The 136999-nt window shown below is 40.2% G+C and overlaps 4 protein-coding genes and 1 long non-coding RNA gene across 5 annotated transcripts; 3 read left to right on the plus strand and 2 right to left on the minus strand.

Moving 5' to 3' along the window:
• Positions 1-6800: 6800 nt before the first annotated feature.
• On the minus strand, positions 6801-17529 carry st8sia2 (ST8 alpha-N-acetyl-neuraminide alpha-2,8-sialyltransferase 2). The gene is made up of 6 exons (XM_029433872.1): positions 17110-17529; positions 15387-15443; positions 14647-14787; positions 14296-14553; positions 12348-12641; positions 6801-9201 (listed from the first exon to the last, which is right to left on the minus strand). The coding sequence occupies exons 1-6, from the start codon at positions 17205-17207 to the stop codon at positions 8889-8891; spliced, it is 1161 nt and encodes a 386-aa protein (XP_029289732.1). The 5' UTR covers positions 17208-17529; the 3' UTR covers positions 6801-8888.
• Positions 17530-22272: 4743 nt separating this feature from the next.
• slco3a1a (solute carrier organic anion transporter family member 3A1a) lies at positions 22273-58722 on the minus strand. Its single transcript, XM_029434217.1, has 10 exons — positions 58104-58722; positions 52153-52609; positions 30143-30241; positions 29780-30052; positions 29047-29211; positions 28761-28959; positions 25586-25754; positions 24963-25135; positions 24803-24867; positions 22273-24096 (listed from the first exon to the last, which is right to left on the minus strand). The coding sequence occupies exons 1-10, from the start codon at positions 58260-58262 to the stop codon at positions 23744-23746; spliced, it is 2112 nt and encodes a 703-aa protein (XP_029290077.1). The 5' UTR covers positions 58263-58722; the 3' UTR covers positions 22273-23743.
• LOC115009910 (uncharacterized) lies at positions 32479-41498 on the plus strand. The gene is made up of 3 exons (XR_003832399.1): positions 32479-32590; positions 40419-40547; positions 40629-41498. It is a non-coding gene; the product is annotated as an uncharacterized LOC115009910 (long non-coding RNA).
• Positions 58723-80882: 22160 nt separating the features above from the next.
• On the plus strand, positions 80883-82873 carry LOC115009908 (ras-related and estrogen-regulated growth inhibitor-like protein). Its single transcript, XM_029434216.1, has 4 exons — positions 80883-80944; positions 81027-81080; positions 81166-81242; positions 81816-82873. Exons 1-4 carry the CDS (start codon positions 80896-80898, stop codon positions 82242-82244), a joined length of 609 nt encoding a protein of 202 aa, XP_029290076.1. The 5' UTR covers positions 80883-80895; the 3' UTR covers positions 82245-82873.
• Positions 82874-111852: 28979 nt separating this feature from the next.
• On the plus strand, positions 111853-122689 carry gnrhr4 (gonadotropin releasing hormone receptor 4). Its single transcript, XM_029433874.1, has 3 exons — positions 111853-112368; positions 121916-122120; positions 122226-122689. Exons 1-3 carry the CDS (start codon positions 111853-111855, stop codon positions 122687-122689), a joined length of 1185 nt encoding a protein of 394 aa, XP_029289734.1.
• The last annotated feature ends 14310 nt before the right edge of the window (positions 122690-136999 follow it).

Here is a 136999-nt window from a genome sequence, read left to right on the forward strand (position 1 = left end):
AGGCAACGTTCTTATGTTTGCTTTTCATTTATTAAGACAAATAATACTGGTGTGGTCATGTTGTTGAACAAACAGCGGAGAATTATGGTAAAGAACGTCAAGGGAGTTTGGATGGATAAGAATAGCAAGTTTCAAAATCCACTTGACTAAAATTCATGACTGTATTTTTTACTTATCTTTTTCTAAATGTGTTTAATAGCAGCTGAACTGAAAGTGACGTGTGAAACGGTGGTGTAATCCAGTTTAAAGCAATGTAACCTGATCACTGTGTTTACATTCAGAGCTGTAGTTCAGGCCGTCCTCTCAGAATGAGACAACCCCTTTAGTTTAAGATGTATCTTCCCTCATGGGGAAGAGGGGACACATCCTCAATAAGCAATATATATCCATGCAAAATCACGATATAGCTAATGCAGATGCAAGTTGTGTTTTTTTGTGCATGTTTGTGAAAAGTATGTTTCTCACTTCCTCTCCTGCTCCAGATCCTGAATGCCAACTCTAAACCAGCCAGTGGTGAATTTAGGCCTGCACGTTGAAGTAAAATGCAGGCTCCCGATGTTATTTTGTGCTGCCATCTGGTGGGCTTTGATCAAATCAAATAGCTCTCACATAGAGGAGCACAGTGGAGTCAGTGCCAGCACTCTCAGTAGGTGTACAGAAATAAGACCAGACATCGATCAAAACGAACAAAACTAAACAGGCTGTCTTTTGTCTTTGTTTTCAGATAAAAGGAACACCTACCGGTTTGCACACTGTAAAAACAATGCTGTCTTTCTGAAGTAATATTAACTGCTGCAAGTCCCCTACCCACTAGCAATCAGATGGATTATTATAATAAATTGTGTGGGCCTACCTTTTTAATAGGTCTATGCAGATTGTAAACCCAAAGTGTACTGAAAAAATAAATGGAGATAAATCATGAATGGTGTCTCTGTGTGTGTCTGAGTGAGTGGGAAAAAGACAAAGATTGATTTTGTGTTTGTGTTATGCCTGTATGTATGCTGAATGATTATCACCGTCACTGATCAGCTGACTGCTTATCGCTCTGTCTTGTCTAGTCAAAGTTTTCCTTGGAATCTGTGGTGGTGACCCTGGAGTCTGCTGCCCTTGGAAAATTGTGTTTGCCGTGGCCTATGAGGAATGCTCCCTTCAGATGCTGTCGGAAATGTTGGTTACTTGCCATTCAACACCCAATGTGCAGCGAAGTGGTAAGAGATGTTAGACTGATCTGTAATACCCGAGTCTTTAGGATGGGATGTTCCAGGCCTCACTGTGTCCAAAAAGTAAAGATCATGTAGTATTTAGAATGTATGTAGATTTAGCACTATTTTCAATGTTTTGTCAGTAGACATCAAATAATCTATTGCAAAACTATTGGCTGGTGTCTCTGCAAGGCAGCAAAAGGAACCATGGTGTGATATGCAAGAGATCTAAATATATGAATCACTCCTGGCAGTATGAGGACCTTGCATTTAGACATTTAGACTATGCAGGGACGTTTTTCTTTAAAAATAATGACATGATTCAATAAAAAGAAAAGATTAAAAGATCATTTAAAATAATTTTAATATTTACAGACTTATTTTTATGGTTAGTCCAAACATTATGAGGGAAATTGACTATGGTTTTTTATATTTCTTAGTTGAAGGTTGCTTTAATTGTCTCTCATGACACTTTAAGTATGAAGTTTGATGCTCCTACTTTTGTACCTTTACCTAAGATTTTAAATGCGACTTTTACTTGAAGTATAGTATTTCTACAATGTGGTATTGATTCTTTTACTCAGTAAAGTAAGTAAAATATCTGAGATATCAAGTAGCCTATGCCCTACATGATACCTAAATGTATTCATATTAGTATTGTTGTTGTTATTATTATTATTATTATTATTATTATTATTATTATTATTATTATTATTATTATTATTATTATTATTATTATAATACATAGGCCACAAAAACAAATAGTCGACTGAAGCTGCCAAACTAGTCTTGTTGACAGCAGGTCTGTGGGAATTAGAAAGTCCGAGGTTTACTTGAATGCAGCACAAGCTCACATATTACTCCTCTTCAGCACCGGGAACAGTGGGCCAGCCTGCAGATCTCTTCCGCAGGCGGATAATCCTCATCTACTCGCAGTGCTAATGCAATCAGGAAGGAATTGCTATAACTCACCTCTAAGGAATCACGTTTTGGAAGCTAATGCAAGTTACGAACTAGAAGTCCACCATTAGGAACAGCTTGGACGAGGAGGGAGATGGATATTTGCGTTTCGCATTATTGTGTAAATAGCAACATCTAATAAGCCGATCCTCTATAATGTGACAGCTGCTGTCGCATTTCATCTAGTTGGGAGAAACTACAAGAAAAGAACATCCTGCTTGCATTTTTTTTGTTTCAGCACCATGGTGACATACAATCTGTTTTTTACTTTAATTATCGCGGCTGTTTGGCGGGTCAGTGGCGAACCACAAACTCATTCTTTACCCGCGACACTGTTAAATTCAACATCATCATCCATCATCAGCGAAAATGAAATGACATATAATGTCACAGATGTCGCCGTGGGATCCCGGATTTCATCTCTAATGACGCATCTTCCAACTCTGAAAAATATTGTTATTTTCATCTGCGTGTTAACAGCTGCTCTCATCACATGCCTTGTCATCAAAATTGTCAGGTACGCAGGTTGATGCAAATGTTTCTCTTCACGGTTGTATAAGGTCTATAATAAGCAGCCATACAATGATGCAGTCTCAGTCATTTTCGGTATAAATGTCGCTCTTTGTAGTGTTCAGGGTAAATTAATCGATTGGGAGCATGTGGTTGTGTCTAGGCCTATTTATAATGTTCCTACAGGGGAGTCTAATGTGCAGGAGGAAGCAACCTGGTGGTGCTTTATGTAGGCTGTTTTGTGTGTATCTGTGACCTATGTGAAGTATATATGTTTTACAGTTCTATCATCAGCACCATCTTTGCATTCATCACGTACAATTCTTTTTTTTAGGTTTACTGTAATTTCATATTATGGCTGCAAATAATGCTAGTTTTCATTACTGATTAATCTGTTTTTCAAATAATCTATAAAATATCAGAAAATAGGGAAACTGGTCCTCACAAGTTACCAGTGTCCAATGTGGGGTCTTGAAATTGCTTTACAAAGATATAAAACAGGAAAATCAGATACAATCTTCATATTTAGAGAAACTTTGGCATTTCGATTGAAAAATCAATTATCACAATTGGTAGTAATTCATGTCAATTGAATAATTGTTTCAGCACTATTTCATCTGAGGAAAGCATACGTTTGAGCATTATTATTGTCGTCAGAACTCAACATATTACCACTATAAAACCTCACCATCTGGAAAAAGACTAAAATAGATTTATAGCTGATGTGGTTTAGTCAGTCAGCCTAAATTGTGACATTTTATTACTTGTTACTTGCTCGTCTCATGTTTGGCAACGTTTTCTTCCCCACAGATCTGGAAGACGTATCAGAAAAACACGAAAATATGACATTATAACGACACCTGCTGAGCGTGTGGAGATGGCCCCTCTTAATGAGGAGAATGATGACGAGGATGACTCAACCCTCTTTGATGTCAAATACAGGTTTGTTCTTTTTAAAATGAAAATACTTCTTCCAACCTTTCTTTTTCTTCTGCTCTTCCTTCCCAAAGAAGATTGATAGCAGGCCTCATCCCACTGAGAGCGTTCTAAAACAGAAGTTAGGTCCCTATGGATACAGTGGACATATTTACCTCTGTAATGTGTGATACGGGTTTAATAAACTAGTCTGTCATTCACACTCTGGCCCTTTATTGCTACATAAATGTATCTAGAACACGTCTCTAAAGAAATAGTGTTTATTTGTAAGGGTTTGACTGTATCAAAAATAGTAAACCAACAAGATTAGTGTAAAAACTGAACCCTTTATAGTATTTTTGTACTTTTAAATCGCCTGCTTTTGCTCGTCTTACTTTTCCAATGCCTCTACTTATCTCACTTGTACCATTGTAGTCGTAAAATGTTATAACCTTGATTTCCCTATATAAAGCACCTCGTAACTCTGTTTTGACTATTAAACGTTGCTGGGTGTCACCACTGTTTTTAAGTAAGCTTGCGTTACTAAAGCAGATGTAGAAGTGTCTCACTGCTTTTAGTGTTACACATAATATTAAGCACACAAACAATTTGAAGTAATGGATTGCATTTCAAACGTGTACTTGCTGCTTTCTTCTATTGAACAAAGACACTATTTTAAAGAAACTTGGTGTTGACGTTGGGTTTCACCCTTCTGTTCGTTCCATTGTTCTTTAACACAGAACTTCCTCATAGAAAGATATGACATCCTGTTTACCTGACATTCTTGACTTCCAAGTCAGACAGGACACTGCAGGCAAACGTATTTCCTCCTAATCATATGGACAGTAACACCAGATACAATTCTTTCAAGTAATTGTGAGTTTTCATGTTTTTTCGCAGGTGAATGCCAGCGTGGACGTCCATATTTGATAACTCCTGTTTTGCCTGGGACAACTCAAGTGATTTCCTGTATTTTAGTGATGTTTAAGTCAGATCAGCAACTTCATATGCTGCTTGTGCATGGCTTTTATCTGTTTATTAAAGACTGGAGCCGCCTGGATATCATTGTTTGCTGCTTTACTGATGCTTTTATCATGTGGCACAAATAACCCGCACAATTCTTCCTGATATTAAAGATCAGGATCCTTCATGTTGTCACTTCTCCTCAAAAATCATTCAGTAATCCGGGTGTTAGTGACTTGGAGATCAATCGTCTTTATAACAACTCATTACATGGAACAAAAACATTTATTACATTTTCTGACAGTAATTGTCATTTATGTTTTACACTTGAGCTGCAGGGTGTTGTGCTGAGGAGTTTAGGATCCAATGACTGCGTTGAAGCTATAATCTACCAATATTACAACTAAAAACCATCAGTTAATGCATTAAATATAAACATGCAACAAATATTGTGCAGAAAATACTTTATTCAAATGTAAAAATGTGCACACTCTGAATATTCTATTGAGATACTGTAATTGATATTTTTAACTACACTTTCATACCAAATATATTTCTATCTACTAACTACTTTATTGTGCATATATACTGTAAAAGGCGGTCTGTCCTTATGTATGAAGTAAGCGTATATTTTTTTACCGTGTGATGTTGTCCTGTTTTGCTGCTATCTCAGCTGAAGTTTTACTTTTTTTAAAGGTTCAAATTTGATTAAAAGCTTAAATAATATAGTCAGGGTATATTTCTAAGGTGTTTATGGTGGATCCATTTGCTATGAATGTGAATGCTGTAATCTGTTGTGATTGGGAATGTTCATCATTTATCAAGTAACCACTGAACGACTACAACAGGTTAAAAAGAGATGTAGTTACAGTATTTACATGCACCCGTTGTCTTATTTTCTAAATCAAAAACAATGTTATGTCACCACATATTGTCTAGTTACTCAATTTAAAAGTATCCCCAAAATCTGGTAACTCTTGTTTTGGAAATAGTAGATGAGAAGCTAGTAAAGTATTATGGAAAGTCTCAACTATTAATGGCTCACTGACTGTAATGTCTAACTTGAAAAGTACCGTTTCTTTCCCACCTGAAGAGTTTGCTTCCTTGTGCCGTACAGATCCTGGTAGAAAGAAAGTGTCCCCATCTTCTCAACTGGCTTTGACTGTTGACGGAAATGTTATATCATCATACAGTCTTAAAACAGGGTTCTTAAAGTCTTCTAACAAGTTGGCCCATTTGTAAACATTTAAAAACAATGAAAACAAATGCTGGTTTGTTGAATTAGTTTTATCGTTAATTAAAATACCAAAGAAAGAAGAGAAATAGCAGACGAGTTCACAAACTTGTCTGTGTTTGCACCCTAAATGTAATTACAGTAAACCAACAACATTGCAGAGTGCACCTAGAATAGGTTTCTGCTGCAAATGCGAGTGTGGGTGTTGTAGGTGACCTTATGTTTTTAATCTGAACTGTTATTTGATAGTGCACCATGGCAGCTGCAGCTGCTTCTGAATGACCTCCATTCTTAGTTTATACAGAAAATATTTTTATTTTATTTTCTTTCCAGGAGAGAGAACATTGTGTATTTTTCCTTTCTTAATATTCACGGAAGACTGCAAACATTTATTGTCACCGTTCGATACACAAGCGATATGTGTGTGAACTTTCAACCCATATGTTTTATATAATGTCCTTTAGCAGACTGCTGGCTGTTTCCTGTGGTTTCAAACAGACTATATGACCACAGTTAATGTCAATATGGTGTGATGTTTCCTTTGTTTTTAACCGTTTGTGCAGAAAACAGCAGATCCATGTTTGTGTCTCTGCTAAATTTGTTTCAAGTATCACCCTTGTACAATTTTCCTCTTGGCGTCTTGGCACCATCTTTATTTGATCTTTAGTTGTGTGTGTAATTGTGGAAAAACCCTGCTAATTCTGGACTTTTACTATCTGCTACAGACTGTTCCTGTTGTAAAATGAATCAAAGTCTGTTTGGTAGCTATTTGAAGACTGTAGCTAATTTCCCTAATCCCACAATTAAACCAACAAAAGTTAAATGTTCAAACTGTTTTGGAAGTTTATTGAAACAAGTCCCCGTTTGGTTTTTGACACAGATGTTATGCGTACCCACAACTGATTCCTCAGTTTCCATTTCTTTGAAACACAACTGAAATAAAACTTTAAATCTTTTAAGGGATAGGCTTGAAGTGTTATTTTTTCCATTCTGATCTTTTGTGTGTTTTCTGCCCCAGAAAAGTACATTCACTTTGTCATACCTACACATTTCAAGTGTCCTCAAGTCATACTGAATATTTCCAAAAAAAAAAGAAAAATACTTAAATTGTATGTAACAAGACAAAACATGCAAAAGCTAACATTTGTTTGCTGGAATGAATGTGTATATTAAACAGATGCTAACATTTGGTATAATAACAAAACTATACAGAACAATCCTCTCAGTTTTTCAGTAGAAACTGCATGTCAGTAGAAAGCTTTCCAAAATGGGGCAAATTCCAGATTCTGGGTTATTTAACCTAACTGTGTTAGTCACAGAATGTTTCTATTCTTACCATCACAGATAAACCTTTCATTGCTTCAGACTGCTCACGTCACTAGTACAACCTTCATGTATATTCTTAACTTCACTCGGGGCATAGGCCAACATGCAAGTCAACAAGTGCATCCTGTAAAAACAACACTATTATGGACACATCACATGGCTGGAAGCGCATGACGGCCTACTTGTTTAGCACTAGAGCTCTTGGAATAGTTCAAATTCTTCGGTTCATTTTTTATTAAAAGAGGCATTTTGTTGCAGAACATTTCCCAAAGTGTTTGGCAAAAAGCCCAGTATCAAGACTAAATCCTAAAAAAAAACCTAAAAACTCAACTGAACTTTACTAACACTTTTACTGAGGTGGAGCGTACAAAAATGTAAGAAGTCTACAATAAAATGTACTTTAAAAAAAACAAGTTTATTTTATAGTGTTTATTCATATCTGGGTTTCTGTAGTGGGTGATTAAGATTCATGTATATCCGTTTTTCAATCAGTCCCGTTCTGTCAACTTGGATAAACCCTGATCATTTTTATTACTGCGCATGCAAATGGTCCAATTTATTGATTATAGGCACAAAATACTCGCAACTTCAATGAAAATCCACAAATATCTGTATCAACCTATACTGGTTAAAATACTATCCCCAACACACTATACAAGTATAATTCATACATCAATACAAATTAATGAAGGCATAGAAGCCATCGGCTCATCCTCCTCTCAGTGTTATTGCACTGAAACGGTAACTACAAATGTATTTAAAGCACATTATGGGACTCAATACTTACAGCATTTGTAAGAATATCACTAATACATTCATAAGAAAAGAAAATATAAAGGTAAGGTCTTCTTAGTAGCACTACACAACTACAATCCAGACCCCACTACTAACATTTCCAGTGCAGAAAGAGAGCTAATATTCTTTGAGAAAAGTTTACTAAGTGGGTTTACTTACGGCTGAGTCTGTGTAAACATTCTTATGTGAACAGCCGGCACTCCCTCTTTATCCTCACAGAAGCTGGATATATTTGAACGTGCTTTCATTCCTTCATTTGGCTCTCAAGGTATCACATGGCAGCTCTGGTTGAATGGACTTTTGGAATTTTTTGCTTATGAATCACCTGTTTTACTGTGAACACCAATGTAGGTACTTTATAGGAAGCTACAAAAGCATAAAAGGTTCTCTATCAGTGGAAAATTTGTTATCACAAGTATGTACAAAAAAACAAATGTTTGAACAGTTGACCAACATTTTTCTTTCATCATCATTCTCCCTGATAATTAAGTGCTTCCATCTTGTGGCCCAAAAAGTGTCTCACAAGAGCCATTCATTCAGCAGCTCTCCATTATGTTGACATGCTGGGTACATTACAACACACCCTTAATGGACACCTGTCGTATCATAAACTGGGAATATTAATTGACCAAATTTGAAAACACAAAAAATATGTTCACAATACTCAATTTATAACAATACTAAAAACCTGGATGGACTTTTAAAATAGTCTGTTTAAGAAAAATAAGGGGTCAACAGATGGACATGACATGTCCATGAACAGTTGTGTTGCACCAGCAGAAAAGGGGTCTCATTATTTTAAAGGTTGCCATAGAAATCTCATTAAAATGTAAAACACCAGTAAAACAAGTCACTAAAAGAGCTTGAAATAGAAAAAGTTCATTCCAATTACTGAAAATAAGTTAATTCAAGTTTCATAAAAGTACCGTAACAAGAAAACCTTTTGTGCAGGGTCTGCGCAAAGTGGAGATCGTCCTAACTAGCTATTTGCTCTGTAGCTCCTTCTGTGGTCTCCTCTCGGCATCACAGGTCCCAGTGTGGAGCCGGAGTGCCCCCTGTCTGTGCAACGCGCTCAGGGTCCTGAACTCCAAAGGCATGGTGTGAGGACTGGAGCTGGACGTGTACTCGTACTTTAGAGTATCGTAGTAGTGGTATTTCACTGGTTTGCCATGCGGGTCGAGTGGGAAGGGCCAAAAGCCGTAAAGATGGATCTCTTCACAGAAGCGAGTGGCCATCGTGTACATGAGGAGCCCAGTAGTCGGACGCTTGATGTGGACATTGTTGGTTAGCCAGTACCTGTTGACAAAGACATATAGTGTGTGATTAGCTGCATGCAAATCAGTCAATAGCCGTCTCCTAGAAATACAGCAAAAGGAAGAATATGTTTAAGGGCTCCAGAGCTCTTTTCTAGGGAGCATACTAAATTCAGGATTCACTAGGAAGCAACACTTATCTCCTTCAGTAACACCCTCTTCCTTCTGGGTTTTGATATTAATCCAGATATAAAGTCTGCCAGAGCACACACAGAGTGGAGCTGAATCATAAGAAGTAGCAAGTGGAAATGTTGAGCTTGCGGATATGTTTCTCTGCTGTAGAGAACAAAGTAGCCCCTTCAAGGACTGACTGCTGACAGACGATCAACAAGTGACCTTTTCCTCTCTTCTTTTATTTGCTCAGTGCAAAAGCAATTTAGTATAGAACAAAATCTTAGTTTTTAAACTAATGCTCCTTTTCTCTATTTTAAATCTTAAGTTAAGTTTTAGTTATTTACGATACTAGTCACATCTGTGGAAACATTGGTGTAACTGTCTTTCATAAAAAGTGCCAATGTTTTTATTTTAATGTATGTATTGCCGTTTGTCTTGTATGTATTTCTAACGGACGATGAGTCTGACAATAAAGAACTGAACTGAATATCTTCGGGTTTTGCAGTTAATTGAACAAAATAAGCAATCTGAAGATGCCATTTTAGGCTTTAGGAAATGGCATTTTTTTCAGATTGACAATAAAAATAACATTTTCTTGCAGCACTACTCTTCCTTACACAGTAAAACAAAATTACTCCACACATTTCCTGGCTCACAAATCTTGAATCAAGTGCAGCCACCTGCACGGGAAACCAATCATTTCCAGACACAGATATGTTTTGCAGCATGTCAAACAACACTGCACGCACTGGTTCTGTTCTGCACAGTTGCATTGTTCTACTTTAGGTGATCTAGGAGCTTCGTTTGACAGTGAGATACCACATGCTGCCTTCAGGAGCAGCTTCAGGGCAGGTGGTCCGACGTTCACTTGCACCAACTTCATTTCCTTTCCAGTCACTCGCCCATTCTTCCCGCCTCGAGGCTATTACTGTCTCCTCCGGCTCTGTGGTTCGTGTGGAAGGTCGTGTTGAGATGCAGAGGTTGAACTATTTAAAGCCGTCCGTGTGCCATGAAGGGCAAACTCCACGGGGCAGGTCTACAGTCCAACCAAACACTACAGCAGGTGATCAGCATTTTAACAAGCAGAGGAGACGGTCTAATTATCTGTGTAATGGTCTGATGTAGCATTTGGTTGGAGTGTATATGAACATATCCTTTGTCCTCTACTGGACATGATGAGGATCTACAGTGCAGTCTTATTGAGCAGAGGACAAGGTCAGTGGGAGCATTTATCAGACACCCCTATAAAAAAGGACAAAGGCATGGCTTTCATCTCCGAGAAGATTTGAAGATAATTATTTTCTCTTGTAAAACACTGATCCAACAGACTATTAACTGCAAAAATAATGGCCGAGTTCTACCCCTTCGCAATACAGAGGGTTAGTGGAGGCATACAAAAGGGCATCATTTGGTCAGTGACCAGCAGTGGTTGTTAGGCTTTTAACAACGCAGGAAAGATCCTAAACAGAGTCTGGTTGTGATACGAGAGAGGGATTTTATAACCGCCTGAAGGCAGTGGAGGCTGTATTTGACAGATATGCAAAAACAGTCCCCAAAAAAGATCCAATTCTAAAATAAATCAACACAAATAATAAGGATTAACTAAATATACAAGGCCTGTTCTACCACAGTTTAACAGCATTACTTATTATCTGTGCTATTCTCGGGCCACTGCACCGGCCTGTCAGCAACATTATCTAAATAACACAATTAGAAAGCAATATTTTTGCAAATAATTTAAGCATACAGCAAATTGATTTCTTCATAAAGCATTTTCATGAATGTAGGCTGTATACAGTGTCAAAATCAATGCACAAAAAGCTGAGCATGAACACCTGGTCACAGTGTTCAGACTCTGAGGAGCTAAGCTTTGCATTTTGGGAAATGTGCTTGTATGCTTTCTTGCAAAGAGTTAAATGAGAGGATCGATACCGTGATGAACAACAGTTTGTCCAGCTGCTCGGAACCTCTATTTAGCATCTCTGCCGGTTGCTTGGTAACCTCACCGTGACGACAAGACTGTGGGAGGTCACTGCACCCGGCTGTTAATCACCAAGAAATAGTCAAAGCATGTAACTCCACGTAAAAGCACAAAGTGTTTGTTCTAGGGAAAGTAATATCAGTCTGTTAGTCAGCCACTTTAGTCCAGACTGAAGTATCTCAACAACTGTTGGATGAATTGCAAGAAAACTTTGTGGGTTTGAGTCAAATGTCTTAGTAACCATCGGATTGTCGTGATGTTTGATTCAGACAGTCATATGCATGGCATCACTGCCAATCAGAGAGCATTCAGAGGCAAACATTTTTTAAAAGGCTGACAACTCGACAAAATACATTACACTAGCTATCCGCAGGTAGCCGACGGTTGGAACAACCAGAGTAACCCGTTGACGAGGGGGGAAAGAAGGTAAAGAGGGTGATAAAAAATCATTCTTTCTACTACATCACAAAACCTGCCAACTTATTAACACTACCGGGTGATTTAATTTATCTTTATTGTTTCTTGCTTTGGACAGTAACATTAGCCAGGCTGCTAGCTGTAGCCATGTTGCTAACTGTAGCCATGTTGCTAACTGTAGCCATGTTGCTAACTGTAGCCATGTTGCTAACGATATGAACAAGTAGATCGATCTATAAGAAAGTGCATTTCCCAAAACGTTGAACCATTTGTTTAAGAGAGACATAGACCTGAACAATTGATCCTATAACACAAATAAATCATAAGATAGATTTGACATGTCTACTTGAACTATGTCATTCATTTCAGAATCAAACTCACAATCGAGACACATTTCACACTTGATCAAGACAAAGGTTTGGTGGAACGACTCCAGGTGCACAGAGTGAAGACACACCGACTATCATCCCGCCCCTGGAGATCAGCTTTAATGCGGTTTAAAAATAGCCATCTGGGTTTTAGATTAGAGTTTGCCAACCCCGTCATTATGCTGCTCACAGGTGTTCTTAAAAGAAGCAGCACACCAGCAGCAGCTGGCAGCCGGAGCTGCATCTTACCCTCTGACAGCGTGGAGAAGTCGCAGCGAGGGAAAGGCGGTGCGTACGTCCACAGTGTGCAACAGGATGAGACGAAGGGCCCACTCCACACGCTCCTCTCCCCCCTTGGCCATGAAGGCCGGGATCCACAGCACACTGCCGCTGAGGCTTTGAAGCCGCTGTAGGAAGCGATCCCTCCACTCTTCGCTGACCAGGTCCTGGAAGGCCCGCTGCACCACTGAAGGGTTCATAGTCACCAAGTTGGTCCGCCATCCCACGTCCCGAGAATACTCCTCCACTGGTGCCAGGTTACACCTAAGAACAAGCAAAGCACAACGTCAATCAATTTCAGTGTCAGCAAATGTGAAATCATTTCCTTTATTATCTGGATTCGCTGTCTTTTGATCTGAACCTCTCTACCAAACACATCTGCAGCAATAAATGGCACTTTGTTTGTTGACGTTAACCTCGGCCTCCAAGTAAATACCAGAAAACATAAAAAGCAGATAATTACTTATCTGCACAGTAAAGCATCTCTAGTCTCTGCAGCGTGACAGAAAAACAAACCAGGAGAGCTTGTTTTTAATAACTAAAAATATTCTAATTGAAACACTTGTGGATGCTGTCCTTTAAAAAGCATTCATCTCTACAACATCAACATTTCAGCTTTTGCCACTTTTAATCTGATAATCTGTGTTTTTCTTTGTGTACAAAGAAGTAAAAGAACACTCAATTCTTCTTCAGTTAAAACAAAAAAAAACATGGTTTTCACTGGACAGGGACTTTTTAATGATGTCTGTCAATATTCTATAGCAGCCGATGTACCTGCTTTAAGAAACAGCTGCTTCAAACAATACATGCAAACCAAAAAACATGACAAACATGCACCATCAGCTGACCGGTGAAAGGTCCAATAAATTGCTCCAGTAAATTGCTACAATCCAAAATACTGTCAACCTACTTTGTGGAAACCCTGCATAGGGCAGAGATCTATATTTAGCCGAGACATTATCTCTCTATTGGTTACGTTACTGCCAGAGCAAATTCCTCAGCTTCTCAAAATGTCATATTCACTGTTGTCTGCCTTCATCCAACCATTACTGCAATGCATCTGGGTTATTGTCATGCTGCTGTGGTCTAGAAATCACGACCTCTCCTCATCAGCATAACATTGCAGCACTTAGAAAAGATGAGATGTGCTGACAACAGAACCAATTTCAGAATAAAGAAAAGGGAAGGGTTTTTGAGGCCTTTTAAGCTATCGATTAAATCAGCTATATATGAGGTGCTACGTCTACTTCCTGCTCCATTTATACAAACTTTAAAGTAATTGATTTATTAGAGGAAGATCTCACAGTATGGGAACAATCTAACAAAACATGCACTATGTGTACACTGAATCCCAACCAAAATACTTTTTGCATTTTCCATTAAAGAGATTTATTTTCCTCGAATGACAAATGAATAGTGATAAATAACCCACTCAGCTTAAAACACAAGTCAGAACTGGCTGATGGCTTCACAAACACGACTACCTAGTAAATGAGAGCAGGACCCCTGAGAGCGCCGGTGTTTCTGTGAACAGTGTGTTTCTGCTGTATGCTGTAAAAGCTTTTCAAAATGTCAGTTTAATGTATGATCATGCATTTAATTGCTCTCAATCCGGCAGCACGTTTCCCAACTTTAAATCATTAAAAAGCTTTGACAGCGTTTTCAAAAGTGCAATTAATATATTTCCAGCTGTGTGAGCACAAACTCTGAACCTGAATTAAACCGAGAACTGGAGACAGCGATTATCATTCCAATGTGAATTATACTCTCAGTAAAGTGAGATAAACCTAAAACAGAAACTAATGTGCAAATCCATTTCAATTACAGCCCGCTTTGACTCGCATGTTTTATGATTAATTTCAAGTGGAAGACGACGGCCCTGAAATCACTTTTGCCATTTCTGTGAAATAAAAAATACCTGATAACAAAGTCGTGAGAGTCGATGTCGGGCCCACAGCTGCTGTTCAGCAGGATCCCAGAGTTTCCCACAATGGCGCAGCGCCTGTGATGTTGGTTCTTCATCGGGGATACAGTTGGCAAAAGACGGTAGAGATTTTCTGAGATGTTTGTGGTGCTGTGGCGATCAAACACATAGTGGATGATATCTCCTGGTTTCAGCGTGCCCTTCAGGATAGAGATGTCTCTCTCCGGATCCAGAAATCTCAGAATATTCTTTCTGTGAAAAGAGAAAAGACGCACTTGTTATGAAAGACTCTTCTAAGTGAGTGTGAACATATGCTGAGATAATTGTGGAAAGAGATGAGCCTGCCTGATGAGGTTGGAGAGGGTCTTGTTGAAGGTCCAGTTGTTTGACGAAAGCTTGCCGGTGTTATTGCAGCTCCGGCCGAGACGATTTACATCTTTGCTCGATCTCGTCAAAGCAGTCGGATCCACGTGTGCTGCAGCCTTTCTAAATAAGAACGGAAAGTCATGTTATTGACACACGATTGTTGATCTGTAGATTGATAATAAGATAAGAAAAGAAAAGTCTTGTTATTTGGTCCATGTATTGTGTGAATTTCTCCCTCTTCTCCCCCCAATTTAAAAGTTATTTTTAAATTCATAATCGAGGGTCTAAGAACAGAGGACGTCATATGTTGTAGAGATTTTAAAGCCCCCCCGAGACAAATTTGTGATTTTGGGTTATATAAACAGAGCTGAAATTAAACTAAATAGATTTTCTTATGAGGCTTAGAATAATTGATATGCAATAAAGTTGATGTTATTTGAAATAAAGCATTTTTAATTCAGCTTTATTTGAATGGCAGATGTTTTTGTTATCACATGGATACCACCACGTTGACGGGTATTTATAGCAGCTGCTTTCTCGATGTAAAAAGTAATGAGACGCTCGCTGTGAATGACTCATCGTCAAGGCTGCAGAGGCATCAAATGACCAATGCATATGTATATGCATATATATCTATATCTATGTGTATATATACTGTATATTGATAAATATAAACATATGTGTGTGTGTGTGCGTGCGTAGATAATTGGATTTCAGACCTGTGCGGTTTAGGGATGAGCCGATGCAAGTTCATCTTCTTTGAATGTCCAAGACTTCTAGAAATAAAAATAAAAAAATACCAATTTAGATTGAATTTGAATTATGAATCACATGCAGCCTGAAGCGTGGGTTGATAATGGACGGTAGCTTAACATCCTTCCTGTAACCGTATCTTGTAACAATAATGCACTCACTATTCAATACCAGGCGTACAGTATTTCTGCCTTTTAGGAGAGAATAAAGTTAGAAAGCATGCATCAAGATATTTTTAAAGCAACCACAGTCGCCCCATTTGCTGATGTAATGAGGAGAAATGTGACCCTAATGGAGCCCTTGTACTGAAAGGAGATGTTATTTTCTCAGTGAAGTGAGCAATTTATTTACCGCGGTGTAGAATATACCAGCTAATATACATTTACAGTAAACATACAGTATGTGCATTCAGATCGGCCTATTTTCCAATCATGACCTTGGTCACGGGGGATAAATTCGCGACAAGCTGCCAGCTTGTCTTGAAGGAGTGAGAAGCTGAAACAGAGGAGTGCTGCTCTGACAGACGGTTGGCCCGTTCATTTCACAATCCTGGTGGCTTTAAATATATTGTTATAATTGAGTGAAGCTGCATTTATGCAGAAGATGAATTGGTTCTGGTTCTTCTCCCACAGCGAATCACAAACCAATATGACCTCATTACAACGTAAGCCACAGCCGGGTAATTGCATTCAAAACAAAATGCTTTTGCTACAAGGGAAATGTGAGAATCCAAAAGCTTCACAGAGACATGAAAAGAAGTCGATGTTGCCATTCAGGTAGCACAGCATCTTTAGAGCGGCGGTGATAATGATGAGAGGAGGAGGAGGATGTTGCACTGTTGAGGTCTGGTAGGTTTTACATGTGACAGAAGTATTTTGGAGCTAAATTAGGAATGCATTTTCTTGAGGGTCAAATGCAAGTGGGGCATGTGCATGACTTGGGAGGTTTCTGCTGCACTGCTCAACATTTCAAAGTCTGAAAATAAAAAGAGGAAAGCCTCTTTTGTTTCTGTTGCCCCCTTCTCTCTCTCTCTCTCTCTCTCTCTCTCTCTCTCTCTCTCTCTCTCTCTCTCTCTCTATCTCTGTCTGTCTGTCTTTCTCTCTCTCTCTCTCTGTCTGTCTTTCTCTCTCTCTCCCTTTCTCTCTCTCCCTTTCTCTCCCTTCTCTCTCTCTCTCTCTCTCTCTCTCTCTCTCTCTCTCTCTCTCTCTCTCTCTCTCTCTTTCTCTCTCACTGTCTCTCTGTCTTTCCCTTTCTCTCTCTCTCCCTCTCTCTCTCTCTCTCTCTCTCTCTCTCTCTCTCTCTCTCTCTCTCTCTCTCTCTCTCTCTCTCACACACACACACACACACACACTCTCTATTCTCTTGTGTAAATGTATCCTATCCCGCATGCAGGCTGCTGCAAGACAAATAGCCTAATCCTTGGAGACCCTAGGCAGGCTGCTGTCGCTGGGAACAGCTGCTCCTGCTGCACCCAAGTGTTATAAATGTAGAAACCACATAGTCCACATTCAACTCCAAACTTCAATTCAATTTAGATAAACTCATTTATTGCACTCATCTATTCTTCAGATATTCTCCTCTATCACTTCACAGATTTAATCCTGTGAGGAAATAACCTGATGGACAAAACAATACACACACACACACACAAACATACAATGCATGGATATATTATGGTGGGCTACTTACGCAGTTTCTTCCTCCACTTCTGCAATATCATCAATTATCAAAACCACAACGAGCAGCGTTACAAAGCCGAACAGCAGCGTGCGGAATACAAGCGGCATGGCTGAGGGGGGCAGGCTGCAGCCGGGAGTCCCTCCTTCCAGCGAAAACTGTGTTACATTAACCTTCTTGTGTTTCTCATTTATAAATCGCAAATCCGCTCAGCCATCTCTCCCATTGTTCTTATCGCCGGAGTCGGACACTCCCAGGCGAGCTGCAGTCTTTTGCTCCTCTCTTCAGATGATGTTTTCCTTGAGTCTGTTTCCCTACGGGGCGATGCTGCTGCCGCCTCCACTGCTGCCCGGCTATTCCCTAGTCAAACTTTGAAAGCGTGCACCTCCAGAGCCTGCCATGGGAGCAGCGAGATGTAGACCACATGCAGTCTTAAAGGCGCAGCGGCCAAACATCTCCATCTTTTACCACAGCAGGTTTCCTTTCACTCTCCAGGTGTTGTTGGCTTACAAAGAGGAGGTGTAAAGACCGCAGTATTAAGAGAGGGATACAGGTGCACGAGGCAGGTTTGCACCACTCATATCCAAACACAAGAGGAGGAGTTTTTTTATGAGATGTGAGGTTTGATAGCATACATTTCAAAATAGAGGTCACCGCTCCGATGGCCACAATGAGAGAGCCCCAGTACGGAATTTAATTGGGACATATTTTGTATAGCTCTGGTCATCAGTGGTTAACGATGATGCACATTTAGTACAGTTTTAAACTACTTTTTATTTTTTTATATTTACATTTTTGGGACATTTTTTTTACAATACATATTGTACTACATGTATCTGACAGCTATTTATAGTTACTTTTCATATGAAGAGTTTACACAAAAACATATACGTTTAGGCATTGTTGCAAGATTAAACAAATAGTTTTTTTTGCTGGTAAAACGCCGCCCCTTTGTCCCTTCAAAGACTCATTTCCCCTCTAAACTTCTCAGATGGTTTCATTTAAAGAGCTGTCCAAGACCCAAACATGTAGAATTATCCAATATTTTTACAAAGAGCAACAGTTAGAGGAAAATTAGTATTGCAGAACTTTTTGCCGACCCCATAAACCATCTCACGACCCCTCCCATTTATATTGTGACCCTTTTGAGGGGGTCTGACCCCTAGATTGGGAACCACTGGACCAAAAGTAATGCAGTTAAAACTAGCTCCACCTCGACCAGCTACAACAATAGGTTCATTTTCCTGATGATACTTTTGTAGTAGGTTGGATTTAGGGTGCAGGACTTTTACTTGTAATAGAGTTAAATGTTGTTATTAGTATTTGTACTTAAATTGGGATCTAAATCTTCCTTCCACTGCTGATGCAGGTTTTTGCAGCAGCAGTAATATTACTTTTCATTTTGGGTTGAGATATTCTCAACAAGTAATAAATGTTGGACAGCGCTATCATTTAAAAAAATAAAAAATGTTTTTGAAGCTCACATTCCTCAGTTCTTCTGCATCGCTCAGGGTATTTCAATTTCTTTTCTGGCAGGACTGCTGATGAAAAGGAAATGCATCAGACCATCTTTGTATTACTACCACCGGCTCTGCTGTGTCTACACTTTTCTTTGATTATATATTCTGTAAAGCTTATGTTTAGCCTGAACAAGCAAGCTTGGTATGTTTGCTTTTTCTTGCAGTTTCCTGCTAAAATGTTTGCTACACCTCTGGCACATGAATGTTAATGCTGGAGTTACAGCAAAGACACATTTCACTTAAAGCTACAATGTACATTAGAGTTAACTAATTGCTGCTTAATTAACTAGTGCTTAAGCATTAAGTAAACATTTTAATTATCTATAAGTTACATATGTTTGTGGCCGTTTGAATTATAACAGCTACATAAACTACTCTGGAAGATATTAGTGTAATTAACTACAGTGTTTTAGAACATTGTGGCCACATTTTAGTGATTATTGTGTCAGTAGCCTATTTAATACAGTTCTTAGAGTATGTCATAATTGAGGCGACTAGATTACATTTGTTCATCATCATCATCCTTCAGGACTTTCCCTTAGTCCTGCTCATCATCAGTGGATGATGATCCACAAAGATATCCAGTCTTGCTCGTCAAAATAAACTCACACGTTCAGCTGCACTGTATCATAGTTTATTATTATCTAATTGCTGACTACTTCTGAAACATTCTCGCCGACCACACGGTCTGCACATGGTCAGTTTGGTTTATATGGATGTTAAGCATTAATTAATTAAAGCGAAAGTAAAGTGTTATCTCTTTTCTGCTTTCAGAACCCATGCATATATTATCTACGCAGTTGCATTTCATACACATGTATCCGATGCCTATGATTTACATAAAGTGAAAAGCGCAGCTGGAGCCTTGAGAGTGAGCGTAATAACGAGACTCATAATCATATTCACCCCTGGTGTTAATATCTAAAGCTTAATTTTTATATTCTGCATTCATATAAACTTAAACGATGTGACACTTAACGTATATATTGTACAATCTCACATGCATGCCACATTTGTATTCATTCTTCTGAAATTAGCGTCTCTGCATAAAAATCTATAATGTCAGCAGGCTGAACTCACTCACTCTCACTCACTCTCACTCACTCACTCTCTCACTCACTCACTCACTCACTCACTCTCTCTCTCTCTCTCTCTCTCTCTCTCTCTCTCTCTCACTCACTCACTCACTCACTCTCTCTCTCTCTCTCTCTCTCTCACTCTCTCACTCACTCACTCACTCTCTCTCTCTCTCACTCACTCACTCACTCACTCACTCACTCACTCACTCTCTCTCTCTCTCTCTCTCTCTCTCTCTCTCTCTCTCTCTCTCTCTCTCTCTCTCTCTCACTCACTCACTCCACTAGATTAATATTCACTGAATCATATACAGTGTATCCCTCAACAGTATGAGAAAGGCATAAGTCAAAGTTCTCCCCGGAGGATTTATTGCTTTATTTTTTTCTGCGTGAGTTGTGCAACAGTTTGTCTTACCAGAGCACCCATTAGGCTAATTGGCGCCCCTTGACTAAAAGAGAAATTTCATGCCTGCAGCAGTTTCTATTTAGAGTTTGGTTGCTTTTTTATTTTTGTGTGTTTTGATTTTCAACAAGGATTCATTCCCCAGAACCACGCAGTTGCATTTTGCGTGTCTTTGATGCGACGAGCGTCAGGAGCGAGGTGTGTATCAGAGAGTGTTGTTAACTGAGGCAGATGCTGCTGATACTGTAGCTGTTGTCATACACCAGCTTTGTGTCTTGTTGAAGAGTGCCATTGTGCTATTATACTTTACAACCATCTGACAACCACACACACACAGAAACACACTATGGTCCACACTCTCATTTTTTAAAACATGTCATATTTGCATTCACAAGAGCATAGAAATGATAATAACTCTGACATGTTTTCATCAGAGGCTGCTTCTTTGACTGTTTCAGTACACAAGCCAAACATTACCATTTTGAATAAAGTTGCAATTAATTATTTCTTGTTTACACGGTATCAATTATTTATTTGATCCCAGTAAGATCTTTGATTTAATTAAACTAAGTGATTCATTCCAGTCCAGCAGACTATGTTTTGTTGTCTTTGATAATGTTTGAATCTGACAAAGCAAAGGTGCCTTGATGAATGTTTGGCACACAAAGAAAAAGCTTAGTTTTGGCTCAGGTGTTTAGAGCTGCAGAGGGACTTCAGCTTTGGATATTTTTGATTGATTTAAACATTTCAAGTGCAAGCTTCTCTGATCAGTCTTCAAATTCACAGCACATACAATGTGTACCGTGCAAAAGCAACACAACTACACACAGTAAACTGAACCCCCCCTGACCCGATGCAGCTGTGACAGGCTGAGGTCAGCCTCTAATTGGCTGTGTGGTGCAGGTGTGACAGGTTCTTTGTTGAAACGTGGAGCGTGACCTTTTGATATATTTTAGAAATGTGGTTGTTGGTTTCAAAGAAATGTCATCTTTTATTTCATGCTGTTCACTCATGGCCAAAATTACAGTCAACACTTTCAGTATATGTCAGTTTAGGAGTTGGTAAGGTAGTTTATTTATATCCCAACATCAGCAACACAAAATATAGATGCTCCCACAATGATTATACAATAAGTACAATCACACGTTTCATCCGGTAATCTAGAGGCTGACATTTTTTTTTTTTTGGTCGTCAATCCACTGATTATGACTTTTATTTTTGCACCTTTGCTCCTCTACTATAACGCGGTCTTTACAGGTCTCTCTGAAAAGTTGATCAGACAGCTGGGATCTTGGATCTATGTGTTAATCCAAACACTAATGTTGGTTTATAAAGCACTGAATGGTTAATAATCAAGTGTATTTGTATATTACCTTTTGTTTCTTTTACATCTTGTTGTAATGCGAATGAACTTTGTTTGGCTGCCTTCTCTTTTGTCCTTCTTCTCTCAGGAGTGTTTGCTGCTAGAGAATCTGAGCTGTAGCAATAAATATCAACTACCATCCTAATCTACTTTGGAAGCTGATGACGGCTCTGCATTTCTTCTAAAGACAATAAAACATCGAGTAGCAGTCTTGGTGATTGGTGGATGACAGGGATATTTGTTTACTTGAGAATATGCACAGTAAGATATTTAAAATCTAACATCATATTTTACCGACTCTCAAATTCTCAATGGCTCCCTTATGAATAGTGACTGAATGATAAAAGATAAAAGCGAAACTAGATGCTGCAAATCTGCATCAGAAGTCTTTGTGCTTGTGCAGTCCATTAATTTTTCAGGTCAATACTTCACATCTTACCGAGTGAGCACTTAGTACAATATCGAGGAAATATGATGAGCACCGAGTGAAAGTCATGCTCTTCCCTTTATGGTGCTTCAACATTTGTTCTAAGGTTAAAGGAACAGGATAGGAAACAATGTAATTCTATAAAATATGTATCGTAGATCAGAGATGAGTATTCATCTTTGTTTGTGTCTTATGTTATGTATAATTGAATTATAAACTATAATATAATTATAAAATATCTTATATATTTCTAATAATTATTTATATTTTTTTGTTTCCTCCATGTACATGGCCCTTATTGGATTACATTTCTTTTTTTAATGCGTCTTGTTTTGTTAACATTTGTTGTGTGTAGGTTGTTCATGACAAAATGATTAAAAAGAATGCAAGATCACTCAAATTTAAATTTATTTTCTGAAAAATAATTTATTTCCAGAGTAAAATAAACGATATGTTGCCATACAAAAAGTGTAAGAAAAGGGACAATGTCAAAACTGTAAATATAGAGAGATCAGTAGAGTAACAGTACAGTATGTGCTGAGGTCTTCAAATAAATGTCCAAGAATAAATTCAGTGTGTTCTTTGTGTTACCTTTCAAACACAAACTCCTGTAGCATTTCTGTAACTCTTATCCCAGATAACAATGGCCTAACTATTTTTTATAACCACAGTATAGCAACATACTCCTTTCATGGCTATGAATTGTCCCAAATCTTCTGTGTCATCAGACACACATCTCAGACAATTAGATTATATATAATTTATACTGTCCTTTCAAACACAACCTAATAAAACATTCTGGGCCTAATGACACCTATATATTACTCCTCATCTCTTTTACTTGAATGTCCAAACACAGAAACATTACTCTTGATTTTCTTAATTGCTCTTCCACTTGGTGCAAAAGTCAAAAGAATATATAATTAACATTCTTATATGAATAATCCCTTATTAAGACGTGTTAGGCTGAATAAACTCTGCGGATGTAAAAGCAAACATGGATATGAAACAAACTGCTATAATGAAAAACAAACCTGCAGTCTGACACAAAACTAGTAATAAACATGGATGTATCAGATATGAATTGCACCTATGAGACAAGACTTCACAGTCTAGTCTAAACAGTATCAAAAACAGTGCCTGTGATCCAGCAAGATAACAAATAACTGAACAGTGCATGATAACATGGACACACTACCTTTAAGTTATTAGACTTAATCTTCTGACAGTTAAAACATCTAATAGGCCACTATAATAACCCTGTCAGGGGGTTTCTGTTCTCTTTTCATAACAAACTTTTCTGCATTGAATTAAAATGCATTAACTGGTGAACTATTAGTTTGTAAACACTTGGCAACTTTTAAATAAGAATAACTGAAGAACCACCCAAACTTTTTTTGTTAATCATATAAATCTCAATTTTTGAGAGAGTGACAGACAGAACACACAGTGCACTGACTGAAAGGAAACTGTCATGTTTCACAAAGATCACTGGAATCATGACAGACCTAAAACGATATGGCAACTAGTTGTAATAGCATCAGGTCCACTCACTAATGATCAACTAGGACTGAGCCAGACAGCACTGCAGTCGTCTGCTACCACCGAGTCAACACAGGAATTCACCGGCAACACTGGACAACACCTCGCCGAAACGTAAACGACTAAAATGGACCCTTGAAAGCTTATCGAGGACATGGAGCGCAGTGGAGAGCAACGTCTCCTGTGACCTGAACCGGCCGGTTAAATAGATTGCCTTTATCAAAAACTTTTTTCCTATCCTTTCAAGAAAAGAAGAATAAAATATTCCTTTGACAGAATATGAATGTCCACATTGTCCTTTTCTTGGATAACAAACTATAAAACAGACTCCATATTTTCACACAACTCATGGTCCTCTAGGTTATATATAAACTTTGTCCTGTCGACTGGTTTGGGGCCCTCTGTGAGAGAGGGGTAAAACTCAGTCGGCGTCATGTAGCCCTCGTGACTTTTGATGTACTTCTTGTAGTTCCTGCGCAAGCAATACCACGTGGTGGTGTAGAGGAGGAAGGCGACGCCCTTGAGGATGATGGCGAGGCTCACGTACAGATGCCTGTAAGCCACGTTGTCGTACAGCAGGCAAGCCCCCCTATCGCCGCAGTCTGTGCTCCAGAAAAGGCAAGTAGAGTCGATCCCAGCACCAAAGATCAGAGGAGGTGGGATGAATCCTGCAAAACAGAAACCCAGACTGAGCCCACAAACTTTCTGTTTCCACTAAAATAACTTCAAAAGATAAGAAAATAACTCCTTTATGTTATGTGAATGGCCTTTTTCTTTTCTTGTTTAAATCATTCTTTCATCCAAGAAATATTTTGACATTTTGGGAAATGATTCGCTTCATTTTGCAGAGAGTTAGATGATAAGATCGGTAGCACTCATGCATGTGCGGTAAACATGAAGCTACAGGCAGCAGACGGTTAACTTTTTGTCTGAAACTAAATCTTCACACAAATATTAAATAAAACATCCTTTTATCAACCATTTCAGAAAATGTGTTCCTTCCCTCGACACTTCCCAAACAGATATTTCAAAAATAACATATGGTTTTATGACCTGTAACAGTAGACCTGCGTGCTTCTCGATAACTCGATTTAGACATTCATAATGCCATTACTCCTCCCACATGTGCATCTGATTTTACGGTGTCATCAACTGTAATGCTGTAAGGGTGGATCCGATTTGTCGCTATGAGAAATACATAAAACTGTCAAAGCATCTCAGGTTAATTGAGGCCTGTGTTGGCGCGAGTGACGAGATTATGTAAGCGTGTTCCAGTGAGCTCTGGTAAACCTCCACACTCTGGCAAATGCTGAGAGTGTGAGTATTGAGACAGACCTTTAGTATCTGAAATCAATTATCTGATAAAGTTCTTACCGAGGAGTCGTAGCAAAAGAAACAACACTCCGAGTGCGTACGACTTCAGCTCAGGGCTCACGGTCCTTCAAGAGAAGAAAATACAATAAATGATAGTGTTTTTGTCCTTATAGAACATACCTACTCACAAACACTACTCGCACGTTTATATCACACATACCTGATTAGGATGATAACAGAGGGCGTCTGGGCCATGGCGCCGACCAGGCTGCAGGCACAGATCACACACAGGAAGGTGAGGAACGCCTCCTGGCAGCCAGGCGTCGGACATTTCCCCGGAGTCGCTGTGGCGAATTCACTCTCAGAGGATACACAAGCACATCCCGTCAGGTTCTGTGAAGGCAAGAAGACGAGACACTTGGAAAACGTGTTCCAACCGGTGCACACGATTTTCACAGGACAGCCGGGTTTCAACACAGAACTAAGTGATTTGTACTTGATATATTTGCACTGCTACAGCAGCTGTAGTGAGATTTAGTGCCTCTGAGCTGAGAGACGCTCTCTGCATGTGATTTGAATATAAAAGTCACTAATCTGCAGTCGGTATCTGATCTGGTAACAACCACAGCACCGCTTGGTGGACAAGCATGTGACGGCTGACGACAGGGGTATGAAATATTGTTCTTTTTTAAAATTTTAATTTAAACTTGAATGTCAAATTATGTAGCACATTTTAAGAAGTTCAGAGAAAAGTTTGCATCATCTGTATGTATTTATTTGGTGGGTTATTTGTGGTACAATCACAAGATTACTAATCTCTACCACAAGATTTAGGGTAAAGACCTGAGAGATGTTGGAGCCGGTCCGAGCGCTGCCTGTCCGGGTGCAGCCGGCAAAGCAGGAGGACAGGTAGGTGACACCGTTGGAGCCGCACACAGGGCTGATGGAGGAGGTGAAGCAGTTGCATTGACTGATGCACTGAGCTTCTGGTTTCTCGCCCATCCGCAGAGTCCTGAACAGAGAGACAGAGAAAACTGAGCAGCCTTTCCGACCTAAAGAACCAACTATATCTATATGAGGCACAAACTAAAATCGAAGAAGCACTCTCCATCAGTTAACATCTCCATGGAAACTGCACTGCACAGATAACCTGCTCTGGAGCAGGCTGGGTTCAGGCTTTCAAATGTAAAAGTAGTAAAGCCCTAAAGTCTTTCTACATGACCACCACACGGACAGAAATACGGCTTTCACATTGAAAATAAAAAGGCAACTATATGACCGTGTATTATTTCTTCATGCTGTTTTCGTAACAGACCAAAATGTTTCTGTAGAACAAAAAGTATCAAAACCAGTCAAGTATGTTTTTATTGGGGCAGCCAGTGGACTCATGTAGATCAAACCTTCTGGACAAATGTCTTCCTAAAATGGCTCAGTGCTAAAATAAAAAGGATCTTCAACAGCCTCTGATTAATCACATGCCCAGTGATCTAATCCAAAGGGGAGGGGACACACAGGCCTGGAGGGTCCCTGACATTTCCATGTACCACATAACACGAGTGGATGTTCTTGTACTCAATAGTTATGGAGTGGAATGCATCCTTTTTAAGATACGTTTTTACATTACATGTCTTGCACAACGACTTACAGCGAACTAACTACAGGGACGGTCTCCCTGGAGCAACTCAGGGTTAAGTACCTTAAATATTTACTGCGCAAAAAGGATAAATTATTCCCCTTCCACTTTCTTTTCTTCCTCCCTGCTGCAGCTCAGGTCTACAATGGTTGATATGATGATATTGTCATGTTGAGCATTGTTGTGATTAGGGCTGCTACTAATAATGATGTTTGTTATCGATTAATATGGCCATTATTCTAATTTTCTAATTGCTATTTGATCAAAATCCCTTTCAAGTCAAAAACCCAATAATATCCAATTTACTAGAAGAGTGAGAAAACCATGACGTGACCTTTGAGAAACTGGAACCCATCATTTTTAGCTATTTTCTCTTGAAATGCACGAGTGTTTTTGGTATCGGTATTAGGTATTGTATTGCCACTAATCTCGGAAACATTTAAAACAACTCAGCTCGAGACGATTTTGATCTGTGAGCTGACTGGTTGCTGTATGCTTTGTGTCTATGTATTTTGGACTTGTGTATCTTTCTCTTGTATTTGCTCTGCGCTTGGCATTTGTGTTTCCTTAAAAGAACTTTGTAACCTGTATTAAAAAAAGTGTTATATAAATTAACTTTTACTTAACTTTACTTAAACAGATTATAACAGAAGTGTAATTCATTCCTCCCTTCAGGCACCCATTTATTTGGTTTAGTAAGTTGCTTTCAGTTTATTGTTATGCTTTGTTTTGCACCTTACACAGCACCAATCCATCAGTCATCCACCCTACACCCTGATTATACTGACATCCACACCCCACCTCATTATAATCCTTATGCGTCACTTGAACTTTACTTAATTTGGTTCAATAAAATACGTTTTTGTTAAAACTTTATCACGTTGTGACTCCTGTTTGTTTTGCCCTAAGAGCCGGGTCATAACACTCATGAATATAAAAATGGATGAAATGTCCTGTTGCATAATGATTTAGCTCTCAAACTCTTTCATGGGGCCGGTGAAGTCTGTTGCATTTGTATTCAGTCTGTGCAGACGCTGGGAACACAAGGCCACTTTCTGAATAGAAACTCTTTTTATAGACTCGATGAGATGACACAAAGTTGTTAATAATAAAAAGTATTCCCACAGCGCCCCAATGACCGGCAGTGATAATAATTTTTATTTGCACTTTTAGACCCTCTGCAGTTCACCTCCAATAAAGTCCTGTAACCTTGGCAGCAGTGTTCCCTTTCACTGCTGTAATGTTTACAGCTCATGTTTATTTAGTACAACAACCTTATAGGACAGAAATGCACTATCTATGGTATAAAAACTCACCGAAACTATCGAGAGTATACAATAATATAATTAGACATTATCTATAGTTTATGGTTTATAATCTGTAGTATAGCTTTCTCTTTGATACTGAACTTAACTTACTTCCTCCTAGGGATAAACTGTTTGACCTCGTTTCACAAACAATACTTTTTTTGATCTGCTGAAGTTGCATGTGATTGGTTAGTTGTTACAAAACCTGCTTTGTCATACTTTGTACTGAACATCTTGGGTGAAACGGAGCCCGTAGTCAGACCAGTTATTCAGGAAATGTAACTTTTTGAAACCTGTGTTACGGTCCAAGGCGTCATAAAGTCACTATTAAAACAATAATACTGCTCTAACCAGTTGGTCCCAACTTTATGTTGGCTTGTGAATCCCTTAAACCGAAGAAATGTCTACTTGTACTCGTAGATGTCACCAGTTTAATGACGCCCCCCCCCCCCTATTTTTTATTTGAATATTATTTTAGATTACTGAATTAGTAAAATAATTCAGTAAATTACTAGGAAATAAACCTGTGGTATGAGTTGAATGAGATTGGTTAGTTGCTACAAAATCTGCTTTGTCATACTGTCCTGAAAATCTTGGGTGTAACGGAGCCCGTAGTCAGACCAGTTATTCAGGAAGTTAAACTTTTGGAAACCAGATCAAATTAAGACAGCGTGACTGTTACAGCCCAAGATGTCATACAGTCACTATTTACAGAACACTAATACTGCTCTAACCCGGTTGTTCCCAACTTTATATTGGCTGGTAAATCCCTTCATATGAAGAAATGTCAACTTGTTTAAGTTGACATTCAGTTTAATTCATTTGAATAATTTCTCCTGAATAAGTAAGATAATACAGTAAGTTACAAGGAAAAAATATAGTGGGGAGAATGTGAAATCTAGACCAATAGTAGAAGTAGTTTAGTATAAGTAAATATCAACTTTTAGAATAATAATAATATGTTTTTACTACTTTCCTGATCTCACAACCCCTCACCTTTCTCTTGGTTCTGCCTTAATCTGTATACAAATGGCTAATCAAAAACAAACGGCTGCTGTATTTCCAGCTTCTCTCTTACTCGTTGCCGTATGGGACAGTCACTCCTGCGACGGGACCGGTGTCGCAGCCCAGGAACAGGAAGGAGACGTAGCAGGCGGTGGAGATCAGGTTGACCAGCATGGCCATGCGGATGGCTCCCAATGCAGACAAGTTCAGCTTCTTCACCAGCAGACCGCCCATGAAGATCCCCAGACAGGCACATGGAATGGCTGTCATACCTTAAACATAAAAGTTGACCTGTTTATCATACTGGTAAACGGTATATAGTACGTGTGTGCTTGTGCGCGTTTGCTCTGAACACAAACCTAGCAGCTGGTTCGCTGAGGTGGTGGTGAGATTGAACTGCTGCTCGAGGTATTTCCCCAGAAAGGCTGCAAAGCCAGCGACGACCGCGATCTCCATACAGGCTGCCAGGACGATGCAGGTGAACACTGGGTTCGACAGGAGGTGCTTGGTCACCTTGGGGATCACTAGTCGGAAAGAAATGAGGAAGGATGATCATTAACATCTGAGCAGGTTGGTTAGCAGGACAGACAGGTCTGCTATAATCTCATTTAGTTTTGTTGAGCAAACAAGAAACATAATAATATTATGTAATAAATATAATACAATATTTATTACTAATTACTTGGTGGATACTCTATCGATAAGATGCAGGTTTCAAGGTTTTACAGGCTTTCTTTCTATTTTTGGACAATCTGCATAATGAGTTCTTTTACTTTTAATACTTTAAGTAGATTTTGCTGATAGTAATTTTACTTAAGTAATGTTTCCAGCACAGCACTTCACTTCACTTGTGACAAAGTATTCTTTTTATTGTGGTATTACTACTTTTACTTAATCATAAGAGCTGAATACTAATACTGAATACTCAGTTAGACCAAACTGTTTCACATTTCAGTGTTATTCACCTTTGACAAATATAGAAAATCAATTCATCAATATAGGTCATTTATAAAAATAAAATAAAAAATAAAAGAGTGTGCATTAATCTTGCATGACAATACCGCAGTGCTACACTGGATGTTGCACACTCACCCCTGAGTTGCTGACAGCAGGTGGGGCTGTTGGCAGGCTCGTGGTTGCGTACAACCCCATTGCTCGGCTTTGGAGTCTCATAGTCTGCACTCAGAGAGGGAGGAAGCATGACCTGCTCACTGTCTCCCCCGTCCTCTCTCTCCTTGGTCGGCAGAGACTGAGGGAAACCAAACATGAAGAGAGCTGAGCTAAAGAGTAAGGCACCACACAGGAGGAAGCCTGCCCACCAGGCCCCGATCCACCGTGGGTCTTCTGGAGTGATGCCCAGCTCATCTGTGGAGAGGCACAGCAGCGGTCAATACATCACGTACACAGAGAGCGAGACGGTAAAATAATGCAACACTGGAGAAATATTAAACTCACCGGTGTCGATGAAGATAGCATCCACGTAGAACTTGGTGCAGAGGGAGCCAAGGATGAAGCCACAGGCGGGCCCGAACACGAGAGTAGAAAAGAGGATTCCTGCACAGAAACCAATATCAACTTAGCCGGTTTGTTTGGTCTCATTTTATTCACCTGATGCTTTCAGAAATACATTTATGGGGGGGAGAAAACAAGGAGGCTTGTTTTATTAGAACAGCTGTGAATATTATAGTGTGGGTCAGCAGCCAAAATCGCAAGATGCTGTGTAATAATGTTAATGCTTTCTGAGTGACGCTATAAAACACCTCTAGTAAACATATAAGGGATCCTTTGTACAAAGTGCAATAAATGTCCTCATGTCGGGGTCAATACGTTTTGCACATATATTGCTGATGAACTGCTCATGCCTATTATTTATGTATATTGGTGAGACAAAGAGACACATCTCCTGCTCTGATGGGACATTAATATTTCATTTAAAAAAAACATAAAAAAAAAAAAAAAAGCCCAGTGTGGCAAGCGACAATGTCAGTGAATTCATAAAAGTTAAAAATCAACATTTTATTGTGAATGCTGAGCAATGAGGAAGGCCCATCATTCTTTAGTCCATAAAATGTTAAAAAGTCTCCAAATGTTTTCCTTTGATCAACAAACAATCCAAAACCCAATAAGAAATTGAATTTAAAATGATATAAAAACACAGAAAACTCCATATTTGAGAAGCCGGAAGCAGAGAATAGTTGCCATTTTAGCTTAACTTCAGCCAAACCTTAGGTTAAGTGTGAAGCGAGACAACAGGGAAACATTTGGACTGGTCATGAAAGATCAAATCAGCCAGTTTAAACTACAAAGCAAGTGCAGCGGTGGCGACTGTAGTCGATCACATGCTTCAGCTTTCTCACCCTCGCAGGTTAACGCAGTGAACAAACAGATGCAGACACACTGTGATGACGACACCTGGCAACATAAACCAGTATTGTCCCAATCTGCTCTGGCGGGCAGCTGGAAATAAAACGTGGAGCTATATCCATAATCGGCATTAGAGCGGAGTGAAAGTCTGGCGCTGCGACTCAGACTGCAGGCAGATAATGAAGACTCTAAGCTCAATTTGGGAGACAAATTTCTCCATGACTGTATGTCGTGTAATCTATGGTATTATTAGCACTGTTGGACTTGTATCTGGCACACAGCGACAAACCAGATCTTGCTCCAAGTTTGCAGCTCACAAAAACAGCAATGCTTACTACAAATTACCATCAAAATAAAAACGATATCATCTCTGCTACTCCACTTCCTCCTCCTGCCCTGCAGCATTAGAAAACATCTCCTTTTACTGGCTGCAGGTTGGCCTGAACATTGCTGCTATCCGCAAGGAGCCTCAAGTAAGATGCTGTTTGAATGCCAGGAGCAGCCACTTAATGAACAAGCGTGGAAACTGTGAATAAGCTCTGTGCGTCTGTGTTAGTGCCGAGAGTGAATGCTTGGTCTGCTTGACCACCCACATACAGTAGGAAGGAAGTCGACACATTCACATAATTGTAGTCTCATTCACACCATAGTTTATTCTTCACATAAAGGAAACGGCTCACAGATTTGTTAGGTGTGGCTCGCTACCTACAACGTTGTAAAAACAGACTTATTTCCACACGGCGGGCAGTGAAACAAAAGAAAAAGGGGCTTTCATGTCGGGATGGGAACATACGGCTTTCTTTTTCATAAGCGTAACTGAAACATCTTTGTGGTTGACAGTCAGATCAGCACGGAAATGAATGAAGATACAGACGTGTGTCCATGAGGCGCCAAAACATGACCGGTTTTTCCCTCTTCCTTCAGCCAGCTTCAATACGAAAAGAAGTCTAATATCCTCCGATTTCAGTTTTGCATTCAGACCGAGCACAATTGTTATAAACTTTATTGACAAACAACAGCGTTGAACCATCTCTATATACAGACAGAGCGAGGGGTTCACACCAACAAACACATAGGAAAGAGCTGTTGTGTTGTGTTTATTTTTTTACTATATACCAACAAAACTGTGTAGTTTAACAGCACTTTCACAAAGGAGGGCTGCAGTCGCTATGTGACTAGCACATTTGCCTGTGGTGCTGCAAATTAGGCCTGTACCCTCGCTGTTTTCGAGTGTTGTTTTCCCATAGCAACATCACCACAATTGCTTTCACCACAGGAAACCTCAAAAAGGAAATTCAGTTAGTGAAATCACCTTGCAGGAAATGACAGCTCAGCTGGCCCACGAGTCCTCCACCACCACCACGAGAGGATAAATGTTTCCACTGAGATTTGTTCCTACCCCTGGTTTCTTTAAGAAAAGCTGTCTCCTTGATGATAACATTGTGCCACAGCACAAGCCTCGCATGTGGAAGAGATCACTAATCTACGAGGGACCATGCCTGCTTATCATCAATCTGCAGATTCTGCACGAGAAACAAGGTAAAAGCAATTTTGAAGTTGTTGATAATCTTCACATGAAAGATGAAGATATTTTTGATATTTCTTTCAAATAAATGTTTTGAGGTCAAAGCCAGCTGAAAGAAAAAGCATGCAGCAAGTTGAGTCCCCCACAATAGGATTAAGCTGGCATGAACATGAACAGGAACTTATAGTCATAACATAAGCAAAGTATCAAAGTCCAACATTGCTTCAGCTTTTTTCCTTCTACCAACCAGAGCCTAATCTACTTATTGTGAGGTGCTCCAGATAAAACAACAACTTTCTTGTTACCTCTTTGGGAGCTGCTATACGTGTTACATTCTCCAGTGTGGCTTGAAGGAATAGTTCAACATTTTGGGAAATAAAATGATTTGCTTTCTTGCTGAAGAGTGGTATCTTCTCATCTAACGCTCAGCAAGAAAGTGAATAGGTAAGAATATTTCCCAAAATGTCAGATTGCTCCTTTAAGGTATTATTTTGCGCACAGAAAAGAGCAGCGCAGAGATTATTAACAGCGTGTGACCATAAATAAGAGCCGATTTTACCTGGGCACACACTGACATACGTGATTATGTTATTACAAACATCTGATGTCCATCCACCTCAGTGCAGCAGTTATTCTTTCTCCTTATCTTATTTCAAAGAATTGACCTTTGCTCTCAGGTCATAGACAAAAACACTGCCTGTACAAGCTGTGAAGAGACGCATTTCGTGTTTGTCACAACAGGATAAAGCTAAAGAGAAACGGAAAAAACAAAACCCAAGTCAACCACATTCAATTTCCATGAAGGGCAATACACTACCACAGCCACGGGGTAATCTTTATAACACACTACTTTTCTAAACGTCCTCAAAAACCCTTTTCCCTTCCAGCGGTCCTGTTATGAGATAAGTACAAAACAAACTAATTTGTTCACGTTGTAGTTTGGCTGAGCCTTTTAGTATCCTGTGAATTATACTCTCAGGGGAACATGTCAGATGTAATTCAATAACAAAGCTTGGCTCTATTGTTTTTGCTTCCCTCTAATTTCTTTAGAGACCAGTAGAAAAGGCTGGGAAAGCTACTGTCCATGACGCTGGTCCTTTTCCAGATATTAATTAACCCACAGATGCATCCCGTATCCTACGAGCTACACATAAAAAATTGACCTAAAATAAATGTTGAATATACAAATGCCCACGTATTCTTTTCAAAGAACAGAAAGAGATATTTTTGGATCTTGTGCAAACTGTGGATCAGAGTATTTCACATGTATTATTTGTGGTTTAGCAAGAATGGAAGGTCCTTGATGTCACACTATTTATCGTCACAGAGCGTTTCCACATACATGTGATCACATACACGTGCCTCCATTTTTGGGATTTTCGTAATGGCTCAGCCAAAACACCATAGTAAGATTAAGCTATATTGGGGGGAGATGATAACTGTAACAGGCTAATGTGGAGCCAGGTGAAGCCCAGTGAAACCCAGTGAGAGGCCGATTTAATGCCATTCAGAACAGGGTCCTCCTCAAAGATAATGGGCATTCAAAAAGCAACGTTTAGTTTCCTTAGACCAGGGGTCTTCAACGTTTTTCAGGCTAGGGACCCCCAAACTGATGGAGAGATGGAGCAGGGATTTATATTAAACTGGGCCTAGTGCCAAGTATAAACATAGATACCATGTTATTGTGCATTCAATACTAAGCTATTCAATTAATACTGAATGTGTGCATTGCTGACTGAAAGATAACGTCTTTTGCCTCCATTTACATTTACAATATGTTGGATTCATGTTAATATATATATATTTTTTTATATAACAATTGTCTAAATCAACCAAAACCTTTGCGACACCCCTGCAGTATCTCTGCAGACCCCCTAGGGGTCACAGACCCCCTGTTGAAGACCTCTGCCTTAGACCATCCAGGCCAATGGGTTGCGATTGTAAGCCAACACAGCGTGAGGTTAAACACAAAAGCTAATGGTAATCAAAATGTCAGATTCATTACGCCTGCACGGTCCTCAGTTTATTTCCTGCTCTCACTGTACAAGAGGAATTCCAAGTTGGCTCGGTAATCCCCTGAGCTAAATAAGAGCAGAGGGACAGTGCGATGTTGGAGGCCAAACAACAGATTGTGCCATCTCCATAATGGGCCAGAATGAAGCAGAAAGTGAGCTAAATGAAAATAAAGCCAAGAGACAAAGTTTCAGCTCTCCATCTCTGGGGCCTTAACATGAGTTATGTGTCGGAAGGTCAATTGAGAGCAGGAACAAAAAGAGTCTCGGGACCGAAGAAGTGCATAAAGCAGACACAAGATTTCAAGGTTATTTTAAAGTGACTATAAACTTTGAAGACTACATGATTTAAAGAGCTTTCAAACAAACGCCCTGTCTTCCTCCTCTGCCGTACATCAGGCTATAACATCCTCATGTAAAAAAGCGTAAAGACATTTTTAAGACTGAAGAGACTCGGGAGAAACACTCAAACAGGCCAGAGATGTCAGACTGAGCACAGGCCATTTCCTGTATGTCCATTGAAGTAAAGTGGCTTCACTCACACTGACAGTTGCACAAAATATTCAAACACACCTAAACTCACACATACCACACCTCACAACCACATGTCTGCTTACTGGCAACACGCTTCCTCTCTTCTCATTAACTACACAGAAACAGCATGAAGCTGTTCCCAGGTATGCAGGAGAACGGCTAAATGTTTTCTGAACTGGGTTTGATAAGTTAAAGGCATTTTTTTGTGAGGAAAAGCACAAACTTCACAGCTTCTTATCTGTGGTGTTTAAAGCTATTTGGTCTGTGAATAATTAATATTGAAAATGAGGGTTTATGAAATTTTAAATGAAGGTTTTCATGAAGAGATGTTAAATAAGCTCCTTTCCCACTGGACAAAAAAAACAACCAACACCAACTACTATGTGGCTTTTTTCTATAGTGGGAAAGGTTACAATGGGCATTCATTTCCAGACAAATGACCAATTTTCAAGTCTTTTCAGCGCCGATCGCCAGTGATGTGACACGCCAACTTTCCCTAATGCCCCTTTTTTGTCGCAATGCTTTGACGCATTGAAATATATAATGAATAAAATCAACAAGGATTTGGACAACTATTTTAAATTATTGACGTGCAAAACATACAATTAATATGCTCTACTCAAAGCCACCAGACTCCATTTACAGAAACAGTCATTTTACCTTTGTTAGTATTCGTTTCAAAAATCACAAACTGGTTTAAGAGTTTGAAAGACAGACTGAATAAGTAACAGCTATAAGTAACCGATGTAACATTTTCACTGGCCTCCATGCTGCTTTTTACGGTTTACCTTGCTATCTGGTAAATCCTTGCTGTCGAACGTGGCACACCAGAAAAATAACCAGAAAGGGATACTCATGTACTTGGAAGGGAGTCTATCGCCTATTTTGTGCGGGTTTTCTTGCATTAAAGAAACCTGCATATACGCGGCAATTTTGGTGGAAAAAGGGTAATAGTATCTAGTTCTTAGAAAACATTATTGGTTGTTAACTGTATGTTGTTAGCTAGCATGTTATTAGCTGGGGATGTTATGTTATGTCTTTGTTGCTTGCTGAGGAGAGGTGGCTGAGAGAGACTGCTTGATTGGTGGGCTAGGCTTCATGCTGCCGGTGATAGCAACACTAGCTTAACATGTCGTCACCTGGTGATGTGAGAAACAGAAGTAAATATTGCTTAATATTGAGGGCTGTGCCGAGCGAGTCATCCAACTTTTGGCACAGTTTACCACCTGATTTTGATAACTGGTTGCACTTATGTCACACTTTTCATCGTTCCTCAAAAATGCATCAAGCAGTTCTGACCCTGCCACTGTAGCCAGACTACTGACGACAAGCTAGGTAGTTAATAAGCATGGAGTTCTACACTCCGACAAAGTCGTCCATGATTTACAATTTCCACATGCAATCAGAGTTATTGGTGGACAACTTGTCAATCAATGCTCTGTTGTTAAGGGGGAGGACACAGCTGAGTTATCAGCATTGATGTTACATGTAGATGCTGCATAAATTGTCTTTTTCCTGACTTTTGATACACACAAGATGTTGTATGTGCTCTGACTTTACATTTCACAACCTGCTACAGTTTTTCACAAGAAATGAAAGTGATAAGTAAGAAGCTATTCAACCATGTCATTACATAACCTGTAGTTCTCAGTTTACTGCCCACTTTATCTGCTAATAACACAGTGAGTGAGTGAGGCTAAACATCAACATGTTATTAGCGATGATCATAGTGATCTATATTATTATCTATATCAATTCTGTAAAGGTTAATCAAATACATTTCAGGAAAAAAACAATACTAAAAAGCAGGTTGTGCAGTCTCTGTAAAGTTTTGTCTTTTCCCATTTCATTGACTTTTTCTGCTGTCACATCTGACCTCAATCTCAAGTCATTTGTCTTCAGGTTGTCTCAGGGGACATTCTTATCTTACATTTCTCAAACAATATTCAACTGAAGCAGCACTTCCTCTTTCTCAATCTTTTGACGATACTACTAACACCGTAATCCTGCAGACCCTTGCACACTGACTCTCTGATGCTGTGAACCTGTAAAAAGCAGCAAATACAAACTTGCTAGGAGGAAATGTAGCTAATCTAAATGAATAAATCCCCTTACTGAGATTAATTACAATTTACTTTAAATGTAGTACACATTCAGTGTGACAAAATCCAAACGTCAGACTTAATCTGAGGATGACAATAGTTTCTGCAGACAGCGGTTATGTGAACTCAGTCCGCTTCATGCTTGCAGGATTAATAACAAACAGGTAAAAGTCATGCAAAAGTCGCTTCTTAGGTGTATTCTGATAAGGTACAGGGGATATTAACAGCTACCAAATCTTCGGTGATCCATAAGTAAGTACTAACAGCATTACACAGCAGCTTTCACCCAGGGAAGTGAAGCCTCGGCCCACCTGAGTGGCTTTTAGTATCAACGTCAACATTATTCACAGAGCAGGAGGTTTTACTGGGTGTTTTTTTAATTTCTCTGTTGATCGTCTATTTCATTGTGTTTATTGTTACAGAGTGAAAAAACACTTGAGATGGTTTGATAGTCAGCTGTACCCTTTAGTAACCCGGTTGGCTCTACACAGCCATGACCTAAATAACAAGCCAAAGCTTAAAGTAGGCTCTCAACTCACATTGAAATGCCATTACATCAGGATCATCCTGCTTCAACTTCCGCTTACGTCAAATCATCTCAACTTTGAAACCAGCCCTCTGCACACGTCCGGCTGCGATCTGATGTCAAAACAGCTTCTTCTCATCTACTCAACTTCTTACTTGCACCAAAGCAGACAAGCGTTTCACCGATTCCAAATGGATGCTTCATAATAAAAAAAAAGTGCAGCCTAAGGACACATTTAAAACTATTAACATTTTGACCCCGAGGATGAAGCAGTCAGGTTTACTGCATCAACTGGGCCGACATAGCGGCTTCTCAGCGGCTCCCTTCCCCTCAACACCCTGTCACGTTAAGCTGATCTCTGGCTCAATCTAAGCCTCCGAGAGGTCGTGCCTGAAATTGGAGGGCAACGTCAGGGCTCACCGAAGGTTTCACTACTCCTGATATTTATCCTAGACGACGGATAACCAAATTATTTATAGGAAGCGGGACAATCAAGTGACTTTCACTTCTCCACTCTTTCTCTTCCTAATGTCAGAAGCACAAGGCTTGTTATGACTATAAATAGTTTGGAAAATGCCCCTTGAAATAACATTGAATGCAGAGTTAGAACATAAATATCAGTAAATAAATAAATCAGTTTTGTAGAAGCCAATTTTATTTTAATTGGTGAGAATGTTATATTCTTAAATTTACTATATATCTACATTTTCATGGATTAAAACACCCATTAAAAACCTAATATACAAAAAGGAGAAAAACAGATAAAAAAATACTATCTATATACTTAATTACTGTTTAACTTTTGTCATTTTCCGTTTCCAGCTTCTCAAATGTGAGGATTTGCTGCTTCTCTCATTTCATTGTAAATTGAATAACTTTGTGTTTAGACTGTTTGTCGGAACAAAACAAGACATTTAAAGACGTTACATTGGATGTATATTTCATAGACTCATTGATTAATCCATCATTCAAATAATTGTTTGTATTTTGCATTGTTTTTATTATATTTCATACTAGCAGTTTCATATCAGAAGTAAAATAAAATAAAAAAGGCAAACAGTAACTGAACATATACGGACTGAATATCTGCTGTGCCCGACAGATCTCTATCCTCTTTTATAATTCAGGGGCTGCTGCCACATCCCATGACTCTTTGGATGACAATACAGAGAAAAATCACTTAAGTAAAACACACCTGCAGTGGGATGGGAAAGGAACAAAAAAGTTTTTATCGAGTGAGATACACGGCAGAGCTGGAACATTCAAGCCCCGTCATGGAAATAAATGCTTTTTTTTGTTTCATCTAAAAAATTAAAAAAACCAAACATCCGGCCCTCTTACATAATATAAAACAGTGAAGTGAAGCCATCATATTAAACTTTGGGAAAAGAACAAACTCTGCATGTGTGCATGTCTCCTTATGGATAAATATTGGAGGGTGACACTTTAGAGCGTGATAATAAAAGCAGAGAAAAGCAAACAGATGTGAGGGAAATAAAAAAAAACGGGAATGTTTGTTTCAAAAGCATCTATTGCATTTAGTCTAAATCAACACTTGTAAATGGATAGAAGACAGGTTCATAACAATATAGGAGGTGGCCCTGTCAATTCAAACTTCATCATCTCTTATATTTCATGAAGAGTTCAACTCTTCTGATGTTACCGGACTCCATGTACTAATAAGGATGAAAGATGTGTAATCTGTAACCTGGAGCGTTACAGAGATGCTAATAAAGCACAGTCTGTGTGATAATGAAAATAATAATAATAATAATAATAATAATAATAGAACAGAGCCATCGTTAATGTTATTAGTAACACTTGTGTTTTTCAAAAATCTAAAGGTCAGTGGTGAAAAAGGCCAAAATAATGCAAATCCCCTGTGTGTGTTGCACAGGTTTACATTGGGCCTTTATTAGACACATGATCATTTCTTCAGCCATGTATTGAAGCTTACAGCTTCTATTTTGTTAGAGTTCAAATGTTATTTTTGTTGAATACACCCCCGGGGTCTCCTCCCAGCTGGACGCTCCCTATGGAGGTGTTCCAGGTGGCATCCTTACTAGATGCCCGAACCACTTCAACTGGCTTCTTTCAACGCAAAGGAGCAGCGGCTCTACTCCGAGTCTCTCACGGATGGCTGAGCTTCTCACCCGATCTCTAAGGGAGACGCCACCCATCTGAGAAAACCCATTTTGGCCGCTTGTACCCGTGATCTCGTTCTTTGCATTGTTGCTTGCCTTACTTTTCTAGTCAAATAAATGTGACTACTCTAAACATGTCAGTAGCATAAGGCTACTTTAACCTGACATGCAGTAACTTAATCTTTGAGTCCAATTAACCTTGTGTCATCACACTACGACTATTCCAGGAAGCAGTAAAAGCCCTCATTAACCTAAATGGCATCAGTATTAGTTTGCTCCAACTGAAAGTCCATTTGATTTTGTTTTATGTCCAACAGATTTAAATCCACACTCCTAATTAATGAAATGATCTGTATTGTTAGTAACCAGACAGTAAATTGCATATGTCATTTAAATTATCAGCTTTTAATTTGAATCAATGCTGCCAGGTCTTTTTCTGTGCAAGGCTAGCGATTTTCAAATATTACAGTGATGCAAGCTTCGACTGCTGTTACAAAAATAATGATGGTCTTTCTGTGCCATAGGATTCCATAAACAGACCGGGCATGTTTTCAAACAGGGCCGTGATGCTGGAAGCAGTCTGCCAGCTCTGTGAACACCGGGTCAGCAGAGGAGCGAGTCGGAGACAGAGGGGAGAGAAAAACGGATAGATGGTGGGAGTTAATGTAACAGAGCAAAGCCTTGTCGTTGTCGCAAAGCCCTGCTACAGTGATCTGTTTGTAATCCTGCCTCAGATGTTTGCTTGGAGCCGCGAGGGAGCTACCCACAGTCTCCATTGTTGGGAAGTTGGGTGGTAGGATGAAGACATGGAGGATAAAGGGCAAAAGACCAGAGAGTATACGTCTCTCTGATGGAGAGTTGCAGCTGCTCTATTGAAGACAAGGAGCACAGAGAGGTTTGGGACTCTTTGACAGCAGCTGGTAACAGCTTCTTCAGCAGGTGGCTTGACCTAATTATCAGGATAGAGATGCCAACAGCCTGTTTCCCCCCCTTATCCAGGAACATGCGAGAAGCAGGCGCGTAATATACGGACGACTGTACAACACTATTTCTGCCGCCAATTATAATGGGGCACTAATTGTGCTACATCCTGAGGAAGAGGAGAAACGAAGGGGAAGAATACATGAGGGAGGTGTTATGAGGCATTAAAGAAGTTGACTGAGAATTAACAAGCCATAGGACTGGAAGATAAAAATAAATCTGATTTGTATCACATTATGTCAAGTAGGCAAAATCATAATCAAACTGATGCAAGCTCTAATGTTAGGGATGGGGCTCAATAGCAATGTATTTAATCTGAATCCAGTATCAAATGTACTCATCATATCTGCATCCTTTAAAAAGTGAGTCTAATTAGGTTGAGCTTCACATGTGTAAGTAACTAAAAAACTAGGCCTCAGATATTTAACACTAGTTTTTAATGATGATGATTTTAGTGAATTAATGTTCACAACATGTAGCTACAACCTGTAAGTGAGACCAGCAACGTAACAGACAGTCTAACAAGGTGTTGATGGAAATGACACTCTGAACCAACAGATGGAGCGTACTTACAATTAAGATCATAAACTTTAATTATTTTCATGATATGCATAAACTGGGATTTTCTGACGACTGAAACTGAAATGACACTATTAGCTACAGTGTTGGTGGTTATTTATGGTATTATCGTTAAATTAGCTACAGCTGATGGGTCATTTCAATAAGTGAAAACGACAAAAGGCCTGCTACATGAATGTTTTGTCCATTTATCTTGTGTGACGGCCCCTGTTTAACCTGTCTTGTGTCAGTCACTGTGTTGTATCTGTTTAAGGTGTCAGTGGAGCTGATGGCAGTACTCCGTCAGATCTGGAGCACCTGGGCGCAGCGCTCCTCAGGACATAAAAGGCCCAGCATCCGCGATGCTGCTCTCTCTCCCTGCCTGAGCAGGAAACCCCGTTGTTTTGGCTTTGTCTTTTGCTTTTCATAACTTGCTTCGCAATCCAAGTCCTATTTGTGAATAAATAACTTGTATATTTTGCCATTTCGTGTCCTTACCGTTTGTTTGTCCTGCCCTAGAGCCTGGGTTGTGACAAATTGGGGGCTCGTTCCGTGTTGTTCCCGTTTGCGCCAAGCGATCTGGTTAAAAACGTTGATAGAATGGTTCAAATGTACGGGGTAGCTCTCTGGCATATAATAATTAGTTGCGTGCTTTGGTTACGAATCGTGAACAGTTCAGTGGCGCATTGAAGCTCGATTTAATGTTAAATGCGAGTATGTGATCCGGCTGATTCTTTTGTTTTGCTGTTGCCGGTTGAGATGAACATTTGTTTGTTCGATGAGTGTTTAGGAAAAGGACACTGTGCTTTTGTCTGGCTGAACAGGATAAATTGGATGATCTGTTGGGATTTTTGGTATGATTATGTTTGATGTATAAGTGCTGTAGGTTATTCTCATTTGGACTGTGGAGAGTTGTGGTTTTAGTGCCAGCTATTGTTCATGCTGGTAGCAGGTGGGCTAGGTTACAGGTGTATGTTTCCCAGTGCGTAGTGTTGGTTAGTGCGTAAATACCCACCGCAAGTAGCTGCATGAAGACTAGGAGGGAGTTTACTTAGTGGGGCTAATGTAAGATAGTGGGAACTATCCAAACCGGCTGAGGGTAAACCCTCTTGTTATACACAGGGAAACTTCACTATATGGCTGGTCCTGTTTTGCCGTAGAAGTTGTGTTGTGTTTTTCTGGTTGAGTGTAAAGATTTGGAAAATAAACATGTTGGATCTTGAGGCCTTTATTGCTAGTCCATCGGAGGAGGTGTTACAAAAATTTACAAAGGAGCAGTTGCTTAAACTGTCTGAGCATTATTCAGTGGTTGTGGGGGACAAACGTCTTAAAGAAGATATTAAAGTGGCTTTGAAATTAACACTAATTGAGATGGGAGTTTTGACGGGACGGGGACGGGGGGGGGGATCAGGAAGAGCCTGTTCCGGTTTCCACAACTATGTCTGCCCAGACACAGGGGTTGACTTTTGAACAACAGAAAGAGCTTATTGCATTGCAAAGGGACCATGAAACATATATGCAAGAGTTGGAGATTAAAAAGCAAATTGAGGTAGCGAGGATTCACCAGCAAACGGAACAAGCAAAGTTAGATCTGGAGAGTCGTCGGTTGTCTGATGTAAAAGGTGGCAAGTGGTCCACTGAGGATCAGAGCGAGTAAAGTTGGTGTGCGTCCTTTTGATCAATAATTTGCGTTTGTTGCCACACTTTAATGAGGAGGCACCCAGATGTGTTTTTTACATTGTTTGAGCGAGCTGCTAAGGCTAGGGACTGGCCTGATGCGGACTGTGCTCTAATGTTCCAGTGTGTCCTTACAGGAAAAGCACAAGAACCATATTTGTCGTTGAGTTTAGAGTTTAGCTCTAGCTATGTCAAAATAAAAACTGCCGTGCTTAAGGCATATGAGCTTGTGCCAGAGGCTTAATCGCCAGCGTTTCAGGTCTTGGGAGAGGAGAAGTGGTCAGACGTATGTGGAATTTGCGAGAGGTCTGACAACTCACTTTAAACGTTGGTTAACAGCCCTTGAAATCGTTCATTTTAATGATTTATGTGAGTTGGTGATTTGGAGCGGTTTAAAAATTTGCTTCCTGGCCGAGTGGCCCCCCTACATTACTGAGAAGAAGGATGCCACTGCTGCTGATGCTGATGAATATGTGCTGCTCCATAAGGGTTCTTTTCGAGAGCGCACGGTGCGTGATGACGTTGGCTGGAGAGGGAGTAAGTCTGACGCTGCATCATTTGATCCCACACGGTCTTGGAAGTCTGGTTCATTTAAGTCTGATAAGTCTAAGTCTAATAAAAAATGAAGCTCAGTGAATCAGATCCTCAATAGAAACCAGCATGTGAAACCCAAGAACCCAAAAAAAATCTGCCTGACAAAGAGTTTGATTTACAATTTGACGTTTTGATGTCAGTGTAACTCACGCTGCATTTTGTGAGGAAAAACTTTGACTCAGCTGTTTTCAAATTGGAGCACAACACGGTTGCATCATAGCAAAACAAAGAAATAGACTCACTCCTGAGTCTGATTAAATAAAAGTTGACTAAATCAAACGGTTAATTATAATTACTGCCCACCTATTGATCAGAGTCCATTTAATTAGGCACTGTTATCCCTCACTCTCCGCCATCAGTGATATGGGGATTAAGTGCTGAACATGCTTCTGAGTAATCCTAGGAGCCCAGAGAGCAACCACTTACACACCACTCAATCAATGAGGCTTGGGATTTTTGGTAAAACCACGAGTGCAGCGTGAATTTGTATTTCCTGAGCAAAGTCCTTGTCCAAGGTCAGGTCTTGCCGTACACTTAAACTGCTAATTTTTCAGAGCAGTTACGTGTATGGCAAGTCCAAGACAGGTCCTGACCAGCAGCCAGTCGTGTGTTTTCTTTACTCTCTGTGGTTTGAAGATCAGGCAGAGCAGAGTAACGGCTGCAACCTCCACAGCAGGACTGAGCATTTCAATCCAATAGTAAAAAAAACAAACAAACGGCCTAACAACCAGCCGCTTATGTGGCAACGGCTTGCTGATGCTGCTGTGTTAAGGATCCGTCTCCTCCCACCTCTTATCCCCACGCTCCTCCCCCAATGGATGACAAAAAAAATCCTCTTTTTAATCAGCAGTGACAGAGGCTGACCCAAATTTGCCTCGAGACGGCTGCATGGTGGCATGTCGAGGTTTACTGAGGCCACGGGGATTCATGATGGAGAGGAAAAGGTGCCACAAGTATGTTTAGGCCAAAATGTAGCAGGTTGCCACATGGGGCACCATTCAGGCTACTGAGCCACATCTACACTGCAGCAGACGGTGATCTGGTAGGGGAAAAAAAAAGACACACATACATGGTAATAGCAAGAAGCTTCAACATACAGCTATGCAGGCTCTGGTGAGATGGCCTGGGGGTTTCATATCTGTTATCCAATACTGATCCATTTCCTGCAGAGGTCTGACCCATTTACTGGCTTCCAAACTGACACTTTCTCAGTTCCCTCATGTTACAGCTGAGGGATGAAAGGTTCATCATCAGGCCTGAAAAGTTGGCCCATCATCAGTGGAACTAAATAAAATGATCTTTAAAGGGTCTCCAGATGTGCCATGCTGAGGCCAGTTTCATGAAGATATTTTAGACTAGTCTGTTGTGTTAGACCAGTCCAGATTTCTGCTCTGAGATTAGATCTAATGCAAGTTAGACAGTTTCGCAAAAATAAATATTTTAAGCCTAAAAGGATATCCTGCCTACCCCAAGGCTAACTCTTCTTAGTTCTAGTGTTGTATCTTTGATTCATGGGACCAAATTGGTTCACATATGTTCAGCCGTTTCCCTCTATTTTGGGTTTAAGCTGTCAAAAACAAAACAGGGGATTTCATGAAACGATTTAGATGTTTATCTGATCTGACCAGCCAGACGTCCAACAGACAAACTGTACAGACTGTAGCAAACCATAGACTAGTATAATTACAGTGTCACTGCAATACTATCCCACAACAACAGCAGATTGACTGGGGGAGGTAATTTGCTTCAGACAAGCAGCCAGATGACAAGTCCTTATGAGGCTACTACATGGCCTGACGCACTACAGAAATGTGGAAATGTAATAATCAACCAAGTCCACACCCTTCTGAGGTTAATTTAACACTATCAGATAGCTTTGCACATCCGCCCAATCCGTCTCATATCAGAACGACATATAAACAAACAACTCTTCAATCTGCTCTTGTCATCTGCAAACAGCGGCTGCTGAAAAATCTAAAAATGATTAAACAGCGAATACATTTGCTCTCTATGTTTTGCCTCATTACCAGGCAAGACTCAGAGATAACCTCATTCAATTGAAGGAAGGACAACAAATTCAACTCAAATAACTTTCTCTGGTCAGATTTAGTGAAACTTGGGTCATCACAATGACTTTCCATTTACCAAAACGGGAGTACTGAAGTGTTGCAGTCCCCCTCTGCTCAGCATTATGTTGACTGCGTTCCTTTTTGAATCCATTATATGATACTTTTGGGATAATTACCGATTAGCTTCGAGACAGCAGCAGCGTGTTGTTGACCAGGTGGATACAAGATAATCTCCTGTTCAGTGCCCTCTCTACAAACTAGGAACAGCCCGAGGTAACAGAGCAGGGGGCGGCCGCTGCGTCCGGGCCTGCAGCAGAATGTACATTAAACGTCTCTGGGATATTCAGCTCGTAGCACAGCAGACTGCCGAGCGTCCTGTCGCACATGGCAGAAAGACAAGCCCACACAGTTCATTATAGTGATGCAGAGGAGCAGCGGCTGGCTGATGAACGTTTACTGCAACACCGTTTATCATCTTGAGATAAAACAAACTGGTGTTGCTAGGCAAACTCAGCATGCAGCTTATGGCAGGGACGGAAAAACCCATTTAGAATCTAATCCTTCAAGATGACATTAACATGCGCCGAGTTTAAGTAGCTTATATAAATGCCCTACTGCAGCAACGGTTTGGAGTCAGAGCATTTTAGCAGGAGTGTTGACTCTCGAGGACCCCTGTAAGACCTTTGTCACTGCGTCGTCTGCAATCGTTTTTTGCCTACAAAACTGAAGATAAATTTATCAGTAGTGACGTGAACACAACATGATGAAACATACCATTAGAAAATTGTTGGAATATGTAAAAAATAAAATAAAAAAAACACGGTAGTTGTGGTGAAAGACAGAGCTAAGGCCTGAAAATAAAATACAAACCAGTTGTTCAAATACTGAGATATGAAAGGCATTTTCTTTATGCTTTTCACTCTCCAGGTAGAGGCAGTTATCTTGTCTCAGGCCAAAATAAAAAGGACCTTTGTGTTTCCCAACAGCTAGTCTGTCATTTCTAGTTAGGTAGTATGGCTGAGAGAGATTGAGAAGAAAGAAAGAGGGCGATGGAAAGGGAGAGAGAGCTAGAGAGAGAGAGACAGACACAGAGAGACAGAGAGTGTCTACCAGAGTCACTGCAGCCTGCTGGTGCATGAAGTCAACTGAAATCACAATTAGTCATCCAATCTTTGCTAATTATGCGTGTTTCTCACGCCCGTCCCACCCTGCCCATAGACTTTAAATTGCGATGACGTCACCAATTTTTTGAAATCGCTTTTACCGACTTGAGGAAAGTTTAATAAATACCAAAATCTTCATGGATCAAAAATTCCTGTTTGCAGTCCACGGTGTACGGTTAACAGTTTTACAGACGTGTCTTTTATAAAGTGGTCTATGGGGAAAATGCTTTTTGGGCCACGGGTGGATTTTTCACCGCAATACCACGAGTGTCCACTGGGCAAAATTGGAGTCGAGGCCGAGCAACAGTGTCTTGTTAAACATCCATGACGTAAATAAACTGTTACAATTCCAAGACAGCTTTTGTTAGCAGCGGTATTAAACAATAAGCAGGGGTACAAACTCATCAGGGGTAAACACAGTAGCCTTACTGCTTTTTCCAAATATAGTTTAAAATAAGCTAAATCGACTGGGTATAAGCAAAGACGTTGTCTGACTATGTAGACTGGAGACATGGAGACCCAACGACATTGTTTAGTGCTAATTAGCAAATGCTAGCATGTTAACATGTTAAGATGGTAAAAATGACTTGCTAAAAATCAGCATGTTAGAGTTCTCATTATGAACTTGTTAGCATGCTTACAATAGCATTTAGCTTACAACACCAGTGGCTATGTACAGTCTTATAGAGCACAGGACTTGAGATGCAACTTACATAGCAAATACTGTATGAATGCTTTAGAAGAGTAATCCTGCTTCTTTAACAACTTCAGGACTCTCTCACTTTTGGCAGTAAAAGAAGCTGCATTAGAAAATTAAACTTTAAGCCTCTTCTCCATCAGCACTTTTAAATCTGTTCACAAAATGTCTTATATTTATTATGCAACAAGCAACGTTCACATGTCCAAATCTGTGACATTTTGCATAAAAAGGGTTAGACATCGATGAATTAATTAATGTCATCCTTTCAGTCCCCCCCATATAAGTACAGTACCACAGGCACTACATACTGTACATTATAGTTGCATGAAGAAATCCCAGGCAGTTTAAAAGCTTCTGAAACCTGAAGAGGCAGCAGGGTGGAGTCTGACGCCAGCTCTAAACCCTTCTGTGTGTCCTGTACAGCAGTGGTCCCAAACCACCGATCCGTGGGTCATTTGGTACCGGGCCGCACAGAAAGATCGAATAAAAAAATATGTTATTTTGAAAGAGGTTTTATTTTGAAAAATCACCGGATACATCCGTCTGTCCGTCTGTGTCTCTTGACACATGTCAAGACCAGAGGTCAAGACACTCGTCTCAGTCACGTGATGACTTTACTTCAAAAATTAAGCCCACAAGCAACAATGAGTGGAAAACAAACGTCTTTAAAGAGCTTTTTTGGAAAAGGGAAAAGAGTCAATGAGGAGACATTTAAAAGACAACATCAGGAGTCCTACTTAAAATATGTGTTATCTACAGGTGATTCTCATGCGGCGCTCTGCATAATACACAAGCTTGCAAATGAGGCAGCGAAGCCTTCATAACGGCTTCGCAGGCACCCGCCGTTAAAAGACAAGCCCTTGGAGTTTTTTGAAAGAAAAAAACATGACCAAGAAGGACATAAACAATTACTGATGGCCACCACATCAACACATGCGAGTGCACTGAGAGCGTCATACTTAGTGACTAACTGTATCGCTAAGAGAAGAAACCTTTTACTATTGGTGAAGAATTGATACCCCTATATTGGACCGGCTCGTTGCAGAGACACAAGCTCAGGGCTCTCACTAATTCAGCGTAATGGTGAGTTTTTTTATGCACTTTATATTTGTTTTTATGCCCCCCCTCCCACACACACTTTGAAGGGTGGTCCGTGAAGATATTGTCTTACATGAAACCGGTCCGTGACGCTAAAAAGGTTGGGGACCGCTGCTGTACAGTACATTTACGCAGTTAGGGGTCCTATGGGAAGAGCCAGAATTAGCAGTGGATAGTGAAAGGTCATAGAGCAGTGGGAATAAAGATCCTGTTGACGCAATCTGCCCGATCATATTATTTCCTTTGGCCGGAGACGAGTGCCTCCATCTAGACTCTGGAAACAAACCAAAACAACGCGATGACAGAAAACACATGTGTTTACGTTAGACTCTTCTTGATAATGCCGTTCAAACCAGTTTCTTGAGAACACTGAAGTATTTCCTTTTAAGAAGAACACGTAGCAGTATGAGGTCCTAAAAATCTTACTGACAGTGAACATATCTTAACCAGACAGAGAGAATGGCTTTCTAAAGAGTCACAGCCGACTTTCCTCGAGTGTTTTACAGCTGTTTAAACAGCAGTAAGCCTTGCCTGCTGCAGTATACACAGTCAAAGCAGGCAGTCAGAGCCTCTGGAGGAGTTGTTTTTCACAGGCCTGTGTGGTATGCATGTGCGTCCCGGCCCACTCAGACCCACCTCATGGCTGGCTGGTTGGCATTCCTGCCTTACTCTGTAATTATGGCTCTTCTCCAGGTCTCTCGGCTCTGCTCTCCCTGCACCGCCATACTCTTAAAAGGGCGGTGCTTGCCTCACACTTTCCACCTGGCCAGTTGGCTCAGGCTCTAATTTTAACAATGACACATCACCAGGCTGAAAATGAGCACCGACAACAGCAGCAGGAAAAGGTTGCGGTGTGCTGTGAGAAAAATAGCAGTTTCAATTACACTTCTGTATCTTGAATCAGGGTTAATCATGATGTTCTTCACCTTGCACTGAACTTAAAATGATGTGATATCAGATAATTAAAGAATTAAAGTGACTTGAAGTATTTGCTTTCAACACCGTCTCCCATGGAGTGTGTGAAAAAGTTTCAACACTTAAAGCTGTGAAATAGTCTACATGCCAAACAGCAAGCACAGTTGATACACACTTGTAATCTGGCAGAGTGAAAAGGACAGCCTAGGGGAAATGCACATTCTCATACAGCACATCTGTTTGCAGCAGTTATGAATGTCAGGTTAAAGTTTCTGGTCTCAGATTCACAAGGTGTTTTCCTCTCTAGTTTCTCTCTAACGGCTTCTTCAAACCACTCAAATTTCCCCTTAAACCTTCTGCGGAGACAAAATAACACCAGTAAGAGGATGGATGATTCACTCTCATCCATCCATGGTCCATTCACTCTCATGTTTTGAAAAATCTAATTTCATCTATTAATCTAAAGGTGTGTTTATAGTGAATAAAAAATGAAACAAGACTGAAGCCAAAGCCTACAGAACTTGTGCAACACTTACAGGAAATAAGCAAATATTTGGCCACGACAAAATGTTTTGAAAAAAACGTTCCATCGCTGCTGTAACAACGTGAACTTGTTGACGTAAACGGTTGAATAATCCAAATACATTATCAGTATGTGAAAGGAAATCTCACAGAATTTCAGACAATCTACTCCATTCATGCAGCTGGGGGCACATGACATGCCTGCAGCAGAAGGATTAGGACGATCAGCTGAGCACGACTCAATACCACATTGTTCCTCGCTGCTCACCGCTCATTTTTTTCCCTCCAACTCTCCTTGCAGCTTATCAGAGGAGGACAGAACAAAATCTCACCTCCCTTATGCATGCCAAAGTCAAATCACTCGCAGTCCACTTCCCACCATGAATTGCTTACAAGCAACTACTGTGGTGCCAAAAATGTCAAAGCCTTTTGTCGCACTTTTTCATGCTCTTTATTGTTTCAAACAAAGCTGGAGGTGCTTTTTGTAAAAACATCCCATGTTCGGGACAAATAAACACAATGAACGGCAATTAAGAAAAATCGGCTTTGGACTTGAGATTACAGAGCACACTGCTGCCTTTGTTTGCAGGTCACATCTGTATTTGAGTGACAAAAGGCAGCCACACAGCATGCTGCTGTGTGAATGTATCAGAAAAGGGGCGAGTGCCAGCCTGAACTCATCCTCTATTGAGGCTCTCATTGTCTCTGCTCCACACTGATAACAAACAGCAAACACTATGCAGACACATCTCATCTACTCCATCAAAGGCTGACGTGGCAGTCTGGACAACAAACAGACAGGTCCCCGTCAAAGCAATGCAACATACTATTAAATGGATTTGTGGCTGTGCTTTCGCAGGTCTTATGACCAACAAAATTAAAGAAGATAGGTTTACGTTAGTCTGTGACAGTTACTGTTTTAACTTTAAAACATTACTTTACTTGCCAAAAGGCTAGCTGAGAAAATAAGCTTAAAGACTGCTACCGTCTTAGAAATAGTCCAGTACATAACCTCAGTAAAACGGTAAATTGCAGTTTTCACGCTTTGTTTTTTGTACAGATTGTATGGATTTGTGTAGCTTTGGACAGAACCAGGCTAGTGGTTTCCTTTTACTTCCATTGCGCAAAGTGTACGCTTAGTTTGTGCTAAACCAAGCTAACAGACAAGCTACATATTTACCACACAGACATGAGTGTCCTTTATCATATGTTGCTCTTCTATATGCAGAATATAGATTTATTACTATATATATTTATATATTTATTGTAACATCTGTCATGGGTGGTTGTTTCTGTAAAATATCTGACATCCACAGAAAAAGCTACAGATGTGAAAATCCTCCATGGCTTAATGAGGCACGCATTAAAGCTACCTTCTGCATACTGAAATAGCAAAATATACACATCACAGCAAATACATATCCCTAAACAGCCATTGTGTTTTCAGAACTTTGCACAGAAAGCACTTTGAATGCACCTTTAAACCTCAAAGAAGCCACATCAGCAGCATCTTGCCTTTGAGAGAGGATTGCGCGAAGCAGAGACATTTAACCCGCATCTGGCCTCTTCGCCACTGAAACGGATGTAATGGAGATTACAAAGCTCCAAGATCTGCTCACCTGGCACACACATGAACAGGCCCTGTGCTTGGAAAAAAAGGGATGTGGTGCGCAGCAGAAGAGCACACGTACATACTGTGTGTTGACTCAAAATGTGCAAACATCGCACCTGATGAACAAACACGTAGATGGCTGTCTTTCCGCTGTACTAGTTTTAGTTGCCTTGGGAAATCAGTGTGCTGCGGCAAATAGATTTTTAATTTCCAGTGTGATAATCATCCGTTTCCTTGAACAGCAATTTAATTCAGCCAAAGATTCTCAAACTTTCCTCCAGCAATCTGATTTTTTTCATTTTTCCATCAGATTACGTATAATCTGTATTTTTAACATTTTGTTCACACAATTTCATAAATGTAGCTCACCTATATAGAGCGATGAGTCTTTCTTCTTCACGTGATCATCAATGTAGGACACCCCCAGGGGCTGCACCGGTGTGGCTCCGATCCCCAGCAGGACCTGGGCTCCAATCAGCAGCAGGTACATCATGTTGGTGTTGGCCCTGTTGCCGCATATTTTGTCCTCAGCCTTCTGAACTTCCGTGCTGCTGGTGTTGGAGCAAACATCCCGACCCACGTCAGTCCTCCACGTTTCCCCTATCTCATACTGATTAGTTAGAAACTCAGGCAGAGCTGAGAGAAGGGCGCCAAGAGCCATGACGATGCCCCCGCAGCCGATCAGACGGGGCCGATGCGCCTTTGCCCCAAAGTAGCTGACAAACAGGATCAGAGCCAGGTTGCCTATCTCGAAGCTGCTGGCTATCACTCCTACGTCGGCACTTTGCAGGTTGAACCGCCGCTCCAGGGTGGTCAGCACACTCACCTGAAAGACAACAGAACACAAAATCAAAGGTATGAAGGTAAAATTAAGGTAAAATTACTTACACCTGGCATTAACATGCAATCTGTATCTGTATTTAGAGAAATGCATGTTAATGTAAGATGTATATGCAAGCAGAACGCATTGTGAGCTGAAGACGATCAGATCAGCCAATTCTGACTGATCACATATTAATGCCAGGTGTATGTCGGTCATGTATTCTTGGAGAAATAGTCTGTTTTTTCATCATCCATTTTAAACTGTGCCTTTCCATTGGAATATTCTGAATAACAAGCTGTTCAGATGTTCCACACAGTGGCTCCTCCCTGGAAACAGGCCTCTGGTTTTGATTAGCCAGGCACAGCAACATTTAACTTTAGTGAGAATAACTCATCACAAGCTTCTCTCTCTTTCACCAGCTGTCGTCCACTAGAGCTAGAGCGTACCAGTAACTTCCAGCTGAAGCAAACACAGCAAAATGGTTGTTTAAGCTAGTTTTGTTTGTTAACTGTAGTTGTCAGAGTCTAAATAATGTAAGCAAATATTTATTTTCAGAGAATGACTGAGAACTTTAACTTTGTTAGACAAAGTTCATCATGATATATCAAAGTCAAATACTTTATTATAGGGGATCTGCAGAGCAGAGCCAGGGAGTGCTTTCTTGCGATATGTGGGAACAGTCTCTGCGAGCCATGTGAACCACAGCGTCACATTTAAACGGTTATGAAGCTATTTTCAGATCTGTCCCGAACTGTCCTTGAAAGGGCATCACAGTTTTCCATTTCCCAAACGGGCTCAGGAGTTTTGACTAAGCTCCACACACACACCCACACACACAAAAAAAAGGTCCCACCAACACAAACATCCCTTTCTGAGAAAAAGTGACTTCACTGAATCTTGTGGTTTAAAAAGTTGTGGTTTTGCTGTTAGAATTATTTTCCATCAAATGCTTGATTATGCTCATTTAATGTACACATTTAATTTAATGTTCATACAAGGAAATGACCTTTGAGGCCACTGGTGGTGGTGACTGGTTAAAGTACTCCTTTTCTGCATGAGACTACACTTACATTTTACTTTCACATTAAGCATCAAGCTTTGCTACATATTAAATCTTATCAGAAACAGAGTTTCTTCTGTTGGGAAAGTCTGCATTACAAAATATTATTATTAGAATAATAATATTTTGGTGTGTTTTCCCCCTCACTTTTAGTTTCATTTAGCGTGTATAATCCACTTCTGATGTCAGAGACCGTCGTCTTTACCAACCGCACAACATTGTAATCTACGCACCAAATCTGGTGCTGAAATCAGTAATGAACAGGAAAGTGACGTTTTAGTATTTTAAGTTTTTGCTAACTGGCTTAAATCTCTGATAGTATCTCTTCATGTACTCTTCTGTCCTCACTGATACCTAAAATATGACGCATGTCTATGTTCTCTATGCTCTGTTCCCTTTGAGACAATATTTACAGGAGAGTAAATGAGATGTCATTGTCAACTGAAACAAACATTGGACAGCCTGTTTGCTTTGTCATTACAGTTGAGAAAAAAAAAAAGGTGTCCTCTGTGACTTTTCTGAATCAGAAGTGACAGCAGGTCGTTCTCGCAGCTGCTCTAAACACAGCTGCAGTGACCTTCACTACACATCAAAGCATTGGGAGGATGATTGTTGGGAGCGGTTCGTGCCGGAGTCCTTTTGGTGATGTTGAGTGGATAGAAAACTTTAGAATGAGTCACAGCCTCTCCTCGGGTAGCTCTTTCTCACTAAATGCGCACAAACTGGACGTGCTGTATTTACCCCAGGCTGGCTCCGCCCGACTGGGACGTGATCGCAACATTGTCTCATCCAGCTCTTAGAAACAATGCCAGGCCCCGACAACCTGTTGACACGGTAGCTTTAGCTCTTCACAGATATTGACATTGCAACAAAATATAGCAGAGCGAGCAAAGCCGTCGTCAATTCAATCACATCCCATCCCGTTACAGGAGGCCTGAGCAAGTGGAGTGACCGAGAGCTTCTGCTCTCCGCAGTGGAAACACTGATGAGTTGAGCCCTCGTCTCCAGGTTAAACATGTTTATGCACTTCCACTCCGACTTAAACAGGCAGCCTTCCAGGAGGATTACACCCAGAATAAATTACATAGGAAAAATTGAGTGGATTGCATACTGGTCGGTGGTTAAGACCACATTTTCTTCAAAAAACTTAAACTGTGTAAATCTTTAATCTGTTGCATGGCAACAAAACAAACCTTGTCATGTTGTGCGACACCTCATCATCTAATGGGGAAGAACGAGTCTTGTCTGAGCACGAGGAAACCCAAAATTTTCTGGATGTACTGACATGGTCTGTATTATCAGCAAGCAGCAAAAAGGCAGCTAAATGCTGACATTCACTTAAGCACATTAAGGTTTAGCACGGACGGTGAAAGTGCTGAAATAGTGCTATTTGTGAAGGCACAGCAGCTGTTTATAACTGAAGTCTAAGGCTATTAAGAAGCATTTCCATTCAGTTTTATGAGGTGTAACCTAGTGAAGGGTTGACTGAAGGTTAACTAAAGGTACTTTAACTGCTCTGAATAAGCCATTTTAAAAATTTTATATTTTTTAAGTTTCTTTATCTTTCATCCTTATTTTTACACACTTAATAGCTACACGTGTGTGAAATTGAATGAAAAGGCCCCAACGCTAACACAGCAATAATTAATTACCTGGGTGATGTATGTTTTGACTTATGTCTGTTTATTAACCTGTATTATTTGAAATCTCAGCAATTAACTAATAAATACATAAAATTACTAAATAATTAATATCTAAACAAATACGTGTGCTTAATTAGAACATAGACTAGATATTAATACTGATATGTAAAATGGCAATTTGGGCTTTTCCGTCCTTGCAACGCTCAGCTGATTCAGTGCGACCATAGTTTGACAGGTTTGCTCAGCTGAGACGAACACAGTTCCGGTTTAGGTGTTGGTTGCACTTCGCAGATCAAGCTCTGAAGTGTCAGAAAGTATTCTTATCAGGGAGGTGTTACTATTACCAACTATACAGCCTCAGGTGTTGCATACACAGAAATCACAAATAGAGCTTCCAGGCGCTTAATATATAGTATCCACTCAAGCAATTAAAACCTGATGTAGTGACTGCAGACAAGTAGGAACAATACATCTGTGACTGCAACTTTATTATTGGGTAAAATGAGACCGCCTGGGAGACTTTCAATTGTGAAGAATCAATTTATCAATGACATGATGATTCTGGGATCAGTAAACCTCAAACTCAGGTTTGTTTCAGCACAACTAGGTCTCCAAACAACAATTATTTACATAATTAATGTATGCTTTTGTCATGGCAGAATTGAAATCAGTGGAACATGCCCATCATAGCGTTCTAGAGCCCACAGTGGAACCAGAGAACGTTTGCCCTTTTGGCTCAAAATAGCTGCAGATTAGTTTTCTGTCGCTCAACTAATCTTTCCAGCTCTGCATGCACAACATTTAACGACATCACTTTAGAACTACATAATGATTTAAATCAGTCAATGTATAGTAGTAAACGAGTGATTCGATTGAGCTCTCTTGTTATACCTTCTGCGACTACGATGAAAATGATACGTCCAACAGAACTGAAGCGTTTAGTTGATTGATCGTTTAGTAGATCGACAGAAAAATGATCTGGAACCATTTTGATAATCAATAAATAAAAAAATGTAATTTGTCAAATAAAAGTAAAGAAAATAAATGGCACAATTTTTCTCTTTGTCATAGGCCTATATCATAACTTTGGGTTTTAGACTTCTGGTCAGACATTTGAAACCTTGGCCTTGGATTTACATTTTCCCGTCTTTTATACACAAAATGATTAATAAAAATAATAATAAAATACTCAGACCAGGTCACCATATGCTGAAAATAAATCCGCCATGAAATTATTTACTTCAGATGTAAACTTTTAAATCACAAGAAGCCATTAATTCAGTATCACTAAACAAAAACCTGTAAAAATAGCTAGATAAGATCATTTCTGAAAACTGAGAAAAAACTAAATTAAAAATCAGGAAACAATGATACTCAACTGTGTACTTCTGTGGTATTTGCCTGTGCAGGTTGACTTTGTGTTAATTTGTAGTCTGGCTGCTAAATCAGGACACCCAGCATGCTGCTAAGTGTCTTGTACAGTAAGCAGCTCAGAGAAAGCAAAGATGGCAATGATAGTTGCGTTGTCTCTTCACTGCCAGCAAGCTCTCTTAAGTCCCATCATCCTATCAGAGACACCACGGCAGCTCACGTAGGTTGATACCAGTTCACCAGATTGTAACCAAACTAGTTACATAATGTCCTGCATGCAGTGTGTAAATAAAGCTCCATATTGTATTGTTGACGAACAAAAGCAGGCCCGAAAGCATCATGTGTATAGGTGAGTAGATGATTCCAAACCTCACCTGGTTTATTGTTCAAACTGTTTGAACAGGTGTCCAAAACTATGGTGCCATAAAAAGCAGAACGGTAATACCGGTTTTATCAGAAATAAACAATAAGGAGGAAGTCCTCTTAAGGAAATCATCCTAACTGACTGAGTTGCACCGCCGTGCTGTCGCTGTTCTGTTGCTCGATGCTCAGCAGGTCCACTAACACAGAAGATAAGATGTTCCACTCCAAATATGGCGAAGGCATTCAGGGTTTAGTCTATTAATTGCGAGGGAGCATAGGAAACTGTAATTCTTGAAGAATATAACATAGCTAATGTCAAAACTAAATGTTCAGTGGTTGCCTGAGGCTGTGGAGGTCCTCTGGGAATATTTTGGAGCACTTCGGGAGCTTTGTCCCACAAATTCTATATTAGAGTCTCTGCATGGGTTCAGATCTTTCGGTGTTTTCATGTTTTCATTGCAACAGCATCATAAAAATACACATTTTGAGGTTTGAGAAGAGAGGACGTATTTAAAAACACCTCATGTTACACCAACATTGTTGTCAACAATTTTGATTGATAGTAATAATGAAAGAGTGCATAAAACAAAACAAACAAACAGGAAGTAAGAGGGATGGGAGGAGGTCCTTGACCTTGAATGACATTTTGGGTAAAATCAGCCAATTACTGCCTTCCTGAGCACAATAAGACTATCATTATCAATGCTATCATAGCTCAGCATTTAGTAACTGATGCGTGGTTGATGAAAAAAAAGCCTACGTTTGAATTGTGATACATTAAAGTTAAATTAGACATCATAGCGCACTAAAAGCATTATATTTTCTCAGGGACAGTTGAGCAGTATGAAATGTGACCTGCAGGCTCTACTTTACAGTGCAGGAGAGAGGTTTATATGTCCCGTCATTGCTCTGTTACGTGTTATTAGTCCAAAGGGTGCATAGCAGCAGAAAGAAACCCTAAATGTGAAGTCTAGACCCGGATAACACAAGTGTGAATCTGATCTACAGTAGCAGGGTCTCGGTAACAGTGCGAGTCCCGCTCGGCTAGTGTTGTACTCACCAGGTATGCTCCGACGGTGCCCTGAGCCAACATGAGGGCGCATTCCGATATCAAGAATATCTTAATATTTGAGAAGCATGAGGGGTTTTTGCGGAGGCCGTCACCTTCCAGCATGTCCCCGCCGCTCCGGTCCGACTCACGGTGCTTCTTCACCTGCATCCTCCCTTTACTTTACCCACACAGCACTGCGAGAAACCGAAACACACAGTAGCAGGATGACTGTAGGAAGACGCTGGCAGGTACAGTGTTTCGCTTTCCCCCCCCACCCCTGAAGACTACATTCGCGGTGCTTCTTGTCGCTGTTTCTCCAGTTAAATAATTTGTCTTCACACACGTGACAAGCTACGAAACACACGTCCAAACTCCACGGAGCTGTGCCGGTAGTCTACGTCTAAACATTGCCTCGTCGGCGACACGCAGGAAGATTTAAACTCCCTGAATGTGTTTGTAAAGGCACGAGTGAACCACGCGCACTCAAATCTCTGTCAAATCGCATATTTCCGTCGTAGGGTGAAGGTTCTGGTTAAAGGCTTCTTCTTGGTCTTCTCCTCTAACTCCTGCCGCTCCGGACTGTCGTGGTCCTTCACGCACAATGACTGCCCGCTGTCTCTGCGCTCCCGCCACCTCCCTCTTCACTAGCTTACTCTCCTCCTCTGTCCGCTCGTGCACGGCCCTACAGGCGCTGTGTAGCAGCATCACAAGTCTGCTCAACTTGCCTCTGACTTGAAAAATCACTACAGTAGTCCTGTGGGACCCCATGTGTGTGTGGTGTTTAAAGTGACTCACTGCCATCTTCTGATGCATAATTTCCCCCACAATAAACCTATAGGGGTTATAGCTGTGGTGCAGATTGAGATTGTTAGGTCTCAGGGCTGCAACTAAGGATTATTTTAAAACTGAAACTAGCTGAGACTAGTCGCTAAAACGATAAATCAATTAATACAAAATATGAAAAAAATATTTTGATAGTCGATTCATCTTGTAAGTTATTTATCAACAACATATGGAAAACATTTTCTCGTGAAGGCTTCTCCAATGCAATCATTTACTGCTTTCTTGTGTTTTATAGCACTGTAAACTGAATATTTTTGGATGATCTATTAGATGTATCCAAGAAGTTTTTCTAATAGTATATTGTATTTTTATAGAACCTAGTTACCGCTGAGTATATCCATTAAAAGGTCAAACGTGACAATGAATGACAAATGTAATGTAGTAATTCACTATAATTCTAAAACAAGGAAAACACATTTGAGAAGATGGAACCATCAAATGTTTGGAATTCCCCAAGGAAAAGTTTAACATTTTGGGAAATGTGCTTTCTTGTCAAGATTTTAAAGAAAATATAGGATAAAGACTTGAAAAGAGGGGTAAACAGCTAGCCTGGATCTGTGATGAGAAATGATGAGACTAAACCTGTCCCTTGAATAATCGATTAATCAACTAATCATTGCATCTCTTGCTCTTTAACAGCACTTCAGCTAAGTTGTAGCAGGGCCTGTGTTTTTCCAACATTTATTGTTGGATTATCATGTTGTCAGCATGTCTGGGATGAGGTATTGCGGTGGTTATGATGTAATGTAACCACATAATGTGATGATGATGGGGTGGAACTGCACAGGATGATAAACAGATCCTGTGTAAAGGCTGCAAGGGTTTTCTGCAAAGCTGTTTGCTCAGTTTTAGAAACAGCAGCAGCATAAGGACATGTAACGGTCAGGGAGATGAGCTGGTAATTGCTGAACTGTGAAATATGTTTTTGAACCAAACTGAACATTTAATAACTGGTCCAAACATCACAGTGACATGCGAGTTTGTTAGTAGTTAGAGCTATTTTTTAGTTTAATCATAAACCAATTTGGCTGAATTGATTAGTTGATTAACTGCTTAGTCAAATGGCAACTGTTAGTAATTTTACAAGCAAAAATGCAAAATATTCCAGCCTCTCCAATGTAAGGGTTTGCTGTTTTTGTCTATTTTATATATTTATTTTTCTAACATTTTATAGAATGTTAATCCATTGATTGAGACCATGGTTGTCAAATGAATTGATACTGAAAATAGTTAAAAGCTGCAGCCCTAAATGCTATTACTACCTGAACACTATTTCTTGGTTAATTTAATACTCAAGTGTCTTAAGAAATACAACATATTAACATCTCTATTAGTTCTTACGAATAAACAAACAACAGACACATTTTGAGATCTGAAATACATGAGAACACTTTGTAATATTCTCTTGTAAAACACAAAAATACATTTCATTCAACAGAATGAACATGGATTCAACCCTGTGACAGTGATAAAAAATGTAACATATCACTATCAAGATGACCGTTATGCAATGTCATTTTATAATATTAGTTTTATGATAGACAGTTCCACTCTTATAGTAAACCCAGAGACCCTGAAATGGACTCTGTCTCACATCTTTTGAACAACAGATGAACCCACAATAAAAAAACTATAAATGATCGCTGTATGATTTTACAGTCCACTGTGATTCAGGGCGGCCCCCTCATTCTCAGACTGAGTTTTTGGCAGGTGTCCAATGCAAAATGGTCATCAATCGTAGACCCTCCCTTCCGACCATCACACTCCCACACAGAAATCCTTCCTACGCTGCTGCATGTTGCTTCCTGCAGTCAGCCTGCTGGGAGAAGTGACTGTCAAGCTGTGTGTTACAGTGTTAAAGAAACTGAGCTAAGTATGTACATATTCAAAGATAAATGAACAGCGTTAAGAGAAATGTAAATATAATGTTATAATAAATACATTTTGAAACCAGACCCTGTGACCTACACTGCTGCAACAGCAACGTGCGTGCGCGGCACAGGACAGTGACCCCTGAAGGCACTGTTAATTTGAACTGAAGCACTAAAAACCCTGCACACCTGCACATGTGCTTTCAATTACCCTGCCTGATTAGACCTGGAGGCAATTTGAAGCTGGGTGGAGTCTATGAACTAATACAAATAATGGTAACACTCAGTCCACAACAGAAACACTTCACTTCACTTCAAAAACAATTGCAAACATTTCAGCTAGCTAGATTACTCAGAACACTAGTTTACCATCATTCTTAATTAAAGACTAGGGCTGCGGTACAATAGTCAAGAAAATCAGGTCCCATGTATTTCACTAACCAATTTTTGTTGACCTCGATGGAAAACGTCATGAGGTCAAGGAAAGATGTAAGGGAGAATAGATAAGGACTTAGGAAAAGATTGGTACAGCTCCCAAATACAACACCAGAAGGTTGTGAGTTCAATACCCGGGCTGCCACCATTGTGTCCCTGAGCAAGGTACTTAACCCTGAGTTGCTCCAGGGAGACTGTCCCTGTAGTTAGTTCACTGTAAGAGCGTCTGCTGTATGACATGTAATGTAATGCTAAGAGAACTGCTCTTACACTAAGTTACATAATTATGCAACGGCGGACGTGTGGGTTGGCATTATCTCCTTTCCTTTCGTAAAGGATGGTCCAGTGTAGCCCATGCTAAAGGAGATGAGAAAGAAAACATTGAAGCACTTTTCCTTCAAATTTAGAGAATTCGTTCAACTCCTATTATTGCTGCCACTTAAATACTTGTTATGAACCTTCCTAAGTGAAAAATACTATTTTATAGTTCTAGCATCTATCCGACAAGCTAGCATTGTTTTCTATCTTTTTCACAGAGGCTCACAGATTAACTTTGCCACAAAAATAAAGTAAGGAACCTCAGGGAGACGGGAATCAAACACAGTCTGTACGTGGCCACACATTCCTGAGAAGATCATGGTCCAACTGTAAACACCTGTGTGGCTGGACTACAGGTGTTGAGGAGCTTTAGACTTGAGACCCCCATCACATGTTGCCTTTTGTATGGATATGAGTTTTGAGCAGTTTAACCACATTGTGTTTTTTTCCTTCTCATAATATCATCATAAATCCTTTAGAGGCCAGAATTTCACAATGAAAAAATAGAGAAAAGTTCAATATATGTCAATCATTATCATTTTGTCTCGCAGAAATCTTATCTAGAGTTGTCCTGGTGACTGTGAGGCATACCATACCACTGCAACGTCCCCAGTTTGGGACATTTGGTGCATTTCATACATCTCTCTCTTTTCCCATGTTTCCTGTCTGTATCTTTACTACCATATCACTATCGCAACAATGATTTAAAAATAAAATGTTTATCCCTTTAATCATCTTGTAACCCCACAGATTCAGTTCATACAAATCAGGTTGTGTGTGTGTGTGTGTGTGTGTGTGTGTGTGTGTGTGTGTGTGTGTGTGTGTGTGTGTGTGTGTGTGTGTGTGTGTGTGTGTGTGTGTGTGTGTGTGTGTGTGTGTGTGTGTGTGTGTGTGTGTGTTGTAAATAAGTCTGAAAACGGTCACAGAACCATATGAAGAGGAACATTTTGCTCAGTGTTTGCTACATGTTTGCATGAGCCATCCATTAATACTTCAGTTTCTGAATTTAACAAGAATAGTAGGATGAAAAAACATAAAATATGTGTGTGTGTGTGTGTTCATAAAAGTGTCAGTGTGTGTGTGTGTTTGCAGCAATGTTTATATACAGTAGACAAGCAGGGACATGAGTCAGGTAGTTACAGGCAGTAGGCGGAGACGCCTCGGACCGCTGCCAGGAATGCATGAACGGAAAAGCCTGCAGACTATTGTTCTGCCCTCTGAAACAGCTGCTATTTATAGGATTTGGAAAAGGGTGGACTGTGGAAAAGAAGCCCAGCCCGTCTGCTTGGAGACACTGGGTAATGGAAGAAGTATTTCCTGTTAAAAAACATGCCTGAAAACCCTGTTTTTTAGCACCTACAGTATAAACGACTACTGGAAAGCCCATCATGACGCACGAGGTGAGGTTTATGTTGCAGTCCAAGTTGTGTGATCAGTTATATTCTGATTGAGCAAATTAAATTTACACTGCAGACACATATTGGCATTGTACAGTATTACGAATGGATTCCGATTCCACTTGTGTCTACTTATCCTGTACTACTAGAGCTGATGCTGAAAACATTCTCAGTATCACTTTTACAGTACAACATTATGGTGTAAATTATGTGACATTTAGAAGTAACTAGATGTATCCTTGGATGAAGTGAGCAAAACAAATTTAAAAAGTGATTCAGTTTCACATGCTTGCCTGCGTTTTAAATTCTGTGTTAACATGTAGATATCACAAAGTATGTGATATCTGTTATAAGATTACAATCAAAAGTGAAGCTCAAAATACTATATTTTGGATTATTAAAACCTACATTAGGTTGGTCAGTAAGTAGATTTATTTCATAATAATAAAGGTAAATACGTGACTGCAATCATCCATGCCTGACATGCAATTGAATTAATGAGGATAAAAACACAATAAGGATAAAAGCTTATTTCTATTGGGGTCCTTGTTGGAAAGGGAAAAGGGACAGATCTTCAAACAGCATCTTCTGTTTACAAAGATAACACTGAGGTAATTGTTTTTGGAGCCAAGGAGGAACCATCAAAAGTCAGTACGAACAAGGCCAGAACTCTAGTGGTCGTCATGGACTCATGGAAGTTCAACAGTCACATTAAGACAATTACAGTCAGCCTACTAAGGATCAAGGATTAAAGGATTTGTGTCTCAACAGGATTTGGAAAAACTTGTCCATGCATTTATCATCAGTAGAGTCGACTACTGTAGCCGTGTCTTTACAGGTCTCCCTAAAAAAATCGATTAGACAGCTGCAGCTTGATTCCTAATGCTGCTCTCGTCCTCACTAACGCTAAGAAAGTGGATCCCATCACGCAAGTCTTGAGGTCTTTATTCTGGCTTCCTGTCTGTCAATTAATTGACTTCAAAATACTCCTGTTGGTTTATAAAACACTGAATAGCTTAGGGCCAAAATACGTTTCTGATCTTCTGCTACATTATGAACCATCCAGAACTCTCATCCGTCGTCCGGGTCGGGTCTGCGTTCTGTCTCCAGAGTCAAAACTAAACATGGAGAAGCAGCGTTAAGTTTTTATGCTCCATATATCTGGAACAAACTGCAGCTCTCTTCTTCAGCGGTGAACTTCTCTGTTCACCGCTGCCTTTTATTAAATCAAATAATTATTCATATCTTACACAGCACTATAACTTTTATTCTTGTATTTTGTCTTATTCTATTTTAGCTTATTACTGTTATTTTGACTGTTTAATGACAGTTTTTTAAATATAATTTATAATGTGTTTCATTTGCACTATGTCTTAATGCTTTTGCTTTGAAATGTGCTGTATAAATACATTTGCCTTGACTTGCCTTGCCTTCTATGTATTTAAAACATTGCGCAATTTACATACTTTCATCCTGAAATCTATGGATACATAGACGTGCAGCACAAAATGTTCCTGGTTTATTTCAGTAAAAACCACGTTTCAGGAGAATGTTCTTGTTCTTATTCTGAGTGTGTTTAAGGTCCTGAATGTAATTCCCTGAAAATGAACTTCCTTGCATGAACAGTATTGGGACTGTGGAGACTGGGATCTGGGAAACAGTTTGTTTCTTGCACAGTGTGCAAAGAGCCATAAACCATTGCTTTCACAAACTAACACTGTCTCTGACTTCCTATGGTTCACTGCACTTTTGGTCCCACACAGGGTTTCACCTCCAGTAAAAAGGCTCAGGACAGTCTGTCCTTGTCTGTTTGTTACCTGCAGCTGTCAAGAGGAGTTTTTGTCTCAGTCTAAACTACTGAAACCTCAAACACAAATTCAAACTCTGCAATGGGAACATCTGCAGCTGACTGCACAGCCAAGACTGGTCTTAAAGAGTTGTGGTTTTTCATAGAAAGTCAAATTATTGTTTCACAGTCCTCATCATCATTAGTCATCTCGGCATCCATCCCAAACAACTTCAGCCTTTCTCTTACCACAGCGGTTGCCATGGAAACCGTTCCGGGAGGATATGGGCAGCGGGAGCAGAGCAGAGGGACTTTGTGCTTATGTTGTGAATTTATCACCAGCTTTAATTGGAAATGGGATTGTGTGTTGTTGTAAAAACACTGTGGTCATCATGGGTAACTGCTGATGCTGTGTTTGCATCATAAAGAAGTCAGCTGGTGTTTGATGGATGTTTTTCTTTTTAAGATTATTTTGTTGGCTTTTTGGCCTTATTTTATAGAACAGTCGTAGAGAGATGAAAGGGTGAGAGAGAGGGGATGACATGCAGCAAAGGGCCACGAGTCAAACAAACCCGTGCCTTAGTAAATGGGGCATCCACTCTATTAGATGAGATACTGGAGCACACCGTTAAATGTCTTTCTATCATGGTAATCCAATTATAACTTTAACCTTTATTGGTAATATAGGTAGTAGGTTCCTCCAAGTCGACTGAAGATGATTCAGTATATGCTTTGCAAAGCGATGACACACAAAATCATATAAAATAGTCTTTATAGATCTTTCTATAATATGTTACCTTTCAAAGGAATAACTGTCAGCTTTGCTTAGCATAAAGACGGAAAACAGGGGGAAACATTTTTCTGGCTCTTTTCAAAGCCTAATAATCCAGCTACCAGCACATCTAAAGTTCACTTTGTACCTTTCTTTTTTTGTATGAAGTAAACAAACACAATATAAAGTGCTAATTAGTGAGCGTTAGAGGTGCTGGTAGGAACATTTTGAACCTTGGACAGACAGGCTTGCTGTTTCCCCCTTTTTCCAGTCTGTTTGCTTAACTAAGCTAGTTGCCTCCTGGCTCATGCACAGTATGAGAGTGATGGTGATCTTCTTATCTTTCTCTCTGCAAGAAAGCATGTTTCCCAAAATGTCAAACTATTCCTTTAAGGCTTAATGGATTGAGAATCATTGTTGCCTTAAGCTTTGCCTCATGGTGTGTATTTCTACATAAACACTTTTATTTATTCAAAAAGGCACATAATTGTTATACTATTTTCTCAATTCTAGCAGCCTCAGCCTGAATCCAGTTCTCTATGAATTCCAGTGCATGTTCAGACAGTGACCCTGTCCTTCTTCATGCTGAGCCCACAGCTGTCAGAACGATGCACAGCCAGTCTGGCCTCAGGCGCTGCATCACTTAGCCATGCAATGCCTCTGAGCTGGAATTTCACCTGGAGGAAGCGGCCTCTACAGAGGACGGCGCTTACATAAAACTCACAGATACTGCAAGAAAATATTTGGTGGAAAATTCCCAACATGTTCCCTGTGGTGTCAAGTCTCCCTCAGATAACTTACAGGAGGACTTACATAGTATTCAGTTTCATCAAGTGCCAAACAACACAACAGAGACACAGTTTTCTACTACTTCAGCTGCTGCGAGTAAGCAATGTAAGAAAAATCCATCTGTTCTTGTTCTGTTAAGTGTTTGATATTCCTTTAAATGGATTCATATTGTGGCATTTATAACCAACTGAGTTTTCATCTCTCATTGCTTACAACACTGACAAGAGGAAGACTAATTCAAAGGTCAGATTCAAAGAGTGCAGATTTGTCTAACAATATTTAGTACCATATTCCATTTGCTTGCAGTGACCAGAAGTGAAGTAACATCTCAAAGTCAATGTTCTTCTCAGACATCAGCAGAGATCTTCAGGGCTCATAAATACTGCATGAACATAAGGATAGTGAAATGGCATTTGCAGCTTCAATGGGGAGTTACTAAAATGTCACGTGACACTTTTTTTGATTGTGTCCAGTCTAAATATAGTGTGCTGCTGTCTGTTCTACTTTTCAAACCATTTCATGCTGCTGCTCTGCTGTCTATTTTTACACCAATATCAATATAAAAGGGCAGCTTGTGGTTTTAAAATAGAGCAATTCCGTCTGCGCTGCTGGGGAGAGGGTTTCAAACATAGCATGTTAAAAGCAGCATGGTCCACTTTCCTACAGGGGTAAATAAAGCCAAGGGATACATGTGCTTATTTCCAGATGCAACCGCCTCATGAAGCTGCTATTCACTCTGCTTTAATCCAAAAGATTTATCCTGGAACTTGAAATATTAAAGCATTAAGGAAATTAGATTCACAGAAAAGTTACTCCACCCATCAGAGGCGGCATTCTCAAATACTACAACTACATATTTGTTGATGTCTCCATGAGGAAATACCAGCCAAACCTGCTTCATGAGAATGAATGCACTCATAGCGAGGACAAATGCAAAGCTGCTGAAACCACAAAGCTGAGTCTGATGACATTATACAAAGAGTGAGTGAAGAAGAAGCACAATGGGCAAGCTGAAAATGTGAATACACATGTAAGATTTTGAAATGCATGGAAACAATGGCAGGACAGATAGATCACCCCTGGGACAAGTCACAGGTTGGTTTTTTTCACGTTGGGCTTAATTTGTCTGTCAAAACAATATTTGCAAACAGGAACAACTTGCTCTCAAAGTGAGAAACCACAATGTCATAGGCATTCACAACCTGGAGCGACTGCACTTGCACTTTGTTGACTCATGTTCAACCTTTTATGACTTTATGAGCCTCATTTTATAGCTTTATAATGATGAAATATACAAATGTCTTCTAAAGAATACCCTAAAGTATTCTTTTATTGTCACAGGATAATCCCATGTTTGCTTTGCAAATTGAGTGTCACAAGGCTGAAGGCAAACAGATCCTAACACTAACATTCAGAGGTAGTAATACAGGTTATCATAAGAATTATTATATACTGTGTATCTTGTGAAGTGGAATTTGTTTAAAAATAATCTTTGTATTTTTAATGTAAGTAATCATATATATGGTGGCATTGTATAAACAAGTCTGGAGGAGTCCAGCAACACTTATAATACAAATAACAACTTTATTTCAAGACCAATGCTTGTAGGGATGAACCTACAGAGAATGATCACCTCAATCTGCGGCTCCCCTTGGCTTTATGGAGCTTTATAGCTAATTTCAGCTCCTTGTTTGGCTGTCTGGCTGCAAGTTTACTGTTTTGGTTTACTCTCACTGCTCATAGCGTTGTTTTCGGCCACAGCAGGCAGCTGTTTTCAGCAAAAAAGCACTAAAAACCCCACTGTGAACTACATGCTTAGCACCAAACAGCAGACAGAGACAGTTAGTGACTAGCTAGTGAACATAGTGAAGCAATTAGCTGTTAAGGAGACAAATATTTCTCTCAGCAGTTGATGGAGACCAAAAACAGAGCTAAAAGAGACCATATTGGTCTCACATTTGTCAGGGAGGAGACACAACTCTAAATTAACGATAATATCTCTAAGTGTCTGCTGGATGTGCAAATAATGAATTTTTCTCTAACAAGTGCAACATATCAACTTTAAAGAAAGACAAGTTAACAACTTGTGTGCAGGTTTAAAGTTACCTGACTGAAAAGTCAGTAAACACTTGAAGGAGAAATAAGAGGACACAGCTCTCAACAGCTGCTTTAGAGTAAAGGGTTATGCGTAGAGAGCTTTTAGTGCAAGAAGTATATGTTTTGTCATGTGACTTATTTTAAAATGTGAGTTACCACAGGCCTATAATCCCTTTAATTAAAGCCTTCTTTCTATGGCTCAGCTACAACTGGCAACTATGGAGGAACAAACTCATAAATCAAACGTCGCCATTCTGTACTTACAGTAAAAGCAAAGCTTTGTTTAGGATGGGTGGGGTTATCCACATGGTGATATTTGACAGCGTACCCTTATGAGAAATAGTAACCAGCACATACCTCTGCAGTAAAGCATGAAACAGTCCATAGTAACAGCCAAGCAGTTTTGTAGGCTTCCTCCCTTCACTCAGCAGATTTCATCGCTCCTTTTGCAAGGGAGATATTTTAGTCGTTGACATTTTGATTGTCAATGTTTGGCATGTGGTGGGCTGATAATTCACGTTGAAAAGCTGACTAATTGGGCACCACATCCAAAAGGCTCTCTGTGACTGGAGGCTGTCCAGAGTTAAGATGATTTCATGCAACTGAAGAGATAATTCACTCGCACATTTTGCTCAGCGCAGCACAAGATATTAATTTGACTTTCCTAGTGGTACTCCTAGTTTCAGTGCAGTATCAGTTTCACAAGTTTAATACAACATTTTTACATTACATTGTTATTATCACTATTAGCATAACATTTTAAGACTAGACTGAAATTAATTTTGACCAAAAAGAGACCTAGAGTGAAAAGAGTCATGCACATAGGCAGTATTGTTGTAGATGCATGTTAGCAAATAAAGAGGAAGCTACTACTGTAAGTGTGCATCAACCTTCCTGCCTCCACAATCTTCAGCATCACGGCAGTAATGAGATTCTCCTCTGATCTGCAGAGAATTTAAGGTTTCGTGAAGATTGCAAAATGTCCCTCAGTTCTCTGCTGATTTTTAAAAACTGAACACACTTCACAGTTGAGCTTAACAATATCTGTTCAGGGGGAATTATTTTTAACTGGGGGCAATATTTGTGCCATAAAGAAATATGTGTACCTTTAAACCTGCTTGAATTTATGTTTTGGCCACTAGTAGGCAGCACAACAAGCTGTGCACACAACATTGTCATACAGTATCACATACATTGTTGTGGAGGACAACAAACATTAGCTTAGTTACACATCCAGCAGACAGGGACCAATATTATCATTCGTTTGGACTCGTGGTTCTGCCCACCAGATGAATGTTCAATAGTCGCTCTCCTTTTAGCTCTGTGTTGGTCTCCACCAACTCCCAAGAGAAACATCTTTCTCGTTAGCTGCTAAATGCTCCTCTATATTCACAAGTTGCTGTGTCTGTTTGCTGTTTGGTGCTGACGTTTATCAGAGCTATTTTGCTAAAAAAAATACTGCCTGCTGCTGGAAATGATGCTAACGAGAGCTGAAGGACTGAATCAGTAAAGATGCTGTAAAACCGAAACGATGAGTTAAGAGATGCTAAAACGTTATGTAGAGCTCATGGGGACTGCAGATCATCACATGTGAGTTCATCACAAGCGACCCATTTCAAATTACAGATGAATTTTTCCACAGCTATTATAAAACTATTGATTAGTGCAGCTTTAAAGTTATAAAAATAATTATGTATTGTCTATATTTGTATTGTTTGTATTATAATTGTTCAACAGACTTTTGGATTCTTATCAACTCCAAGATACACACAAAAAAAAATCATTATTTGATAATCCTTTCTGCTTTTAGGTACAATAATGTTTATAATACCATAGTTTTGCTAAACATTGAGCTGTTTCATCTATAATTGTTTCTAACAAAAAGTGCTTTAGGTGTGGGAAACATTCAGTAGGTCTCCTGCCCTGGGGCACAAACTGAGAGGAAACATGGAAGAGATGGCAAGGACATTATGTGAAATTCTGAAGAGCCTCCAGGGACCATTACAAACCACTTACCATATTTATACCATGAAATATTCAGGCAGCACTTTTCCCAGTAAGCACACATCCCATTCTTGAAATCAAATGCAACCAAATTGAAAGCAACATGTGAACATATGGTCGCTTGACAAACTCAGCAGCAGCGGGACAGCAGCCTTCAAAATATGTTTTTCATTGGGGATGTTGGGTAGTGGAGTCAGCACTGTATGTGTGCCATTAAATCACATCTTTTATATGATGAAGAGGGATTAAAAATTGTAATATCTGGAGGGACAACAACTCAAACTTGTAATATTTTCAATCATATGCAAGCTAAAACAGATTTAAGGACATTCTAAAGGCTTATAGTTGTTTAATAACCACTCTACATATTTGCTAGATTTAGTTTGGAGAGGCCTCTTTCCACCTCTTTCTCTGCCAATGCTGGCAGGAGTAGATGAAGATTTATTTCAGTCTCTGTATATAAAGGCTGGTGCGCCCTGGTCTTTTTCCCCTCATCCTGTAATTCTGACGGTGCGAGTCTGAAAGCTTCCTTCCTGTCTGGGAAATGACATGCTAATGGCCTGCTCTTCTCTCTTCACTAGTCTTGTATCACAGCTGTCTAATGAGAGCATCAGTGTATAAGTGGCTCATGATGATGGATTCCTTCAGTTTTATCAGCCGGAAGCAACTGATTAGTTCTAAAGAAATTATCCTTTTGCTTTGGACTGAAATCTCAATCTGTCTTTGTCTGCAAATCTCCAAATATAGATTTCTGTTCCGCATTCTTTAGTGATACAAATATTCTCATTTACAATCTCTTTGTTTTACAAAAAGCAGAACAAAAATGCACTTTCAGTCTAAACATTGCTGTTCAGTGTGCACATATTTGTAGCTGCTCTTATTAATGTTTTTAGCCATGGTCTCTTTACGAATGTTGCCCATTGAATGACTGTTATCAATCGTTATCACTACCATTCGAATGGTTCAACTGCACCTACACACACGTTGCGAAAGTGAAACTAACAGTTGTAGTTTTAAACGCTGCTTAACATTATGAATCCTAAAGACTTAATTACTCTCTAATTGAAATAACTGTCTGATTGCAGTGATTACAGACACTCATGGTTCGCAGAAGATGAATCCTGACTTTGGTGATCTTCTGACTTTTCCTCTAATGCCACCATGAGGTTGACATTTGTGGTCTCAATAACTACTGGTGGATTGAAATTTGGTTTAGATATTCATACACTGTATCTAATCCATCTCCTCAGGATGAATAGTAATAACTTACCAACATACCACATACTTGCAAAACCAATAATTATAACCATCAGCCTCAGTTGTGCTTTGTTTTAAGTGCTGATTACCTAATGTTAGCATTTAGCTCAAAGCACTGCTGTGATTATAAGCACAGCCTCATAAAGCTGCTAGCATGGCTGTCGTCCCTTGTCTTGTTTTATTATCAATGGATTAATCAACTATGTGTAATGTGAAAGGGTTCACTTGTAGTAATGAATCCACAGAGAATTGTCATTCAACTTAGAAGTTCCCCTCAGCTCTACAAACCACTTTAAAGGGCCTACGAAATGATAAACATGAATTTCTACTGATGATAGTAAATGCTATTTGTGGTGTAAAATGATGTGTTATTTATGACACAATGATCGCAGTATTTAATAAATCATGATTTAGTATGTCGACCACCGATGTTTACATTGCTGCTACCAGAAACACCCGACGCCGTGTTCTGACGTCACAAGTAGAAAACAGTCCACCAGTTGAATACACAGACAGCACGACAGAAGCGGCAGACGTGGCGATGTCGGACTCTGGCTCGGATATTTCGACAGAATCGAGTGACAGTGAGTCGTCACTCGTTGCACCTTCAAGAAGAGGAGTTTATTGAAGAGGATGCTGGTGTCGTGGATTTAGATCATGCGGGCGAGTTTAACGTGGTGGAAACAGAGCAGCACGAGACACAGTGTTCAAGATGGAGACACAGACGGGAGCGAACAGGCGGATGATGGTGACAATGATTCTGGATTTGGCGGAGATCCTGTGCAACAACAGAACACAGACAGGTATATATATTTGACTATAGTTCATAGAACTTCTCAATATATAGTAAATACATCATAATAAAACGTAACATTACCCTCGTCCGTAAATAGATCGCAAGCTATCGATAGCTTGCTAGCGAGTCGATAGCTTGGTTTCCTTGAATTGTTATGAAACCTGACTAGTTGTCCGCAAATTGCTCGATCCCTAAATATTCAATTATTTCTCTACTTGGACGCATCGACGTCTGTAAAGCTTGATAATTTGATTCTTTCTCGAAGTTTCTGCGGTTGAGGTTCTATCATTGTGTCTGATGTCAAACGTCATATATTACGAGGCTGTAATATAACATTAGCTATGAGCTAACAAACAGACCGGAGGACAGCGCTGTTTTATAAAGTATAGTCTGTATACTGAGGTGAGACAGTCTATATATATATATATATACAGTATATCTCAAAAGTGAGTACACCCTTTAGATTTTTGCAAATATTCTGTTATATCCTTTCAGGGGATAACATTATCCTACTGAAACTTTGATATAACTTAAAGTAGTCAGTGTGCTGCTTGAATAACAGTATAGATTTATTGTCCTTTGAAAATTACTCAGTACACAGCTGTTAATGTCTAAACAGCTGGCAACAAAAGTGAGTACACCCCATAGTGAACATGTCTAAATTGTGCCCAAAGTGTCAATATTTTGTGTGACCACCATTGTTATCTAGCACTGCTTTAACCCTCCTGGGCATGGAATTCACCAGAGCTGCACAGGTTGCTTCTGGAATCTTCTTCCACTCCTCCACGACGACATCACGGAGCGCACGGATGTTGGACACCTTGCACTCCTCCACCTTCCTCTTGAGGATGCCCCACATGTGCTCAATTGGGTTTAGGTCTGGAGACATACTTGGCCAGTCCATCACCTTAACCTTCAGCTTCTTCAGCAAGGCCGTTGTCATCTTGGAGGTGTGTTTAGGGTCATTATCATGTTGGAAAACTGCCCTACGGCCCAGTTTCCGAAGAGAGGGGATCATGCTCTGCTGCAGGATGTCACAGTATATATTGGAATTCATGTGTCCCTCAATGAAATGCAGCTCCCCAGTGCCGGCAGCACTCATGCAGCCCCAGACCATGATGCTGCCACCACCATGCTTGACTGTAGGCAAAACACATTTGTCTTGGTACTCCTCACCAGGGTGCCGCCACACACGCCGGACACCATCTGACCCAAACAGGTTTATTTTGGTCTCATCAGACCACAGGACATGGTTCCAGTAACTCATGTTCTTGGATTCATTGTCTTCAGCAAACTGTTTGCGGGCTTTCTTATGCATCGGTTTCAGAAGGGGCTTCTGTCTGGGGCGACGGCCATACAAACCGATTTGATGCAGTGTGCGGCGTATGGTCTGGGCACTGACAGGCTGACATCCCACTTCTGCAACCTCTGCAGCAATGCTGGAAGCACTCGCACGTCTATTTTTGGAAACCAACCTCTGGATATGACGCTGAGCACGTGGACTCAACTTCTTTGGTCGACCCTGGCGAGGCCTGTTCCGAGTGGAACCTGTCCTGGAAAACCGCTGTATGATCTTAGCCACTGTGCTGCAACTCATTTTCATGGTGTTGGCAATCTTCTTATAGCCAAGGCCATCTTTGTGAAGCGCAATAATCCTTTTTTTCAGCCGCTCAGAGAGTTCCTTGCCATGAGGTGCCATGTTGTCCAGCATTCAGAGAGAATTGTGCCCAAAACACCAAATTTAACAGCCCTGCTTATCATTTACACCTGAATCCTTGTAACACTAACGAGTCACATGACACCAGGGCGGGAAAACAACATCATTGGGCACAATTAGGACATGTTCACTATGGGGTGTACTCACTTTTGTTGCCAGCTGTTTAGACATTAACAGCTGTGTACTGAGTAATTTTCAAAGGACAATAAATCTATACTGTTATTCAAGCAGCACACTGACTACTTTAAGTTATATCAAAGTTTCAGTAGGATAATGTTATCCCCTGAAAGGATATAACAGAATATTTGCAAAAATCTAAAGGGTGTACTCACTTTTGAGATATACTGTATATATATATATATATATATAGACGGTCACTATAGCCTATAGTAGCCGGAACACTTACCAGATGTTCATGGAAGTTACGATGTCGTAACTTTACGAGACTTACGTGAAACGGGTAATAAGATGCTACTAGATAGATCCAACCTCCGTACGACCATAACAGGCTTATGAGCTGCTTACGAGCCTGTCGTCAAACACAGGCATATACATAGTATGACATTAAGATGACCTTTTTTCTGCATATTGCATATTGTGTACATGTCCTTACCACTCTTCTTTTGTACATTTAGGTGTACATGTGAAAACTGTACAATTATGGAAGCAATTGAAGAGCTGCTGCCAAGAAAAGGATGTCATGGAGGAACTCAATGAATATGAGGGACATGGTGCAAACATAACCTGCATAACAGATCACCCAGGATTCAAATCAAAGTGTCTGGATGTTTGGGTGTTGCAGACAGCCTACCTAAGGTATTCAAAGAGGTGTAGAGCTCAGAAACGTTGATGTATTTTTGGGAAGTCGAATGGTCATCTCTGGCAAAGTTACAGAATACATAGATAAATAAGCAAATAAGGTTGAAGTGATTACCATTGACATGTATTATCTTGTATGGTACAGAATGTATCACTATATGGCATACCGCCGGTGAGATTCTGCCGAGGAATACTTTGTAAGAACCACAGACTGCCATCATGTGCCATTCAAAAGATCTGTGCTACGTTTCCATCTGACAACTACACGTCGTTCAAGTATCAGCACTTTATTAGAGTCAATAACAAAACACAATGTCAGTTCAGTGATTGAATCTGCTTCTATACAGCACAACAGCATCCCTCTTGTTTGGTTCTTCCACTGACTGCTGAGTGGATCTGGGACTTCCAAAGGTTCCTCATCAATATTGTCTTGGCACAAAGCATTGCGTCTCGGTCAAGAGTTACATATAACATACTCTGCAAAAAATATGTTTTATAATCAAGCATTATATATAATAATATGTATGTATGTATGTATGTATGTATGTATGTATGTATGTATGTATGTATGTATGTATGTATGTATGTGTGTGTGTGTGTGTGTATATATATATATATATATATATATATATATATATATATATTGATGCTGACCTTTGGAACAACCAACTTGGAATGGAACTTGCAGTCCAGTTGACCTGACACGTGGTCGCGCCTGCATGGACTTGTGGTGTATCCGTGGAGGGGGATCCGTCTGCACAGCAATTTCTTTCTGACATGTCTGAAATGTACAAAACACAACTTTACTAATAAATCTTTCAAACCAGCTTGAAATTGTATTGCACGTTTATACATGTCTGCGTAAAGACATTCACTAATGTTTCAATACCTATGTAATAATAGGGTGATCGTTAAAAGTTAAATAGACTCACACTTTTACTCAAACTACAGAATAAAATGGGGAAGCCTGTTATAAACATTGAATCTATACTTAATTAAGCTAATGAAGTGTAATTAGCTAAAGTTATTAATACTACAAACAATAACACACAGATATTGGCTAGGGCCTGGTGTAGATAGATAGATACTTTATTCATCCTGAGGGAAATTTAGGAAACATTTACATTAGTTTACATTTGTATGTCAACTCGTTACATACAGTAGGCCTAGACCGACTATGGCTTTATGCTTGAAACAATAAATACAGTAAACAAGTAGCACGGCTTACCTTTGCTCTCTCCCTTCTGGCGAATGCATTTCGTCGTCTCTTTGGTGGAGGACTCTGCACCAGCGGATGTGTTTGAATCGGCGTGCTGGCTTGTGCTGGCTGGGGTCTCGGCAGTATTGTAGGCACAGTATCTGCGTTCAGTTTTAAATTCTTTTTGAATCTCATTTCCTTGGCGAGCATAGTTTGTTCGAAACACGATCTCTCAAAGTGCTGCCCACAAATCGTCGGTTTCATCGACGCACTTGTCTTGTCCATAAACGTGACATTTTATCCTCTTTTGGCCACAGAAAGCTAGATTTGGAGACGGCCCCACATCCCCATACAACACATCGCTTCACAATTATCCTTGACGATCGATTGTTGTCCGTTCTTTCTCGTAATAATTGAAAACAATCTTTGCTGGACGCTTCAACACAGACGAACACTGGCGGCGGCTGTATTCTACTTGTGACATCATCGCCTGAACATTGATGAAGTGGATGCTCTCAGTTAGGGTAGCAGTTTAAGAATCAGATTTTTCCCTCAGGAGTTGGTGGAGACCAAAGCAACACTTAAAGGAGGGTGAATACTGGACTTACACTCGTCAGGTGACCAGAAACATGACTCCGAATTAAAGCTAAAAGGTTTTTTTCGGCACGATGTGTAATGGCCAACATTTTGCTGAAACATTTGATAACTAAGTGGCAATATGTTGATGTTGTTGTGTTACGGCTCGTACTGCGGCTCAAATAACACACTTTTAATATTGTTGAGCATAGAAAACTATGAATGTATGACTGTTGCAGAGAGTAAATACATACAGACATATTCCAACTAAATCAATACAGGTAAAAACCCTGAGCATTAGGGTTTCTTTGCTTAATGAATCAGGACTGCAATCAATGTTCTTCATCATCTCCAAACCTATTTTCAGACGGAAAAAAACCATCTCACAAACTATGGCTCTCTAGACTTTGAATATGTGGTATCTGAATGTCTTCTTCACTGGCATCCTATAACACACTTGCTGTGTATCGCATGATAGTGTTAAAATGAGCTGAACATGAATGTTTTAATGTGCACACATCACATTCTACTACTGCCTCACTTTGGTTCAGTTTTATCCCTCTCTACTTAAAGTGACACATTTCAAATGGAATTGCAAATCAAGTGTAAATTTGAATAAGGCCTGCCATCTGACGTCTTTTATTGAGAGGATAGTTTTCTGTTTTTTCCTTTATCGCAGCCCTGAAACAGGGAAAAGTGGAATTATCACGCACATACAGTGAGTGTAAGTTAAGTCCGTAAGAAGATTTATTTGCATAAGCACACACAGCTGAAGCAGCTTCCTGTGAAACGGCTTTTGACTAAAAGGAATTTGTTGAGAGTATATAACTACTGTACCTCTGAATATTGCAGAGGTTTGTGTCTTTATTCCTCTAATTTATTATAAAAATATGAATTTTAATGTACTAATAAATATGTTTGGTATTCACCTAAATACCTACAGTAACACTTGAGTCTTTTGATATGATTAAATCCCAAAATTTCAGTCACTGAGGGATATAAATGAATTATGGAACATGCAAGATAGAGATGTTTTGCTTCATTAAATCCTTAAAGTTCCACTTATAAAATAGTCGTCATGCTGCATCATTTACTGCACACAAATTTGCACACCACACGCTGGAAATGGTCAAACAGTATGACAGTTTGGTGAAGTTAAAGTTCAGTTTGATGTCATTTACTGTAACAGAGAGAGGTGAGCGCCCTCATGCACCTTTAGCACCGAGGCACATTTACATAGGTTCTGTTATATAGAGCTATAGAGAAATAGATGATGTCATTCAACTCGGTTGTGTTGTTATGCATCTACCGTATTAGGAAAAAAACTGGTTTTATTGGAGACACAGAGGATTAGACACAGTTTAATAGAATGCTTTAAGTCTTTTCCTTGAAAATAGCTCAAATAAATTACATATGGATATATTCATTTCCCTGTTTTGGTTGCATATTCATTTGTTTTGGGATTGTGTCCCTCTCAGCCTTTGGACCACAAACGTTTCTCACCACTGTAATATATCTGCAGCTGTACGATATGAATTTTGTGGCACCTTCGCTGGCCAGGAAACGTAATGTGCTTCTGATGTCTGTGATGAATTTCACACGGACCTGTCATGATGATAAAGGTTGTTGAATCTGGAAAATGTGCCGATTACAAAGCGTCGTGACTTGATGATACACATTTATACACTCGACTGTGGATAGTTTTACACACGTTAATTATTAGGGTTATATATCACTGATTCTTGAGAATTTGGATAAAACAGGTTTTAAATTTGAAAAAAAAAAGATTTATTGTTAAGAAATCTAAACGTATGTGTTTATAGAACAAGGTCTCAGCAATCCAGCAATATTCCTGATTTTGTCATTTCTTCATAAATGATGTGTTTTTCCTGTCATTGCTTAGTATCACTATTTGTTATGTACATGTTATCCTTCTGTAAATATTAACAATGGCGAACGGCAAGATAAAAACTACAGTACAACTGCTTTTAGAATAAATAAGACAGAAAACCTGACGGTGTTGACGTCTGACGGTGGTGACAAAAACTCACTTTTTGACATGTCATGCATGAGTTGTATACAGCAGCCATCTTGCTTTCTGTCTGTTGCTAGCTGCCTCTAGCCTTTACTTAAAATGCATACATTTATGTCATAATATAAGATAATTATTTCTTTACAAAAGAGACAGTGTTGACACATCATGGTTGTGACAGTAGCAACATCAATACATATGTAGAAATTCTTGAAAGAATAGGAAACTCACAGGAGCCTGAATGCTCTTGTAGCATTGAGCAGATGTGGAGGGTGGACAGTGAGTCCTCAGGAGAACAGTTCATCATGTGGTTGCCTGATTTTATTGCTTTTTTTATAAACATTTGACGTTGTTGACAAAAACCTTGGACACATTTTGAGCAACCATAAAATATAGTGACTATATTTGAACATTCATTGCTTTTAGTTTTAAAGAAATATTGGACTCTACTCTTTCATTTAGTATATGCATTATACATTTTAAATGAGTTGAATCAGATGATCAACTCTGATTATTTTAAATGAGAAAATGCTTTTCAACGGAATCAGCACTTTCCGTTCCACATGGGACATGTTTTATCCAAATTCTCAAGAATCAGTGATATGTCAAGCTTTTTATGAACATATTAATTATAATGCATTTGTTTATAATATAAGCTACATGTGCATTTCATAAATGTAATTTTGTACATTACAGCAAAATGTACCATTGTTGTCAGTGCCAAACGTGGTAACACCTCTCATAATGATAAATACAGACATTTAAAAACCATGTGAAGTAGTCTTTTTATTATATTGGGTTTCCCATTATAATTACATTCACAGTAAATGTAGTCTCAATGAGATTTTACCTGTATAAATAAAGGCTAAATAAAAAAAAGAAAATGTACCAATGAACCAGGATAAAGGACGATTACTACAAATACATTTCTAATTGACATACAGTACATGTTAACTAAGTAAACACATTTATCGAATGACACACTCAACGTTGCATTGTTTGCAGTGTTTTTCAACAAAACATCTGAGGGTTAGCTCAAGTTTTTCCTACTATTACACATTAAATGTAATGCCCAGAAGTCCTTCATAACCATTGTATATAGGCTATATATATAATGTAAACAGCCAAATAGTTGAATCTTCCTGGAGTTTCCAGTCTAAAAATAGGGTTATTTACATGAGATAAGAGAGAGGAAATGATATCAGAGATGATATAAAGGGTTTCTGTGACCCTGTTTTTATTACAGCATCCCATAGTAAATAAGTGACTACTGTCACAGAGGAGCTTTTGTTACTACAACCAGACTATTCAATGTGTAAGATATCAGAAGTAAATAAAATAAATAGTAAAGGTGTATCTTAAAATGATACCTGACTTGATCTTGGATCATTGATACACAGTAGTATTTGCCATCGTGCACAACATTTATATGTACACAAAAAAAGCAGGTTACTGGTAGAAGTTAGATTAAAGCAGGAAAGTGTAGCCCACAGAGGTGTAAGTAAAGCAGTAAAAGATAAAGACAAATCTCTCTCTCGTTACAGTCAAACAGCCTATTTACCTTAGGGTCTGTTTCTGTTCAGCCAATCAGTGTCCAGCCGGCCTCCTCTGCCTTTTCTTGATACAGGAAGCAAAATAAAGTCATATTTGTGGAAAACATTTATTGAAATATAACTCCCCCTTGTGGTTTCTGACAATATTGCAGCAGCAAATAGAAAGAGCATTATTTTATTAGACTGGATTGAAGGTACAACACAAATGGTAAAACCCGAGATTCAAAACCTGCAACTCTATTATCAATTAATGCACATATTAATACTATAGTTATTCATATTTTCTGGTGCTGTTAAAGGTTTCTTTACATCAGATACATATACACTTGAACTGTTCATTTAATAACATATTTTCATTTAACCTGTAGCGGTTTCCTGCCACAAACAGAATGCGCATTCGAGACCACGTGAGGGAACATATTGCTGGTGTGCTGTTGTTGTTGTTGTGGTTATGTGTGATTTGTTTACCCCGCCCACCTGGGTGTCCTATAATAAGAGCCCACATGAGGCTCAGCGGCCCCACACAGCTGTCTCATTGAAAATGGATGCCAACATTGTTGTAATGGGGACAGAAAGCGTCGGAAAGTCAGGTAAAAACATTTCTGTAGCGGATAAATATTTATATATATTATGTTTCTGGTGCACATGCTTTAAAATATTGTTGTTTTTCAGCGCTGACTGTGCGTCTCTTAACTCGGAGGTTCATCGGAGAGTATGGAGATATTGGTAAGTGTCTGTTTTACAAACCTCGATGCATTGCAGGCTTTTAACTTCATCTAACTTCCCATTAACTTGACCTTTTGTCTTGCAGAATCCATCTACAGTCACAGTTTTTTGATAGATGGGAGGGAAATCACTCTCAATATTTGGGATTCACCTTATTCTGAGGTAAGGAGAGATACAAATACACAAAACTATCTGACAGTTGCTATCAATGAATTCTGATCTTAATAATGCTGTTTTATTCTGCTGACAAGCTGTGCTGTTACTAGTGACAGATGAAGTAGCCTACTCCTAACATTAAATAGAAATATTACAAAGTAATAGCTCAGCAAAATGTGCTATTAAAGTAAAAAATGTATGGCCTAAATGTAAATTCCATACTGATATATTTTTATGCATTTGATTATTACTGATACCTTTTTTAAAGTAGCATTTAAAAATAGGATTCAGCTCATTTTAAACACTTTTATTTTTGTTAGATTTATAATAATCTGCCATTTTAGAAGATTTGTATGTCATATGTTAAACTTAAAGTACCTGGAAAGATAATAATAATATAATAGCTGTAGTGCAGTAAAAAGTACAGTATGTCTGACATTTAGTCAGGATTTTCACACAGTTCCAACATAAAATGGGGAAAAACTCAAGTATACAGGTATCTTTGTACTTAAGAACAGTATTTGAGTAAATGTAATTTGTTACTTTCCGGGAATGAATTTAAATAATCTGATTTCACAGGATTTGTCTGTGGAGACGTCACTCTTTGAGAAGAAAGTCCAATGGGCAGATGGCTACGTTCTTGTCTACAGCATCTGCGACAGGGCCAGTTTCAACACCGTCAGCAGGCTCATTCAGACCATCAAGTCCACTAAAGACTACCTGAACGCAGACAAAGCGCCCATAGTGGTTGTGGGTAACAAGAGGGACCTGCACCACAGACGGACAGTGCTGAGCGAGGAGGGCCGACTTCTGGCTCTCAACACAGACTGCCACTTCTACGAGGTGTCGGCGGCCGAGAACTACCACAGCGTACTCATGATGTTTCACGGTCTGGTGGACAGGATGAAGGATGCAAAGCTGGCCACGAAGCGGCCTCTGGGGTTCAGGGGCATAGTGAAAAGCATGTCCGCAGTGTTTGCCAGGAGACGGACAGACTCCTTGGAGTAAGAGCATTACGGAAGAAGAGTTTTCTATGAACTCTGCATAAGAGAGATTACACATTATGAGTATTTGATTGGATGGATATCACAGTCTGTCAGTGAAATACTACCATGTTACTGTGCCAAAGGTAATGATCAAGTCCCCTGAGGCAGAGACACTGCAGAGATGGGAACTGCTTTTCATTAAAAAGTGTGGAAAAGCCATTCAGCTTAAAAAAACATGGAGAAAAACAATGTCAAAGATGTTCTTTGGTGACAGGTTTTGACGTTTGCTGCACTTCGAGGCTGGGCTGATGATATGCAATATGTTGAAGCTGTGGTTCCAGATTGGAAAAAAAATCTAGGCACACATTAAGTGTGCCTTTTACTCATGATGATGATGATGATGATGATGATGATGATGATGAGCAAAGATTTGAAATGCTCTGGAATCACTGGAAAAAGTGTCTGTAATTCTTGAAGGTAAAACATGTTGTATTTATTTTCACTGTAAAGCAAGAGACCGAAATAAGTGTTTTATATAATAATAAGCTCTTTCATGTTTAATTCATAAACTATAGGCCATGTATTGACTGCATTGTTTAACTAATCCTTGATTTATGTCTTACAAGGATATAAATAAAGTATAACATGTGATTTTCATTTGCTATTTGTTGATCCCCCCCCCCCCCCCCACCCCATTAAGAAAATACTCATACACCTTTTTTTACAAGGAGTGATGATAATGGATCAACTTCAGATCAAAAAAGCCAGATTTGGTAAAAACAATTTGCTTGATTCCACACATTATTCACACAGTAGTCAGTCATAAGTAATGGTCTGATACTGTGGGACCTGGTAGAGACTTGTATGTTTGGAGACTGCTGGCCAAGAGCTGCATTCCCATTTGTGAGAGTACGTGGAATATTTCTCTGATAGACACAAGCAGGATATGATCCGGCTCAGTCTTGTGAATTAGCCAGAAAACATTCAGTGGACCGGCCTCCTGTCAGCCAGAGAGCATAAATACCCTTTTGTATGTGTGTGCGGTTGTATCTGTCAGTCAGTGTGTTCTTGTGTGACTGAGGTTATTTTGAGTTATGACTTAAACCTGAAACATCGGAAGGCTTGAATCTGTTAATAATTCGAAAAGTAGACAGAGGACCCAAAAAGAGATAAAATAGTGATTCACCAATCAAACAGGCAGCAACTGATGAATACTTTATCAGCTAATCAAAAACCCCTTTGTGCTTCTGTATCTGGGAACTGAACATGCTGATTCATTGAGTAGAACTGAAGGTACTACTTGAAAAAGTCAAAACCTTTGCTGAAATCTCTTCACTTTGAGCACTTTCCTGAAGATGTGGACATGTCATTAGTGTGGATAAAGTTAAAAAAGACAGAGAAATTAGTGAGCAGTAAGTCTCCATATTTGTATTTATGGAGTCCTATTGCTTAAATAGGCACATCATCTAAAATATATGTTTTAAAGTAAGCTTCATGTGTATGCTGACAGCATTCACACTAATTAAGGGGATTGTCCACACACATTTCCTTCTTATCTTCTCCCCCAGTCAAACTTAAACTGCGACTTCATCTTCCTGTATGAAACTAGGAGACCATGAACAATTCCTCTAATTTGTGGCTGGCCTGCTCCAGTTAACTTGCTCTGAACCCCAACATTAGGCGGCAGACACGTCTATTCTTCTGATCCTCTCTTTGACCTCTGTTCGGTGTCAGGGAGATGTCTATCCACCATGTGTGGCTATTAAGGCAGCACCATGGGAGGGCAAATGGCAGGTAAGCTGGTGCCAGCTCCCCCTCCTTTCTATTCTTGTGTGCAAGGAATCTGACAGGAACAAGGCAACGGGTTAACAAAGTAAGAATGGGGCAGTCTGGCCCCTGCAGCTCCTTGTCACAGTCTCTGGTCACTTCACAGCACGACCCAGAATAAACTGCAAGCTGACAAAGATATTTCACCTGCAAGAGAGGCCGTTATGACGCCGACATTTACATGGAAGGAACAAGAGTTCTACATAAAAATATAAATGTGTACATAAGAAATGTTCTAGCTATACCTATCAGTTTGAGATTAAAACTATTTGGTTGCATGTTACCACTGTTACCACTTTTCATGCCGCTGAATGAGGAAAGTGCATTTGGATAAATTCTAATGATAAATTACAAATCCATTAGAATATTAATTAACATTTTAATTCACAACCCTTGAAATTAAGCATGCTTTTTCAACGGCATTTTGTGCCACAAAAGATACTTTTGAGACACTTAATACAAGATGCACTTTAAAGAAATACATTTAAGCAAAAGAAAAAAAAGAAAAATGTAAGCAGGCCATGTTGTGTTTGTGAAAAGCTGTCAAAGGACTTTTGTGAAGCACTGTACACCATTAAATGCCTTTTATGTACAATATGATGTGCTTGCCAAGGGTCATGAAAATGCATTGTGGGCACAATACTCTTGGCTGCTCACCCAGTGTATCATGTTTGTATTATAGGTACACCATGCTGCATGTGACATCTGACACTGATCCAGTACAAAATAGCTGCGTGTGGTTCACTGACCTCCAGTCTTCAAAAAAAGAATTATCTTGCTGGTCTTAAAGGTTTTCACTTTAAAGCCTCACAGCACACCTCACATACAATATGTATTGAATATACCTAAGAGACACTGAAACACCTTGCTTGTGTAAAATGATGCACTTCTGCCTCCAGATCAGCCTTAATACTGCAAGATATTGACGAGGTGTTTCACACATCTCGGTCCATGTTTACCTTTTGGTATCAGATCAACTGCAGAAAACAGCAACCTGATAATGAACTCATGTATCATATACCTTACATTCAGAATGTATTTTCCATTTAATTATTGTGCATCTTTATGATCACAGACAGGTCCCCACAATAACCAACCATTTTTACAAGATGTATAATTGTGAAAATAACTGTGGCAAATAGACAGAAAGATATCTCAAGATGTTTTATACGATGCGTGTCTTCATGCGTCCATGGGGAATTTTACACACTATTGTCCAATATAGCCTTTATTTAAACAGCCCTGCTCACCAATTGAACTGTGCAATATGTATTTACTGTAGGAACCTCTCAGTCAAGGACTTCCTTTAAGCATTGATACTTGAAGAAGATCTCTGACTGAAAACAGCTCTATTCTAAATTATATTTTCTCTTTATTGCTCGAAACATTGCATTATAAAAGCTAACAGGGAGAGATGTTGCAAATTAACTTAGGCTGTAAAGGTTTTGGTATGTTGCATCAGTCTATTCAGTAAATATTATATGCTTGTGTATCTATTTCTGCAGAAGAAAATGTAATTTAAATTCCTGAAGATTCATATTACACACATGCTATTATAATACAGACTGAGTGTGATCTGTAAGTTAGAATTTAGGGACTGTCCAGACGACTCAAGTTCAATACTTTAAACCTTAGTATCTTGTTTCTCAAACCAACAGGAGCGGGGAAGTATTTCATGACATGGCACACTGCGACAATGTTTGCAACCTCCTCAAACATGCCCTAGGGAAAGAAACTAGTCCTCTCATGATTGTACCGCTCAGCCTGTGTCACTGTCCGTGGGTTAATGTTGTTCTTGCCAGAGTTTGGACCTGCAGTTACGTGCTGTATCAGACACTGTGGTTTGTCACATCTTACAACTCCACCTTTCAGGTTTGATGATCACTGCTGGAGAGCAATTTACTATGGAGCAACTGGTTCAAGGTGTACTTTTTCTGAGACTGATCTGGTGTTTGAATACTTGTGGCCTGTAGTAGTATGAATCACTCACATCCAAAATGTATTTTCCACCCAGAAGCATCATGTTTATTTACAACACAATCCTAGGAGTGTATCAGCTCCTGAGATGATGGTCTCAGTGCCTCCAGCACTTTAACACATTCATCATTGAATATTGTGACTTTTAACATTTAGTCAAATAGTAACTAAACCACTGGAGCCTGACTGGATGCTTTAAGCCAGAGTCACTTAGTGGAAGAATGACGTGAGTAAACAAGGAAGTACAGTATCCCTGACAAAGAGCCCTCCAGCACTCCACAAGGAATACTTCACCCACAAAATGACAAATGACATTTGTTTATCAATCACTCGATTACCTACATTTATTTAGTTTTTTCTCGCATGCTTCCACATTTCTTTTTATGAATTCTTGATGAATAGGGCCATATTTTAACAACAGCGTAACTATATCAAAACAACCCTTTACAAACTTTTATACAACTCGTACGGTATAATCCAAGTCTCATTTATCCAGACGTATAACACATGCATTTTTGTTTTAATTCACTTTCGACTTGTCGAGACTCACACAAAAGAGTAGAGACAGAGATGAAAATATTTCTGGATTCGTCATTGAACCACCAACTTTAGATAAATCTGACATCTGAAATTAAATACAAATATACCAAAATGTAACTAGAACAGATATACAATGTAACACATGCATCATTATATTATAGCTTCAGATCACATTTTAGACCTCAACTGAATGCTGTTTCCTGCCTGGCTGGTGGCAGGTTTTCAAGAGACATAACTGATCAACAGAACGTAATTTTCTTTCCCTTATCAAATACAAGCAGGCCTCATTTCATTACTGGGTAAGTAACTTAAACCGGATATATGGGCTAGAAGGTCAGCGAGTTCAGAGACCCGGTGAACAAAGAAATAAAAGAAAGGGTGAGACTCGCAGTATGACGTTATTGTGGAGAACATAAAATTAAACAAATTGAAATGTCCTGTAAAATGCGATTTAACATAGAATGTAGAATTATCTCTGTATTGATTAACTAAGACCATTTAATCAATCAATGAGCTGCTCTGTCCTATCGGAAGGGGAGAAGAAAGAGTTTGGTTTGGCTAAAATGACCTTTGTTATGATCAAGTTTATAGTTTAATGGGATCAAATGTTGAAATATCTCTACGTTTTGCTACGTGTCCGTCTGTTCACCTACCCTTTCTACAAGTAATATTTTTGAAATATGCTAACTCCCTATCTTGCTGAGAGTTAGATGAGAAGTATGATGGCAGCCTGCTAGCTTAGCTTAGCATAAAGACTGGAAACAAGGGGAGACAGCTAGCCTGACTGTGTCCAAAGGTAACAACATGCCTGATATTTGGGAGTAATGTGTTGCATTATTTCTTGGCCTGGAGAAGTTACGTACTTCCTTTAGGCTGACACCTGGACTCTTACCTTGTGGCATTACAGACTTTCAATTTCCCAATACAGGATTTACACAGGAGGTCTGGAATGTGCAGACTATAAAACAGACTAAGGTGCTCAATGAGCCTATTCGTTAACGGGATTTAATAAGAAATGTGTTAACTGTTCAAGAATGCCAACTATCCAGTTGCTTATGCCCTTTTGCCTTTGCTAAGCTCCCCTGCAAAGACTTAAGGACCCCCTGCAGCGATCTACAGCTTTCCAAATAAAGTCCTGGTGTGTCCACACAGTAACCATAATTCAACCCCCAGCGCTGAAAGTTGTGAAGGTTCAAAGTTCAGTAGCACTTGTAACTTTTAATGGCTTATCTTACTGGTGCTTTTCTGTGTTTTCTACATGAACCAGCCCTTTTGCATCCAGTACAGGAGGTCTAAAACTGTTGAAGACGAACCTGAATACCTTTTGCATAATCAAGCCAGATTGTTATTGCACATCGATTTTTTCCATTCTTCCATTATCTGTTCTTATTTCAAACAGTCACTAAAAGTAGCCATGCAGAAGTTTATTTTGGCAAGTTGTCAAGTGCTCTTTGATGTGCATAATAGGTGTATGAGAACACTTAGAGTCAAAGTAAAAGCAGACGTATCTGTCTGCATGTCACAAATGCTCTCGTTCCAGAGAACATTTATCATGGAGACACTTGTCAGACTTCTCTTCGGTCTCTTCAGTCTAAAGCCCACCACGCTTTCAATTTTCACAATGATTGACAAAGATTATAAATCACAACCTTTCTCCCATCAATGATATATAAATGGTAGAATAAGCAATTTATGCATCAAGTGTAGCATCTGAATGCATCATAACTAACAAGATCCTGCAGATCAAGAGATAACTTGCTCGTTTGAGCTTTTAATAACCAGATCCTGAGTGCAGGGAAGTCATGTCTGGAGGGCAGAGCTGAACATAAGGCTTTGATCTAATATAAAACGGGTTATTAAGTTGGGAAAACATTTCTTCTAATGTGAAGGGTTCATGTGGAGGGGAAGTGAGAAAGAGTTTTGCACGTGAGCCGGTAAATTAAATGAGGCATGGTTATGAGTAACTCATCACACAGTAGGGGGTGTGAGGTTGACCGTTTTCCTCCCTGCAGCAGACTCTGCCTGCAGTAACTGGCCATAAGGGCTCTCATACAGAAGCACACGTAACACTGGGCGTATTGATATTTTAACTTATAGGTTAAATGTGTATTGAGTGGGTTACTGTCTACTTTGTAAAATAATAAAGATTCTTTAACTAAGTTTATGGTTTCTCCTATGATGTACCATTAAACCCCCTCTGAATAATTCACATCAGTATGAAGGAACCATAATAAACATAAAAAAAATGCAAAATTAGAAGAATTATTTAACCAAATAAAGTCAATAAAACTTTGGCAGAAAATGTTGTTACCATAAGGGACCACATCACCCATATTGATATTGAAAAGATTGATTTTCAGGGCCGTTTGTTTTACGTAATATTCAGTTTACATGCAACATATTCACACAGCGTGAGCATACGTTTCCTCTCAGTATGCACATACATCTCGACAGCTTTGGCTGACTGCCAGACTGAACTTACTGCAGGGGTCCGGTGTTGTGTAACGGCCCCTTTGTCTCATATTCATCCTCTGAATTATGTCGAGGAAAGGGGAGTTGCAGGGAATGTGTACTGAATGTGAAGAATGCCATTGCTTGCATTTCCGAGAGCTACATCCAGGGTCACACAAGATGTCCAGTGGTGGGACTAATATATATATATATATATATATATATATATATATATATATATATACAAATATTAGGATAGTATATAGCTTGGACTGATTACAATGCTATCGCACAGACTCCCTGTTACACCTAGGGACAATAACGTAGCACAGTAAAAGATAGATAAAAGATTAAAATATATTTTAATGGGTTAAGATTAAGAGAACGCTAGAGAAGCCCACACAGTGACAGAATAGAAGAGAATTTGTTAACTCATCAGCACCTTCTTGTTGTGTGCCAATAGAGTTAACCACAGACTCATTATGTGACTGAACAGTGATGCTACAGGGGAAAACTCCTTTAAAGCTGATTCTGGTTTTAAGTGAAGTACCCTCATTCTCAGCCAGATTGGATTTAATGAAATTCAGGATGCTATCAGCCAACCAAAGCCTATTTTCTAAGCGAATGAATGCAATCAAAAATGTCAAAAGTAGAAAAAGGTCCAACGGATTTTGGTAAACAGCAGTCACCTCTGTGTCAGATGAAATGAGGAATTCATTAGTCACCGTAAGCAGAAACCCTGAAACCTGAATGAAAATGCTTAACAAAGTTTTTGGAATTTGTTCAGGGAATTTGTTTTTCAATTATTGGGCAAAGATGAGCCGTTTGGATCTTGGATCAGACAAAGTGTCTTTTTTCATATGACCACCAGGGGCTTTAAAGTCATAACATTAAATTATTTGAGGTTTTATTAAGTTAATCACTGAAATCGTTTCATTGTGATCTATATTAGGCAGAAAGAAAGAGGAATATGATTTTCAATTAATTAAGATGACTGCTTTGAATATGTAATGCACATTAATTAAAAGAAAAAATGTACATTTTGGGAAATACACTTTTTTGCTCTCTTGCTGAGAGTACACGAAAACCAGTCTTACGTGTGAAGGGTACATTTAAACCTAAAACCTTGATCTGGCAAATTATCGTTTTTACTCTTTGTATGAATTAAATAAACGAGATATAACATGTTAATTACTGAGTTTTAGAGGTGCTGCTACTCAAATTTTGTTACCACTGGACAGAGCCAGGCTAGAAATTTTGCTAAACTAACTGGCTGTTAGCCGCTGCTTCATATTGGTTGTAGAGATATGATATTGGTATCTGTATTCTTAACCAAATCTTAGCAAGAATGCAAATATATATTTCCCGAAATAGTGAATTCTTCCTTTAAATTCATCTGTTCAGATTACAATGGAAACCATAATTATATTTATATATATATAATTATTTATATAAAGCTTTCCTAACATCCATGTTGATCTTGATGTTATAAATATTATAAACCATACCTATTAAGTGCTAAAAACCTAATCTAAAGCAATGACATATTGTTTTACTGCACATCAATAATTACCTCCAGTGATTTGATTAGAGGTGAGGATGACGACTGTCTCTACGATAACAGACACACAGTAGAGGTGTGAGAGTTGCTCCCTTGATACATGTTTGTGTGTTTGAGCAAGTTGTTAGTTATCTGATTGTAAGCTTCACTGCACAAAGTGCTTTCCATGAGTCTTCTGGAGCCGGAAAGCCAGTAGCAGACGTCTGTTCACTCAGTACGTAACGAGGAAACAGCTAGACAGGACAATTATATATATAGCTCTGTATAAGGATAAAAAAAAAAATTCAAGACATAGAACAATAGAAGAGAGAAAGGAAAGGTAAATACACTGTATGGGTACATTTCTTAAGTTTACATAAAATCAAAGCTTTACGAACAACTTTTTTTAATGTAAGTGTCATATATTTATAATGTATTATAAAATGTACCCATACAATGTAGTATATTAACTGTTATGGAAGTTCAATACCTGCTCGGTTGTGTAGAACACAAACTGTATTTCTAAAAATGACCACAGGAGAGCAGCTGTGAACAAAAAAACCTGCTCAGTTAACTCTCCATAATGGGTGTGCTCTCTGTGTGTCTGTTTATTTCTTCTTACCCGTCTCTCCGTCCGTATTATGTCTATTTGTCTGTTTTTTGTATTTGTCTGTCTGAATGTCTATTTGTGTGTCTGTGTCTTTGTCCTTCTGTCTGTCCGTCAGCCAGACACCCAGCAATCCAAACTATCAACATGTCGTTTCTAAACATCACTATGCAATTTAAGGTAAACATAGCTCATCCCTATTTGTACAAACTAAATATAATTAAATGATAATAGCCTATTGATTGAATGATGCTGTGGCCCGGTCTGTGTGGAACAGAATTGGTGGCGACAGATGTTGTGCACACATTTGAATTTTGGACTCATGTTGAAGCACAACAAATTAATCTGCTTGTGGATCAAGTGTCAGAGTGTTGGTCCAGAGCCCAGGTGCCACATATAGGGATACATATTGGCATGCTGATTACGGCACACTGCATTGGGATGCTGATAGCAATACACAAATGAGGATGGAGGGTAATTGCAGGCGAAAATATTGATTCTGCAATCAAATAAGGTTGCTGCTACTACACTGTCTACATTTCTACATGCCTATTCTGTGCTAGCAATATATGCTTAATTGCAAAGTAATCCAATGCAAGTAGTGCATCAATTATGTGGTAGACTATTAAGTAAAAGTATGCAGTAAATGGGCCTTCAAAACGTTTCCTTTTGACACCACCAGCATTGCATTGACATTTGTAGCTACAGTAACTGAGTGGCTCTAAATATGGCAATGTTGGTTTTGTCACTTGCTCCACCACTTTGGACCAGATTGAAACATCTTAACTATTAGACATAATATTTTATACAGACATTTTTGGTCTCCAGAGGATGAGCTATACTGACTTTCAAGATCCCCTAATTCAAGTGAAATGTCTCAACAACTATTGGATGAATTGTCATGAAATTTAATAGACACATTAATTTCCCCCCCTTGAGATGAATCCTACTGACTTTGGTGATGCATTCTTTTTCCATCTAGCACCATCACCAGGTTAATTTGTTCAACACTTTATGAACCTGCTTATCTAATGATATTCCCAGCAGCCTCAGCTGTTGTGTTTAGCGCTAATAAGCAAACGTTAGCATCCTACAGCAGATGGTCAACATGGTCTACATTACACCTGCTAAACATCAGCATGTTCATTAGTCGCTGCACATAATGAAGGAAATATCCAATTCAAATTGGCGGTGAACATTTTGCAGATATGTACGATAAAAATATTTTGTCTGATATGTTGAAGAAAGTGTTTGAGAAATGCCATTATTCCCCCCAAAAAACTGTAAAAGTAAAAGTCGGTAAAGTTAGGATGTGTCAGCATAAATGGCTGCAGCAACATCAATGAAAAACAACTAGGGACCTTTTCTTTTCTACTTAAATACATTTCAGTCTCGCTAACATCACCCATTCATCAAACAAGCTGACCTAGTAGACAAAATCTCTATAATTTATTAAAAGTATTGCTATTTTATAATATTTGTTAGGACTACTAGAATAGTAACGTTCATGTGTATCGAAGTTATTCATGATGTATGTATATAATTGAACGAAACTGTGGGCAAGCACAATGTAAAAATATGGATTTTACTGCTCTGTCAGCTCAGTATACTTTGGTCTTTATTGCTATGACTGTACATGCGGACATTTGTAGTTGAAACCCACTGCAGGAGCACTGCAGAAGAAATTCAAAACTTCAAATCTTAATCACTTTTACTTGAACTTCAAAACAAGATTTGAAAGTCAAAAAGAACTCTTCAGTTTAAGGTTGGGTATTCATCTTGCGCCTCTACTACACAAAAGATGCTATTTTCCAGTCACAAGCAGCTATTCAACTCAAAATGGTTGAGCTTTGCAAGGCAAAAGTGTAACAATAAAATAGATTGTTTGTCAGAGCAAAATTACCTATATGAGTGTTTCTGATTTGGCACCCCTGCCACTAGAATGAAGGCTTACGAGCAGGAAATAGGTCCAGGCAAATACAAAGGTTGCCTCTTTCACTCATGGTTGGCAATGTGTTTCAGCCTCACGTCCGCGAGTACAGGACAGTAATTGCTTGCTCTCTTTGAAAGTGCTGTTGACAGAAGAAAGCAAATGAAAAAAGATTCTGCTGCAAGAGAAACAGAGTCATGAGCACGGTGCAGCTACTTGATGAATGAGAGCCAAACAAGCTGTCTTTGAAGTTAAAATGAAACACAAAATAGATTAAAAACAATAAAGTTTATTTATTTTCTTACACATAATGTAGTAACTGAACATAATTACTAGCTACCTCTGCCTTAAGGGATCTACGGGGGGCAGTGCCGTTCTATCGCTCAGAACCACTTTGGCCCAGATGGTAATATCTCAACAACTGCTGTATGGATTGAGCTGAACTGTATTTCCACTAGAGTAAGGCGTGTTAACATTTAGCTCAAAGTTTCCCTGTACAGCAAAATCTTAAAGAGCCACCTATTGCCGTAAAACTTTGTGTTGTGTGTTTGGACAACAATGGAAGTGACAGGGTCTGTTGGGAAACGAACCCCGGTCTCCTGCGTGGTAGGCAGACTCTCTACCACTGTGCTACCCAGGGGTGATAGGCTCAGATGCAGAGACAGACACAGGCTCGGAGTGGGTTAGAAAAGGAGTCTTTACTTTTAGACAAACAGGTGGCAGGACAAAACTCAAAATACCTCCAGACAACTAACAGGTAAAGTCTGGGCAAAAACAGGATCAACAGAGGATATACGAAAAGCAGGCAGCAAAAGGATCTTGAGAGCTAAAGAGCAAAAAGGCAGTCAACTTAGGAACTCGAGACAAGGGCACAAAAACGGACACTTCAAGAGACGGCTCAAAACCACAACTTGGGCTCCGGCAACAATTCAAGACTCAGCAATGAACAGAAGAAAACAGGCAGCTTATAAAGGCTAGCAAACAAGGAACAGGTGCAACCAATGAAACAATAAAGACAAGCACATGACACAGAAATGAATGGTGGCGACCCCACATGGTCCAAAGAGGAACTGCAGTCCAAAAACCCTGACAGGAACCCCCTCCCTATGAATGTCCTGACGTTCCCACACGGGCGATCAGGGTGGCTCTGGTGGAAGGCCTCGATGAGGCCCGGATCGAGAACATGCCGAGACGGGACCCACGACCGCTCCTCAGGACCATAGCCCTCCCAGTCCACCAGGTATTGAAGGCCCCTCCCCACCCGACGAGAATCCATTAGGCGGTGGATTGAATAAGCAGGGCCACCATCAATGATTCTGGGGGGCGGAGGGGGTTTAGCTGGAGGAACCAAAGGACTTGTGGCGACAGGGCGTAGGCGAGAGACGTGGAAGGTGGGATTGACCCGCATGGACCGGGGAAGTTGGAGACGGTAAGCCACTGGGTTGATCCTCCTCAAGATCTTGAAGGGCCCCACGAACCGTGGCGCCAGCTTGCGGGACTCCACCCGTAGAGAAAGATCTTGTGTCGACAGATAGACCCTCTGCCCCGGACGTAGCGGTGGTGTAGGTCTGCGGCGGCGGTTGGCATGGCGCTGGTACTGCCGTGCGGACCGCTGCAGGGTAGACCGGGCCTTGTGCCAGACCCGCCTGCACCGTCGGACAAAGCTCTGGGCCGAGGGAACACCCACATCAGTCTCTTGGTCAGGGAAGAGTGGAGGCTGAAAACCAAACTGGCACTCGAAGGGACTGAGACCTGTAGCAGAAGAACACAAGGTATTATGTGCATATTCAGATCCACCCAGATCACAAACCTGCTCCATGATGATGGATTGGAGGAGGCCAGGCATCGGAGGGTGGTTTCCAGGTCCTGATTTAGCCTCTCAGTCTGACCATTGGACTCAGGATGGAACCCTGAGGAGAGACTGACCCTAGCCCCAATCAGCTTGCAGAAGGCCCTCCAAAACTGCGCGGTAACTGGGGCCCACGATCCGAGACCACATCAAGGGGGAGACCAAAGAACCTGAAGACATTCTGGCACACAGCCTCGGCGGTCTCTAGTGCCGAAGGGAGTTTGGGCAGGGGAACGACCCGACACGCCTTGGAAAAGCGGTCGACAATAACCAACATGACTGTGTTTCCCTGAGAGGGGGGAAGGCCTGTAACAAAGTCCAAGGAGATGTGGGACCAGGGCTGCTTGGGGATGGGTAGAGGGTGAAGGAAACCATGAGGCGGGGTACGGGCGCTCTTACTCTGGGCACAGACAGAGCAAGCAGCAACAAAGGACCTCACATCCGCATTCATGCCAGGCCACCAGAACCGTCTCTTGACAAACTCCAGAGTCCTGCGTGCTCCCGGGTGGCTGGTAAGGCGTGAAGAGTGCCCCCACTGCAGAACTTGGGATCGCACCACAGTTGGGACAAATGCCCGGTTGGAGGGTCCATTCCCGGGGTCTGGCTCCCTCTTCTGGGCCTGGCGAACCAGTGACTCGACTCCCCATCGGACAGGAGCCACAATCCTCGAGCTCGGGAGGATGGGTACTGGAACTCTCTCATCTGACCTGTGAAACAGTCTAGAGACTGCATCAGGCTTCTGGTTCTTCGAACCGGGGCGGAAGGACAAAACAAAATCAAATCTATTAAAAAAAAGAGCCCATCTTGCCTGCCTGGGGTTGAGACGTTTGGCCGTTTTGAGAGGTTTTTGTGGTCGGTCCAAACAAAAGGGTGTTGGGCCCCCTCCAGCCAGTGGCGCCACTCCTCCAAAGCCATCTTGATCGCCAGGAGCTCACGATCTCCAACATCATAGTTCCTCTCGGCAGGTGAAAGGCGAGCAGAGAAGAAGGCACAGGGATGGAGTTTGCCATCAGCCGGACGCTGGGAGAGCACAGCCCCCACTGCCACATCCGAAGAGTCCACCTCAACCATGAAGGGGAGGGAGGGGTCGGGTAAGGTAAGGATGGGGCGGAGGAAAATCTCCCCTTCAGATCCTGGAAGGCCCGCTCTGCCACTGGAGACCACTTAAAGGGGGCAGATTTCTTCTTGGTGAGATCGGTCATGGGAGCAGCAACAGCACTGAAGTTCCTGATAAACTTCCTATAAAAATTGGCAAAGCCAATGAACCGTTGTACCTCCTTGACCGAAGAGGGTTGGAGCCAATCCCGGACAACTTGAGTCTTCTTGGGGTCCGTGCTGAGACTCCCTTTGGACAGGATGAAGCCCAAAAAGGACACCTCGGAGACATGGAATTCACACTTCTCAGGTTTGACAAAGAGGTGGCTTACCAACAGGAGCTGGAGGACGACTCTGACATGATGGACATGTTCATTGAGGGACTTGGAGAAAATCAAAATGTCATCCAAATAAACAAAGACAAAACGGTTCAACGTCTCTCTCAATACCTCGTTGATGAGTGCCTGGAACACTGCCGGGGCGTTGGTTAAGCCAAACGGCATCACTAAGTACTCGTAGTGGCCCGTTTGTGTGTTGAACGCCGTCTTCCACTTGTCACCGTCCCTGACCCGGACCAAGTGGTAGGCGTTACGGAGGATCCAATTTGGTGAAGACTGTTGCCCCTTGGAGGAGTTCAAAAGCGGTGGTCATTAAAGGCAAGGGGTAACGGTTCCTCACCGTGATCTTGTTTAACCCTCTGTAATCTATGCATGGCCTGAGGCCGCCGTCTTTCTTCCCAACAAAAAAGAATCCGGCACCAGCCGGGGAGGACGAGGGGCGAATGATCCCAGCAGTCAGGGAGTCCTTGATATAATCCTCCATAGCTTGGGTCTCGGCGGGTGACAGGGAGAAGATCCTACCTCGTGTAGGGAAAGAGCCTGGAAGGAGATCAATGGCACAGTCAAAGGGCCTATGAGGGGGCAGGGAAGTGGCCCTCCTCTTGCTAAATACCTCAGCTAGGTCGTGGTACTCTGAGGGGACTCGGGACAACGCGAGAGAGCTAGGAAGCTTAGGGGCTGAGGCACAGCCCCTAGTGAGGAGACAGGAGGACTTGCAATTGGGACCCCACTCAACCACAGTTCTTGAGGACCAATTGATGCGAGGGCTGTGGTGAGATAACCAGGGGAACCCTAGCACAACAGGGAACTCGGGAGAATGAATAAGATTAAACTGAATATGGAAAATATGAGTCACAGTACCCTACCATCCAAGCCGGTCACTGAGTGGATGGTCCAGCCTTGAGATGGGCAGGTGAAGGGCCCTGGCAAGGGTGAGATCCAAGAAATTCCCTGCAGCGCCAGAGTCAATGAGGGCCTGAAGAGGATGATGTTGGTTCCCCCAGGAGATGGTGACCGGGAGCTGCAGGCACGAAGTCGAGGCTGAGGGAGTAAGGGTCGCACCCGTCACAGTTCTCCCTCTCCTGGACGGGGCTGGGGTGGGCAAGCTCGGGACATGAGGAACGAAAATGGTTAGCGGCAGCGTCTCTCCCTCATCCTCCGGTTCCGTTCTGTCTGGGACAGGCGAGTACCGCCAAGCTGCATCGGCTCCTCAGGACAAGGTGGGTTATTCTGAGGTTCCCGAAGCCACTGAAGCGGAATGGAGGTTGAAGCTGTGACGCCGGAACTGGGGCGACTGTCCATTTGTCGTTCACGACGCCTCTCCCACAGACGGTTATCGAGACGGATAGTCTGGTCAATTAGGGACTCCAGGTCTGACACTGGATCTTTAGCTGCCAGCTCATCCTTGATTCCGCCACAGAGGCCATGCCGGAACGCTGTCATCAGGGCCCTCTCATTCCACCCACTCACAGGAGCCAGGGTTCGGAAGACCACAGCATACTCTGCCACACTAGAGCCTCCTTGACGCAGCTGGAACAGTCTATTACCAGCGTCTTTACCTCCTACTGGATGGTCGAAAACCCGGCACATCTCACCCTGTAGTCATTACAGGAAGGGCCCTGCTGTTCCCAGACGGCTGTAGCCCATGACCGGGCCTTTCCAGTCAGGAGAGTGATGATGTAGGCGATACGAGAGCGCTCTGAAGGGAAGTAGGAAGGTTGAAGCTCAAAGGTGAGAGAGCATTGGGCTAGGAAAGCCCGGCAGTCTTTGTGGTTACCCTCATACCTCTCGGGAGCAGGGAGCCGTGGTTCAGACGGAAGCGGACCGCGGGCACCCGTGGAGCTGGACTGCTGAACTGCTGGCGTCAGTGGAGCAGATGGAGGTGATGGTAGACGAGCAAGTAGATCCACAAGGGACTGTTGGAGGTTCTGCAGAACCCCTTGCTGGTGGGACAAGAGAGCCTCGTGACGAAGCACTGTAGCATCATGGCTTAGAACTGCAGTGTAGAGTTGCTCCTCCGACGTCGGTGCCGGTGGAGACTGGGGGTTGGTCTCTGCTGTGTTAGTTGTCTCTGCTGAGCCAGGTTCCATGGCTGAGTCTTGCTGACAGGGTCTGTTGGGAAACCCAGGTCTCCTGCGTGGTAGGCAGACTCTCTACCACTGTGCTACCCAGGGGTGATAGGCTCAGATGCAGAGACAGACACAGGCTCGGAGTGGGTTAGAAAAGGAGTCTTTACTTTTAGACAAACAGGTGGCAGGACAAAACTCAAAATACCTCCAGACAACTAACAGGTAAAGTCTGGGCAAAAACAGGATCAACAGAGGATATACGAAAAGCAGGCAGCAAAAGGATCTTGAGAGCTAAAGAGCAAAAAGGCAGTCAACTTAGGAACTCGAGACAAGGGCACAAAAACGGACACTTCAAGAGACGGCTCAAAAACTCACAAACTTGGGCTCCGGCAACAATTCAAGACTCAGCAATGAACAGAAGAAAACAGGCAGCTTATAAAGGCTAGCAAACAAGGAACAGGTGCAACCAATGAAACAATAAAGACAAGCACATGACACACAGAAATGAATGGTGGCGACCCCACATGGTCCAAAGAGGAACTGCAGTCCAAAAACCCTGACAGGAAGTCTATGGCAAAGAGGAATCAGCTGTTTCAAGCTTATGTTACTCATGCATCACTTGTTAATAGGATCAATTTGTTCTTGGTTTAGGTCTTTTAATAGGATGTGTTGAAACAAAGAAAGATATACTACAAGAATATCATCAGATTCTTTAAGCATAACTCTTAATCAGAACGATTTTTTTTGTCAAATCAAAACTGCTGACGCAAAACTCTTTGTTAAGAAGTTCTTGGACTGAAGTGAGTTAATCTTGGCTAACAGCTCGACCACACCACACCCAGGGTTCCCACTCTTTTCTAGAGATCATTCTCCACGACATTTTCTGTGATGATCTCGCTTGTATGACAGAGAGGGATCGCGCCATACACTTACAGTATACGTTCTCTCTATAGAAGTCTGATTTAATACATGTAAAGTCTATGGCTATAACTTCTCGTAATTAGATTGTGTTTAACTCAAATACAGTTGGGCTCCCATTGATAATTTCCCCGGCTTCCCATTCATTATTATCCAACTCTCTCAACAATATCCAACACACACTTGAAACCATTGCTTCAAGCCAGAGTTGAATCACAAGCCTTTGCAGGCAAAACAAGCTAGCAACCACCTCAACTTTAACAACTAAACCAAACATGCACATTTTTACATCATTCAACAGTTTAAAACAAGTTGGGAAATAAGCAACGCTATGTAACGAACCTGCAGCGTTTCCACAACATCATCAAGAGCAGCCTATTCAAAATACTCTCGTCCATAAACTACCATTTGAGCGTTAATATGATCCTGAACGTATGAGAATAACTTTCCAGGACAACACAAGATTTTTGGGGACATTTAACTTTTTCTCTCATTTTCCACGTGTTTTCAATGACTGAATAATTGAAAAACAGTTTTACGCGTTTTCCTGAATGCGGGGGGAACCCTGCACACCAGCACTTGTTTTACTTTTTTTACCTAACCACATGAGAGTCCTCTTTCAACCAAGCAGCCTCACCACTCTGTCATCCAACACATCAAACAGATGCACCCTAACACCTCACATGAATATTTCCCTTAGTCTTAAAGCAGCAGTTCTCATATTTTAGGATCAAACAATCACGCAAACAAATCCAATAAAAGGCTAGGAAGAAATCCATAACTGTGGATCAGGCAGTTGGTCAGGCAGGCAGAATAAAGGCTGGAAAGCTTCACACTAGACAAGTTTGCAAATACAGATTGGAAATGAACCAGTATGTGGCTAGAAAAATCAGGGAAATGGGAAAAGAAGCAAATACAAATAGAGATAAAGAACTTAAACTTAAAAAAGTCCCCCAAAATGTTTGCTCGTTTGACTTTATTGACAAGAAGCAAACGCAAGATAACCCATACACAACCTCTTTATGGGTTACGGGACGCCACCATAGAAGAAGTGACGTCAGCTCATCAGGACTCACGACCCAACAATAGGTAAGTAACCATTTTGCTATCTTTGTTTGTGCCACGTTTTGTTTTTGGTTAGAATCTGACAAACTCCACCATAAACTATAATTGCTTTTGATATGTAGCGTCAGGATCAGCTTTACTGGCCTAGGATGAGCACATAGTTTTCATTACGTTTTATGCATTGCACTCAATGTACACAGAAATAGACATAACAGCTAGGTACAAGGACAACAAAGCTAAACAAATAATATGTACACAAGTATGTGAAATGCATGAGGGGGCTATAGCCTGAGATTGTATAAAGCCTGCAGAGATTTATCTTCTGTTCAGCAAAATCATCAGCCAACATATGTAGCATATGAAAAAAGTTGAAGCTCTGCAGCTATTGTACATGAGTACCTGTCTAGTTTTATCAAATAGGATGTCCAGATGACTGTAGGCCCAGACACATCATGGTCAATTTAGTCAGTAAGAAGAAATATGAAAGCTTATTGCCACATATTTCTTTTCTTTGGTTCCGTGGTGTTTTCTTTGAGGATATGTTTTGCTGTACTCACTATTAGATGCAGCTTCCTAGCATCAATCCATAGCTGGAAGCACTTTGGATCCTGGCTTCTTTCATCATTGTAGCCCCTTGAATGGGGGGTATTTTGATGTTGGCCTCATAAAACATTGTGCACTTCCTGCAGGTTACTGCTGTGCTGTGTTCAGTGTGGCATAGTATGTTGTGTTGGCTGAATCATGTTGCCATGGGCCTGTCTGGATGCTGTCTTCAAGTGCTCCAGTCTGTAGCTGAGTCTGGAGCCAAAATAGTGGGGCCATTACAGAGGAATTTGTGTGGTTTATGAACAATGCCTAGTTTACAGACTTTAGCTAACAGCATATTAGGCAGCGAATTAATTACTATAGCCAATAGTAGCATTTTCAGTTCAATACAATAACAATTCATAATAATATCACAATGAAATCACACTTTTCCAGGCCCTGCAATACATGAGCAACCCGCTGTCTGTATGACACCTGCCGTTGATGCTAGTACCCATGTCTCATGATGGGAGACGTCCAAGCGCTAAGCTAATTTAGCCGACTGCTGGATGTGGCTTTATACTTAGGGAGTGGAATTGATTATCTAACTCTCGTCAAGAAAGCAAAAAGTAGTACCCAAAAAGTAAAAAAAATACATTTTGGTTACGGAAGGATTGCGGCTTTGGTGGAATATTAAATTAGTCAAAAGTGGTTTCAGCAAAAGACAGGAACAGGTTAGATTTTATTCAACTGAAAACATAATCTTTCTCTAACTTTAACCAAAGTGCTTCTAAACAACCACACGCTGGAGTCAGGATGTGAAGCTCAGTCTCCCGTGGTAAGCTTCTGCACATAACATCCATCTGGACCACGTTCCCACTGATCATAATCCCTGCAGCGATTACTGTTCTCTCATAATGTAACATAGCATATTATTTGCCAATGTTTTTGACAGACTAATGCCAGAGAATGTTATTTGGTGCTGTATATTCTGAAGCTGGGTCATTTGAACATTTAAAAGAACGGCAAGTGACTTTTCCTTTCTGACACATTAGCTACATTAACTGTAGAATAGAAGAAAACTATACTATGGATCCTACTTAACAACTTCTTTACACTAATTCCTACTCTTTGATATTCCACCAGCATACAGATGAATCATTATAGCCTAAAGATATTAGAGAAAAGAGCCTCAGTGTTATTAATTTGCATATTACAAAATTACATGTTGTTTTACATTTATACTGAAGGCTGAGAATTGTCAAAGTAATGTGTGAATTAAAAACAATTCACAAATTCAGCTTTGCTCAACAGAAATTTCGTAATTGTCTTGTTTTAATTTATATTGGTCTTCCATCTCTTATGTTTACTTTGCTGGCCAAGAAAAGAAAAGGTTGACGAGTCTCCCACCTACATTAATAAAATGACTCCCACGCACATTTGTTTTATTTTCTGTCAAAGATCCTGAATTACCAGTGTGTTCAATGAACGGGGTATGACCTTACAGCAATGCTTTTTTTGTTCTGTTTTTGTGTGCATCCCTGAGAGCTACTACATATGATTATGGGATGTTTTTTCATGGCTAATATGCTGTGAAACGGTGAACATTCTGCCACTGCAATAAGCACTCACCATTATCGGGTACTCTAGAGGCATGCAGCTATTATTATTAGTGAAGCGCTATAGAGGGCTTTCTGAGACCATATCATTCAAGAGGGTTTTAGGTTTGTTTTGAGGTACTTAAGGTGTAATGACTTTTACTCATCAGAATGAATTAGGTCTCCTGGTTTCTCAAAAATGTTGATGGATTATATAGTGACACAACAATCTACTGCTACTCATTCTACTCAATATAACATGCAATTTCTCAGAAGTAGAGCTGATGAGCTCAATTACGGTCCAGCAATCTGGTTGAGTGCTTCAAAAGAAGAGCTCAATAACATCAAGCTCATGCAAAACAGCTGCCTGACTTGCTCTTCACTGCTCAATGAGGAGCAGTGTGGAAGGGATGCATGCATGCCAACCTACATACCTACTCAATATATCCCCAGCTATCACACACAATCGACAGACATTATTATAACACCAGACATGCCATCATAGGATGCTTCACATTGCGTTACATAAAACCAATGCTTTAAAGAAAACTGCAATGTATAAAGCTATGAGAAACTACCACTACATTTGACCATAATTAAAAATAGGATAATTAAAAAAAAGAAATTAAGAATAGCCATTAAGAAAAAAATCAGTTTATGCTACAGATGATGCTCTGTATGTGCTAATTTATGTAAAATCTAATGGTACACTTACGTTTATATACATATTATATTAGTATTGATCTATTATTCAATTTAATTATGTACTATTGAGGTTACATAATGAAAGTAAAGTTTTTTTTTCATTTGGTTTAGTTCGCATTGTGTATTGTCAAGAATGTGATGTTTTAATGTTTTGTTTTGTCTTTTATATGGACCCCAGAAAGAATAGTTGTTACTGGTAGTAACTAGTGGGGATCCTACATAAAAAAAATAAAGAAATAAGCAATAAATAAAACACAGCATTTGAACTTCTAATTATTAGCAATGGGTTCTTACATGAATCTTATCCTTCGAACAGGTTTGAAGTGGGTAAGAAGTAACTGTGCCACACACACACACACACACACACACACACACACACACACACACACGCACACACACACACACACACACACACACACACACACACACAAACACACACACACACACACCTCTATAAAAGACATTCTGATTGAATGCACTCTTTGACACTAAATGATGACGAATGCAGTGATGTGTTGTGAAGTGATGTGAAGGTTGCATCTTTATGAGCTGAACTTTAACTTAAAATATTATTTACGTAAGAATAAATATTTACTGTTTCTAGACAAACACTCAAGATTTGAAATTTGAAGTTTTCAGGACCTTTAAACAGACACATTACATAACATTACATTTATCTGACAAGATCTTTGGTTAGAAGCAACTTACAAGTGCATTCAAATTCCATAAAATAGGAACAATGTCCCTCTACCTCATTCCTTGTTTCTGCTGTTTTTCCCTCTCTTGCATTTCTCTTTTCTCAATTTTGTATGGGAAGCTATATGTATTTACACCCTTGTCCTATAATTTTAATTCAATTCATACCATGGAAGAATGACAAATGTGACTAGAAGATTTATTCGGCGTATGTACTGTATATCCTTTACCATTGAACATTTTTGACATTCACTGTCCTATAGATCCTGACATGCAACACAAACCACTATTAAGGACGGTGAATTATGATCGATCAAACCATTATTGAATGTGTAAGTATATTTCACACACTTAAATGTTTGTTATAGAGTAGGATCTCTCCAAATCATCAAAAAGGTTTTCTGTTTTTACTCAAATTCAAATTCAATTAAACATTTTATGACTTTGGTCATCTTTTTACAGTCCAGAACAGCCACAGTTAATTACAGACGGCTGCGGAGCTGGGGGCAGAGCAATTATACGCATATAGTAATAACACTTCTGCATAGGCTGCACTCGTGTTTCCTCGCTTCCTCTCTCCTCTGGAAGCCTCCTCTCTTCGACTCCTCCACGAGCATTTAAGGAATTGGGACGTCCTTCAATATGGCGTGTCTCGATCAATTTCCGGGTCAAGTGATTGAGGAGCGAGGACAGAGGAGTCAAGGAGGGACATTAGGATGAACCCCTCTGTGTGTGTGTTTGCTTGGGCGTGCCACATCATTCCCCTCCTGCTGCCAAACAACCTGCACACCTGCAATACATCCACTCATCAAGTCCCTGCAGTTGACGGCTCCTGGTTACTGAATTTTCCTCTGTGAAACACAAAAATGTGCAGAGAACCTAAACCCCTGAGCTATTCATGAGTGATCTGGGTTTGCATGTATAAGATGTACATGTGTATGTATGTACAGGATGTTCAAGCTGTTTCCAATATCATGTACGGACGTGTTCACATTTCTCATGAGCCAAATGTTTGTTGCCATCTGTTAAACAATGCAAGGCATCCATAATGGTGTGGGGAGGCATCTTATGGGAGCGATCAGGTCCTTTGATCATCTGCCTGGTTGTATATGAATATATTTTATAGGAGCTGTTACACTCCATGGTGCAAACTTCCCTGAAATATAGGGATCTCATATTCCTGGACGATAATGAAACCATACCAATAAACAAATGCAAAAGAGGAGGTTCAGTATCCCACATCACAGTCGAGGACTTCTCAGACAGCGTCTCTGATGCTGTTCTGAATACATTATTGGATACTACCTCTTACCAGGTCGAGCACTTTTTGTCTTTCCATTATTTTGTTCATTCATGTCTTTAGACATTGGGATAATTTCTCAGTTTGAATTGACAATGATAACCACTGAGCTTATTCTGATGGGACAGACAATATCAGCTGTCAAAGTCCTCAGGAGAAAAATCAAGAAAGCTGATCACATCCTATGCAAGATTGTCATTGACTAGGGACACGACTCATGTCACAACAGAAGGACACACTGAGTCATCTCCATGACAACTAAACAAACCCCTGAGTTAATGATGACTGTAATGCATACTTGAAAGCATTGGAAAAAAAGCCAGCAAGTGGAAGCTTTTTCTGTTGTCAAATTGTTTTTTTTTCATTTCATTGAGTATAACTCCGTGTGGATCGCAGAGGACCTGCGTTTCTGTATTTATTCAAATCGGATGTATAGAAATAAACACCTGCATGCAGCCTAATGTGGTCTATGTCACTGTACGCAGCTAAAACAATAGCAATAACTGCCCTGAAGCAAATCGCCAACTGTGTGTTTACTCGCAACAATTGGTGCAGTGTTGAAATAGGGCTGGTACGGTATGCCTAAGCCTATGGGTATGAGAAGTGACTCATTGAGAGTGAAAAATGGAAAATGCTTCCTCTAGTCTCACCGCCCCTCCTCGCTCAGCCCCTCCCTCTCTGTCATGGAGTGTGAATGGACTCTATTGTTATTGCTGTTGCTTTTAGGGGTCATTTTACAAACAAATTCCACTAAATTCAAAAGAAAAATAACAACATTCAATTTTGTCGCTTTCTAAACTATCATTACCTGCATTAATGCTGGAATTTCCTGAAATTTTTCCAGAAGAATAATCAATTTATCAAGTGCGGCTTGACATTCTGCTGCTATTGCAGCTTTGAGATCAATAAAAAAGGAACCATCTGCTGTTTTCTTAGCCTACTACTCCATCTTGAGATATAAAAGATTAGATAAAAGGATTTCACTCAAATGTATCAAATATAATATTTGAATATTGTACAATTTTTACTACAATGTACCAGCTCTGAAATCAATGCTTTAAAATGAAAATTGTTTTATGTTTTGATATACAATGTGAATCTGTTAGCTCACGGTGTCATTCTACACTTGGGTTGCTATGTGGGTGTTTGCAGTTTGTACACCATATTGCACACTTTGACAGTGTGACTATGGTGGCTTTTGTTACATGACCTACATACAAAATGTGTCAAAGGATGAGCAGACTTGGACCTTTATTTGTGAGGGTATTTGTAAGATCACTTGATAATTGAATATCATCATCCATCAACTTTCAACAGTCATAATGTGACAATGAGCTGTCACTGTTATAATTCTGCAAGTTTCGGTTATCCAAATGAATGATTTTGAACAAGTCAAAAACAAAAAAGTCTTTATTTCATTTGGTTATTCCTACAATAACTGATTTGTTGACCACTTGGGGGACCATTTCACCTTTTGAGATTCACAAACAAAGCTTATTTACACATCCAGCAGATGCAGAACATTATCATTTATTTGGAGTCATGTTTGTTTGACCACCACATGAATATATTCACTCTCTTCTCACTCAGTGTTTGGGTTAGGGTTAGGGCATCATTAACTTTGTCTGCTGAGCAGGTAGTGAACAGTTGTATTTTAGAGCCTTTTCACTGAAAACAGTGCTGTGGCCAAAAACAACACTTTGGTGCTTATTCCCAAACACATTTGGAATTGCTCACTTAGCGGTTCATAAGTCATGAGTAAAACACCGAACATGCAGTTTGATGACTTTGTTTGTCATATTGTGATATAATGATATTGGTAAATGTCCTTATTAATATCATGATAAAACATTCTCAGCCATCTCATCCAGCCTTACATCCTTCTATCCCTAATTATACTGGCCTGGATATTAACAATTCAGTAATTGATTCTTTCTAAAGTAAAGAGAGTTCAAGGAGCAGACTCCTGTCGTAATTCACATTACCCATCTTCCTTTCTTATTTCTACCTTAACTACTTTGGTCCTGTTCTTTGGAAACAAAATAATGATCTGTCACCACCGTCAACTTAAAAAAAAGAAAACTGAAAACTTTTCTATTTTCTCAGGCTTTTTGATTTGTCACTATAGTGTGTGTGTGTGTGTGTGTGTGTGTGTGTGTGTGTGTGTGTGTGTGTGTGTGTGTGTGTGTGTGTGTGTGGGTGTGTGTGTGTGTGTGTGTGTGTGTGTGTGTAGTGAAGTATCTAGCTTTGGATTCCGTACTGTCATGGATGTTTGCACAGGCATTCTAATTGAGTTTAGTTGAGTTTACTTTAAAAATGTATTATTATTTATTTATTGTGTAGATTATAAAGTAAACTGCTAGTCCCTCTTCCTGCTGTTGCGCCGCGACAACCCTCCGTTCCTGCTGCCGGATCTCCGCAGACTTCAGTTCCCGCTGCCGGACCTCCACAGACTCCAGTTCCTGCTGCCGGACCTCCGCAGACTCCAGTTCCCGCTGCCGGACCTCCGCAAACTCCAGTTCCCGCTGCCAGACCTCTGCAGAAGCCCCCTGCTGGACCTCCACAGGCTCCATTCCCTGCTACCGGGTCTCTGCTGACATCAGCCCCAGCTGTTCCCCAGCTATCCATCGAGACCCCAGAGGTTCCCCATCTACCCCTCGAGACCCCAGCCCCCGTGCTCCCTCTGTCCCTCGAGACCCCAGCCCTGGGCTCCCTCTGTCCCTCGATACCCCAGTCCCTGTGCTCCCTCTGTCCCTCGATACCCCAGAACCTGTGCTCCCTCTGTCCCTCGATGCCCCTGTGCTCCCCTCTCTTCCCGAGACCCCTGTGCTCCCACCTCTTCCCGAGACCCCTGTGCTCCCACCTCTTCCCGAGAACCCTGTGCTCCCCTTTACTCCCGAGACCCCCGTGTCCCCGTTGACGCTCGAGATCCCCGTGTTCCCCCTGACTGTCGAGACCCCAGTGACTCCGGCCCGGTCTCCTGAGCGGCTCCTCCGGCCCCCAGTCCCGGCCTCCAGCCCGGCTTCCCGAGGGACTACTCCAGCCCGGCCTCCCGAGCGACTACTTCGTCGGCCTCCAGCCCAGCCTCCTGAGCGACTACTCTGTCGGCCTCCAGTGCCCGGCCTCCCGAGCGACTGCTCCGCGGGCTCCAGCCTGTATTCTAGATTCGGCTTTGTTTTAATAAAGCTCGCTTTTGGTTAAATCCTCGTCCTGCATTCTGCTTTTGGGTCCTCACCTTTACCACACCGTGACACAGAGGCGGCTGCCGAGTGCCGGCTGTGCCGACTTCTCTCCGACGTGGGAAAGACGAGAGGAATAAGGAAAAATAAATAACCATACCGCCCCCATTAACATTAGTGTAAGATAGCAGTGCTATTTTGATTTTTATTTAGAGCTTCAGCACTTTTGTGAGTGCTTTTTTTTCGAGACCTCAAAGCCGCTTTACAATAGTAGGGGAAGTGGGGGAGGGGTTAAGACGAGGGAAGAAAGGGAAAGAGAAAAGGAAAAATAAATAAATAATAATAATACGGTTAACAGGGGGCTAGCAAATGATACTTGAGAAGAGGTGCGTCTTGAGGCGGGACTGAAATATGGAGAGGGACTGAGAGTCACGGATGTCTTGGGGGAGGGAGTTCCAGAGCCTGGGTGCTGCCCTGGAGAAGGCTCTGTCTCCAAAGCTGCGCAGCTTGGATTTGGGGGTGGAAAGGAGACCAGCTAAGGTGGATCTGAGGGACCGTGAGGGTTGGTAGGAGGAGATGAGGTCAGTGAGATAGGAGGAGGGCTAGGTGGTGGAGGGCTCTGTAAGTGAGGATCAGGAGTTTGTAGTTGATTCGGAGGGAGACAGGTAGCCAGTGGAGTTCTTTGAGGACTGGGGTGATATGGTGCCAAGATTTGGTATGTGTGAGGAGTCGGGCGGTGGAGTTCTGGACCAGTTGGAGTCTGTTGATGGAGCTTGCGGTGATGCAATATAGAAGGGAGTTACAGTAGTCAAGGCGGGAGGAAATTAAGGCGTAAATCAGTCTTTCAGCTGCTGGGGGGGTGAGAGACGGTCTGATTTTTGCAATATTGCAGAGGTGGAAAAAGGAAGTTTTGACAATATGGCGGATATGGGGCTCAAGGGAGAGGGTGGGGTCAAAGATCACGCCAAGGTTGCGTGCCTGAGGAGAGGGGGAAACAGTGGTGCCGTCAATGGTGAGTGTCAGGTTAGAGGTTTTGCTGAGTGTGGATTTGGAGCCGATGAGGAGGAGTTCAGTTTTGCTGCTGTTAAGTTTGAGGAAGTTGTGTTGCATCCAGATTTTTATTTCTGTGAGACATGATTTGATGTGGGAGAGGGGTGGGCTATGGGGGGATTTGGTGCTGAGGTAGATCTGAGTGTCGTTGGCATAGCAGTGGAAGTCCAGGTTGAAGTGGCGGAGTATCTGACCCAGGGGAGGATGTAGATTGTGAAGAGGAGGGGGCCGAGTACTGATCCTTGGGAATTGTGCATATACTTGCCCTGCAGTTAGTTAGTGGTAGGCTTTTCTATTTTTTAAATGACTGATGATTTAGATGGTATGGATCCGGTAGTACAGTTGAAATGATGCCCCCTATTTCTTTGGAGCAGGTGGCTCGGAATTACACATTGCACCTTTAAATAAAGATGACACATAACCCTAACCCTGTTACCATAGTTACCTGGCGTTATGGATGGAGGGAAGACTGACAGTTTAAAGCGATCCACACATTTTTTTTGTGGAGCTGTGTGAACTGTTTTCAGCACGCCTGTTGATTTGCAGTATAAACTGTAAAATAATTAATCAAAACTATACGTTTGATGTGGGCATAAGCACTGAGGTTTCTGTGGTTATTTTACAACAGTCTGATTCTGATTGCTCAATATTTACCAAGCGAACTTTCCGTGCGTAATTGTGGATTGGCAGTGCGCAACATTAATTCAGTTCGAGAATGTAGATGGAACAAAGTCACCAGTGCAAAGCAAAAGTATTCTGTCTTTCTGCCTCGCTGGCATTGATGCAATACTGCAATCAAAGGGGTTTAAGTGATTTCAGAAAGTTTATATTGGTATGGTTTCACTGATGATGGAACTCTAGTGCGCTGAGGTGTCAACTTGTTCTGAACAGGCGGGCAGCGGACCGCGCGAGACGCAATAATTCGTGGCACCAATCTTCGAGTATTGCTACATCTGCATTGCCCCAACATGTACAGCGCACGGCGAGTCACCAATACCGGCGCAGTCGAGAAAATAACCTGAGTGAGCTCCGAAAGGGAATTCTGCACAAATGTGCGTGGAGGAGCAGATAACATGAATACATTTATAGAGTCTATTTGTATTTATGTTATTTTCTGCGGCATCATTTCTATGGCCAGTTTTTGTTGTTGGGCAGCTGATCTAAACTTTTAGCTGAGGAGAAGACAGGCAGGCAGTCATGTCAGGATACTAAAATGTTTAGCCTATCCATTAAATTACACTGTGTTATACTTGAACCACAACATAATAATTAATCCTCAAACACATACTTAAAAAAACAAAAAATTATTGTAAAAATACAATTATTCTTCCCCAAGGGTGTACGCTGGTCAAGGGGGGGGGGCTACTGCACTGTCCTCTTCGTTAACATAGACGAATCATACCACAGCGGATTGAAGCAACAGCTGCAGTGACTGCAGTAAAAACCCGCTCAGTGAAATCCCCCTCAGAGCTCACTGTCAGCTCCTCACCTAATTGCAGGTAAGGTTTATAATTTTTCTCCGCCTCTAAAATTGGTGTAATTCAGAATTCTTCCCTTCTTCTTTTTTCTTCCTTCGGGACAATAACGAGGCAAGTAGGCTTATCTTTATTTAGAGGGAGTGAAGACTGTGGAACCGTGAAAAAAATGAAAGAGGTGGGTTAGAAGTTCAGAAAATACCTGCACATCAGTAAAACTAGATAGTTTTTTTTCCTCACCTGTGCTGTATAGTATGTATATATTTTTCTGATACCTCCGTTCCTTTCCTAGTCTTTAGAATAGAATAGGAAATTATTTATTGTCTACTTTTTGCGTACAAAAGGCAGATATTCTTTTTTGGTTTGCATTGGCAAATTCTGCAATTAATACACATCATACCACATCGAGATAGTACACATTAAAACACATTTACATACAAACACAATATACAATAGAAGCTAATTAAAGGAGCTCCAGGTACACGATCGTGAGGACTGAATCAAGGTTACATGCTAAATCAAGGTTATTCATTGAGGGTTAGTGCCAGGACTGTCGCTGTTTGTGTGATCACTTTGCATGCTTTTCAATATCATAGAAGCTAAATAACGTGGTTTCTGGTTATTCTTGTGCGTTAAAAAACTGCATGTGACAGAATTGTTTTAACGATGCATAACAATGTGACCTGCAAACCTGCAAAACACCTGTACCTTATGGAATGTTTAAAACACCACCACAAAAAGTTGGACCAATAATTGCTTTCTTTTCTCAGTTTATTTTTATTTTTATTGCAGTACCAGTTGGAGATGCAGATGGAGAAGAAAGACATCGTGTTGCAGTAATCGGGATTATCGCTTTTCTTATCGTGCTACTCGTCAGTCAGACTCTGGTATTCATTATGTTCCACCAGCTGACGGATCAAACTGTGAATGACAGCTGCCTGGGACCCATGTCAGCCTGCAATAAGAGCGCGGAGGAAGACGCGCTACAGCTTCCCACTTTCTCCACCGCAGCCAAAGTCAGAGTCATCATTACCTTCACTCTGTGCGCAGTGTCAGCTGTGTGCAATTTGATTGTGCTGTGGGCAGCCTTCAACGGAGGCAAGCGCAAGTCGCACGTCAAGATCCTCATAATGAACCTGACCGTGGCGGACCTGCTGGTGACTTTCATCGTGATGCCTGTGGATGCGGTGTGGAATATTACGGTGCAGTGGCAGGCGGGAGATATCGCCTGCAGGCTGCTGATGTTCATGAAACTGGTGGCGATGTACTCCTGCGCTTTTGTAACTGTGGTCATTAGCTTGGATAGACATTCAGCCATTCTCAATCCTCTGGGCATCAGTGAGGCCAAAAGGAAAAGCAAAATCATGTTGACTGTGGCCTGGACGATGAGTGTAATCCTCTCGCTCCCTCAGGTAGGAGAAACATAGAAAACACACAGAAAACACACAGAAAACACACAGAAAAAACCCATCTCTACCAGTGACGTGCGGTGAGGTTCATGGTTGGGGAGGCACTAACTAACTAACTAACTCTTTCAGAGTCAGATTTACAAATATATGAACCCAACTGAGTAGCTTATTAACCATTTTCCTGGCAGGATGAACATTGACTACTGGTTGTTTTTCATATCTCATATCAGCATTCTTTATACACACACAGGTAAAGTACATATTTGGCCAAAAAAGAACGTTACATTTATAGCGGCTCAGAGGTACATGTATTGGGCTCACGTGCGCCCTCTTCGGTGCGGCAGAGTACTGTCTGCCTCACCTGGTGTTTTTTCACTGTGGCTTTATGTCACATCAGCAAGACTAAATATGTTACACACCTACATTACATACATTAACTGGACTATGGAAAGTCAGGACGCATAATAAAAGTGTCTGTAAACATTATATTGACGACATACAGAGAGATAGCAACAGGCACGCGCCAAATGCATGCGCTCAACCTAGTTTGCAAGGGATTGCGCAATCCAAGGGGAGGCTCAACTCTTCGCTGCCTCAGCTCGCATCTCTCCTGTATCTGAGCAGAGAATACGCAAATTCAGCGATTTTGACCATAAAAATGATCAAAAGAATTGGATATAGAAAATGCAGTTATAGCACAGACCAGTGGACAAATACACATTTATATTTATTTGTTTTTTTACTTTTCATGATGACGGGGGAGGCGCACGTCCCTGCTCTCTGCACACTATAAACTCATGTGAGGCTTCTTGACACATGACGGCTAAGCTAACACAACACTGCATGTTGGCTTTTTATTTGCTTTTTATTTATTTAATGAAATTTGTTCAAAAAGCTTATATAAATACTGACAGTGTGCTTTCCTCTAGTGAATTCACATTGTTTAGTTTAGCTGGAAACAGAGGCGAGAGTTAATTATATACTGTAAGTGGTTAAGTTTACAGGAAACATGATTCAGGTAATCAAGGTAAAAACAAAAATCTTATGTAACATGAAAAATCAGCTGCCTCACTCAATATGTATTGCTGGTTGCAATACAATTTGTGGAAGACATAATTAAAACATCTAAATGTCTACTTTGCTATTCATCTACTTTGTACAGCAAAACACCTAAAAAGGTTAACTTCGCCTTCACCTACTGTGCTTATTACATTAAGTTTTATTGTTAAAGCTTCACAATAGTTAAAGGTATATTATGCAGCATTTTCCCAAAGAAAACAATGTATAGACTCGATTAAAAAATCCCTTTCAATCATTACTTATGACCCACTAGAAGTGTGTGGTGGTGTCTGTATCTGCATAGACCCTGCCCTCTGCTTGTATTTTCTCTTTTATTCATACACCTTCCCGCAGGGTTGTGCGGAGGTGTGAGCTGTTTTGCTTCAGAATGTAACCGCCATCATCAGAAAAACCAATGTATTCCTCTGATTCATTGCTTTGTTCTACACGCCAACGCCGCTCCCTCTCATCATTCACTCTCTAGCTCGTTGTGCCGGAAGGGCCAACTTTGAATGCATCCTATTACACCTTTAACATTAATATTGATATGATTTGCGCCAGCACATACAATCACAAGGTCCCGGTCACTGGTTGCTTAACATTGAATGAGAAATTCACAACAGTCCTTGAATTAGTTTTAACTGCTAAACACAAATGAGGCAGGGGTTCGCTTGAACCAAAATGTTGTATTCAGGTGTAGCACGATGTCAAGGGATCACTGACCTGCAAGGCTTTCACAAGATTTGCAAATATCAGGAATGCTTATCAAGTAGGCTATAAATGAACTGAACTGTAATGCTATCTCATCAGGTGTAAGGTCACCTTAATATTTAATGGAAATGCGACTGCAGCATACAAAGTAATTCAAGATCCGTCTACTAAACTTATAGACTCAGTTATTAAAAGAAACTTCTGGCAATTTGGTGATCTAATAATTTGAAGATGAGTCTAAATTGTACAATTAAAGGTAAATTACATTTAGTGGGTTTTGAAGAGATTCAATGTCCTTGAATGTGAGACTCTCCTTCCAAGAAAAATGGTAGTATCACATTTGTTGATGTGACGCAGACATCTGGCTCCCACAAGAATTATGACTATGAGTAGGTCAGACTGGATGAATGGGTCAACAAAATGTCAGACTTTAACACAGGAGACCACTGTTCCAAAAGTCAATGTTTGACAAAGAAGCTCCCCTAACCATGATTTCCACCCCTAAACTTAACCAAGTAGCTTTAGTGCCTGCAACTAACAAAACCTTAAATAGCGTTGTCAAACATGAAACAGATTTATTTCTCAATAGGGATTTGTAATGGTTTTGGAGGCGCAGATAAATGATGTTGTCTTGTTGTGTCAGATCAGAAAACATTTGTCTGCCTGCATGGTGGTTACAAATGATACATTTTGTGGATGAATTTGGAGAACTTCTTGGACAATTTGGCAAAAAATTATAGCAACAGTTTGTCCTTATGAGAGGGGTGTCAATCCTCTCATCTAACTCTCAGCCAGAAAGTGAAAAGAGGATAATACTCATAAGACCATATAGAGAGATAACATTTACAAGAAGTATAACTGAACAGTTAAATTAAAAAATCCTAAAATGTGACACTTTTTTTTTGGCATCTAGTCAAACATTTCTTAGGGGGTGGGATTGTATTGGGTCAATGTGTTCATGGCTACAGACCATTTGGAAGCAATGCAAGATATTAACCTCATCCTGGTGTAACTGAAACTAATTATATAATAGTACTATAGTTTGGAGCATTAATGTCTTATAATATGAGGATATCATGAAAGAACACACCTGACGTCATATCACTCATACTGTACACGATGATGCACTCTAAGCAATTTGATTAACAGCTGGCTACACTTATTCAGTGTGTCAAACAGATGATCCTGAAGTGATCCATCCCCTTGTATGGCGCAGACAGTATTTTTCATACCCACTGGTGTACGAAAATATTCTCCACCATTTTATAAAATAAGAAATAGAAAGAGATGACTCACAAACTGTTGACATGAAAAGTAAATCGGAAAGTCCAACTGAGTGCCAGTTATCAATCCATCTAATCCAGTCAAATCAATTCACGAATAGGAAATAAGGAGATAGTCTGCCCAAAAGTGGGAACAAGATGCCCTTGAAACTTTAGTTTTATTTATACATTTTTGAATGTGTTGTTATTCTAATTCTTATTCAGTGCATTCCTGCACCCTTTTATTGAAATGCAAATATAAGGCTCAGGCATTTTGAAACTCTGGGGGCCTCTTTTTAATGAGTGGTCTGACACATCTCTCAATTTATTTGCAACAATAAGTCAGAACAAACGGACAAATCCAGATTTATTTTTAAAAGTTTTTTCTTGAATTTCCAAATAAGACTAATTATACATTGCAGGCATCACTTGTTGTACTTTTCCCACAGCTTTGTGGTGTTGACTCAGAGTCAGATTAGAATTGCGGCCTTTGCCACTGTTTGCTGACTCACAATGTTTGGCATGCGTAAACATTATTTCCAGGGGCCACTGTGTAACAGTAACAAGTAATGTTGGCGACTTCACACTTCAGCCTGCCCACATGTGATGTGGCCTGATTTTAAACTTTTTTGAAGCTTCATCTGACACAGTCTGGATTTAGCTCCTGAGAGTGTAAAACCGAGTAGCCTGGGGGAGGTGACAGGAAAGACAATTGAAACATTTGAAGGATTCCATTTTTATTGTAAAGATTCATGGAAGAATACACGGCTCAGTCTCAATGGCTCTAAAGCCTTTTGTCAGTGGAGGCCGCAGAGATGGTGGCTGCAAATAATAATTATAGGGTAAACAAAATGTTCTCTTTATTCACGTTGTACCTGCAACCTATTTTTCCAAATAGTGCTCAGTGTAATCAACGGTGTCACAAAATCTGCTTCACTAACTGCACGTCTGATTAACAAAAGTAAAAATACACCACAGTCGTTTCCAGCCTCACGATGTGATTGGCTGATGAGTTTTGTAATAAGAGCCAACATTTCTTGATACAACACTCTTCTTGTACATGCACTGACCTTTGAGAAATCCCTCTCTGCTGAGAGGCTTCTGCAAAGGATTCCTTGAATATCCTTTTTGATGTTTGTTTTTGAACCTTTGAAAATCAAAAGGGAACAAAGACCTTGCATTCACAAGCATTGCTGCAGTGTTTGAGTCCTGAGACTCTCAGACAACAATCCAACCTGGAGCTTTTGATGGATGCAAAAACTTCTACACATAACATTTTGTGTTTTCTACTTGCATTTTTTTAATAATTTGCATTGTTGACTAAATGATGATTACATTAAATGTTAATGTATTTATCATTTATTAATTTATTTGATAAGCAGCTAAAGAATGAGATATTTTCTTCAGTTGATTGTTACCAGAACAGTGTTGAAAGAGAGACAACATTTGGCTATTACATTTAGCAAGCTATATCACTTTGTTGGGTTAGGCGAGGGTCATGCTTATGGTTAACGAAAGCAAATATTACTTAAAGGTCTGTGACACAAACTATAATATATATATATATATATATATATATATATATATATATATATATATATATATATATATATATATATATATATTAAGAGTTGTAAAATCTTGCCTCATACTATAGGGGTATAAGCACAAGTGCAGTGTCTTCAAAACTGGAGGTTCTGGTCCTCTCATGTGTCCTCTCCTCAACAGTAACCAGTAGCAACAGCCCTCAGCAACACAACCCCTTACAATTATCAATTATTTTAGGGCTTTGATGAGGACCAGAAGAGATGTACGACACCAAGACGTCTTGAATCAATCCCAGGTTTGTACAGCTGACATTTATTCACCATCAGGTGTAATACGGAGGCTGCTGGATCACTTAACTGAATATTGGAAATAATGGATATCTCACCACATACTGTACATGTCATTACCGTGGAAGCTCATAAGATCAAATCTCCATTTACACAATTAATAAAGCTATAATCCTAAAAATAGTCAAGTCAAACTTACATTTACTTAAAAGCCGGATTTGTTAAACAGGAGATTTTTCTTTTTTTTTTATCAGATAATTGAGAAAGATCTATGCTCCTCACCATGAGGCGCCTTCTTAAGTTTTAAAATGGGGGAGCAAACTTTTAAAGATACAGACGGGGTTGTCTGGGGTCGTCCCCCAGAAAAAATAAATTGTAGTTCAAAACAAATGTTCTGCAATTATGTGTTAGCCGTATTACAGGAGATGTTTGGACATATTCAGAAAAAGATGGTGAATGTAATGTTATCGGTACATTTGGTCAGTAATTAGAGCAACACTGTCATTTCCTTGTTTTAGGAATGTCATTTTGCTGATACCGACACCAGCTCAGACTGTGCCACTGGTTAAATTACAATATAAAATAGATTTGTGTATCTCTCTGGCTTTCCTCTCGCTGTTGCACGGTGCTGCACGGTGCTGCACGGCCGCTCCAGTCACCTGTGGCACGGACAGGTGAATTTAAACATACAGAGACGTCCCATAGTGGCCGTTAGCGGAAGTGGCCGTGCTGTTGTATCGATTTTGATGCGGGTCTATTGGGCATGCCCTAACCAAATTCTGGGCGGACCGGGTTTTGATTCAAATAACCTCATGCACTGCACACTACACACACACCAAGTGTGAAGAAGATTGGAGGGTTTGGTAGATAATTACAATTTAGTCACGCACACACACACACACACACACACACACACACACACACACACACACACACACACACACACACACACACACACACACACACACACACACACACACACACACACAGTGTTTGGAAACATCAAGAAATGTAACTCATCTAATTTTATGTCTGAACATGACGCCTGTTTCTCAGGATTCCTGGATGACAGCTGCTAATGCGATTTGAATTTGTATGCCGTGTGTGAAATACATCCGTGATGTTTGACCGTCAGCTTTGACTTATGTTCATCCAAAGGCTGTCAGTCCCCGTGTGAGATGTAACAATTCTTAAAATTCTTCATATTAACATTTTTAGCACATATTATGCAATATTCTTAATATTATTGTGGACTCCTATGATTCCACATTATTAATTTGTTCATATTTTATGTATACATACATGATGAGCCAACTGGTTTCTACCCAGTCACATTCTTATTGTAGTCACATATCTGTGTCTATGTCATTCCTGGACTGTCACCATGGAGAAATCCCTGTAGGGTAAAACACTGCTATAATAAATTACTCTAAAAGCTGTAAGCAGAGAGATAACTCGCTCTTATTTTTCTTATTGGGATACATATTCTTTGTATTCACTAACTACATCCGACCCTGCTGTAGCATGTGAGATGTACTGTAGCTCTGAAGTGCCAGATACAAATTGCCGCAACATCATTCATGTTGAGCTCTCGGTACATGCGTCGTACATATATGATGCGAGTATGTACATAAAAAACAACTTATTACAACTTACATTACTGTATGCTTTTCCTATTTTATGTCCACTTTTTGCAGCTTTTAAGGTTCAATTTTTTTTGTCTTATTACACATTCCTGCCTGACGGTGTCATATAACGTAGTCTGTATTAGCTTGTTCCAACATTATCATTGAAGCTACAGTATTTGATATTTGCCCTGAATTAAATATTTAAACCCAAGACTCCATGGCATGTTTATTTTGTTACACTGCTCCATCAAATGGAAATGTCCGAGATGTTTTGTGTATCAGTTTATACACATTTAGCCAGATTTAGCATGATATATTTAGTATTTTTAGTTTTAACAAAAAAAAGAAAAGAAAACAGAGTTCTGTGAGTCTGAACATAGCTTGTCCAAGCATCATGATTTTGATTGACAGTGAGTGACAGTGGGGCTGGAGAGGTAAAAAAAGGAGGTTGTTTACAGCGTTCAAAATCAAATCCTTAGTCAGAAACGTTTCCCTCACAATCTAGGTCTGTATGTATTTTATTTTATTCTTCTGCTTACTGACTGACTTTATATAAAAATTAATTTAAATCTCCACACGAAACAAGGTTTATTCTGAAAAAGGGAGAATATTACGTTCACCAAAGATCCATATAAACTATACTGATGCACACAGTATATTGGAGGAAAGACAGGGGAGTCTTGCTAATAAAGCTAACTTATCCATGCTCGGCACATGTACTGCTCCTGACTGAGAGATGCTCAGCTGTTGTGCAGCTGAGCCTTCGTAGTGCATTAATCTTCACTTTAATATCCGATGGCATCAAACAAACTGCACCAAATGTCTTTATAAAAAGAAAAGCAAGGAGCTATCCTGTTGCTTTTTCTATTTTCTAAGCTCAAAGGCTGCTAGGTATTCTCACAATCTAGCAAAGTTTTAGCCTTGAGGTTTTACTCTCCCTTGAGATTATAGCATGCTATCTATTGCTCATAAAGTTTGTGGCCTATTTTTGGTCAAGGTCAAATGTATTTATACAGCACATTAAAAACAAACCAGTTTTACAACAAACAGTAATAAGCAAAAAGATTATCACAAGACATAAGTATATAATTAAATGCATAAATGCACACACATACACAGGCACACAAACTTTCATGCATTTCGATATATAATGCAAATCTTGTCAAGAATCATTAAAGTTGTATCCACAGGAGTAAAAGTGGCTGTTGTATTTTCAGGGATGATATTCCAGAGTCTAGGTGCAGCTACTGAAAACGCTCCATCAGCAAACATCTTTTGACAAGACTTTGGGATGGTTAGCAGCCCTTGATCTGTAGATCTGAGGGGCCTCGCTGTATGAGAATAGAAGTTCTGTAATATAGCTCAAGGCGAGACCATGCTGGGGTTTAAACACAAAGAGAAAAATCTTCTAAGGAATTTGATACCCAGCAGGGAGTTGCAATAATCAAGTCTTGGGGATAGTAGAGCATGGATGACTTATTTCTACATCTTTAGGCAATAAGAAGGTCCTGATCTTAAGCCCCTTTCCCACTGGACAGAAAACTCACTAAAACCCAATAACATCTTGCTTTTTCCTTTAATTGTAAGAGTTACAAACAAAAAATTATTCAATTTACTGTCGAACTACGTCCAGCATCTTGAGCTACTGAGAGTCTGTTCTTCTGATTTTTATGATTGGACTTGTTTTATTGAATATTTATTACCTATTTGGGATTCAGCTAAGGACAGAATTACAGCACTGCAGAATTATGGACTGCATTTGGACTGCATTTACTATGTATTGTATTCCCCCAAGTACACAAATTGATGGCAGTGTAGCAGCCATGCAAGGCGCTGACCTGGCTATTAATAACATTCAAAGTGGTTAATGTCTTGCTCAAGGACACTTCGTCATGTAGACAGGAGGAGCCGGCAAACAAATCACCAATCCTCTATTTGACTACATAGACCATTTGGTGTTTTGGCTAATGTTTTTAATTTATTTAGCCTTGGGCTGCTACCCCACCTATGGAGAGTTGCCAAGCCGGGGCGATGGCCAGGCCTGAATCTGTTGAGGGTTGACCACTGTTTGCTTAGGAAGTTGATGCCTGGGACATGTTGAGTGGGGTCGGACACTAGATTTTAGTTTCAGACATTCTTGGACTCCCATTCCAGGGTTTCCGCCAGCGTATTGCAAAGCTCGGGCCTGAATAGACTCCTTGCCGGGCAACGCAGATTTCAAACAGGTATTTTTTAACTAAAGTGTGTTATTCAAGCAGGGAACTCGTTTAAGGAATAACCTCGATGCGTTGGTAATGCTAGTTACTGCGGTTAAGAGAGAGAGATTGGTGTGTGTGTGTGTGTGATGCTGAGTATGAAGTCAACAGTAATATTATTGCAGCAGCTGCAGTGTATGTACAGTTAATTTGTTGGTAAATACAACTCCTCAAGACCTAAGCCAAGTTCCTTTGTGTTTAGTTGCTACCTGCAGATTTTAGTGAAACGGTTTAGGCCCGAAATGAGCGACAAGGACTCAGGCTAATTTTAGGTTTGCTGACCTTTAAGGTGGACCTCCTCTAAGTTTTTACTCAGCACTAAGCAATTATTGATGGTGCACAGTCTGAGTCTCTACTGCCCTATAATGTGACAAGATAATTATGACTTTTAAAGAACAGAACACCTGATTACTGCCACTCTAATTGTACTCATTACACATCTATAATAACTTCTGGCCGTCATTGAATGTGAGTGATTGAAAAGACGACAAATAAACAATTACATGTGTTAATCACGGAAATGACTGATAGAATCGCTAAGTTATTGTTGAAAGTGAGTAAGTGTGTCCTTAAAAGACTCAGGCCGGATATTATGGGAAAAACAATAACCATGATTGTGCAGCTCTTTATAAGAATTATTAGGAGACCTCACTTTTACTGAATCATCCAAGATGCACTTGGAACAGAAAATAAGATGGTGTTGCCGTGTTGTCATGGTTGGTTCCATGCTTTAAGCTTCTCTGCAAGCCTCCTCTTTATCGTATCCTATAACGCAAAACTCTTTTTGTGTTTTCCTGCAGATGTTCATATTTCATAATGTGACCATCACAGTCCCGGAGAACTTTACGCAGTGCACCACCCACGGCAGCTTTGTCCAGCACTGGCAGGAGACGATGTACAACATGTTCACCTTTGTGTGCCTCTTCCTCCTTCCTTTGGTCATCATGATCTTCTGTTACACACGAATCTTCATTGAGATATCCAGCCGCATGGCGCGAAATAACTGTAAGTGTCACATTTTCTTCATAATCTGCTTTTAAAATATGTTTTCTGAGACCCAAGGAGTTGTGCGTGACAAATATGGTGTTTTCTCCTCTTCTTTTCCTCAAGTGCTGTCAAGAGATATCCATCTCCGTCGCTCCCACAACAACATCCCTAAGGCTCGGATGAGGACTCTTAAGATGAGCATCGTCATTGTAACATCATTCATCGTCTGCTGGACCCCGTACTATCTGTTAGGCCTGTGGTATTGGTTATTTCCTGATAAAATGGAGGAAATGGTCTCTCATTCACTGACTCATATGCTGTTTATCTTTGGCCTTTTCAACGCCTGCCTGGACCCCATCACTTATGGTCTGTTTACCATTCATCTTCACCAGGGTCTTAAGAGATGTTGTCCAACTTCAACCAGACGGACCAAATTGGAAAACAATACTTGTCTTGTACACATGACTCGCCTGTCGTCTCACAGGCAGATTGCATCAAGTAGCCACAATACAGACATAGAGGAGGTAAACGACAACAACAGCGTGAAAAGTTGCTCAAGGCCAATCCTCTTAGTAAGCAAGATCTAATTGCTTTATAAATTTCAAGGAAAATAATCTCTGCTGTCAGTCTTGGAGTCCCGCAGGGTTCTGTACTTGGACCGATTCTATTCACCTTATATATGCTTTCTTTGGGCAATATTATAAGGAACCACTCTATAAACTTTCATTGTTATGCGGACGATACCCAATTATATCTATCAATTAAACCAGACGAAACCAATCCATTGGCTAAACTTCAAGCATGCCTTAAGGACATAAAAACTTGGATGTCTAGCAACTTTTTGATGTTAAACACAGACAAAACTGAAGTTATTATACTTGGCCCTAAACGCCTCCGAAACGCATTTTCTAATGACATAGAAGCTCTGGATGGCATTAACTTGAGTCATCTTTGATCAAGATCTGTCGTTTAACTCCCACATAAAACAAATCTCAAGGACTTCCTTCTTTCATCTACGTAACATTGCAAAAATAAGACACATCCTGTCTCAAAATGATGCCGAAAAACTAGTCCATGCATTTGTTACTTCAAGGCTGGATTACTGCAACTCATTGTTATCAGGTTGTCCCAAAAAGTCGCTTAAGACTCTTCAGAGTCTCCCAAAATGCAGCGGCACGTGTATTGACAAGAACAAGGAAACGGGATCATATTACTCCTGTATTAGCTGCACTGCACTGGCTCCCGGTAAAATACAGAATAGAATTCAAAATCCTTCTCCTGACTTACAAAGCAATTAATGCTCAGGCTCCAGCATATCTTAAAGATCTCATAGTACCTTATAAACCAACTAGAGCATTGCGCTCCCAGACTGCAAGGTTACTTGTAGTTCCTAAAGTCTCTAAGAGTACAATGGGAGCCAGAGCCTTCAGCTATCAAGCTCCTCTCCAGTGGAACCAACTTCCAGTTTGTGTTCAGGAGGCAGACACCCTCTCCACATTTAAGAGTAGGCTAAATACTTTCCTTTTTGATAAAGCTTATAGTTAAGGCTGGCTCAGGTTTGCCTTGGATCAGCCCCTAGTTATGCTGCTGTCCTGCTGGACACCGGGAAGCCTTTTTGACATTTTCCTGGATTCATCCAAACTTTCGCTTTTTCAACACAACATCATTTCTGTTAAATGTTGTATTTGTACTATGTTGTTTATCCTGTACACACTACATCTATTGCATGTCTGTCCGTCCTGGGAGAGGGATCCCTCCGCAGTTGCTCTCCCTGAGGTTTCTTCCATTTTTCCCCCTTTAATTATGGGGTTTCTTTTAGGAAGTTTTTCCTTGTGCGATGTGAGGGTCTAAGGACAGAGGGTGTCGTATCCTGTACAGTCTGTAAAGCACACTGAGACAAATGTATAATTTGTGATATTGGGCTATACAAATAAATTTGATTTGATTTGATTTGATTCAGCATTGAGCTTAGTCTTTTTCAAGAGATGACAGCCATTTCAATGATATTGCTTTGATGAAGATCCATACAAAAATCTAGTGTTCTTTCGTCAGATTAATCAGTTTGCTTTTGTTGCCCTGATGTAATCGATGGTGTGTTGAAGCTCTGCTTTTGTTTGCTCATCCCGCATCACAGATCAGCCTTTGACAAAATGCTGCAGAGTGATACATGCAGCATGTGACTGGCTGGGGGTGACGCTGTACATCACACAGAATGTCTCATACACTGCAGATCTGATTTTTCTATGAGGCTTAAGGAAATAAATGCAGGTCGAAATGATGACAAATTGGTTAAAAGTTGCCATAAATTCACTCAAAATGTCTTGCACCCATATTTTGGCTACATTCTTCAGTAACAGTGGGTTTAAATATAAACTGATTCACAGGTTGAAAGGCAGTCACACTCTGGGGCAGACACACACAACGGTGCACACTTAACACTGGGTTTTACTGGGTAGATCTTAAGATGTCCTGTATTATATCCCATGTCAAAGAAACCACAGAAACAAAAAATGTGTGCATATGTTTAAAGATAATGAAATAGATCATAATCTGTCTGTAATGTAACTTTTGTTTTGTTTACATGTTTATTACATCTTGGGAGTGTTTTGCCATCCAGTCCTCTGCTGCTAATCATTGCTTATTCACTGGAAACTGCTCTAAATTGTTATTTGTAGTGTTATTTGTGCAATATAAAAGACTGTGATTTTGTGTCATTACATACATGAATGTTATGAACGTTATCGACCATAAAGGCCTTTTAAATAATTGTTATAGCATACAGTTCTATGTATTGAATGTACCTGCGCAGCATGTTGTTGACGTGTTATTGACAGTGTAATTTGTCCAAGATCAATTCTGTATTTTCTGTGTTGCACAAAATCTTACTTGAGTCAAAGCTCTTTAAATGTCCTTGATAACTCATTCCTTGGTTGTATTTTATATTCATGTTAGTGTTAAAAGGGTATAATGTTGTGAATTATGTTGCTTTGTGTGACCAAGAAATGTATCTTTTTCTTTTTTTTCTTTGCATGATATTGTTTCTTTCCTGCAATGTATGGAATATGTTGTAATATATACTTGCAATGTGTTTATTAGTGGAATAAAACACGGCCTTTATTCCATGCATTGGGTGAAGCACGAACAATGACCGGCTTCCTACTGAGCACATGTACATTTGTCATCAACTGGAAATGGCTGAATCAAAGAAAAGGAGAAAATCTTTATATTGCGGGGATGATGATAACACTACTATGGATAATATCTCATGTCTTCTCATATTTCACCACCAAAATGTAAAACTAAATTAACTCTTCAACCCTTTAATTTATTTAAATAATTGATCTGCAGTAATGCTGAAATATTATCTGGCAATGGTGAACTGTTGGATGTGTGAATCAGATTCCAAGCTATTATTCCACTGACATGAGAAGGAGCACTTTGCATGTCTTGGTATCTCAATAAATATACACTATTGATGTACAAGAGCACATAGATTATTGAATAGGTCTGGAGTTAATGAATAATAGATTTTTCTTTCTATAAATTTATATTGTGTAAATTACCCAGAGCCATGTAGAGTCTTACAAATCATTGTAGCTACACTACCAATACGACATGATTGATTAGCAACTTTTGTAAACATCATGTAGAACATTTGTTTTTCTTTATTTCTGAAAAAATTCAAACGGATACCATCTTGCAAAAGAAAGAAGTTAGTTTTTTGTCACAAAAGTGATATATCAGAGTAGCTCACTTTATAGCTTTTCATCTATAGTTTTCACTGAATTTTCATTATAAATCAAGAATGCAAATGTTTTGCATTTTTCTCTTTTATATGTGCAAAAGAAAACCCTGGAAGGATTTGAGAAAACAATCTCACGCATGGTCCATTAAGTAGCCATTCTGAAGCTTACAAACATTTCTCAAGAGCAGACGGAGATTGCCCAGGTGTCAAAGAATTATAGAGGTTCAAATTTTGACTTTTCTGAGCGCGTTCAGGACTTCTCATGCATGTGGGCAGTTCTCTACGTGCTGATAAAGATCATGCAATATCATGAAAAGCTCCGGAGCAGTTTTTAAATTCACCTTGTAGTGAAGTTTCTCAACTGCTGTTTCCAAAGTCATGAATGAACTTTAGCACCGATGTACTTTGTCTCTAACTCTGCTATCATTTCTTTTGCCATTGCCAAACATTTCAGGCCCAATTTACAGTAAAAAGAAACCCCCCAAAATGTTGCATTTACACAAACGTTGCTATACCTGACAGCAGAAAATATCCCTATATATGATTACATTATGCTCCTTTTCATTTCAGTGCTTGTGCTTCAGTGAACACAGTTATTATCTATTTTCAAAACTCTGCTGTTCCAGATTTGAGAATTACTCATTAAATGTCAAGAATCACTCTTGCAACGCCAGCAATCAAAGTTCAGATCAAGCCAAAAGCTGCACGATTTGTGAAGAGAAACACTCTTATGATAACGCAAATTTGTTCTCTCACGATCTAAGAATTTCTGAAAAGACATGGAAGGTATTACAGTGACAGGATACCATATCAAACCACTCTCTCACTTTGTTTAATTGGGGATTCAGTCGGATTTAAGAATGTACTGAGGATTATATCAATAAAGTGACATTGTTCATAAAGTATTAAAAGATGTACTCATGTGAGGATATTTCATGTTTTTATCATTCATCAGTTAATGCGACTCTGTGGCAAATAATTATGCAACAGCTGCTTAACCTAGAAAAACATTTCCTGCAGATATACAGAATAGCTGTTATCTGGATAATGAAGTGTTATTTGGTGTGAAATGAGCATCTCAATAAACCAGATGTGAACCGCTTGTGTTTTACTATGCTCCTTATTCTACGCTCCAACACTTGTTTAACACTCTTTGCTTTTAATGACTATAAAGCAAAGTGGTTGATGGCTCACGTGGTTTAGCAGATTAGATGGAATTTTATGGAATAGCACTTTAATTTGTCTTATTTACTCGGCTACACGCTCATACATAATAAGTGCCAGTATTGTGAGTTGGCATCAATACATAAGAGTATAATTAATCTCCTCTGCTATTGTTGAGAAAAATTAAAAGTCTCTGTCTGGTGCAGTTTTTATTCTCAGCAGTGAGCAGGGCACAGTTGCTGAACCTGTTAAAACTGACAGGATGTGGCTGACAGGTACATGCTTAGGTATGCGCAGTGAAATACTCATTAGTGACCTGGAGCACATGAATGATAAGGTCATTCATCTGACAGATCCACCTCAAAGACGTCTTATTGCTTATGTTGCACTATTAAATCAAAACCTAGCAGGAGGTCTCTTGCCTGTCATGGGGATATTGTTTGAGACATAACATTTACGGGTTAAAATTGAATCAAAGAATTCATGTCTGGCTCTGGGTGCACCAGTTTACAAGGCAAAATGTTCCAGTTCCTGTCCTCAGCAGAGGCAGCAACAGGAGCAGTCAAAGAAAGCTGCTAATACTCAGATTAAATTATTTTAAAGAAAATGTTATCGATGTGTGTCAAAATCAGAAGAGAACAGAAAATGAAATAGAGTAGAACAAAATATATCTGCACAGCATGAATCAGTGACACCAGTAATTATTTCATCACACCATAGGGAGCATGCAACATTCAAACATGCAATTAGCCTATAGTAATTCAAAAGTTGAACCTGAAAAGGCTCCTGTGTGGACAGGGGACGTTCATACAGTCAATTTATGTGCACATGGAGAGCACCAAATGAGAATCCCAACACATTTATTCAGTTATATAGTTTATTTCAATAATGACATTTTAATCCCAGAGCAAGCTACTATCTAATATTCTTTTCATTTCCTTTGACTTCAGGGATCCAGTACCCTCGCCAAATAAATATTTTCATATTCAGCACAATTGATCAAAGGCGAGATTTTAAACTGTTAGCAGAACGAGTCAGTTTGCTCACCAGCTGTTTTCCACATGGTCAGGCTCTGCTTCACTGCAGTGCCATGTGTCAAGCAGTAGACTGCACAAAAAACAGGAGTTGTTGAACTTCAGCTAATTTAAAGGGCACACACAGCATAAAAGTTATATGTATTGACATCAAACAACCACTATTAAAACAATCATGAGTTATATTTGTTAGCCTGTTTGTTTGTACTATTTGTGGCTCTAATATTTCAGACAGAGGCAACATCAGTCATCACAGTATCAGAATTAAACGAGTATAAGAACATGTTTCTATGAATAAAAAAGTATATATTCACAATTGAAGAAAAACAAGCTGGTAAGGACGGCCAGCTCTGTGGTCCGGCTGGAACTGGACAGTCTGGAGTTAGTGACAAAGAGGAAGAATAAGGACACAATCAAAGTCATCTTGGATAATTATCTCTCCCTACGACAAGCTCTGGAAGATTGGCAGCTCATTCAGCCACCGGATCATCCCACCCAGGTCCAAAACTGAGTGCTTCAAACGCTCCTTTGTGCCAACTGCCATCAGACTAACCGCAGTGGAGATCACAGACCTGTCACTCTGAACACCAAGGGGAGATCATGTGTGTGTGTGTGTGTGTGTGTGTGTGTGTGTGTGTGTGTGTGTGTGTGTGTGTGTGTGTGTGTGTGTGTGTGTGTGTGTGTATCTCTTTGTATATCTGTGCACACATAATCTTGCATACTACTGGACCCATCTGCCAAATATGTGGCTGTTACCGTAATTCACAATTTTTGAAAAAGGAAGTGACTGATTTACACTTTCATTGACTCCTCACTGCTCTGAACCGGCAGAGAGGAGCAACAAGTGATGAACAACTGCTTCAGTTTTGACTTGACTTGTTCCAGTCCAGATTTCCATGCCAAGGTAAATGGCAACATATATATATATATATATATATATATATATGAAATGTGCTGCTATAGATACACTTACCTCGTAACTTTGTCTTTAATTGCTGTTGTATAGTTGTTGTATATGGACAATCACCATTTCTGATGTGACTTCCAGTCAAGTGCTGGATAATTCCTGTGTTTGCCACCTCAGCCTTTCTAAAAGGGGATGATTTGAGGAACAAATTGTGAAAATAAACCTGAGCTACTTTTCAAATTACAACATATCAATCAGTACGTCAGGATATCGATCAATCATCACTCTTCAAAGTGTATCCATTTTATATTCAGGGAATTCACTGAACTAAACATAAAGACATGAAACTAGATAAAGATAACACAGAAAAATACAATAACTAAATATCAATAAAACAGATGCCAGTGAAGTTACACTAGATGCATAATCAACAATACAATAAATTGATATGAAGGATCCTCAGCAGCATCATACATGCACCCACACAACTATTTGAAAACTCAGACTGACATCATCTTCCTCACTCATGTTATTGAGCTGTTCGTCCTCCTGAAGCTGTTCATTATAGTTGTTGACTGAGATCTCTTGTTGTGTGCACAACAAAGTGACAGGACAGTGACAGGAAAAGCATGAGCCACTCAGAGTTCAATGTCGCCCAAACTAATGAACTCTTCTGATCCCAAATCCCTGCAGAGTGGTGAGCTTTGGAGGTTTTTGATTAACTGAGGATGAAAAGGGTGGCACTGCTTTTCTTTTCCATTTATTTCAGTGTTATCCTTTTCTTCCCTGTTGAGTAGGATTGCTGTTTTACACATTTTCATAAAGAAATATCAGAACTACTTTTATGTCCCCAAGCAACCACAAGTAGGAGTTTCTCCGATCACTGCACTGCAATAAACAAGCTCCTATTATGACATGAAATCATAAAAGAAAATGTTGAAACTTCAGAGTGTTTGCATTTTCTTCAGACATCTATCTTCTTACGACCTCACGTTGGCTTTTTCAATTGATCCAAGAGGAGACTAAAAGTGGAATATTAATGTATCTCTCTCTTAATATTGATATAAATTGGACAGGTTAGCCCACATGAACTTTGTTCATTGATTTGTCAATGTGTCAGACACAATATTGTCACAGTCTGCTCCAGGACTTCCTACCTCAGCCCGGTACTTTTCCACACCCCACCTCCTTCTCACCTCACCAGCCAGCCACTCCCACCTCATCACCTCACCTTGGGCTCAGGCTGCTGCCAATTAATCAATCCCTTATTTAAGCATCTCCCAGTCACTCACTCAGTGCCAGATTGTTCTCTACTCATGCCAGACTTTCCAGCGATTACCCCAGGACTGATTTCCTGTTACCGACCCTGCCTGTCTCCGAACTACCCGCCTCGTCAAATCCCCGGAATACTCACCAGCCTTCTGTTCCCGACCTCGAGCTCGATTTCGTCATCTCTGAACCTACTTATGTCTGAGTAAGACCCTCTGCTGTGCGAAATTACCATTTTGCATTAGGTCTCTGCATGTGTCCTGGGATTTCCTGTACCTGCCTGTTCTGGTAAATAAACCTGTGTATCTACAATTCCTGGTTTCCTGTGTGTTGCATTTGGGTCCTTACACTCCCCGTGACACAATATCAGACACAACTGATTGGATTTTGATAAAACTTGAGGACATAAAGTATCTCAGAACTGCATTCCAACATTTACAGAATTGAACTAACTGCCTCAACATGGGCTATTACACCTGGACGTCTTAATAATTTGTGAAGGGAGACATATTTATTATTACCTTTTATTTGAGGGAAAATAAAAAAACTGAAATAACGAATTCAAAGAAATCAGGTAAAAGCAACAAACATGCAAAAACACGGCTGTGCCACAGCAAATATCGTCATTTAAAACCCAGTGAGACTCAAATGATAAGGTATACAATTTCTGATTTCTCATTACCTGACGTATTACAGGGAGTAGATGAATACTTCAACCTTTCTATTCTGTTGTTCCCTGCTAGCACAATTTATGAACAATGACCACAGGTGATTAGTAAGCAACACTGATTGCACTGTTGTCAGTATATTCAAATAAAGGACATTTAGCACCAACAGTTTGTAATCACAAACGGTATATCGTTTCTTTATCCTTTTACCATACACAAATCACGCCCTTTTTCCTAGGCAATCAAAAAGTAAAAAAACAAATCCAGGAGCGTGAAGGAAGGCTAGATGTGAAATTAAACTTTGCGTCTACAGGGAAGGAAAGTGTCATGAGACAAGCTGCACAGCTGTAATATCAACTCCAGGAAGAAACAACAGACAGAAAGGTACAGACGGAGAGAGACTCATTACCAATGAAACAGTGTAACAATGTGGGTGAGACGGTTGGACAAGTGAATTAATAAGGGAGACTGACCCAGTGGCAAAGTTATACACCTGATAATGCTTCAAGGGATAGCTTATTGGGAACCAAGCACCAATGACTGGAACATTTTGATAAAAAAAAAGAATAATTCTAGAATCTTCTACTCATATGATTTTGCATGACATTGTGTGTTGTGTCATTTGAAAAGTTATGCTTTGTTGTATTTGCTATTGATTTGAAAGAAAACAGACATGTTTCAACTGCATAATATAGTGTGACTCACAGTACCCATATACATCTCCACAAAGCACACACTTTTTTACTGCAATCAGCGTCACGACTTAAGGCTTTATAATAAATAAAAAGAGTTGTTCTAGGGTGAATGCGCATATGTTGTAGTTCATCATGTCCTTGACTTTGTTCTCTGTCTCTGTTAGCGCTGTCTTTAGTTTGTAGAAAAGGGTTTTAAAAGCAAAAGGGTTTTAAAAGCAGTTAAGAGAACAATTGTGTGCACATTTTCAGAATTGGATGCAGAGGCTGTCTTTAAAATTGGTGGATGTGTGTCCCATAGTGTGTTTTAGGTTCACCGTGTTGGATTAAGAACCAAACATTTATAAAAAAAATTCTCAACATTGTGAACTTTTGTCTGTATGTTTTTGGGCAGCAGTAGCTCAGACTTTAGGGACTTGGCTTTGGACAAAGTATGGAGTGTGGACTGGTACTTTGAGAGGTGCCCTTGAGCAAGGCACCAGACCCCCACACTGTAAAGTAGCTGCCCACTGCTCCTAATACTAATACTAGGATGGGTTAAATGCAGAGTCTACATTTCACGGTGTGCTGTGTTGTGTACATGTGTGTGGCCTTACATCACTGGAGACAATCAGAGTCCGATGGAAAATAGTTTGTTTTTCACAGAAAAGAGTAAAGAATCAAACCCGGGAAAAGCGCCGGCTCTAGTCCAACGAGTGGACAGTGAAACATTTGATTTATACTTCCATACTCTGCTCCTCATTGGTAGAGATTGGGGAAGGGACTATATTCCTCCTTCCATTTCCCTTAAATAACACTCGTCGTGTACGTTTCTATAATGATAACTCATGCATCACATGTAAGATGATATCGCTCTCCTTTCTAGCTGTTGCTGACTTCAGCATCCCGAGATTCCCTACGCCAGGACAGACCTGCTTGTATCCCCGGCGCTCGCTATTGCCTGTCCATATTAGGCATTTTTAATTGGCCAGGTGTTCTTTTCTGCTGACATGGATATTTCTGTGTAACTCGGGGCTTTCAATCGTGAGTTTCTGGTGCTTTTCCACTCTGACCTCAGATTACAAGTTAGAACAGAAACAATCTCTACTTTAACACTAGATATGGATACAATCAATATGCTGAATACTTGTGATTAACCTTATCACATTATAATATTTTATAACACAGAGCATTTACTGGAGGAAAGTTTAATACAACATGTTTGGAGGTTATCTAATGTGGTTCAGTTTTAATGTAATTGCAAAAGTGTCACTTACAAATCAAAGGTTTGAATGACAGCCTAGTTAACCCACTGCATCCACCAGTTGCTGCAGGCACAGGGTTTTGGACCTGCAGAGCGCCACCATCAGGCCGGGTGTGCTGCTGCTGCTGATGTCCAGCCTGGCTCTGTAAATCAACAACCAGTGCAGAGAATCCGACTTTGGACACCTTTTATGATTAAAAATGGCCCAAGACTTAAAAACACCCTGATAAAATGGAGGCAGCCCATTTAACTAACCCTAACCCTAACCCTAACCCAAAAACAGAGCAGCATCCAGCCCCCCCAAATCAGCCGGGCCGGTAAGATATTTTTGTAAAAACTGAAGTCTAAAAGTGGCTGTTCGGCTGGCCAGGTGGACAAGGCCTTGTCCCCCCTCCTCTCTGGATAAAAACAGCACGCCCTGTGGCACCCAGTGTAGACCATCCCAAAAAAAGTCCACCATTTCTTTCTGTAGTTATGCTAAAATACCTGAGGGAGGGTCTACACAGGTCAGACGGTGCCACAATTGGGATGCTACAAGGTTGTTTAAAACCAAAACCCTATCTTTAAAAGACATCTGAGGGAGCAGCCACTTCCACTTGGAAAGCTTTCCCTGAATCTTTTCTGTGACGTTCTCCCAGTTCTTCTGGACAATAATTTATTTTCCAAAAAACACACCTAGATATTTCAGGCCATCAGTTCTCCAGGTGAGGCTCTGGGGAAGAACTGGGAGACCGCCACGCCACTCCCCGACAGCGAGGGCCTCACTTTTCTTCCAATTTACCTTCGCTGCCGATGTTACACTAAAACTATCTACTATACAGGACTGTCTCAGAAAATTAGAATATTGTGATAAAGTTCTTTATTTTCTGTAATGCAATTAAAAAAACAAAAATGTCATGCATTCTGGATTCATTACAAATCAACTGAAATATTGCAAGCCTTTTATTATTTTAATATTGCTGATTATGGCTTACAGCTTAAGAAAACTCAAAAATCCTATCTCTAAATATTAGAATATCATGAAAAAGTATACTAGTAGGGTGTTCAATGAATCACTTGAATCGTCTAATTAACTGGAAACACCTGCAAGGGTTTCCTGAGCCTTGAAAAAAACTCAGCTTGGTTCAGTAAACTAAATCACAAGTATGGGGAAGACTGCTGATCTGACTGCTGTCCAGAGGACCATCATTGACACCCTCCATCAGCAGGGTAAGACACAAAAAGAAATTTCTCAAAGAGCAAGCTGTTCACAGAGTGCAGTTTCAAAGCACATCCACAAAAAGTCTGTTGGAAGGGGGAAATGTGGCAGGAAACGCTGCACAACCAAGAGAGATGACCGCAGCCTTAACAGCATTGTGAAGAAGAGTCGCTTCCAGAATTTGGGGGAGCTTCAAAGACAGTGGACTGAAGCTGGAGTCCAGGTATCAAAAGCCACTGTTCACAGACGTGTCCGGGAAATGGGCTACAATAGCCGTATTCCCATGGTCAAGCCACTTCTGAACTCAAGACAACGGAAGAAGCGTCTGACTTGGGCTATGGAAAAGAAGCACTGGACAGTTGCAGAGTGGTCCAAAGTCCTCTTTTCAGACGAAAGCAAGTTTTGTATTTCATTTGGAAGTCAAGGCGCCAGAGTCTAGAGAAAGGCTGGAGAGGAGCAAAATCCAAGTTGCTTGAAATCCAGTGTGAAGTTCCCACAGTCAGCGATGGTTTGGGGAGCCATGTCAGCTGCTGGTGTTGGTCCACTGTGTTTCATCAAGCCCAGAGTAAATGCAGCTGTGTACCAAGAGATTTTAGAGCACTACATGCTTCCGTCTGCTGAAAAGCTCTATGGAGATGAGGAATTCATTTTCCAGCATGATCTGGCACCTGCCCACAGTGCCAAAACCACCAGTAACTGGTGTACTGACCATGGCATTACTGTCCTCGATTGGCCTGCCAATTCCCCTGACCTGAACCCCATAGAGAATATGTGGGGTATTGTGAAGAAGAAGCTGAAAGACACCAGACCCAACAATGCTAATGAGCTAAAGGCCGCTATTGAAGCATCCTGGGCATCCATAACACCTCAGCAATGCCACAGGCTGATTGCCTCCATGCCACGCCGCATTGATGCAGTAATCCGTGCAAAAGGATTCCCAACCAAGTACTGAGTGCATTAATGGACATTTTCAAATGTTTGATTTTGTTTTGCTGTTATAAATCTTTTTTTTTACTTGGTCTGAGGAACTATTCAAATTTTTTGAGATAGGATTTTTGAGTTTTCTTAAGCTGTAAGCCATAATCAGCAATATTAAAATAATAAAAGGCTTGCAATATTTCAGTTGATTTGTAATGAATCCAGAATGCATGACATTTTTGTTTTTTTAATTGCATTACAGAAAATAAAGAACTTTATCACAATATTCTAATTTTCTGAGACAGTCCTGTATGTGTTAAAATGTCCGCATCTCTCTGGCTTGTAATAAAAACAATAATATCGTCTGCGTATGCGGATAAAACAAATCTGCTATTAAAACCAGGTAAAACCAGACCTTGTAGGTTGGAGAGTATTTTGCAGATGAGAGGTTCCAGGGAGAGCGCATACAGCATCCCCGACAGAGCACAGCCCTGCCGGACCCCTCTATACACTCTAAAAGGAGCACAGAGACTACCATTGAACTTCAGCATACTCTCAACTTCACTGTACAACACCATGATCTTGCCTATGAAACCAGCGCTGAACCCAAACTTCTCCATTACTTTCCAGAGGAAGTTGTGCTCAAAGGCCTTTTCCTGGTCTAGAGAAATCAGACCAGTATCAAAGCCCAGTGAGCTGGAGACCTCCAAAACATCTCGAATTAGGTAGACATTGTCTACCATGGACATGCCGGGCACACAGTAGGTCTGGTCCCGGTGGATGACCTGCTCCATAGCCCCCCCCAGCCTGGTGGCCAGAGCCTTGGACAGAAGCTTGTAATCCACACACAGCAAAGACACAGGGCGCCAGTTTCCGATGTCCTGCAGGTTTCCTTTCTTGGGCAGGAGCGTTATCACGGCCCTGCGGCAGGACATCGGCATGGAACCAGAGGTAAGACTCTCGTTAAAAACATCTAAAACATGTGTTGCTAAAATGTCCCAATATGCTTTAAAAAACTCAACAGTGAGGCCGTCGATACCGGGAGCCCGCCGTCCTTGCATTTTCTGCAGAGCAGCCTGTAGCTCCGTGTAGTCAACGGCCCCTCCAGCTGTGAGTTGGTTTCCTCGGATACCTGAGGAAGTCCCCCTAAAAACCCCTCTAAAAGCGTTTCCTCCTCCTCATACTCACTCGACTATAGGGAGGAATGAAAACTCACAGCCCGTGTTCTGATCTGGCTTGGTTCCATTATTTCTTGCCCTGTGACTGAGAGCAGTGAGTGGATTACCCTCTTCTGTCCGTTCTTCTTCTCCAGGCCGAAGAAGAAGCTAGATGGAGCATCCATTTCGATGGCGTTTTGGAACCGGGACCGGACCAGTGCGCCCTGGACTTTAACGTCCAGCAGGTCGGCTAATGCTATTTTTTTTACTTTGAGGATTTCAATATATCCTCGATCTCCTGTGGACTCACTGATTTGTTCTAGTTCCACTATATCACCCTCCAGGTCTTTCATAGATCTGGTGATGTCATGTGTGACATTGAGGGTGTGCTGCTGACAAAGCATTTTAATTTCAGTCTTACCATGCTCCCACCACTTCCTAGGACTGTTAAAATCACATTTCCTCTGCCTAAAAACACTCCAGAAATAAATAAAAGCTTCTCTAAATATTTTTATCAAATGTTAAAACTGAGTTAAAGTGCCAGTATGTGCTTTTTGGCAACACATTTCTAATAAAAACATTACATAAAAGCAAAGAGTGATCTGTAAAACCAGCAGGTATAATATTGCACATTTGAAAAATGTTAAAATGATGTTTAAAACAATAAATACGATCTAACCTGGCAGAGGAAATCCTATTTTCTCTGCAGTGGGACCATGTATATTGTTTATCATCTGCGTTCATTTTCTGTACAGTTAAAATCCCCCTCCAAGAATAAAAAATCCTCCGAGGCACAGCTATTTAAAACATCATACATTTTTTGTAAAAACAACTTCCTCTCTGCACCGATTGTTGGGGCATACACATTTATAAAAACAGCATTAAAAAGGTAAAACCGGGCT

This window comes from Cottoperca gobio, chromosome 6 (genome assembly GCF_900634415.1).
Source record: "Cottoperca gobio chromosome 6, fCotGob3.1, whole genome shotgun sequence".
Lineage (NCBI taxonomy): Eukaryota > Metazoa > Chordata > Actinopteri > Perciformes > Bovichtidae > Cottoperca > Cottoperca gobio.

Coding starts and splice junctions, on each gene's coding strand:
- st8sia2 (XM_029433872.1), bottom strand. CDS start 17,207: ATGCCGCTTGTATTCCGCACGCTGCTGTTCGGCTTTGTAACGCTGCTC. Junction 12,642..14,295: donor TCTCACGACTTTGTTATCAG/GTATTTTTTATT, acceptor GCTTGTTCTTAG/GTGTAACCTGGCACCAGTGG. Junction 9,202..12,347: donor CTTCTCCACGCTGTCAGAGG/GTAAGATGCAGC, acceptor CTTTGTCAACAG/GTACTGGCTAACCAACAATG.
- slco3a1a (XM_029434217.1), bottom strand. CDS start 58,262: ATGCAGGTGAAGAAGCACCGTGAGTCGGACCGGAGCGGCGGGGACATG. Junction 29,212..29,779: donor CTGCTGTCAGCAACTCAGGG/GTGAGTGTGCAA, acceptor CTTTCCGACTAG/TGATCCCCAAGGTGACCAAG. Junction 24,097..24,802: donor TCTTTTGCTACGACTCCTCG/GTAAGAACTTTA, acceptor TCTGTTTTGCAG/GATTCATCCCACCTCCTCTG.
- LOC115009908 (XM_029434216.1), top strand. CDS start 80,896: ATGGATGCCAACATTGTTGTAATGGGGACAGAAAGCGTCGGAAAGTCA. Junction 80,945..81,026: donor AGAAAGCGTCGGAAAGTCAG/GTAAAAACATTT, acceptor GTTGTTTTTCAG/CGCTGACTGTGCGTCTCTTA. Junction 81,081..81,165: donor CGGAGAGTATGGAGATATTG/GTAAGTGTCTGT, acceptor TTTGTCTTGCAG/AATCCATCTACAGTCACAGT.
- gnrhr4 (XM_029433874.1), top strand. CDS start 111,853: ATGTTCCACCAGCTGACGGATCAAACTGTGAATGACAGCTGCCTGGGA. Junction 112,369..121,915: donor TAATCCTCTCGCTCCCTCAG/GTAGGAGAAACA, acceptor GTTTTCCTGCAG/ATGTTCATATTTCATAATGT. Junction 122,121..122,225: donor CCGCATGGCGCGAAATAACT/GTAAGTGTCACA, acceptor CTTTTCCTCAAG/TGCTGTCAAGAGATATCCAT.